General features: G+C 50.4%; 3 protein-coding genes and 3 pseudogenes across 3 annotated transcripts; all 6 read right to left on the bottom strand.

Moving 5' to 3' along the window:
• Positions 1 to 8135: 8135 nt before the first annotated feature.
• LOC130838687 (leukocyte immunoglobulin-like receptor subfamily A member 6) lies at positions 8136 to 12423 on the bottom strand (annotated as a pseudogene).
• An 11058-nt stretch (positions 12424 to 23481) lies between these two features.
• On the bottom strand, positions 23482 to 31106 carry LOC130838180 (leukocyte immunoglobulin-like receptor subfamily A member 6; annotated as a pseudogene).
• Positions 31107 to 44089: 12983 nt separating this feature from the next.
• Positions 44090 to 47648, bottom strand: LOC130839338 (leukocyte immunoglobulin-like receptor subfamily A member 6). The gene is made up of 7 exons (XM_057713545.1): positions 47615 to 47648; positions 47420 to 47455; positions 46952 to 47236; positions 46503 to 46805; positions 45901 to 46212; positions 45358 to 45660; positions 44090 to 44211 (listed from the first exon to the last, which is right to left on the bottom strand). Exons 1-7 carry the CDS (start codon positions 47646 to 47648, stop codon positions 44090 to 44092), a joined length of 1395 nt encoding a protein of 464 aa, XP_057569528.1.
• Positions 47649 to 58754: 11106 nt separating this feature from the next.
• Positions 58755 to 75561, bottom strand: LOC130839339 (leukocyte immunoglobulin-like receptor subfamily A member 6; annotated as a pseudogene).
• A 22353-nt stretch (positions 75562 to 97914) lies between these two features.
• Positions 97915 to 105500, bottom strand: LOC130839335 (leukocyte immunoglobulin-like receptor subfamily B member 3). The gene is made up of 13 exons (XM_057713538.1): positions 105467 to 105500; positions 105267 to 105308; positions 104804 to 105088; positions 104357 to 104659; positions 103770 to 104066; positions 103214 to 103513; positions 102542 to 102592; positions 101394 to 101510; positions 100320 to 100362; positions 100195 to 100232; positions 99908 to 99960; positions 98945 to 99109; positions 97915 to 98869 (listed from the first exon to the last, which is right to left on the bottom strand). The coding sequence occupies exons 1-13, from the start codon at positions 105498 to 105500 to the stop codon at positions 98723 to 98725; spliced, it is 1875 nt and encodes a 624-aa protein (XP_057569521.1). The 3' UTR covers positions 97915 to 98722.
• Positions 105501 to 130859: 25359 nt separating this feature from the next.
• On the bottom strand, positions 130860 to 132036 carry LOC130839340 (leukocyte immunoglobulin-like receptor subfamily A member 6). Its single transcript, XM_057713546.1, has 4 exons — positions 131942 to 132036; positions 131791 to 131826; positions 131323 to 131607; positions 130860 to 131176 (listed from the first exon to the last, which is right to left on the bottom strand). The coding sequence occupies exons 1-4, from the start codon at positions 131973 to 131975 to the stop codon at positions 130860 to 130862; spliced, it is 672 nt and encodes a 223-aa protein (XP_057569529.1). The 5' UTR covers positions 131976 to 132036.
• Positions 132037 to 140892: the final 8856 nt, after the last annotated feature.

The raw sequence follows: 140892 nt of genomic DNA on the forward strand, positions 1-140892 counted from the left end.
CTCACGTAACCCTTACACGACTCCTACAGCCGAACAGATGCACGGGTGAGTGGCGTGTGTCAGGAAGACTTGTCATTGTCGTGGGCTAGGACGTTTGGGAAGGAGTCTGTGGTTTTAATAATTTGCTCAAAGATTACCCTTTGAGAAGCCACGCGTGTGGTGAGAACTCGGCGGTGTGTGTCTGGGAGGGCTGGTTCATGGGATGAGCGGGGTTGGAGGAAGGAGTTGGCTGTGCTGGTCCTGAGAGCTCAGCTTACTCTGCTCGTCAGCCTCAGGGAGCGGCAGCTGCAGATCCTGGGGTCTACTTGAAGGCAGGTGGAGACCCTGGGCGGAGGTTTTGGGGGAGGGTCCTGCGGTGGATCCGGTGGGGCCGAGAGCATCTAAGTCCTCAGCGGGGAGTGAGGCCCTGGCGGGGAAGAGCCAGGAGGGAGGTGCTGGGGCTGCACCCACCAGGCCTCCTGAGGCTGCACCCACCAGGCCTCCTGAGGCTGCCACTGAGCTCGGTGGCGGTGCTGGACCAGGCTCAGGGATTCGAGGGGCTCGGGGTCAGGGCTGGTGGAAGCGGGTGAGGAACTGAGGGCTCCTCCCCTGGCTGCCTTGCTCGTGTAGAGGAGCCCGTGGGGCTGTCACAGGACGGGTGACCCCAGGGGAGAGGGAGGCTCGGGGAGGTGTTTATGATCCTGTCAGCCCGACCCACAGAGGAACCGCCGCCTCCCTCCTGCCCTGAGAATGTGGTTTTGTTCCTCCCAAACCCTTCCTTCTCTGACTTCCTTGTTTCTCTCAGCGGCTGCACCTTCTCTCATCCTCTCCATCCAGACCTCTGAGTGGTTCCTGCCTCCTCCCCGCTCTTGTTCCCCAGCCAGTAACTCTTCATGTGATGCTGTGGACGCTGTCTCCATGCTTTGGGCAAAACAGCATTTGCAGACAGTGAACAGTGTGTGTGTTTATCCATGTACCCGTGACGGACTGCCGAGACCAGCTCGGCGACTCGAGGTGAGTGACGGGTGCCGCAAGCTTGAAGAAGACACAGACACAGACTGAAGAGAAAAGTGGGACCGGGGGGCTCAAGACCTCTCGGATCAAGAGCCCTGCTGACTCATCCCAGGTTGCTTTTATTGAGTTCGTGGGCTAACATTCTCAGGTTACACCCATAAACAATCAAAGGCCTCACATGACTGAGGCAATGATCTTTGTTTGCTTCCTGGGTCCGAGTTGAGCAGGTGTGGATTTGAGCTGGGCGTGGAGAGCAAAACAGCCCTGGGGGCAGGGGACCTCTCTCAGATATTGGGGGTCTGTGCCCCACCCGTGTTGGTCCCTCTGCGACTGTGCCTGTCTTAGGTTGTTGCTCCCTTGAGGAATCTTACCCGTCTCTGGCTAACCAGTCATCCTCCAGGGCCAAACAGGGTGATATAAGGAAGGCTCTATGCACCACCCCTGTTGGCCCCTCTGCGGCTGTGCCTGTCTTAGGTTGTTCCTCCTCTGAGGAATCTTACCCGTCTTTGGCTAACCAGCCATCCTTCAGGGCCAAACAGGGTGATATTAGTCTCCACGCCCCGCACCCTCAGCTCCTCCACTGCTCAAGCAGGACATTCTGAATCCCATCGCTCGGCCCACATACTTTAACATTTTCAAGGTTTCAGAAAGGTTCCTGAATGTCTTCCCACAACGGACGTTTGGGTTGCGGTCACGTTGTGTCTACTGTGAATAGTTCTGTGAACACACTGGCATGAAATTTTCTTGCATACCTTTTTGAAATGATTTTTGTCTTGTTTTCATTGTTGAAGAGCACTTAACATGAGATCAACACTCCTTACTCATCTCTGTGCAGAGTATGATATTATAAATTATAGACACACAGTGGGTCAGCAGAGCTCCAGAATGTATTAAGCTTGAATAATTGAAACTCTACCTAGAAGTGGAATTTCTAGGTCATATGGTAGTTCTGGGTTTGCCTTTTTAAGGACCTTCCCATTGCTTTCCACGGGGCAGAACCATGTCACATTCCCATCAGCACTGTGTGTGGGTTCCGATTTCTCCACATCCTTAACACCACGTGATTTTGTTTCTCCAATTTGGGCCAACTTAGATGGTATCAAGTGGTATCTCAATGTGGTTTTGTTTTCATTTCCCTAGTGATTGATGAACTGAACATCTTTTCGTGGGCTAGCTGCTTATTTGTATCTCTTCTTTGTATAGAAATGTCTATTCGAGCCATTGCCAGTTTTTTAAAAATATGGTCATTTCTTGTTGAATTAAATGTATTCTTTATAGATCAGGAGACTATCCTCTGACGAGATGATGTGCAAACTTTTTTTCAAATTTTGTAGGTTGTCTTTTATACTCTTGATAGTGATTTTTGAGGCCCACACTTTACATTTTGATGAAATTCTATTCATTCTATTTTTTTCATCTTCATGTCCATTTAGTCTCATATCAAAGAAACTATTGTCAAGTTCAAAGTTTTGATTTGCTTTATGTTTTTCTCTAAGAGATTTATAATTTTGACTCTTCAGCTGATACACTGTGAGCTAGCTTTTGTATACGGTGTACGTAAGGGTCCAGCATCGTGCTTCTGCACATGGATATCCACTTTTCCCAACTCCATTTGTTGAGGAGACTGTTCTTTCCCTACTGAATAGTCTTGGCACCCTTGTCAGATGTCAGCTGGTCATATGTATGGGTTTAAATGTTGGCGTTCACGTTTATTCCAAGCCTCAGTATGTCTATTCTCCTGCCAGCACCACAGTGTTTTGATACCTGGAACTCTGTAGTAAGTGTTGAAACCAGGAAGTGTCTGGTGTCCAACTTGATTCTTCTTTTTCACGATTTCTTGGCTATTGTGGGTCTTTTGGAATTACTGTGACTTCAGAGAAATGGCTTTTTTTTTTTTCTGCAGAAATAGTCTCTGGGATTCTGACAGGGATTGAATTAATCCTGTAGGCTGCCTTGAGAGTATTGTCATCTTTACAACATTAATCTTCCAAGCCATGATCCTGGGATGTCTTCCCATTAATTTAGCTCTTTTCAACATTTCCCTATCAGATGAAAAAATACTACAGTGTATAACGATTGTACCTCCTGTGATAAGTGCATTCCTGTGTGTATTTTTCTCTCGGCTGCTGTTCTGAGTTGAAGCTGTCACCCTAAACGACGTTCATATCCTCAGCCACAGTTCCTGAGAACGTGATTTTTTTGGAAATAGGGCCTTTGAAGATGTAATCAGGTTAAGATAAGAGCGTGCTGAAATGGGGGGGGGTCCCCATCCAGTAGCCTTTGTGCTCTGCTCTGGTGGAGAGAAGACGCACGTGGAGAGGATGCCAGGTGGCGACAGAGGTGCGCGAGGAGACGTCGGCCGTGTGGAGTGGGAGGAGCGTGCGGAGTTGCACTGCTGCGCACCAGGAGGTGCCCTGGCCAACAGTCACTAGGAAGAGGCAGGCAGCACTCTCCCCTCGACCCTTCAAAGGGACACCCTCCTTGTGGAGTTCTCATGCAGAAGTGTAAGAGAATACAGATCTGTTGTTTCAGCCTCCCCAGCTTGTGGAGATGTTACAACAGCCCTGGGACACCCACACAAGGTGCAAAGGCACCGTGCTTGCAGGATGGGGCTCGGGCATCCGCAGGCTGCGTGCATTTCTGGGTCCTGTCCCCTCTGTAACCCTGAGCCTGCTGCCTGGTCTCTGAACTCCGCTTCCTCCAGTGAACACATGGCTGACCGTGGTCATGTCTTCCTGAGGCCTGTGAGGGGACCAGGTTATCCATTGCCTGTAAAACCTCACACAGCTGCATGGCACCCTGGCTTATGAAGGATCAAACACTGCTGTGGGGACACCTCTGTGGGGACGTGTGAGACGCAGCAACAGGGTGACCCAGTCCTGGTCCCTGCAGTACCTCCAGGGGCCCTGGTATGGATGGGGGTCCCTGGGGCGACACAGGTGCATGGCCAGCCTGAGGATGGAGGCAGAGAGTGGGGAGTGGGCCGTGGAGGCCCCTGCCCGGGCCCCACCGCCTCCAGGGACATTTCTGTTGGGGGCACTGGCAGTGCCCGTCGTCACGGTGTCCCTGCCGTGACGGGGGGTGGGGCTGCTGTCCTGTTCTGGGGTCTCAGGGTGCCTGGTGCTGCTGGAGCTCCGAGCGTCCCTCTTCCCCAGGCCTCCAGGTTCCCGTGCTCAGTGTGGCGTTGCGTGGTGTCTGGTGTCAGGGCAAGTGCTGGTTCAGAGGCCCAGGGTCTCACCTGGGCAGCAGCTCCTGGTCTGAGTGGACTCAGGTGAGGCTGATCGGGCAGGTGAGGTCCTGTTGTGTGAAACCACTGTGCGAGTGTGCGACGTGTGTGCAGTGACTCATCAACGGCCACTGTGTTGTCAATTCAGTCCCTGGCCTAGGGGGTGGCTTCCCACCCGGGTTCCTCCCACCTCACTAAATCGTATGGAGACAATGCCAGGCTGTAGAGCCACGTGCAGCACTTCCCAGTACTGAGGAGTAGACGTGAGTCAGTACCTGAGAGTCGAGAAGGACACGGCCCGGGTTCTATTAGCCTCTGTGCTTCCCACCTGAGAGCACGGCCCACCTCACCTGGTGTGTAACCACCACGGGGACCACATGGGAGTTTCCCTTCCTCTATGTATAAGATTAGACAAAATTCTGCCCCCTAAATAAGTCTCCTTTTTATTGAAATATATTTGATTTACAACATGTTAGTTTCACGTGTACAGCAAATGATTCAGTTATACATATGCGTAAACATATATATACCTTTTCAGGTTCTTTTCCATTATAGGTTATTACAGTCTATTGAATATAGTTCCCTATGCTGTACGGTAGGTCCTTGTTGTTTATTTTATACACAGCAGTGTGTATATGTTAATGCCAAACTCCTAGTTTATCCCTCCCCCTTCCTCCACTTTGGTAACCATAGTTTGTTTTCTATGTCCGTGAGTCTGTTTCTGTTTTGAAATAAGTTTATTTGTATCATATTTTAGTTTCCCCATACAAGTGACATCATATGACATTTGTCCTTCTCTGCCTGACTTACTTCACTTAGTATGATAATCTCTAGGTCCATCCATGTTACTGCAAGTGGTATTATTTCCTTTTTTATGGCTGAGTAATATTCCATTGTATACATACACCACATCTTCTCTATCCATTCATCTGTCGATGGACATTTAGGTTGTTTCCATGTCTTGGCTACTGTAGATCATGCTGCCATGAACATTGGGGTGCAGGTGTCTTTTTGAATAAGAGTTTTCTCTGGATATATACCCTGCAGTGGGATTGCAGGATCATATGGTAACTCTGTTTTTACTTTTTAAAAGAACCTCCATACTGTTCTCCACAGGGGCTGCCCCAATAGACGTTCCCACCTCCAGTGCAGGAGGGTTCCCTTTTCTCCACACCCACTCCAGCATGTATCAGTTATAGACCCTTTGATGATGGCCATTATGACCAGTTTGAGGTGGAACCGTACTGTGGTTTTGGTTTGTATTTCTCTGCTAATTAGTGATGTTCAGCATCTTTTCCTGTGCCTGTTGGCCATCTGCATGTCTTCTTTGGAGAAATATCTATTTAGCTTTTCCGTCCACTTTTTTACTTGGTAGGTTTTTGTGGTTTTTGGTTTTGTTTTGTTTCGATATTGAGCTCCATGAGCTGTTTTTCATATTTTAGAAATTAATCTCCTGTTAATTCCATCATTTGCAGTTATTTTCTTGCAGTCACAGGTTGTCTCTCATTTTGTTTATTGTTTCCTTTGCTGGGCAAAAGCTTTTAAGTTTCATTAGGCCCCATTTGTTTATTTTTGCTTTTATTTCCATTACTCTAGGAGAAGGATGCAAAAAAAAATATTGCTGTGATTTATGTCTAAGAGTGTTCTGCCTGTGTTTTCCTCTGGGAGTTTTATGGTATCCAGTCTTCCATTTAGGTCTTTAATCAATTTTGAGTTTATTGTTGTGTATGGTGTTGGAGAATGTCCTAATTTCATTCTTTTGCATGCAGCTGTCCAGTTTCCCCAGCACCACTTATTGAAGAGACTCTTTTCTACATTGTGTATTCTTGCCTCCTTTTTCAAATACTGAAATTGACTGTCAGTGTGTGGGTTTATTTCTGGGCTCTCTGTTCTGCTCCACTGATCCATATGTCTATTTCTGTGCTAATATCATCCTGTTTTGATTACTGTCGCTTGGTAGTATTCGTTAAGTCTGGGAGGGTTATGCCTCCAGCTTTGTTCTTTTTCCACAGGGTTGCTTTGGCAATCTGGGTCTTTTGTGATTCCATGTAAAGTTTAGGATTTTTTATTTTATTTCTGTGACAACGGGTACATGGGTGATTTGATAGGGATCGTGTTGAATCTGTAGGTTGCTTTGGGTGGTACGGCCATGGTGACTGTATTCATTCTTCCAGTCCCAGAGCAGGGGGCATCTTTCCATTTCTTTGAATCATCTTCCATTTCCTTTATCAATGTTTTATAGTTCTCAATGTATAAGTCTTTCACCTCCTTCATCAGGTTTCCTCCTAGGTAGTTTATTGTTGATGAAATTTTAAGAAATTGGTTTTCTAATTTTCTTTTTGATATTTCACTGTCTGTGTAAAGAAATGCAAAAGATTTCCCTCTGTTAATCTCGTATCCTGCTGCCTTGCTGAATTAGTTTATCAGTTCTAATAGTTTTTGTGTGGCGTCTTTAGGATTTTCTACAAGGAATATGGTGTCATCTGCATACAATGACAGTTTTACCTCTTCCCTTCCAACCTGAATACCTTCTTTCTCCTTGTCTGAGTGCCCTGGCTGGGCCTTCATGTTGACTAGCAGTGGTGAGAGTGGGCACCTTGTCTTGTTCAGTGTAGCAGGAAGGCTTTCCGCTTTTCCCCACTGCGTGTTTTGTTGGCTGTGGGTTTGTCATAAGTAGCTTTTATTGTGCTGGGTTATGTCCCCTCTGTACTCACTTTGGCGAGAGTTTCTATCATCAGTGTGTGTTGAATTTTCTCAAATTCTTTTCCACATCGATGGAGATGATCACATGGTTCTGTCTCCTCCTCTGTTGCTGTGCTGTATCACACGGAGTGACTTGTGCATGTTGCACCATCCTTGTGACCCTGGCATGAATCCAGCTTGATCGCGGTGTATGATTCTTTGCTTGCTGGATTCAGTTTGCTAATACTTGTTGAGCATGTTTGCGTCTATATTCATCAAGAATATTGGCCTGTAATGTTGTTGTTTGGTAGTGTCTTTGTCAGGTTTTGGTATGGGGAGATGCTGGCTGCATAGAATGACTTTGGGACAGTTTCTGCCTCTTTAGTCTTTGGAAGTGTTTGAGAAGGATCAGTAGAAGTTCTTGATTGTATGTTTGGCAGAATTTTCCCAGGAAGTCATCTGGTCCTGGACATTTGTTTGCAGAAAGTGACTTTTTTGAAATACAAATTCTTTTTCACTTGTTGATCAGTCTGTTCAAAGTTATGTATTTCTTCTTGATTCCGTGTTGGTGGGCTGTACATTTCTAAAACGTGTTCATTTCTTCTAGGTTGTCCAATGTGTTGGCATAGAATTGTTAATAGTATTCCCTTAGCGTTTATGGTTTTTTGTATTTCTGTGGTATCAGTTGTTATTTTTCCTCCTTCATATTCTTATTTTGTTTAGTTGGGTCACACACTGTCTGCTTTTGAATTTGATGTCATGAAATACACGCATCGTTTTTCTTCACTTATTCCTGATCATGCTTCAAAAGTGATCCACATTATTGTAGCAGTTTAACTTTGTGTATTTTTCTCTCATATAAAATCCAGTCGCAAGTATGTGTGTGTGTACACCAAACTGGTCTGTTTTGGTGAGATGTATTTGTATGATTTTGTCTAAGGTGAGCGACCCTCTGTCACAGTTCTCGTGAATGTATGTTCATGGTTATGTGCGTGTTTCCATCTGTGTTATATACGTGTGAGTCAGAACTGTGTGTCTCTTCCTTTTAACGGATCATTCTTATTTACTCCCCACATTGACTGAGGCAATTAGGACACCTACCAGTGATGTATTGGGATTCAAAGTGCTCAGTGTTTCTCCCACAACTGATATTTCATTGTGTTTTCTCTGCCTCTCATGTGGATGGACTAGGACTTTGGCATCGTAATTTCATGGAAACCAGGGCATAAAACTGCAGTGGAAATGATCTAACATGATGTTTACTCTAAAGGACACATCTGTCTGCCCCGGGGCCATGAAGAGAGTATTTACACTGAAGAAAGAGACAAATGCCACACGTCTGGGCTTTTTACAAAGTGATATATTCCTAAGCCCACTTACCAGCACAGCACCTGGCTGTCACGTGAAATGCCAGGGTGTTCCTTCACAGTGATGGTGTTTCTGGAGAAACTATGCCAGGTGTCATGTGATGAGGAGAGAAGGGCTTGATGGGTCCAGAGAGGGGTTTAGTGAAGAGTTTTGGATTTACCTGTTCCAGACTGGACCTCAAATTCACCCATTTATTCAGTTTTGAAACCATATTCTGTTTCTGAGGGACAGGCTGGAGGTGAATAGCACACAGCAGCAAAAGTGGAAATTAAAATAAAGCAAAATGTCTTACATGAGAGTGAACTAGAGCATGAAGGTGTGTAAGGTGAGGACACAGACCCGCCATGTGGGATGTGCCTCGTGTCACAGGGCTGAGAGCAGACGGGGCCGTCAGGGAGAGGCCTCCGTGGTGGGGAGGGAAAGCCCCACGGTTCCTAGAGGCAGAGCCCTCCCCAGGGACTCCCAGACCTGCTCCTGCACCCACACCCTGTCTCTCCCTCCGTGGTCTCGGCAGACAGTTCACACAACACAGGCTGCAGACGCCCTTCCAGAAGCTCCTGGGCCCAGGAGGTCATGGCCAAGGCTGCACCATTCTGGACGGTGCGCGGCTCCCTCGTGTGCTCAGCTCCTGGCTGCACCTGGGGTTCCTCCATGGCCGTGTCGAGCCTGAAAGAGCAGAATCCCGAGGCCCAGCAGGATCGTGGCAGCCATGCCCATCCGGACGAGGTTCTCCACCGTGTGGTCTGGGGGCGGTGAGGCTAGGCATTGTGCACAGAGGGGTCACAGAGGTCAGGCAGATCTGAAACACCCCAGAATCATGGACTTTCCCCCAGGACACCCGCATCCCCTTGACAGGACATGACCCTCAGAGCCCAGCCCCGTATCCCTACTCTTCAGACTCTTTAGAGCAATAAAGAGAGGATGTGAGTGAGGCGTTGGGGAGACACAGCCCTTCTCCTGGGCTCCGTGTCCTCCTCTGTGGAGCCCCTGTGCCCCCTTATGTGTGACCGTCCCAGACAGTCCTGAGCACAGGACCCTGAGCTGACTGAGCCCAGACAGGATGGAGTGGGGCCCCTCACTGAGAACAGAAGCTTCATTTGGTTCCTGGGGTGTGACCCAGCCCTGTCCCCCATGAACCCACCAGCACCTCCCACAGACCCTCACTCACCCGTCTGCGGGCCTGACTCCGTGGAGGGGAGGGGCAGATCCTCAGAGCCTCCAGGGATCAGGATGGGGGTGATGGGTGGGGGCTGCTTCTCCCCACGTCAGGCCTGCGGCTCCTCCCCTGGCTGGGCCCCAACATCTCCCTCTCCATGACCCCCAACCCTTCAACCACCACCCTCAGAGCCCCTGCAGCCCTATGTTCCCCCCACATCTCTGCCCAACTCCCAGTGTGTCCTTGAGGATCTGAGGGCATTAGATCCCCTAAGATATTGTGAAACTGCCCTGGGGTGGCCTGTGCGCCCCCTGAGCAAAGATGTCGCTGTGACTCCTCAGTTCTTGAATTGGGGCCTGTGGGTGGGGGGTTGGGACCCCAGGGGTCCTGAGAATGAGGACAGGAGGGGGTGTGGCTGGGGCTGACCCTGGAGTCCCCACCTACCTGAACTCTCCCCCGACACCTGCCCTGTGGCCTCCCCAGGACCCTCCCACTGCCCCCCGTCACCATCCAGAACCCAGGTGAGGGGGAAGGGGTGGGTAGGGGTGGGAGGGCCTCTCAGGGTCAGATCCCCCTCCAGGTGACCCTCCCTCAGAGCCCCCTCACTCCCACCCCAGCCCAGAGCTCTCAGGGGACAGAGCCCTGAGCGGACTGCATCCGAGGGACAGGGTCAGGGCCCCTCACCTGGGACCAGGAGCTCCAGGGGGTCACTGGGCTGTGACAGCAGGTAGGGGTGACTGCTGAGTGAGCTGTAGCACCTGTAGGTCCCACTGTGGGCTGAGGTCACAGGACTCATGGAGAATTCGGCCTGGAACTGCCCACCTCGGTACTTTGCTCTAAGACGCAGGGGGGGATGGGCTGCCCCTGCCTTGGACAGAAGGAAGGTTTCCTTTGGGCTCCCTGACTGACACAGCAGGGTCACGTTCTCTCCTGGGGCCACCGTGGGGCCCGGCTGCACCGAGAGGGAGGGCGTGTCAGGGAGCCGTCCTAGAGAGAGGAAGGGGGTGAGGGGCTGCCGGCCCACCTGTTTCTCAACTGAGACTCAGCAGGGCCTCCCTGAGGACCCTCATGTCTGTCTGTCTCTGTTTTCTCTGAGCCTCTCCCTCTCCCGCCCACCCCTGTCTCTCTGTCTGTCTCCCTCCCTGGGGACCCCTCCCCCCTGGTCCCAGCATCACCCCCTGGGGCTCCCCCTGCAGGGCCTGGGCAGAGTCTGGGTCCCTGACGGACCCGCTGGCTCCTCACCTGCCACCAGGATGTCCAGGGGGTCACTGGGGGCCGACCACTCGGAGGAGAGGATGTGTCCACCGTAGCATCTGTACCGGCCCCCGTGGGTGTCGGTCACCCGGCCCAGGGGGACGTCGGCCTGAGAGAGCCCAGCCTGGGGCTGCCGGGCAGGGCGCTGGGGGAGGTCCTGTCCCCCCTCCTTGGACAGAGCGAATCTGTCGTAGCCGACATCAGAGCGACACTGGAGGGTCAGGCTCTGTCCAGAGGCCACGACAGGGCCCTGTGGGGTCAGGAGGGAGGGCTTCCCAGACACACCTGGGGAGAGAGCAGCCCTGGGTTGTAGGGGCTGCTTCCTCCCGTGAACTTCCCTTGTCATGTACTGCCGAGGGCTCACTGCCTCTCACACTCTGTGTCTCTGCACAACAAGATCACCCATTTGCTGCATTCCACCCTCTCCCATGGGGCTCCCCAGGGACAAAGACCCCAATATAGTGTCTGGTATCTGAAACAATGTCTGGGGCCAGGATGGGACCTCCTCACCTGGGACCAGGAGCTCCAGGGGGTCACTGGGTTCCGACCACACCTGGGGGGTGTCCCTGTCAAAGCCGTAGCATCTGAACGTCCACCTGTGTGTGGGGGTCACGGGGCCCACAGGGAACAGGGCCTGGGTCTGCCCATAGGGGTGTCTGTGTGTGTCCAGGGTCCGGGAGGACTTGTGTTCTCCTTCCTTCGTCAGAATGAACGTGTCCAGGCCCTCCCATGAGACACACTGGAGGGTCACGTTCCCTCCTGAGGTCACCACAGGGCTCGGCAGGGCTGAGAGGGTGGGTTTGCTGTAAACTCCTAGGAGAGAAGGAGGCCGCTTGTTAAGTGGGGCTCACACCCCCTCCCCTCCCCCAGGGCTGGGCTGTGAGAGGGACGCAGCCCTGAGCGCAGACCCCCTTCCTGAGGGCAGAGCCTGAGGCTGGGACCCCTGAGTGTCCTCTCACCTGTCACCACCAGCTCCAGGGGGTCACTGTGCTGTGACCAGCCAGCCGGGCTGAGATAGGAACAGTGATATCTCCCTGCGTAGGGCTCTGTCATGGATGAGATGGACACCTTGGCCTTTTCCAAGGGCTGTAGCGGGAATTGTGTCTCCCAGGATAGTGAGCTTCCTGGTCTGTATATGATGAACTTCTGGGCCTGAAGGGTCCCCTGACACCAGATGGTCACAGGCCTCCCCCAGGGGATCACAGAGCCTGGCTCAGCCCAGATGGTGGGTTTGGGGAGGGTCCCTGGAGGGAAATCAGAGGCTGGGTCACAAGACATGCCCACCCCCAGGTGCCCAGCTCTCAGCCCCGAACCTCCCAGACTCCCCCTCCTTCAGCCCAGACCTGCTGCTCCCCATCCCCATGGCCTGGGGGTGGCCCCTTGTCCCCGTGAGGAGGAGGGAGCTGGGCCACCTGGGGACACACTCACCTGCCTGCACCTGGGTCCCCAGGCCCACACTCAGCCCTGGAAGAGAGATCCCTGTGAGAGATTTGCCCTGAATCTGAGCAGCACCTCTCCTCCCCGTGAGCCTCCTGAGCCCTGGGGTCTCCTGACAGAGCAGGCCTGGCTGTGGGGAGGGTCCCTCCCAGAGCAGGGCTTCCCCTCCCCCTCCTCCATCTCACCGAGGCAGAGCAGGGCCGTGAGGGTGGGGGTCATGGCATCCGTCCCTGTGGTCCCGACTCTGCAGATGGAGGAGACCCTGGTGCCCTCAGGAGCGACAGACCCACAGGGTGTGTCCACTTGGAGGCTGGTCCTCCCCATCACGGGGTTGTCACGTCAGCAGCCCCACAGGAAGGGGAACTGCCTCTTGTTGGGAGCCTGGCTCTTGTTGCCATGCCACACCCGCTGCCTTCCTGAGACACATCTTCCCGTCGAGGGTGTCCCGGGCACATCCTTCCCTCTCAAAGCCTCCCCGTGGGGTCTCCTTCATCCTCAGCCCGTCCATCAGCACATCCTGTGGGGTCCTCACCCTGGACAGGGGTCCCCCAGGCCCTGGAGATGCTTCAGGGAGGACGCAGGTTCCTGCTGCTCCACTGAGCTCAGATCTGCACAGACACACGTGTAGCATCACTTACAGCTCAGTGGAGGGCAGCGTGGCAGTGAGCACAGAGCAGACTCAGAGGGAAATGAGGGAAGGACACGTGACTCCCCTCCCGGCCCTGGAGTGTGGGTTTATTCCTACCACAGCCCCTTCAGGGACTTCTCTCTTTTTGTTGCAACAGCGTCCACCCCACCTTCCTGGGAACAAGCCCTGAGTCATTCCTGCCTCCTCGGTGCCCCTTGATCCTTGGTCAGAGTTCCCCGCCGCCCCCCGCCCCGTCCTGTGGTCCTGCCTGGAAGCTTCAGGGGACATGGATTTGGGTTAGGGCTCTTTTGTTGAAGGAAAACAGACCTTGTTTAAATCTGTGCCCACTGCTCCTGTAGCCTTGAGGGCAGCGCCCTTTCTCTGAGCCTGCGCTTCCTCCTCTGCGTGTTGTCACGAGCCCTCCTCCTCAGAGTGGCCGTGGGCTCCGTGGTGCCGGGTTCCCTGCAGGACCATCCTTGGGAATCTCCAGGCCAGGTGACGACAGGCATGGGTGGACGTGGGAGCATCGGGGGTTCAGACTCCAGGGTCAAGGGGGTGACTGTGGTGCCCACCCAGGAGCCCTCCCCTGCTCCTGCCACTGAGAAATGCTACTTAGAATATTTGGGAAACCTGGGCCACGGGCACATGCTGAAAAAGAGAAACTTCCCCAAATGGAAAAGGAACCAGAGCAAAGAGCAGAGACCTAGGTTGAGGCGCCCCCGGTGGCCCGGGGTCATCAAGGGGTCATGGGGAGAGGTTTCCAGTCGTGTGGACACAGAGAGGGACCCAGGTCTTCCCAGGCAGGGAGGGGTCAGGGCTGCAGGTGAAGGTGGGACACTGCAGCCCTCCTTCCCTGTGTTCCTGGACGGGCACTGGGATTGCTCTGCTCACGGCCCCAAGTCCATGGTCAGCACTGAGCAGCCTCCCCTGCGCGGCAGGAAACAGACTCAGTGCAGGGCTGTCGGCTATGGGCGTCCACCCTCCACCCACCGTGAGAGTGTGAGGCTCCCAGTGGACCATCCCTGCGGGCACAGCTCTGAGCAGATGCTGAGTCTGAGACCGTGGTCCCCATGGGGCAGGAGCCGCTGCAGCCGTGTCCCCTGGTCAGCCTGACTCCCAGGACCGCCCTGGAGAAACCTTCTGTGAGGAGAGGCTTTACCAGGAGTGGACATCAGACTGACCCCAATAATTGTGAGAGTGTTACGGACAGCAGTCTGGTGACGAATGGGGGTGTCCTAGGCACGGAAGTAGAATGAACAGGACAATATCAGAGTCACTGTAAATTAAGCAAGTTTAAATATCTGAACAATAAAGGGAGGCCACATATGGATTATTTTACAGAAGAACAGGTGGTTGTTGAAAAGCCGTAGAAATTTTAGATGTGAGAAATCCATTAGAATCAACACATTCAAAAAAGTCATTGCATCGAGGACAAGAGAGCTGAAGGGCCAGTGGTGAAGTTGGCATACAGTAGTGAGGACATGGTGCAGAATGCAGCATAGAGAGAGCAGAAATGGAAAGCCTAGGTAATTGGGGACTAGAATGAGGAGGGCCAACGTCACATCTATTGTAAGTGTCGGAAGGAAAGCAGCGCATGACGTGTGGGAGCCGCTCAAGGAAGAAGCATTGAACATTTTTTAGAGATGAGGACAGACCAACAAAGTGCTAGGACACGTATATTTAAAAGCGATATGTGTATCTTGACCCTTCGTGGGAAATGAAGAAAATGATGGGTAAATTAAAAAAAAAAAAAAACCACCATAGGGCTTCCTAGGTGGCGCATTGGTTAAGAATCTGCCTGCCAATTCAGGGGACACGGGTTTGATCCCTGCTCCAGGAGGATCCCACATGCCGCAGAGCAACTAAGCCCGTGTGCCACAACTATTGAGCCTGTGCTTTAGAGCCCGTGAGCCACAACGACTGAGCCCATGTGCTGCAACTACTGAAGCCCACGTGCCTAGAGCCCGTGCTCCGCAACAAGAGAAGCCACGGCAATGAGGAGCTCGCGCATGACAATGAAGATTAACCCCTCTCACCGCAACAAAATGAAAGCACGCGCACAGCAAAAAAAAAAAAAAAAAAAAAAAAACAAACAAAAAAACACCCAACACAGCCAATAAAATAAATAAATAAATTTATTAAAAAAACCAAAAAACCACCATATCTTGCACTGAATTATCCAGTTTGAAATGGTAAAGTCTATTTATGAAATTTCAACAAAAAAAAATCAAGGAATTCTTACCTGGGGTGCTACACATGTCCCAAAATTACTTCCGGTAGCAAATGCAAATCACCATCAAGAGAATGACAAGCTCAGGGGACAAGATGACCTCCTACGAAAAGGTGATGCCAAAAGATACTGGAGAAGTACCTTCAGGGAATTAATTAGGACAAATTTTATTCCGAGGCAAGTTATTTTTTTTTCACATTTCATTTGCTTTATTTTTAAACTATGATACAATATTTCCTGTTCTGTTTTTATTTTCCTGTTATGTAAGTTTTATGAGTCAGTATTAACCTTTTTTCAATCACTTTGTCTAACAAAATTATCTGGGAATGGTCTGGTCACTTATTTTCTTTCTTTCTTTCCTTCTTTCCTTCTTTTTGTCATTTTAATACCTCTTCAGCATCCTTACTGCATATTACCTAAAAAACTTATTTTCACACAACTGTGGTAAGCCCTAGTTTGTTCCTATTGCTGCTCCAGCCTACGTGGGCTCCTCCTAGACAGTGAGGAAACAACACTTTTACTTAAAATGTAATGAGATTGGGGAACCAACAGTGGGAGGGAGCTTCTGAAAAATACGTTATGATTTATTCAAACAGAGTGGCAAATTATTTTTAAGGGAAAAAGTGAAAGAGTCATCAGAGGGACAATCCCTAAATGCCGGGATTCTGGGCACCACATCTGCGCTGTGGGAGCTGTGTCCCAGCCCTAAAGCCACCACGTCGGGCTGCGTCTTCATGAGAGTAAAGCTAGTGTTGCAGAAGGGGGACCCCTTCCAGGCCCGCGAGGGGGCTCTTGTCTAACCCTGGGACATGAATTGTGTGAGGAGACACACGTGCTGACAAAGCAGACGTCTTTATTGGGAAGGGGCGCCCGGGCGGAGAGCAGCAGGTGAGGGGAGCCAGGAGGACCGCTGTGCCCGGGGCTCCCCGTCTCAGGGTTTATGGGGATGGGGTGGTTTCCGAGGTGTCTCTGGCCAGTCGTCTTCCTGGGCCCGTATGTGGTGAGTCAGGGTCCTTGCTGGTGGGAGCGCCTCTCTCAGCCAAGCCGGATCCCAGCGGGAGGGCTTCTGGGAGGTTAGGGCAGGAAATGTCTTCCCCTCCCTCCTCCTTCCGGCCCTTCCCGGATCCTCGGAGTTGGTTGTTGGTGGCAGCACCCTGTTCTTTATCGGGACCTCCTGTTGTGAGACAAGTCAGGTGAGCGGTCATCAGGGTGCCCGGGAAGGCGTCATCAGGGTGCCCGGGAAGGCGTGAGGTTTCTGTCGGAGATTCTTTGACAGTAAGGAGGCTTCGGGGGGTGCATCCCTTCCCCGTCACCTGTACTCTCCTCTCCTAGGAGCTGAGTCACACGCTTTATTTGAAATAACATGTTTTCAAGTAGCTTGATAAAGAGAATGAGGGTGAATGAAGGCATTTCCAGAGATGCAAGTTCTTAGATATTTAGTGTTTTCACAAGTAAAGGAATCCGAAGTGATGTAATGGAGACAGTGAGATGCAAAGTGAGAATAAAAACGGCAAAAAACAAATGACCTTTATAAAATTATACAAACGCAGAGCTTCCCTGGTAGTGCAGTGGTTAAGAATCCCCCCGGCAATGCAGGGGACCTGGGTTTGATTCCTGGTCCGGGAAGACTCCATGTGCCCCGGTGCAACTCAGCCTGTATGCCACAGCTACTGAGCCTGTGATGTAGAGCCTGCAGTCCACCACTGTTGAACCCATGTGCCACAACCACTAAAGCCCGTGCATGTAGAGCCCATGCTCGGCAGTAAGAGAAGCAAAAGCAATGAGAAGCGCACACACAGCAATGAGGAGTAGCCCCGGGTGTCCACAATGAGAGAGAGCCCGTGCGCAGCTACACAGACCCAACACAGCCCGTGCATGCGTACATACATATATGGATTAAAAAAGAAAGAAAATTATACAAATACAGAGATGCACACAGAAACATGCCCACACCTGCATGCACAGGTGTACATATAGACACACAGATGTGCACATGTGCACACATGTAGATGAGTCCTCAGTTCAGGAAAAGTATAATTAGAACATTGTCTTCTCTACAGGAGGAGAATGCATCCTCATTCAGAAATAAAAATGTAAAACATATATTACACATGGAGTAAGTGCCTAAAAGTAGACATGGAATCACTCCCAACGTGCTTGGTGTAGTTCAATGAAAGAAAAAAACTTTCAGCTTTATTGAAGTATAATTGACAAAAATTGTATATACTTAAGATGGACGAGGGTGAGTCAACATTTATCTGCACTCTGACTGTAGAATTTACAGAAGTTTTAATAAAACCGGAGTGTGGATAATGTTTGACTCACCCTTGTATTTACAACTTGATGTTGTGGTGTATGTTTTCATTGTGAAATAATCACCACCATCAAGCTAATTAATAGATCCATGACCTCGTATAATGAACATTTGTGTGTGTGTGTGTGTAAGCATGTGGTGAGGACACTTAAGGTCTACCCTCTAAGCAGAATTCGAGTCTGCAGTAGAGTACTGTGAACTCTGGTCACATCACTGCCCATCAGGTCTGCAGACCTTCCTCGTCCGCGTAACGGAAACTTTGTTCCCCGTGACCAACATCTCCCCGTTTCCTCCCCTTTCCCAGCCTCTGGCAGCTAGTTCTCCTGTGTTTCTGTGAGTCTGAGTATTTTAGATTCCAGGGGTAAGTGAGCGCAGGCTGGATTTGTCTGTGTGTGGCTTTTTTTACTTGGCATAACGTCCTCCGGGTTCATCCCGGTTGTCATAAAAGGAAGGATTCCTTGCTTTTTAAACGCTGAATAATATTCCTCTGTGTGTGCATGTGTGTGTGTGTGTGTGTGTGTGTGTGTGTCTCAGTCTCACATTTTCTTTCTCTCTTCATCTATCGGCAGACATGGAGCTGGTTCCCGTATCCTGGCTACTGGGAATGAAGGGGCAGTGAACACAGGGGAGCAGACATCTCCCTGAGGTCCTGGTTTCCTGTGCTGTGGATGGAGGCCCAGGTGTGGACTTGCCGGATCAGAAGGTAGGTGGCTGTATTTTGAATTGTTTGAGGAAACTGCATAGCGTTTTGCACAGGGGCTGCCTCAATTTGCATTCCCAGCAACAGGGGACAAGGTTGTATTTTCTCCGCATTTTTGCCAACACTTGATATCTTTTTTCTTTTTCTTAACAGCCAGTCTAACAAGTGTGAGGTGATATCTCGTTGTGGTTTTGATTTGCTTTTCCCTGAGGATGAGGGATGTTGAGCACTTTTCCATGTGCTGTTTGGCCATTTGGACGACTTCTTTTGTGAAATGCCTGTTCAGGTCTTTTGCACATTTTTTTTTTCTTTTGCACATTTTAAAAATTGGGTTTTTATTACTCTGCATTGAGTTGTGTGAGTTATCCTTATGTATTTTGACAAGGAGCTCCTTATCAGATAGATGGTTTGCAAATATCTGCTCGCATTCTGTACGGTGCCTTTTCACAGTGCTGACTGTTTCCTTTGCTGTGTAGAGGCTGTTAGTTTGATGCACTCCTACTCGTCTATTTTTGTCTTTGTTGCCTGTGCTTTTGCTGTTCAATCCAAAAACACATTGTCTACATTTATGTCGAGACGCTTTCCCCCTATGTTTTCTTCTTGTAGTTTTATGGTTTCAGGCCTTATGTTTAAGTCTTTAATTCATTTTGAGTTGATTTCATACCTGCTGTGAGCTGAGGGTCTGGTTTCATTCTTCTGCGTGTTTTCTTCTCGTTTCCCAGCACCGTTTATGGAAGAGACTGTCCTTTCCCATTGTGTGTTCTTGGCAGCCTTGTGGGAGATCAGTTCATGGAGCTTCCTTAAGACAATTATTTTGAATAATTAGGCAACTCATAGATCTTAATTTCTTGACGGTTTATCCTTTGCCTCTGGCAGTGTCACATTCCCTGATTCTTTGCGTGTCATGTGGCTTTGCTTTGGTGTCTGTGTGTTGGGAGAAGCAGCAGTCTCTTCCCCTCCTCATGGTGGGATTTTGCAGATCAGCCCAGTTCGAGGTTCTGGAGCCTCTCAGACGTGTTCTGTGGACATGCGAGCTCCACATCCTCCTCCTGGGGAGAGGATTCCGAGTTGTGTGCCTCCGCCCAGTCCTGCAGAGCTGGACGCCCCTTCCCTGGTGGAGGGCAGGGGATGTGGGGGCTGGGGAGGAGCTCCATGTTCCTCCCCCTGAGGCCAAAGTGTCAGGATTGGTATTGGTTTTTTTTTTTAAACAGAGACAGAAACTTCCTGGGAAAGGAAATGTGATTTATCCACATTCAACATCCACATCCAGTAATACTCTTACTGGAACCAGGTGGTTCAGACACCCAGTCCAGTGCTTTTTACTGAATTTGTCACCTTGAAGTCTCTCGTGCTGTGATGTGCAGAGCCATGGGAGCTGATGGTGTAGGAGGGAGGTTCCTTTCACCCGCACAGTGTGAGGACTCCCTCACTGAAGGGTGTTTAGGCTCCTCTGCTGGACCATCTGGGAGCATAGTCCCTCCTGGACTCACCTGGCTTTTTCTGAGGGCAGACACTCATTTGGGGGAAATAATGTCTCTGTTCAACAAGGAGTCTAGGGTGTGTCTCATTTTGAATATGGTCTTAGTCCAAGGACAGACTCTGCCATGTCTCGTATGCGCTGATGGCCAAATGGCCACAGAAATATTGGCTGTAATTTGGAATAAGGGTGCCTTTAAAGGTCCAATGCATTGCCTGCACAAGACTTCTTTCTTGAGCTACAAGGTGGTCCTTGTCCCCACCTACCTCCTCCGTATTTTCCACCTAAATTCAGTCTTTTGCCATGAAATATGATGTTGTCTGTAGTCTTTTGTAGATGTCCTTTATCCAGTTGAGGAAGTTCCCTTTAATACTAGAGTGTCAAGTGTTTTGTTTCGTTGTATCTTTCATTATGTTGGAGGTTGGAGTTTGCAAGTCCTTTTTCTGTATATGTTGATATGATCATGTGGTTTTTCTTTTTTAGACAAACATGGGGTTGTTTGATTTTTGAACATCAAACCAACCTTGCATTCTTGGTATAAGCCCTGCTTGGAGATAGAATGGAATTTTAAAAATACATGGTTCAATTTGCTTTGCTTCTATTTCGTTGAAGTTGTTTGTGTTTATGTTCAAGAGGGAAACTGGCCTGTAATGTTTTGTTCTATGTTATTTTTGTTTTGTTTACTTTTACTATGAGAGTTTGGCCTCATAAATTGAAACAATGTTTTATCCTCCTGTAGTTTCTCTAAGAGACTGTAGAACTGGTGCTATTGTTTTGAAATGTTTTCTAGAATTTGCAAGTAAAACCATTTAGGCCTGGAGATTTCTTTGGGAAAAGTTTTCATATGAATTCAATTTCTTGAATGTGAGACTTGTAAACTATTTTTAAAAGTCTGACAGTAACAAGTGTTAGGGTTTTGGACCAAAGGGATTACTCTGCAGTGTTTCTGGTTATATAAATTAAGACAGTGATTTAAGTGGGAAATGTGTCATTATCCATTAGATTTTCAAATATGTTTGTGCTACCCAGCAGTTTTGTCCCATGGGAAACCTAGAAAAACTTGCATATGTAGATAATAAATTATTACGAGGATGTGTATAGTAGCAATGTTTATAATAGCAACAAGTGGAAAATATACTGGAGGGGTTTCCTTTGAAACGAAATTGGTTACAGTAAATTTTGGTGTATTCATAAGATACCACACAGCAGTCAAAATCAACAAACTGCAGTTCTTCAAGCTTCCAGTTAGAGTAGGTTCTGGGATCTAATGCACAGTGTTGTGAGTATAATGGACAACAGTGTGGTCTACTTGACAGTGGTTGAGAAGGTAAATCTTAAGTGTTCTCATTAGAACCAAAGTAGAGGTAAACTAAGGAAGCGTCCGAGGTCATGCTTTGCATGTAAATATCCAGTGTTTCCAGCACCATTTAGTGAAGAGACTGTCCTTTCTCCATTGTGTAGTCTTGGATCCCTTGTCAGATATTAGTTGTCTGTACACGTGTGCGTTTATGTCTAGGATTTTGATTCTGTTCCATTGGTTTATATGCCTGTTTGTTTTTGTATTACCATACTGTTTTAATTACTATATCTATGTAGTATATTTTGAAATCAGAGCGTGTGATGCCTGCAGCTTGTTCTTTTTCAAAATATTTTGAGGATTTGCGGGTGCTTATAGTTCTTTTTTTCCCTTTCTCTCATCTCTTACCATTTCAATTATAGTTTTTTTTTTAAAAAGTGAAGTGTAGTTGATTTACAGTATTGTTAGTTTCATGTGTATAGTGTAGTGATTCGTGTGTGGGTGAGTTTTGCATACTGCATTCTTTTATAGGTCCTCACAAGATATTGGTTATAATTCCCTGTGCTATACAGTAAATCCTTGTTGCTTATCTCTTTTGTGTATGGTAGTTTGCCTCTGTTAATTCTGTTCTCCTAATTTGACTCTCACCCCCATCACTCCCCTTTGGTAACAATATGTTTATTTTCTAAGTTTCTATTTTTGTGTATTGATTCATTTATATAATTGTTTATATTCCACATATAAGTGATATCATATGGTATTTTTCTTTTTCTGTCTGACTGTTTCACTAAACATAATAATCTCTAGTTCCATCCATGGTGCTGCAAATGGCAATTTTCATATTTTTTATGGCTGAGTCATATTCTGTTGTGTTTATATACCTCTTCTTCTCCTCCTCCTGCCCCTCCCCCTCCCCTCCTCCTTACCCTCCTCCTTTCCCTTCCTCTCCCCCTCCCCATTCCCCTCACCCTCCCTCTCCCTTTTTCGTTCCTGGCATGCTGCATGGCTTGTGAGATCTTAGTTCTTTAACCAGGTATTGAACTTGGGCACGTGGAGGTGAAAGCCCAGGGACCTAACCAAGAGACCTCCCGGGAATTCCCCTGTGCACCACAGCTTCTTAATCCCTCATCTGTTGATGGGCACCTGGGTTGCTTCCGTGTCTTGGCTGTTGTTAATAGTGCTGCTGTGAACAATGAAGTGCGTGTACCTCTTGAATTAGAGTTTTCTTTTTTTCAGGATACATACAGCTAGGAGTGGGTTGCTGGATCATAAGGTAGCTGTATATTTAGTTTTTTGCGGATCCTGTATACTGTTCTCCATAGTGGCTGCACCAAAGTGCATTGCCACCCACAGTGTCGGAGGGTTCCCTTTTCTCCACACCCTCTCCAGTGTTTATTATTTGTACTTTTTGATGATAGTCATTCTGACGGAGGTCATACCTCATTGTGGTTTTGATTGGCATTTCTCTAATCATTGACAATGTTTGCCACCTTTTCATGTGCCTGTTGGCCATCTGCATAGTTTTTGGAAAATGTCTATTCAGTTCTTCTGTCCTTTTTTTTGATTGGGTTGTTTGTTTCTCTGATGTTGAGTTGTATGAGAGTTTGTATACTTTGGTCGTATCATTTGCAACCATTTGCTCTCGTTCTGTGTGCTGTCTTTTCACTTTGTTGGTCGTTTTCTTTGCTGTGTGAAAGCTTGTGAGTGTGATCAGGTCCCATTTGTTAGTTTCTGCTTTTATTTCTTTTGCCTTCGGAGACGGATCTGAGAGAATATTGGTACAGTTTATGTCAAAGAGTGTGTCACCTATGATCTCTGCTAGGAATTTTAAGGAATTTTCATGTGTTACTTTTAGGTCTTTAATCCATTTTGAGTTCATTTTTATATATGATGTGAGGGATTGTTCTCATTTCATTGATTTCTGTGTAGCTGTGCAGTGAGTCCCGCCACCTCCTTGACCTGAAAATGAGAGGCTACCTTCACACTGCCCTTCACCTTCTGGAGCTGATTCCAAGGGACCATTGAATCTAAGGGCTCCTAGAAATCAGCACCACGGACAGAGGCGAGGGGGCACCTGCTCTCTTCTCCCTCCCTCAGCTGGGATCTTCCCTTCATGCATTTCTTCTCACTCTGACCACCCAATAGGTACCAGTGACCTCAGTTATACGTGAGACATGAAGCCATATCTCTTTATCCCCACCGCCCACCCCCAGGTCCTGTGGGAAGCAACCCTTCTGTAAAGGTTTAGTGGGGAATGGTTAACAGCAGATCAGCCCAGGACAAGGGAAACTGTGTCTCCTCTAGGCTGAGAGGACTCTGTTACTCAGCAGACATGGAGTTCATGCATGTGGGTGAGGGTCTGCAGGCCCCAAATGCAGCCTGGAACAGGACAGAAGGAGGATGTGAGGGTGTGTCTGGGTCTTCATGTTGTTTTTAGCTCCTGTCTTCCCTTGAATTTCAGTACTTTCCACTCTTCAGTCTGCTTTCTGCACACACCTAGCACTACCTGGATCCTGGGGTGGGGTGAATGGAGTCGAGGGAGAGGGGCTTCCTCTGTGTTATCCATCCCTCCGTGGGGTGGTGTCACCTGTGGCTGACGTCCCTGTGTCTCCCTTTTTACCATCCAGCCCAGAGCTCTCCTCGGACAGGCTGTGAGCTGTGGGTCTGGCTCCTGAATGGATATAAGGGGGGGGGTGCTCCTCACCTGAGAGCAGATGGTCTAGGGGTCGCTGGGGTGTGACATCTGGTAGGGGGAGGTGCTGTGTGAGCTGTAGCACCTGTGGGCCCCACTGTGGGCTGAGGTCACAGGACTCAAGGTGAAGTTTGCCTGAAAGGGTGCAGTGTGTCCAGCAGAGGAAGGTGCTGGGGAGGAGCCAGTGACCCCTCCTTGGGGCACTGAGGCCCTGGCTGGGCTGAGAGCGAGGGATTCCTGTACATTCCTGGGGGAGAGGAAAGTCGTGATGTATAGAGAGCCACCCTCCCCCACATCCTTGACCCTGAGCTGAGGGACCACCATCCTCTCTTCAGGGACCCTCCCTGTGAGCTCCTCTCAGCACGTCTGTGTGGGTCTCTTTTTTTGTTTGTTTGCTTGTATTTTGTTTTTAATGTTTTGGCACTGGTGTGGGGCATGCTGGATCTTAGTTGCCCGACCAGGTTTGAACCTGGGCCCCCTGCATTGGAAACTCTGTCTTAACCACTGGACCCCAGAGAAGTCCCATGTGTGGGTCTCTTTAATCTTCATGCCCCCTCTCCCTTCTTCTCATGCCCTTTCCCTATAGGCCATGCCCCTTCTCTGCCTCTGCTCCCTCTCCCTGGACCCATCACACAAGGGTGACCCTGGGCCCAGCTCCCTGAGCAGACAGTCAGGACATCGGCCAGGACAGGGGCTCCTCACCTGTGATCAGGATGTGCAGGGGGGCGCTGGGGGCCGACCCCGCATAGGAGAGGTTGTGTCCACTGTAGCCTCTGTACCCGCCCCGTGGGTGTGGCTCACATGGCCCAGGGGGAAGTCAGGACTGTGCTGCCCCTCAAGACGGAGGGGAGGTGTGACCTTCTCATCCTTGGTCAGAGAGAATGTGGCAAAGCCAGTCTGTGAGTAACACCGGAGGGCCAGTCTATCTCCAAGGAGCACCAGTGAGCTTAGTAGGGCTGAGAGGGAGGCTCCCTGTACACGCCTGCAGAGCAGGGACAGTGGCCCCGAGGGGGACACACACCCCACAGTGCTCCCTGGGGCTGCAGTCAGAGTCCTCCCTGGTCCCTCCCAAGCCTCCTGCCAGTGGTTCTGCCCCAGGATGTCCTGTCACTGACCACTCATAACCCTGGGGCTCACTGGGCACAAGGCTTAGGTCAGGGGTCCAGAAAATAGATGGGGCTGGGGGCCCTCACCTGTGACCTGGAGATGCAGAGGGTGCCTGGGGTGTGACCACACATGGGGAGGGAGCTGGGAGGATCATAGCATCTGCCGGTCCCCCCATGGGAGGTGCTCACGGGTCCCACAGGGCGCAGGGCCTGTCCCCTCCCATAGGTCCTCCATGCCCTCGATGTGCTGTGTGGGGCGGGTCAGCGCCTCCCTCTTTCAGCAGCTACAAAGTGCCCACTGCACACTGTGAGCTACATGCCAGGGACACGCTCCCTCCTGAGGCCCCACAGGGCTTGGTTGGGCCCAGAGGGAGGGGGCTCTGTGCCCTCCTGAGGGCGGGGGAGGGGCTGTGTTAAAGGGGGCCCTTAACCTACTCAGCCCAGGTGTGGGCTGTGAGGGGAGAGGCCCCCCTGAGCCCACACTCTGCTCCCTCTGCCTGGGAGGAGGGGCCCACAGTGGGAGGGGACCCGGGTCCTCCCTCTTACCTGTCACCGCCAGGGGCAGGGGTCCCTCCTCTCTGACCAGCGTTCCTGCTGTGAGGAGCACACTGATACCGCCCTGCAGTGCAGAACTCGAGGATCCGAGGGGACACTGGCCTTGTTCCTGGAGACTTAGCCTCCCAGAGTCCAGAGGGCCTCTCTCTGTACAGACAGTAGCCATCACCCAGCAGAGACCTTGACATCAGGTGGTCACTGGGCTCCTCTTGGTGACCATGGGGCCTGGGTCAGGCCAGGTGGAGGGTTTGGTGAGGAGTCCTGGGAATACACAGGCTTGAAGTGTCAGGGATGCCCTTCTCCCCTTAATTTTCCCAGCTGTCACCCCCAGGTCCCTCCCAGGTGGGTCACCATCATCTCGGACCCACTGTGCTTCCCCCAGATGACCAGGTGGTTATTGGGTTGAGGCAGGAAGTTTGGGGGTGGGGGAGCCTCACCTGCCTGGACCTAGTCCCATGGGCTCCGGCTCAGCCCTGGGAGAGCGTTCCCTGTGAGCGCCCATCCCCCACCTCCCATCACAGATGCTCCAGGCCTGGTCTGGGCCCTGAGTGCTGGGGTCAGGTCTGGGGCTGAGCACATCCCCCCTCCCATGAAGTTCTGCCCCCATGGAGCCTCCTGTGTCCTGGGGTTTCTCAGTGTTCACACTTGGGAGGGGAGGGGCCCCATCCCCCCCCCACTTCCCCAAAGCTCACCAGGGCAGAGAAGGGCAGTGAGGGTAGGGGTCGTGGCTCTGCCGTCCACGGTCCCAGCCATGCAGATGCCTTACAAAGTGCACAGAGCCAGCTGGACAGACAGAAATGAGAGGGGTGACAGGGCCCAAGCTATGTTCCCCGTTACCAGGTCCTTCATAGCAGCCTCACAGGAAGAGGAACAGCCCACCCAGGGCCTCCCTCTGCTCTCCCTACAGGATGGGGCCCAGGAGGCAGCAGGCTGAGGACCTTCCAGACCACATCTGAGTCTCACCAGACCCCGCACACTCTCCCTGCACCTCGTCCCAAACCCCGAGAGTGACCTGGTCCCTGACAGGACGTTGAGGACGCAGGGCAGGGCCAGCAGCAGCCCACGTGTGGTCCCAGTGTTTCCCTGCAAAAAGCTTAGTGTTTCCCTTTGGTCCAGGGCTTGGCGAGGGCTCCAGGGGGGTTCACAAGCTGCCTGGTGGCTGCAGAGAGAGGCTTCAGGCAGAAGCCCTGACGCCAGAGGGGCTCCTCAAAGGCTGCTGGGCTCCAGAGGCTCCTGGTGGTGCGTGAGGCTGAGCCTTTGGAAGAGACACTCGCCTCACCCTGCCTAGGGGCCGGGCAGCCTGCGGAGGTCGGTCAGGTGATGAGTTTCCTGATGAGTTTCACCTGCTCCTCCAGGAAGTCCCAGAGGCGGAGTCTGCGCGAGGAGAACCCAGGGCCTGCGGGTCCACCAGGGCCTGTTCAGGTTCTTCTCCGCGAGCATGGCGGCCTCCACAGTGTCCGGCGATTGACCCACTCTTCCTGCTGCTTTTGCGTTTTCCAGAGAGCTTGGGCCCTCCGGCTTTTCCTCGGCCACTTCTCAGAAACAGGATCTCACGCCCTCCAGAGATGCAGCCATCGGGGTCGAAAGAGAAGCCCAGAGAGAGGTATGTGTGCGAGGCCTGCAAGTGCACGTTGACCAGGCGGCTGACTGCGACCTCCCACTGGTGGAATAATTGTGCGGAATCTGGGAGCTCCTGGTGGGTGGGCAATAAGGAGCTAAGCTCAGAAAATGGGGTTGGCTGGTCCTGGAGCCCGAGGACAGGTGAGTGGTTGGTTCCAAGGTTGCGACTGGAGAAGAGGTGGAGGTGGTCGGAGGCTGGGGGAAGGGGCGTCCCTGGGTCTCTTCCATCCAAACACGGTGGAAGCAAGAGACACATTCGCGACACTGCCCAGCACTGCTTTGGTTCCAGTTGTGACTCTGGTATTCATAGAAACTGTGTGAGGTTGGGGGGAGTCCCTTCCCTTTCCTGAGACTCTGAAACTGCAAATTTCCTCCCTCCTTCCCTTGCTCCCTTCCTTCCACCAGGCAGGCCATCGGCCCCTGTCTACAGAGCAGTTACTATATGCAGACACGAGATTCTTGGTGAAGGTGGCCGACTCCATCCCTGGACCCAGGGAGCCCTGATGATGACGGCAGACGGCACACGTGTTTAGACAGGAAATAATCTGGCTCTAGTTTGGTCAGTTGTGGAGAAGCAGGAAAACAGAAGAGAGGCAGGCACACAGGGTGGGCGTGTGGGGACCTTCCGGGAAGGAGAGGCCCGGGCTGGTGGAGGCTAGCACAGGAGTGGTGAGGGGCCGGCACCCCCGGGCGGGGAGGGGGAGCTGCTCTGAGACCTGGAGTCCTCAGGGGATGCTGGGCCCGGGTCACACAGGCTCCAGGGCGCCCGGCACGTGTGCCTGGGTTTTATGCTGAGGGCCACAGGGTGACGTTCAGGAGAGGCAGGTGTGAGCACACAGCTGTACTGAGATGGGCACCTCTGTGTGGGGACTGGGCTGGAGGAGGACCGTGATGGTGAGAAACAGTGACCCAGCTCCCACGTCAGGGCCACCCCAGGTGACGTGTGGATCCGTGTCCACGTGGTCTCTGAGGTTTTCTCACGTAACCCTTTCATGACTCCTACAGCAGAATACATGCACAGGTGAGTGGGGTGAGTCAGGAAGACTTCTTTGTCATTATCGTGGGCTAGGACGTTTGGGAAGGAGTCTGTGGTTTTAATAATTGGCTCAAAGATTACCCCTTGAGAAGCCACACGTGTGGTGAGAACTCGGGGGTGTGTGTCTGGGAGGGCTGGTTCATGGGATGAGCGGGGTTGGAGGAAGGAGTTGGCTGTGCTGGTCCTGAGAGCTCAGCTTACTCTGCTCGTCAGCCTCAGGGAGCGGCAGCTGCAGATCCTGGGGGTCTACTTGAAGGCAGGTGGAGACCCTGGGCGGAGGTTTTGGGGGAGGGTCCTGCGGTGGATCCGGTGGGGCCGAGAGCATCTAAGTCCTCAGCGGGGAGTGAGGCCCTGGGGGGGAAGAGCCAGGAGGGAGGTGCTGGGGCCGCACCCACCAGGCTTCCTGAGGCTACCACTGAGCTGGGCGGCGGTGCTGGACCAGGCTCAGGGATTCGAGGGGCTCGGGGTCAGGGCTGGTGGAAGCGGGTGAGGAACTGAGGGCTCCTCCCCTGGCTGCCTTGCTCGTGTAGAGGAGCCCGTGGGGCTGTCACAGGACGGGTGACCCCAGGGGAGAGGGAGGCTCGGGGAGGTGTTTATGATCCTGTCAGCCCGACCCACAGAGGAACCGCCGCCTCCCTCCTGCCCTGAGAATGTGGTTTTGTTCCTCCCAAACCCTTCCTTCTCTGACTTCCTTGTTTCTACCAGCGGCTGCACCTTCTCTTATCCTCTCCATCTGGACCTCTGCGTGGTTCCTGCCTCCTCCCCCCTCTTGTTCCCCAGCCAGTAACTCTTCATGTGATGCTGTGGACGCTGTCTCCATGCTTTGGGCAAAACAGCATTTGCAGACAGTGAACAGTGTGTGTGTTTATCCACGTTCCAGTGACGGACGTTTGGGTTGTGGTCACGTTGTGTCTACTGTGAATAGTTCTGTGAACACGCTGGCATGAAATTTTCTTGCATCCTTTTTGAAATTATTTTTCCTTGTTTTCCTTGTTGAAGAGCACTTAACATGAGATCAACACTCCTTACTCATCTCTGTGCAGAGTATGGTATTATAAATTACAGACACACAGTGGGTCAGCAGAGCTCCAGAATGTATTAAGCTTGAATAATTGAAACTCTACGTAGAAGTGGAATTTCTAGGTCGCATGGTAGTTCTGGGTTTGCCTTTTTAAGGACCTTCCAATTGCTTTCCACAGGGCAGAACCATGTCACATTCCCATCAGCACTGTGTGTGGGTTCCGATTTCTCCACATCCTTAACACTGCTTGATTTTGTTTCTCCAATTTGGGCCAACTTAGATGGTATCAAGTGGTATCTCAGTGTGGTTTTGTTTTCATTTTCCTAATGACTGATGAACTGAACATCTTTTCGTGGGCTAGCTGCTTATTTGTATCTCTTCTTTGTATAGAAATGTCTATTCGAGCCTTTGCCAATTTTTAAAAAATATGGTCATTTCTTGTTGAGTTAAAGGTATTCCTTATAGATCAGGAGACTATCCTCTGACTAGATGATGTGCAAATATCTTTTCAAATTTTTTAGGTTGTGTTTTATACTCTTAATAATGTGTTTTGATGCACACAGTTTACATTTTGATGAAATTCTATTCATTTATTTTTTCCTCTTCAGGTCCGTTTAGTGTCACATCAAAGAAACTACTGTCAAGTTCAAAGCTATGATTTGCTTTACGTTTTTCTCTAAGAGATTTATAATTTTACCTCTTCAACTGATCCATTGTGAGCTAGTTTTTGTATATGGTGTGTGTTAAGGGTCCATCGTTGTTCTTCTGCACATGGATATGCACTTTTCCCAACTCCATTTGTTGAGGAGACTGTTCTTTCCCTATTGTATAGTCTTGGCACCCTTGTCAGGCATCAGCTGGTCATATAGATGGGTTTATATGTTGGTGTTCACTTTTATCCAAGCCTCAATACGTCTGTTCTCCTGCCAGCACCACAGTGTTTTGATACCTGGAACTCTGTAGTAAGTGTTGAAACCAGGAAGTGTGTGGTGTCCAACTTTGTTCTTTTTCTCGATTTCTTGGCTATTGTGGGTCTTTCGGAATTACTGTGACTTCAGAGAAATGGCTTTTTTTCTGCAGAAATAGTCTCTGGGATTCTGATAGTGATTGAATTAATCCTGTAGGCTTCCTTGAGAGTATTGTCATCTTTACAACATTAATCTTCCAAGCCATGATCCTGGGATGTCTTCCCATTAATTTAGGTCTTTTCAACATTTCCCTATCAGGTGAAAAAGTACTACAGTGTATAATGATTGTACCTCCTCTGATAAGTGCATTCCTATGTGTATTTTTCTCTCGGCTGCTGTTTTGAGTTGAAGCTGTCACCCTAAACGACATTGACATCCCAGCCACAGTTCCTGAGAACGTGATTTTTTTGGAAACAGGGCCTTTGAAGATGTAATCAGAGTAAGATAAGAGCGTGCTGAAATGGGGAGGGTCCCCATCCAGTAGCCTTTGTGCTCTGCTCTGGTGGAGAGAAGACGCATGTGGAGAGGATGCCAGGTGATGACAGAGGTGCGCGAGTCGACGTCGGCCGTGTGGAGTGGGAGGAGCATTCGGAGTTGCACTGCTGCGCACCAGGAGGTGCCCTGGCCAACAGTCACTAGGAAGAGGCAGGCAGCACTCTCCCCTCGACCCTTCAAAGGGACACCCTCCTTGTGGAGTTCTCGTCCAGAAATGTAAGAGAATACAGGTCTGTTGTTTCAGCCTCCCCAGCTTGTGGAGATGTTACAACAGCCCTGGGACACCCTCACAAGGTGGAAAGGCACCGTGCTTGCAGGATGGGGCTCGGGCATCCGCAGGCTGCGTGCATTTCTGGGTCCTGTCCCCTCTGTAACCCTGAGCCTGCTGCCTGGTCTCTGAACTCCGCTTCCTCCAGTGAACACATGGCTGAGAGTGGTCATGTCTTCCTGAGGCCTGTGAGGGGACCAGGTTTTCCATTGCCTGTGAAACCTCACACAGCTGCGTGTCACCCTGGCACGTGAAGGAGCAAACACTGCTGTGGGGACACCTCTGTGGGGATGTGTGAGACGCAGCAACAGGGTGACCCAGTCCTGGTCCCTGCAGTACCTCCAGGGGCCCTGGTATGGATGGGGTCCCTGGGGGGACACAGGTGCATGGCCAGCCTGAGGATGGAGGCAGAGAGTGGGGAGTGGGCGGGGGAGGCCCCTGCCCGGGCCCCACCGCCTCCAGGGACATTTCTGTTGGGGGCACTGGCAGTGCCCGTGGTCACAGTGCCCCAGCCGTGTCGGGGGCCGCTGTCCTGTTCTGGGGTCTCAGGGTGCCTGGTGCTGCTGGAGCTCCGAGTGTCCATCTTCCCCAGGCCTCCAGGTTCCCGTGCTCAGTGTGGCATTGCGTGGTGTCTGGTGTCAGGCCAAGTGCTGGTTCAGAGGCCCAGGGTCTCACCTGGGCAGCAGCTCCTGGTCTGATTGGACTCAGGTGAGGCTAATTGGGCAGGTGAGGTCCTGTTGTGTGAAACCACCGTGCGAGTGTGCGACGTGTGTGCAGTGACTCATCAATGGCCACTTTGTTGTCAATTGAGTCCCTGGCCTAGGGGGTGGCTTCCCGCCCGGGTTCCTCCCACCTCACTAAATCGTATGGAGACAATGCCAGGCCACAGGGCCACGTGCACCACTTCCCAGTACTGAGGAGTAGACGTGAGTCAGTACCTGAGTGTCGAGAAAGACATGGCCCGGGTTCTAGCAGCCCCTGGGCTTCCCACCTGAGAGCACGGCCCACCTCACCTGGTGTGTAACCACCACGGGGACCACATGGGAGTTTCCCTTCCTCTATTTGTTAGATTAGACAAAATTCTGCCCCCTAAATAAGTCTCCTTTTTATTGAAATATATTTGATTTACAACGTGTTAGTTTCACGTGTAAAGCAAATGATTCAGTTATACATATGCGTAAACATATATATATACACCTTTTCAGGTTCTTTTCCATTATAGGTTATTACAATCTATTGAATATAGTTCCCTATGCTGTACGGTAGGTTCTTGTTGTTTATTTTATATACAGCAGTGTGTATATGTTAATCCCAAACTCTGAGTTTATCCCTCTCCCTTCTTCCACTTTGGTAACCATAGTTTGTTTTCTATGTCCGTGAGTCTGTTTCTGTTTTGAAATAAGTTTATTTGTATCATATTTTAGTTTCCCCATACAAGTGACATCATATGATATTTGTCCTTCTCTGCCTGACTTACTTCACTTACTATGATAATCTCTAGGTCCATCCCTGTTATTGAAAAAGGTATTATTTCCTTTTTTATGGCTGAGTAATATTCCATTGTGTACATACACCACATCTTCTCTATCCATTTGTCTGTCGATGGACATTTAGGTTGTTTCCATGTCTTGGCTACTGTAGATCGTGCTGCCGTGAACATTGGGGTGCATGTGTCTTTCTGAATAAGAGTTTTCTCTGGATATATACCCTGCAGTGGGATTGCAGGATCATATGGTAACTCTATTTTTACATTTTAAAAGAACCTCCATACCATTCTCCATAGAGGCTGCCCCAATAGACGTTCCCACCACCCATGTAGGAGGGTTCCTTTTTCTCCACACACTCTCCAGCATGTATTAATTATAGACCCTTTGATGATGGCCATTGTGACTGGTTTGAGGTGGAACCGTACTGTGGTTTTGATTTGTATTTCCCTACTAATTAGTGATGTTGAGAATCTTTTCCTGTGCCTGTTGGCCATCTGCATGTCTTCTTTGGAGAAATATCTATTTAGCTTTTCCCTCCACTTTTTTGCTTGGTAGGTTTTTGTGGTTTTTGGTTTTGTTTTGTTTCGATACTGAGCTCCATGAGCTGTTTTTCATATTTTAGAAATTAATCCTTTTTTGATTCCATCATTTTCAGATATTTTCTTGCAGTCACAGGTTGTCTCTCATTTTATTTATAGTTCCCTTTGCTGGGCAAAAGCCTTTAAGTTTCATTAGGCCCCATTTGTTTATTTTTGTTTTTATTTCCATTACTCTAGGAGAAGGATGCAAAAAAAAATGTTGCTGTGATTTATGTCTAAGAGTGTTCTGCCTGTGTTTTCCTCTGGGAGTTTTATGGTATCCAGTCTTCCATTTAGGTCTTTAATCAATTGTGAGTTTATTGTTGTGTATGGTGTTGGAGAATGTCCTAATTTCATTCTTTTACATGCAGCTGTCCAGTTTTCCCAGCACCGCTTATTGAAGAGACTGTCTTTTCTACATTGTGTATTCTTGCCTCCTTTGTCAAATACTGAAAGTGACTGTCAGTGTGTAGGTTTATTTCTGGGTTCTCTATTCTGCTCCATTGATCCGTATGTCTGTTTCTGTGCTAATATCATTCTGTTTTGATTACTGTCACTTGGTAGTATTCGTTAGCTCTGGGATCATTATGCCTCCGGCTTTATTCTTTTTCCTCAGGGTTGCTTTGGCAATTCTGGATGTTTTGTGGTTCCATATACATTTTAGGATTTTTTATTTTATTTCTGTGACGATGAGTACATGGGTGATTTGATAGGGATCATGTTGAATCTGTAGGTTGCTTTGGGTGGTACGGCCATGTTGACCGTATTAATTCTTCCAGTCCCAGAGCAGGGGGTATCTTTCCATTTCTTTGAATCGTCTTCCATTTCCTTTATCAATGTCTCATAGTTCTCAATGTGTAAGTCTTTCACCTCCTTCATTAGATTTCCTCCTAGGTAGTTTATTTTTGATGGAATGTTTAGAAATTGATTTTTTAATTTTCTTTTTGATATTTCACTGTCTGTGTAAAGAAATGCAAAAGATTTCCCTATGTTAATCTCGTATCCTGCTGCCTTGCTGAATTCATTTATCGTTCTAATAGTTTTTGTGTGGCGTCTTTAGGATTTTCTACAAGGAATATTATGTCATCTGCATACAATGACAATTTTACCTCTTGCCTTCCCACTTGAATACCTTTTTTTTTCCTTGTCTGATTGCTGTGGCTGGGACTTCCAATACTATGTTGACTAGAAGTGGTGAAAGTGGGCTCCTTGTCTTGTTCAGTGCAGCAGGAAGGCTTTCCACTTTACCCACGGAGTGTTACGTTGGCAGTGGGTTTGTTGTAAGTGACTTTTATTGTGCTGAGATATGTCCCCTGTGTACTCAATTTGGTGAGAGTTTTTATCATGAATGGGGGTTGGATTTTGTCAAATTCTTTTCCGCATCAATGGAGATGATCATGTGGTTCTGTTTTCCCCTCTGTTGCTGTGCTGTTTCACACGGAATGACTTGTGCATGTTGAACCATCCTGTGACCCTGGCATGAATCCAACTTGATCGCGGTGTATGATTATTTGCTTGCTGGATTCAGTTTGCTAATATTTGGTGAGCATGTTTGCATCTGTATGCATCACGAATATTGGCCTGTAATGTTGTTGTTTGGTAGTGTCTTTGTCAGGTTTTGGTATGGGGTGATGCTGGCTGCATAGAATGACTTTGGGACCGTTTCTGCCTCTTCAGTCTTTGGAAGTGTTTGAGAAGGATCAGTAGACGTACTTGTTTGTATGTTTGGCGAAGTTTTCCCACAAAGTCATCTGGTCCTGGACGTTTGTTTGCAGGAAGTGACTTTTTTTAAATACAAATTCTTTTTCATTTCTTAATCAGTCTGTTCAAAGTTATGTATTTCTTCTTGATTTCGTGTTGGTGGGCTGTATGTGTCTAAAACGTGTCCATTTCTTCTAGGTTGTCCAATGTGTTGGCATAGAATTGTTAATCGTATTCTCTTAGCATTTATGGTGTTTTGTATTTCTGTGGTATCAGTTGTTATTTTTCCTCTTTCATATTCTTATTTTGTTTAGTTGGGTTGCACACTGTCTGCTTTTTTTTTTTTTATTTTTCTTTTTATTTTTTTTGGGGGTACACCAGGTTCAATCAACTGTTTTTATACACATATCCCCATATTCCCTCCCTTCCTTGACGCCCCCCCCTCGAGTCCCCCCCACCCTCCCTGCCCCAGTCCTCTAAGGCATCTTCCATCCTCGAGTTGGACTCCCTTTGTTATACAACAACTTCCCACTGACTATTTTACAGTTGGTAGTATACATATGTCTATGCCACTCTTTCACTTCATCTCAGCTTCCCCTTCACCCCCTGCCCCCCCAAACCTCGAGTTCTCCAGTCCATTCTCTGCATCTGCGTCCTTGTTCTTGTCTTGTCACTGAGTTCATCAGTACCATTTTTAGATTCCGTATATATGAGTTAGCATACAATATTTGTCTTTCTCTTTCTGACTTACTTCACTCTGTATGACAGACTCTAGGTCTATCCACCTCATTACATATGGCTCCATCTCATTCCTTTTTTTTTTAAATTTTTTTAATTTTTTATTTTTTTATTATTTTTTTGGGGGGGGTACACCAGGTTCAATCATCTGTTTTTATACACATATCCCCGTATTCCCTCCCTCCCTTGACTCCCCAGCCTCGAGTCCCCCCCACCCTCCCCGCCCCAGTCCTCTAAGGCATCTTCCATCCTCGAGTTGGACTCCCTTTGTTATACAACAACTTCCCACTGACTATTTTACAGTTGATAGTATATATATGTCTGTGCTACTCTCTCGCTTCGTCTCAGCTTCCTCTTCATCCCCGCCCCCTCCCATACCTCGAGTTCTCCAGTCCATTCTCTGTATCTGCATCCTTGTTCTTGTCACTGAGTTCATCAGTACCATTTTTAGATTCTGTATATGTGAGTTAGCATACAATATTTGTCCTTCTCTTTCTGACTTCACTCTGTATGACAGATTGTAGGTCTATCCACCTCATTACATATAGCTCCATCTCATTCCTTTTTATAGCTGAGTAATATTCCATTGTATATATATGCCACATCTTCTGTATCCATTCATTTGTTGATGGGCATTTAGGTTGCTTCCATGTCCTGGCTATTGTAAATAGTGCTGCAATAAACATCATGGTACAAGTTTCTTTTGGGATTATGGTTTTCTTTGGGTATATGCCCAGTAGTGGGATTACTGGATCATATGGTAGTTCTATTTGTAGTTTTTTAAGGAACCTCCAAATTGTTTTCCATAGTGGCTGTACCACCTTACATTCCCACCAACAGTGCAGGAGAGTTCCCTTTTCTCCACACCCTCTCCAACATTTGTGGTTTCCAGATTTTGTGATGATGGCCATTCTGATCGGTGTGAGGTGATACCTCATTGTGGCTTTGACTTGCATTTCTCTGATGATGAGTGATGTTGAGCATCTTTTCATGTGTGTGTTGGCCATCTGTATGTCTTCTTTGGAGAAATGTCTGTTTAGGTCTTCTGCCCTTTTGTGGAATGGGTTATTTGCTTTTTTGGTATTAAGCTTCATGAGCTGCTTGTATATTTTGGAGGTTAATCCTTTGTCCGTTGTTTCATAGGCAATTATTTTTTCCCATTCTGAGGGTTGCCTTTTAGTCTTGTTTATGGTTTCTTTCGCTTTGCAAAAGCTTTGACGTTTCATGAGGTCCCATTTGTTTATTCTTGATTTTATTTCCATGATTCTAGGAGGTGGGTCCAAAAGGATCTTTCTTTGATGTATGTCATAGAGTATTCTGCCTATGTTTTCCTCTAGGAGTTTTATAGTGTCTGGCCTTACATTTAGGTCTTTAATCCATTTGGAGTTTTTTTTTGTGTATGGTGTTAGGTAGTGTTCTAATTTCATTCTTTTACATGTTGCTGTCCAATTTTCCCAGCACCACTTACTGAAGAGGCTGTCTTTTTTCCATTGTATATTCTTGCCTTCTTTGTCAAAGATAAGGTGCCCATATGTGTTTGGGCTTACTTCTGAGTTCTCTATTCTATTCCATTGGTCTTCCTTTCTATTTTTGTGCCAGTACCATACTGTCTTGATCACTATGGCCTTGTAGTACAGTTTGAAGTCAGGAAGCCTGATTCCACCAACTCCATTTTTCCTTCTCAAGATTGCTTTGGCTATTCGGGGTCTTTTGCGTTTCCATACAAATCGTAAGATTTCTTGCTCTAGTTCTGTGAAAAATGCCATTGGTAATTTGATCGGGATTGCATTGAATCTGTAAATTGCTTTGGGTAGTACAGTCACTTTCACGATGTTGATTCTTCCAATCCAGGAACATGGTATGTCCCTCCATCTGTTTGTGTTGTCTTTGATTTCTTTCATCAATGTCTTAAAGTTTTCTGCATAGAGATCTTTTGCCTCCTTGGGCCGGTTTATTCCAAGGTATTTTATTCTTTTGGTTGCAATGGTGAATGAGAGAGTTTCCTTAATTTCTCTTTCTGCTCTTCCGTTGTTAGTGTATAGGAATGCAAGAGATTTCTGTGCATTAATTTTGTATCCTGCTACTTTACTAAACTCATCAATTAGTGCTAGCAGTTTTCTGGTAGAGTCTTTAGGGTTTTCTATATATAATATCATGTCATCTGCAAAGAGTGACAATTTTACTTCTTCTTTTCCAATTTGGATTCCTTTGATTTCTTTTTCTTCTCTGATTGCTGTGGCTAAAACTTCCAAAACTATGTTGAATAATAGTGGTGAGAGTGGACACCCTTGTCTTGTTCCTGTTCTTAGAGGGAATTCTTCCAGTTTTTCCCCATTGAGAACGATGTTGGCTTTTGGTTTTTCATATATGGCTTTTATTATGTTGAGGTAATTTCCTTCTATGCCCATTTTCTGGAGAGCTTTTATCATAAATGGATGTTGAACTTTGTCAAACGCTTTTTCTGCATCTATTGAGATGATCATATGGTTTTTATCCTTCAAGTTGTTGATATGATGTATCACATTGATTGATTTACGTATATTGAAGAATCCTTGCATCCCAGGGATAAACCCCACTTGATCATGTTGTATGATTTTTTTAATGTGCTGTTGGAGTCTGTTAGCTAGTATTTTGTTGAGGATTTTTGCATCTATATTCATCGGTGATATTGGTCTGTAATTTTCTTTTTTTGTGACATCTTTGCCTGGGTTTGGTATCAGCGTGATGGTAACCTCGTAGAATGCGTTTGTGAGTGTTCCGCCTTCTGCAATATTTTGGAAGAGTTTGAGAAGGATAGGTGTTAGCTCTTCTTGAAATGTTTGATAGAATTCGCCCGTGAACCCATCTGGTCCTGGGCTTTTGTGTGTTGGGAGATTTTGAATCACTGCCTCAATTTCCGTCCTTGTGATTGGTCTGTTCATAGTTTCTATTTCTTCCTGGTTCAGTCTTGGAAGATTGTATTTTTCTAAGAATGTATCCATTTCTTCCAGGTTATCCAATTTATTGGCATATAATTGCTTGTAGTAGTCTCTCATGATCTTTTGTATTTCTGAGGTGTCTGTTGTTACTTCTCCTTTTTCATTTCTAATTCTGTTGATTTGCATCTTCTCCCTTTTTTTCTTGATGAGTCTGGCTAATGGTTTATCAATTTTGTTAATCTTCTCAAAGAACCAGCTTTTATTTTTATTAATTTTTGCTATTGCTTCCTTCCTTTCTTTTTATTTCTGCTCTGATCTTTATGATTTCTTTCCTTCTGCTCCCTTTGGGGTTTCTTTGTTCTTCTTTCTCTAGTTGTTTTAGGTGTAAGGTTAGGTTGTTTAGTCGATAATTTTTGTTGTTTCTTAAGGTAGGACTGTATTGCTATAAACTTCCCTCTTAGAACTGCTTTTGCTGCGTCTCATAGGTTTCGGGTTGTTGTGTTCTTGTTGTCATTTGTTTCTAGATATTTTTTGATTTCCTCTTTGATTTCTTTAGTGATTTCTTGGTTGTTTAAGAGTGAATTGTTTAGCCTCCATGTGTTTGTATTTTTTGCAGTTTTTTTCCTGTAATTGATATCTAGTCTCATGGTGTGGTCAGAGAGGATGCTTGATATGATTTCAATTTTCTTGAATTTTCCAAGGTTTGATTTGTGACCCAAGATGTGATCTATCCTGGAAAATGTTCTATGTGCACTTGAGAAGAAAGTGTATTCTGTTGTTTTTGGATGGAATGTCCTATAAATATCAATTAAGTCAAGATGGTCTGATGTGTCATTTAAAGCTTGTGTGTCTTTATTGATTTTCTGTTTGGATGATCTGTCCATTGATGTAAGTGGGGTGTTCAAGTCTTCCACTATTATTGTGTTACTGTCGATGTCCCCTTTTATGGCTGTTAGCATTTGCCTTATGTATTGAGGTGCTCCTATGTTGGGGGCATAGATATTTACAATTGTGATATGTTCTTCTTGGATGGATCCCCTGATCATTATTTTCCTTGTCTCTTGTAATAGTCTTTACTTTAAAGTCTAATTTGTCTGATGTGAGTATTGCTACTCCAGCTTTCTTTTGACTTCCATATGCATGGAATATCTTTTTCCATCCCTTTACTTTCAGTCTATATGTGTCCCTTGGTCTGAAGTGGGTTTCTTGTAAGCAGCATATAGAAGGGTCTTGTTTTTGTATCCATTCAGCAAGTCTGTGTCTTTTGGTTGGAGCATTCAATCCATTTACATTTAAGGTGATTATTGACATGTGTGTTTCTGTTACCATTTTCTTAATTGTTTTGGGTTTGTATTTGTAGGTGTTTTCTGTTTCTTGTGTTTCCTACTTAGAGAAGTTCCTTTAGCAATTGTTGTAAGGCTGGTTTGGTGGTGCTGAATTCTCTTAAGCTTTGCTTGTCTGGAAAGCTTTTGATTTCTCCATCGAATCTGAATGAGATTCTTGCTGGTTAGAGTATTCTTGGCTGTAGGTTTCTCTCTTTCAGGACTTTCAGTATATCCTTCCATTCCCTTCTGGCCTGCAGAGTTTCTGTAGAAAGGTCAGCTGTTATCCTTATGGGTTTTCCTTTATATGTTATTTGTTGCTTTTCTCTTGCTGCTTTTAATATTTTTTCTTTGTGTTTAATTGTCATTAGTTTGATTTATATGTGCCTTGGAGTATTTCTCCTTGGGTTTATTCTGTATGGGACTCTCTGTGCTTCTTGCACTTGGTTGATTATTTCTTTTCCCATATTGGGGAAGTTTTCCACTATAACCTCTTCAAATATTTTCTCAGACGCTTTCTTTTCTTCTTCTTCTTCTGGGATGCCTATAATTCGAATGTTGGTGCACTTAATGTTATCACTGAGGTCTCTGAGACTGTCTTCTCTTCTTTTCATTCTTTTTTCTTTTTCCTGCTCTGTGGCAGTTATTTCCCCCATTCTATCTTCTAACTCACTTATTCGTTCTTCTGCCTCAGTCATTCTGCTGGTTATAGCATCTAGAGTATTTTTAATTTCGGTTATTTTGTTATCCATTGCTGTTTGTTTTTCTGAGTTCTTATGAACTGTTTCTTGTACTTTCTCTATTTTGTTATTGAGATTTTGTATCATTTTTACTATCATTACTCTGAATTCTTTTTCAGGCATTTTTCCTATTTCCTCCTCATTTATTTGGTCTTGTGGGTTTTTTTCCTGCTCCTTTGCCTGCATGGTGTTTCTTTGTTTCCTCATGGTAGTCCGAACTTTTGGGGTTGTTTGTCCTGGCGATAGAGGGGTTTATAGAAGACCGTCCAAGCCCCAGACTAATGTCCGAGTGTTGGGTTAAACAAATACTAAGCTAGGAAACACATACATGTATAAGACACACAATTACTGAATCCCTTAGGACATAAGGCTCTGGAAAGACCTGACAGAGGAACCCCAGTATGCTATCAGATATTCAAAGAGAAACCCAACAGAAATTGAAAACCAAAACAGAACAAAACAGAAACAAAAGCAAAAACAAACAAACAAACAAATAACACCTTACACATGCAAACACTAATCCAGGGAGATTTCGTAAGCTAGGATCAAATATAAAAAAGAGCTAGAGTAGCACCAGACAGAGTGGAGATTCTCAGAATGAAATTAGACAATTGTAGTAAGAACTAAGATAAAGACAAAAACCTAATATTAAATACCAAGGTGGTGTGTCATCTGGAGAATAGAGCAAGGAGTCTGAGCAGATCGATAGTGTTACTTATAAGTATGTTAAGATAAAATAAAGTAAAAATGGATGGAAGACAGGGGAACAGAAGAGCGTAGTGTGACTGGAAATATGCAAATAAAAAGAAAGGAATAGAGATGTATAAAAGATAGAGATGAAAGGAAGGTATGAGAGATATATTGTCCATACTACCAAAAACTTAGCTAGAAATAGAAGTATATAAAAAGGCAAAAAAGAAAAAATAGAATAAAAAATAGAATTAAAAATATGTTTTAAAACTTGTAGATCCCTTAGGACTAAGATTGTAATTAATAAAAGAAAAAAAAAGGGGGGGGGGATCCAGAACTGATCCCAGAATGGACCAGTTCAATAGGATTGATACTAATATTTCTGTTTCCTTAGAGTCTGAGCTGTAAGTGTCCTTCTACTCGCCTTGGGTTTTTTTGCATTATTCTGTGACCAGCAGAGCTTCCTTTATTGTTTGTCTGTAAGCGTGGGTGTGTGGGGAGGGAGAGGGTACAACAGTGGCTCCTTCCCCTGGGAGTGAGTGAGCAGTGGCGCACTGTTGTTTCTGTTGTTTCAGTCGGGCTTGGAGGTGCCTGTTGCAGAGGGACGCCAGTGGCTCTGGTGTAAACAGAAAGTCTCAGAGTTGGGCCTTTCTCGGGTTTTTTTTTTTTTTCCTCTCTGCAGCCTCCCTGCTGCCAGCGTTCCAAGGGGTTTTACTCTAGCCCCGCCCGAATGCCTGAGGGTGCTTGTTATCTCTGAGCGCCTTAGGTGGCCAGCAGGGCGTCTCTCCACTGCCTGTTGCAGGGGCGCCGAAAGAGAGAGAGGGAGAGGCTACACGCGCAGCTCCTCCCCCCCGCCCGTGAGCCTGCAGCCTCCAGCCGCCATCATGGCCGGGCAGCTCTCAGGGACGGGCACTCCTCGCCGCGGACCTCCTCCCTCCTGGCCTCTCGGTCTGTCACCTTACTGGCAACAATGTTTCTCACCCTGAACCAGCTCTCCGGTTCGCACGCTCCAGCTCCCGGACCCTCTGTTCAGCTGTGAATCGACGTCTGGATCCGGGAACGCTGAGCTGCGCTGCAGACCCTCCGTATGTTTCTCCCTCCCTCCCGTCTGCCACAGCTCCGCCGCTTCACCCTCTTTGAGCCGTCCTAGATGCCTCCCTACCGGCTATGTCAGGCTCCTTCCGGTCCTTTCTGGTGTCCGAGGTCGTCTGCTGGTGTTCAGCTGGTTCTCTGTGGGAATTATTGCATCTTTTGGTACATTCCGAATGCATCTGTGGAGAGGGATGCATTCCACGTCCCTCTACTTCACCACCATCTTTTCTCCCTGCTTTTGAATTTGATGGAATAAAATACACTCATCGTTTCTTTTCACTTATTCCCGATCATGCTTAAAACTTGAACCACATTATTGTAGCAGTTTCACTTTGTATATTTTTCTCTCACATAAAATCCAGTCGCAAATGTGTGCCTGTGTGCGTGTGTGCACCCAACCGGTCTGTTTTGGTGAGATGTGTTTGTATGGTTTTGTCTAAGGTGAGCGACCCTCTGTCACAGTTCTCATGAATGTGTATTCATGGTTATGTGCGTGTTTCCATCTGGGTTATATGCATGTGGGTCAGAAGTGTGTGTCTCTTCCTTTTAACAGATAATTCTTACTTACTCCCCACGTTGACTGAGGCAATTAGGACACCTACCAATGATGTATTGGGATTCAAAGTGCTCAGTGTTTCTCCCACAACTGATATTTCATTGTTTTCTCTCTGCCTCTCAAGTGGATGGACTAGGACTTTGGCATCATACTTTCATGGAAACCAGGGCATAAAACTGCAGTGGAAATGATCTAACGTGATGTTTACTCTAAAGGACACATCTGTCTGCATTGGGGCCATCAGTGAGGGGTGCCCCAGCTGGACCAGCCTCACTTCTTTGGGAGACAGTTCCCCTCATTCCCTCCCACTCTGCCTCCAGTGCACTCACACGGCCACCTTGAGGTTGGCCACGAAGAGAGTATTTACACTGAAGAAAGAGACAAGTGCCACACACCTGGGCTTTTTACAAAGTGATATATTCCTAAGCCCACTTACCAGCACAGCACCTGGCTGTCACGTCAAATGCCAGGGTGTTCCTTCACACTGATGGTGTTTCTGTGTGCCGAGACCAGCTCGGCGACTCGAGGTGAGTGACGGGTGCCGCAAGCTTGAAGAAGACACAGACACAGACTGAAGAGAAAGATGGGACCGGGGGACTCAAGACCTCTAGGATCAAGAGCCCCGCTGACTCATCGCAGGCTGCTTTTATTGAGTTTGTGGGCTAACATTCTCAGGTTACACTCATAAACAATCAAAGGCCTCACATGACTGAGGCAATTATCTTTGTTTACTTCCTGGGTCTGAGTTGAGCAGGTGTGGATTTGAGCTGGGGGTGGAGAGCAAAACAGCCCTGGGGGCAGGAGACCTCTCTCAGATATTGGGGGTCTGTGCCCCACCCATGTTGGCCCCTCTGCGACTGTGCCTGTCTTAGGTTGTTCCTCCCTTGAGGAATCTTACCCGTCTCTGGCTAACCAGTCATCCTCTAGGGCCAAACAGGGTGATATAAGAAAGGCTCTATGCACCACCCCTGTTGGCCCCTCTACGGCTGTGCCTGTCTTAGGTTGTTCCTCCTCTGAGGAATCTTACCCGTCTTTGGCTAACCAGCCATCCCTCAGGACCAAACAGGGTGATATTAGTCTCCACGCCCCGCACCCTCAGCTCCTCCACTGCTCAAGCAGGACATTCTGAATCCCATCGCTCGGCCCACATACTTCAACATTTTCAAGGTTTCAAAAAGTTTCTAGAATGTCTTCCCACATCTGTGGAAACTATACCAGGTGTCATGTGATGAGGAGAGAAGGGCTTGAGGTGTTGGGCACTTTAGGGAATAAATTTGGATCTGTGAGTTCCAAAATTGGCCCATATTTCACGCATTTATTCAGTTACTTAAGGAACATTCTGTTTCTGGGTGAAGGGGTGGAAGACAGTAGCACACCAGAATAGGTGGAAATTAAAATAAAGCAAAATATGTTACATGAAAGTGGACGAAAGCATGAAGGTGTGTAAGGTGAGGACACAGACCCGCCATGTGGGATGTACTTCGTGTCACAGGGCTGAGAGCAGACGGGGCCGTCAGGGAGAGGCCTCCGTGGTGGGGAGGGAAAGCCCCACGGTTCCTAGAGGCAGAGCCCTCCCCAGGGACTCCCAGACCTGCTCTTGCACCCACACCCTGTCTCTCCCTCCGTGGTCTCGGCAGACAGTTCACACAACACAGGCTGCAGACGCCCTTCCAGAAGCTCCTGGGCCCAGGAGGTCATGGCCAAGGCTGCACCATTCTGGATGGTGCGCGGCTCCCTCGTGTGCTCAGCTCCTGGCTGCACCTGGGGTTCCTCCATGGCCGTGTCGATCCTGAAAGAGCAGAATCCCGAGGCCCAGCAGGATCGCGGCAGCCACACCCATCCGGACGAGGTTCTCCACCGTGTGGTCTGGGGGTTGAGGCCAGGAATTGTGCACAGAGGGGTCACAGAGGTCAGGCAGATCTGAATCACCCCAGAATCCTGGCCTACCCCAGGGCACCTGCCTCCCCTTGACAGGACGTGACCCTGAGAGCCCAGCCCCATATCTGAGGATTTCTCCTGCTCATCACTCGTGGGATGTGACGTGTTTTGTGATGGGCGAGTGGTGTCAGCTGCCCCTGAGAGTCATACAGTGAGGGTGTGAGTGAGGCACTGGGGGGACACAGCCCTTCTCCTGGGCTCCGTGTCCTCCTCTGTGGAGCCCCTGTGCCCCCTTATGTGTGACCGTCCCAGAGAGTCCTGAGCAGAGCACCCTGAGCTGACTGAGCCCAGACAGGATGGAGTGGGGCTCCTCACCTGAGAACAGGAGCTTCCATTGGTTCCTGGGGTGTGACCCAGCCCTGCCCCCCATGAACCCACCAGCACCTCCCACAGACCCTCACTCACCCGTCTGCGGGCCTGACTCCACTGGGGGGAGAAGCTGATCCTCAGAGCCTCCTGGGGGTCAGGATGGGGGTGATGGGTGGGGGCTGCTTCTCCCCACGTCAGGCCTGCTCCTCCTCCCCTGGCTGCGCCCCAGCATCTCCCTCTCCATGACCCCATCCTTCATCCACCACCCTCAGAGCCCCTGCAGCCCTATGCTCCCCCCACATCTCTGCCCGACTCCCAGTGTGTCCTTGAGGATCCGAGGGCATTAGATCCCCCAAGATATTGTGAAACTGTCCTGGGGTGGCCTGTGCGCCCCCTGAGCAAAGAGCCCCTGTGACTCCTCAATTCTTGAATTGGGGCCTGTGGGTGGGGGGTTGGGACCCCAGGGGTCCCGGGAATGAGGACAGGAGGGGGTGGGGATGGGGCTGACCCTGGAGTCCCCACCTCACTCAACTCTTCCCCGACACCTGCCCTGTGGCCTCCCCAGGACCCTCCCACTGCCCCCCTGTCACCTTCCAGAACCCAGGTGAGGGGGAAGGGGTGGGTAGGGGTGAAGGCCTCTCAGGGGCAGATCCCCCTCTGGGTGACCCTCCCTCACAGCCCCCTCACTCCCACCCCAGCCCAGAGCCCTCAGGGGACAGAGCCCTGAGCGGACTGCGTCCGAGGGACAGGGTCAGGGCCCCTCACCTGAGACCAGGAGCTCCAGGGGGTCACTGGGCTGTGACAGCAGGTAGGGGTGACTGCTGAGTGAGCTGTAGCACCTGTAGGTCCCACTGTGGGCTGAGGTCACAGGACTCATGGAGAATTCGGCCTGGAACTGCCCACCTCGGGACTTTGCTCTAAGACGCAGAGGGGGATGGGCTGCCCCCTCCTTGGACAGAAGCAAAGTGCCTGTCCTGCTCCCTGACTGACACAGCAGCGTCACGTTCTCTCCTGAGGCCACCAAGGAGCCTGGCTGCACCGAGAGCGAGGGCGTGTCAGGGAGCCGTCCTAGAGAGAGGAAGAGGGTGAGGGGCTGCCGGCCGACCTGGTTCTCAGCTGAGACTCAGCAGGGCCTCCCTGAGGACCCTCAGCTCTGTCTGTCTGTGTTTTCTCTGAGTCTCTCCCTCTCCCCACCCACCCCGTCTCTCTGTCTGTCTCCCTCCCTGGGGACCCCTCCCCCCTGGTCCCAGCATCACCTCCTGGGGCTCCCCCCGCAGGGCCTGTGCAGAGTCTGGGTCCCTGACGGACCCGCTGGCTCCTCACCTGCCACCAGGATGTCCAGGGGGTCACTGGGGGCCGACCACTCGGAGGAGAGGTTGTGTCCACCGTAGCATCTGTACCGGCCCCCGTGGGCGTTGGTCACCCGGCCCAGGGGGACGTCGGCCTGAGAGAGCCCGGCCTGGGGCTGCCGGGCAGGGTGCTGGAGGAGGTCCTGTCCCCCCTCCTTGGACAGAGCGAATCTGTCGTAGCCGACATCAGAGCGACACTGGAGGGTCAGGTTCTGTCCAGAGGCCACGACAGGGCCCTGTGGGGTCAGGAGGGAGGGCTTCCCAGACACACCTGGGGAGAGAGCAGCCCTGGGTTGTAGGGGCTGGTTCCTCCCGTGAACCCCCCTCTCCCGTCCTGGTCCCCAGGTCTCACTCTCGCTCACACTCTGTGTCCTGTGAGCCCCGTGCTCCCCTCACCCCACCCTCCCAAGTGGGACAAGCCTGGGGGGAAACAAGCATCTAGTAACCAGTCTGGTGCCTCCCCTCCCCCCACTCTCTCATGTGGGGCTCCCCAGGGACAAAGACCCCAGTAGTTGTCTGGTATCTGAAACAATGTCTGGGGCCAGGATGGGACCTCCTCACCTGCGACCAGGAGCTCCAGGGGGTCACTGGGTTCTGACCACACCTGGGGTTTGTCCCTGTTAAAGCCGTGGCATCTGAACGTCCACCTGTGTGTGGGGGTCACGGGGCCCACAGGGAACAGGGCCTGGGTCTGCCCATCGGGGCGTCGCTGTGTGTCCAGGGTCCGGGAGGACTTGTGTTCTCCTTCCTTAGTCAGAATGAACCTGTCCATTCCCTGCCATGAGCCACACTGGAGGGTCACGTTCCCTCCTGAGGTCACCACCGGGCTCGGCAGGGCTGAGAGGGTGGGTTTGTAGTAAACTCCTAGGAGAGTAGGAGGCCGCTTGTTAAGTGGGGCTCACACCCCCTCCCCTCCCCCAGGGCTGGGCTGTGAGAGGGACGCAGCCCTGAGCGCAGACCCCCTTCCTGAGGGCAGAGCCTGAGGCTGGGACCCCTGAGTGTCCTCTCACCTGTCACCACCAGCTCCAGGGGGTCACTGTGCTCTGACCAGGCAGTGGAGCTGTTATAGGAACAGTGATGTCTCCCTGCGTAGGGCTCTGTCATGTGTGGGATGGAGAACTTGGCCTTAACCCCGGGCTCCAGTGGGCTCTGTCTGTTCCAGGGGGCTGAGCTTCCCTCTTTATCCAGACGGAACTCCTGGGCTCCCCGGGTCCCCTGACACCAGATGGTCACGGGGCTCCCCCAGGGGATCACAGAGCCTGGCTCAGCCCAGATGGTGGGTTTGGGGAGGGTCCCTGGAGGGAAATCAGAGGCTGCGTCCCAAGACATGCCCACCCCCAGGTGCCCAGCTCTCAGCCCCAAACCTCCCAGACTCGCCCTCCTTCAGCCCAGACCTGCTGCTCCCCATCCCCATGGCCTGGGGGTGGCCCCTTGTCCCTGTGAGGAGGAGGGAGCTGGGACACCTGGGACAGACTCACCTGCCTGCACCTGGGTCCCCAGGCCCACACTCAGCCCTGGAAGAGAGATCCCTGTGAGAGAGTTGCCCTGAATCTGGGCAGCACCTCTCCTCCCCAGGAGCCTCCTGAGTCCTGGGGTCTCCTTACAGAGCAGCCCTGACTGTGGGGAGGGGCCCCTCCCAGAGCAGGGCTTCCCCTCCCCCTCCTCCATCTCACCGAGGCAGAGCAGGGCCGTGCGGGTGGGGGTCATGGCGTCTGGTCCCTGTGGTCCCGGCTGTGCAGATGGAGGAGACCCCGGTGCCCTCAGGACAGACAGACCCACAGGATGTGGCCACTTGGAGGCTGGTCCTCCCCGTCACGGGGTTGTCACGTCAGCAGCCCCACAGGAAGGGGAACTGCCTGTTCTTGAGAGTCTGCATCTTGTTCCCATGATAGATCCGGTACCTCTTGAGACACCCCTTCCCAGTGAGGGTAAGCCGGCACATCCTTCCCTCTCAGAGCTTCCCCGTGGGGTCTCCTTCATCCTCAGCCCATCCATCAGCTCATCCCTGTTGGGTCCTCACCCTGGACAGGGGTCCCCCAGGCCCTGGAGATGCTTCAGGGAGGATGCAGGTTCCTGCTGCTCCGCTGAGCTCAGATCCGCACAGACACATGTGTAGCATCACCTAGAGCTCAGTGGAGGGCAGCGTGGCAGTGAGCACAGAGGAGACTCACAGGGAGGTGAGGGAAGGACACGTGACTCCCCTCCTGGCCCTGGAGTGTGGGTTTATTCCTACCACAGCCCCTTCAGGGACTTCTCTCTTTTTATTGCAACAACGTCCACTCCACCTTCCTGGGAACAAGCCCCTGAGTCATTCCTGCCTCCTCGGTGCCCCTTGCCCGTTGGACAGCGTCTGCCTCCCGATCCTGTGGTCCTGCCTAGAAGCTTCAGGGGACATGAATTTGGGTTAGAGTTCTCACTTCGAAGGAAAACAGTCCTCTATTTCAATCTGTGCCCACTGCTCCTGTAGCCTTGAGGGCAGCACCCTTTCTTTGAGCCTGAGCTTCCTGCTCTGCGTGTTGTCACGAGCCCCCCTCCTCAGAGTGGCCGTGGGCTCCGTGGTGCCAGGTTCCCTGCAGGACCATCCTTGGGAATCTCCAGACCAGGTGACGACAGGCGTGGGTGGACGTGGAAGGATCGGGGGCTCAGACTCCAGGGTCAAGGGGGTGACAGTGGTGCCCACCCAGGAGCCCTCCCCTGCCCCTGCCACTGAGAAATGCTACTTAGAATATTTGTGAAACCCAGACCACAGACACATGCAGAAAAAGAGAAAGTACCCCAAAGGGAGAGGGAACCAGAGCAGAGAAGAGAGAACTAGGCTGACAGGCGCCCGGTGGCTGGGGTCATCAAGGGGTCATGGGGGGAGGTTTCCACCCGTGTGGACACAGAGAGGGACCCAGGTCCTCCCAGGCAGGGAGGGGTCAGGGCTCCAGGTGAAGGTGGGACGCTGCAGCCCCCATTCCCCGTGTTTCTGGACGGGCATTGGGATAGCTCTGCTCACGGCCCCAAGTCCATGGTCAGCAGTGAGCAGCCTCCCCTGTGTGGCAGGAAACGGACTCAGTCCAGGGCTGTCAGCCATGTGTGTCCACCCACCATGAGAGTGTGAGGCTCCCAGTGGACCATCCCTGCGGGCACAGCTCTGAGCAGATGCTGAGTCTGAGACCGTGGTCCCCACAGGCAGGAGCCGCTGCAGCCGTGTCCCCTGGTCAGCCTGACTCCCAGGACCGCCCTGCAGAAACCTTGTATGAGAGGAGAGGCTTTAACAGGAATGGACATAAGACTGACCCCAATAATAGTGAGAGTGTTACGGACAGCAGTCTGGTGACGAATGGGGGTGTCCTAGGCACGGAAGTAGAATGAACAGGACAATATCAGAGTCCCTGTAAATTAAGCAAGTTTAAATATCTGAAACATAAAGGGAGGCCACATATGGATTATTTTACAGAAGAACAGGTGGTTGTTGAAAAGCTGCAGAAATTTTAGATGTGAGAAATCCATTAGAATCAACACATTCAAAAAAGTCATTGCATCGAGGACAAGAGAGCTGAAGGGCCAGTGGTGAAGTTGGCATACAGTAGTGAGGACATGGTGCAGAATGCAGCATGGAGAGAGCAGAAATGGAAAGCCTAGGTAATTGGGGACTAGAATGAGGAGGGCCAACGTCACATCTGTTGTAAGTGTCGGAAGGAAAGCAGCTCATGACGTGTGGGAGCCGCTCAAGGAAGAAGCATTGAACATTTTTTAGAGATGAGGACAGACCAGCTAAGTGCTAGTTCACGTGTATTTAAAAGCGATATGTGTATCTTGACCCTTCGTGGGAAATGAAGAAAATGACGGGTGAATTAAAAAAAAAGAAAAACCACCATAGGGCTTCCTAGGTGGCGCATTGGTTAAGAATCCGCCTGCCAATTCAGGGGACACGGGTTTGATCCCTGCTCCAGGAGGATCCCACATGCCGCAGAGCAACTAAGCCCATGTGCCACAACTATTGAGCCTGTGCTTTAGAGCCCGTGAGCCACAACGACTGAGCCCATGTGCTGCAACTACTGAAGCCCACGCGCCTAGAGCCCCTGCTCCGCAACAAGAGAAGCCACGGCAATGAGGAGCTCGCGCATGACAATGAAGATTAACCCCTCTCACCGCAACAAAATGAAAGCACGCGCACAGCAAAAAAAAAAAAAAAAAAAAAACCCAACACAGCCAATAAAATAAATAAATAAATTTATTAAAAAAACCAAAAAACCACCATATCTTGCACTGAATTATCCAGTTTGAAATGGTAAAGTCTATTTATGAAATTTCAACAAAAAAAAAATCAAGGAATTCTTACCTGGGGCGCTACACATGTCCCCAAATTACTTCCGGTAGCAAATGCAAATCACCATCAAGAGAATGACAAGCTCAGGGGACAAGATGACCTCCTATGAAAAGGTGATGCCAAAAGATACTGGAGAAGTACCTTCAGGGAATTAATTAGGACAAATTTTATTCCGAGGCAAGTTATTATTTTTTTTTCACATTTCATTTGCTTTATTTTTAAACTATGATACAATATTTCCTGTTCTGTTTTTATTTTCCTGTTATGTAAGTTTTATGAGTCAGTATTAACCTTTTTTCAATCACTTTGTCTCACAAAATTATCTGGGAATGGTCCGGGCACTTATTTTCTTTCTTTCTTTCCTTCTTTCCTTCTTTTTGTCATTTTAATACCTCTTCAGCATCCTTACTGCATATTACCTAACACACGTATTTTCACACAACTGTGGTAAGCCCTCGTGTGTCCCTATTGCTGCTCCAGCCTACGTGGGCTCCTCCTAGACGGTGAGGAAACAACACTTTTACTTAAAATGTAATGAGATTGGGGGAACCCGCAGTGGGAGGGAGCTTCTGAAAAATACGTTATGATTTATTCAAACAGAGTGGCAAATGATGTTTAAGGGAAAAAGTGAAAGAGTCCTCAGAGGGACAATCCCTAAATGCTGGGATTCTGGGCACCACATCTGCCCTGTGGGAGCTGTGTCCCAGCCCTAAAGCCACCACGTCGGGCTGCGTCTTCATGAGCGTAAAGCTAGTGTTGCAGAAGGGGGACCCCTTCCAGGCCCGCGAGGGGGCTCTTGTGCAACCCTGGGACATGAGTTGTGTGAGGAGACACACGTGCTGACAAAGCAGACGTCTTTATTGGGAAGGGGCGCCCGGGCGGAGAGCAGCAGGTGAGGAGGGCCAGGAGGACCGCTGTGCCCAGGGCTCCCCGTCTCAGGGTTTATGGGGATGGGTGGGTTCCGGGTTGTCTCTGGCCCGTCGTCTTCCTGGGCCCGTATGTGGTGAGTCAGGGTCCTTGCTGGTGGGAGCGCCTCTCTCAGCCAAGACGGATCCCAGCGGGAGGGCTTCTGGGAGGTTAGGGCAGGAAATGTCTTCTCCTCCCTCCTCCTTCCGGCCCCTCCCGGATCCTCCGGGTTGGTTGTTGGTGGCAGCACCCTGTTCTTTATCAGGGCCTGCTGCTGTGAGACAAGTCAGGTGAGCGGTCATCAGGGTGCCCGGGAAGGCGGGAGGTTTCTGTCGGAGATTCTCTGACAGTAAGGAGGCTTCGGGGGGTGCATCCCTTCCCCGTCACCTGTACTCTCCTCTCCTAGGAGCTGAGTCACACGCTTTATTTGAAATAACATGTTTTCCAGTGGCTTGATAAAGAGAATGAGGGTGAACGAAGGCATTTCCAGAGATGCAAGTTCTTAGATATTTAGTGTTTTCACAAGTAAAGGAATCCGAAGTGATGTAATGGAGACAGTGAGATGCAAAGTGAGAATAAAAACGGCAAAAAAAAAAAATGACCTTTATAAAATTATACAAACGCAGAGCTTCCCTGGTAGTGCAGTGGATAAGAATCCCCCTGGCAATGCAGGGGACCTGGGTTTGATTCCTGGTCCGGGAAGACTCCATGTGCCCCGGTGCAACTCAGCCTGTATGCCACAGCTACTGAGCCTGTGATGTAGAGCCTGCAGTCCACCACTGTTGAACCCATGTGCCACAACCACTAAAGCCCGTGCACGTAGAGCCCATGCTCGGCAATAAGAGAAGCCAAAGCAATGAGAAGCGCACACACAGCAATGAGGAGTAGCCCCGGGTGTCCACAATGAGAGAAAGCCCGTGCGCAGCTACACAGACCCAACACAGCCCATGCATGCGTACATATATATATGGATTAAAAAAGAAAGAAAATTATACAAATACAGAGATGCACACAGAAACATGCCCACACCTACACGCACAGGTGTACATATAGACACACAGATGTGCACATGCGCACACATGTAGATGAGTCCTCAGTTCAGGTAAAGTATAATTAGACATTGTCTTCTCTACAGGAGGAGGAGAATGCATCCTCGTTCAGAAATAAAAATGTAAAACATATATTACACATGGGAGTAAGTGCCTAAAAGTAGACATGGAATCACTCCCAATGTGCTTGGTGTAGTTCAATGAAAGAAAAAAACTTTCAGCTTTATTGAAGTATAATTGACAAAAATTGTATATACTTAAGATGGACGAGGGTGAGTCAACATTTATCTGCACTCTGACTGTAGAATTTACAGAAGTTTTAATAAAACCGGAGTGTGGATAATGTTTGACTCACCCTTGTATTTACAACTTGATGTTATGGTGTATGTTTTCATTATGAAATAATCACCACCATCAAGCTAATTAATAGATCCATGACCTCGTGTAATGAACATTTGTGTGTGTGTGTGTGTGTGTAAGCATGTGGTGAGGACACTTAAGGTCTACCCTCTAAGCAGAATTCGAGTCTGCAGTAGAGTACTGTGAACTCTGGTCACATCACTGCCCATCAGGTCTGCAGACCTTCCTCGTCCGCGTAACGGAAACTTTGTTCCCCGTGACCAACATCTCCCCGTTTCCCCCCTTTCCCAGCCTCTGGCAGCTAATTCTCCTGTGTTTCTGTGAGTCTGAGTATTTTAGATTCCAGGGGTAAGTGATCGCAGGCTGGATTTGTCTGTCTATGGCTTTTTTTACTTGGTATAACGTCCTCCGGGTTTATCCCGGTTGTCATAAAAGGAAGGATTCCTTGCTTTTTAAACGCTGAATAATATTCCTCTGTGTGTGTGTGTGTGTGTGTGTGTGTGTGTGTGTGTGTGTCTCAGTCTCACATTTTCATTCTCTCTTCATCTATTGACAGACATGGAGCTGGTTCCCGTATCCTGGCTACTGGGAATGAAGGGGCAGTGAACACAGGGGAGCAGACATCTCCCTGAGGTCCTGGTTTCGTGCTGTGGATGGAGGCCCAGGTGTGGACTTGCCGGATCAGAAGGTAGGTGGCTGTATTTTGAATTGTTTGAGGAAACTGCATAGCGTTTTGCACAGGGGCTGCCTCAATTTGCATTCCCAGCAACAGGGCACAAGGTTGTATTTTCTCCGCATTTTTGCCAACACTTGATATCTTTTTTCTTTTTCTTAACAGCCAGTCTAACAGGTGTGAGGTGATATCTCGTTGTGGTTTTGATTTGCTTTTCCCTGAGGATGAGGGATGTTGAGCACTTTTCCATGTGCTGTTTGGCCATTTGGACGACTTCTTTTGTGAAATGCCTGTTCAGGTCTTTTGCACATTTTTTTTTCTTTTGCACATTTTAAAAATTGGGTTTTTATTACTCTGCATTGAGTTGTGTGAGTTATCCTTATATATTTTGACAAGGAGCTCCTTATCAGGTAGATGGTTTGCAAATATCTGCTCGCATTCTGTACGGTGCCTTTTCACAGTGCTGACTGTTTCCTTTGCTGTGTAGAGGCTGTTAGTTTGATGCACTCCTACTCGTCTATTTTTGTCTTTGTTGCCTGTGCTTTTGCTGTTCGATCCAAAAACACATTGTCTACATTTATGTTGAGACGCTTTCCCCCTATGTTTTCTTCTTGTAGTTTTATGGTTTGAGGCCTTATGTTTAAGTCTTTAATTCATTTTGAGTTGATTTCATACCTGCTGTGAGCTGAGGGTCTGGTTTCATTCTTCTGCGTGTTTTCTTCTCGTTTCCCAGCACCGTTTATGGAAGAGACTGTCCTTTCCCATTGTGTGTTCTTGGCAGCCTTGTGGGAGATCAGTTCATGGAGCTTCCTTAAGACAATTATTTTGAATAATTAGGCAACTCATAGATCTTAATTTCTTTACGGTTTATCCTTTGCCTCTGGCAGTGTCACATTCCCTGATTCTTTGCGTCATGTGGCTTTGCTTTGGTGTCTGTGTGTTGGAAGAAGCAGCCGTCTCTTCCCGTCCTCATGGTGGGATTTTGCAGATCAGCCCAGTTCGAGGTTCTGGAGCCTCTCAGACGTGTTCTGTGGACATGCGAGCTCCACATCCTCCTCCTGGGGAGAGGATTCCGAGTTGTGTGCCTCCGCCCAGTCCTGCAGAGCTGGACGCCCCTTCCCTGGTGGAGGGCAGGGGATGTGGGGGCTGGGGAGGAGCTCCATGTTCCTCCCCCTGAGGCCAAAGTGTCAGGATTGGTATTGGTTTTTTTTTTTTTAAACAGAGACAGAAACTTCCTGGGAAAGGAAATGTGATTTATCCACATTCAACAGCCAACAGGTAATACTCTTACTGGAACCAGGTGGTTCAGACACCCAGTCCAGTGCTTTTTACTGAATTTGTCACCTTGAAGTCTCTCGTGCTGTGATGTGCAGAGCCATGGGAGCTGATGGTGTAGGAGGGGGGTTCATTTCACGCGCAAAGTGTGAGGACTCCCTCACTGAAGGGTGTTTAGTATCCTCTGCTGGACCATCTGGGAGCATAGTCCCTCCTGGACTCACCTGGCTTTTTCTGAGGGCAGACACTCATTTGGGGGAAATAATGTCTCTGTTCAACAAGGAGTCTAGGGTGTGTCTCATTCTGAATATGGTCTTAGTCCAAGGACAGACTCTGCCATGTCTCTTATGCGCTGATGGCCAAATGGCCACAGAAATATTGGCTGTAATTTGGAATAAAGGTGCCTTTAAAGGTCCAATGCATTGCCTGCACAAGACTTCTTTCTTGAGCTACAAGGCGGTCCTTGTCCCCACCTACCTCCTCCGTATTTTCCACCTAAATTCAGTCTTTTGCCATGAAATATGATGTTGTCTGTAGTCTTTTGTAGATGTCCTTTATCCAGTTGAGGAAATTCCCTTTAATACTAGAGTGTCAAGTGTTTTGTTTTGTTGTATCTTTAATTATGTTGGAGGTTGGAGTTTGCAAGTCCTTTTTCTGTATATGTTGATATGATCATGTGGTTTTTCTTTTTTAGACAAACATGGGGTTGTTTGATTTTTGAACATCAAACCAACCTTGCATTCTTGGTATAAGCCCTGCTTGGAGATAGAATGGAATTTTAAAAATACATGGTTCAATTTGCTTTGCTTCTATTTCGTTGAAGTTGTTTGTGTTTATGTTCAAGAGGGAAACTGGCCTGTAATGTTTTGTTCTATGTTATTTTTGTTTTGTTTACTTTTACTATGAGAGTTTGGCCTCATAAATTGAAACAATGTTTTATCCTCCTGTAGTTTCTCTAAGAGACTGTGTAGAACTGGTGCTATTGTTTTGAAATGTTTTCTAGAATTTGCAAGTAAAACCACTTAGTCCTGGAGATTTCTTTGGGAAAAATTTTCTTATGAATTGAATTTCTTGAATGTGAGACTTGTAAACTATTTTTGAAAGTCTGACAGTAACAAGTGTTAGGGTTTTGGACAAAAGGGATTACTCTGCAGTGTTTCTGGTTATATAAATTAAGACAGTGATTTAAGTGGGAAATGTGTCATTATCCATTAGATTTTCAAATATGTTTGTGCTACCCAGCAGTTTTGTCCCATGGGAAACCTAGAAAAACTTGCATATGTAGATAACAAATTATTACGAGGATGTGTATAGTAGCAATGTTTATAATAGCAACAAGTGGAAAATATACTGGAGGGGTTTCTTTTGCAAAGAAATTGGTTACAGTAAATTTTGGTGTATTCATAAGATACAACACAGCAGGTAAAATTAACAAACTGCAGTTCTTCAAGCTTCCAGTTAGAGGATGAGTAGTTTCTGGGATCTAATGCACAGTGTTGTGAGTATAATGGACAACAGTGTGGTCTACACTTGACAGTGGTTGAGAGGGTAAATCTCAAGTGTTCTCATTACAACCAAAGTAGAGGTAAGCTAAGGAAGCGTCCGAGGTCATGCTTTGCATGTAAATATCCAGTGTTTCCAACACCATTTAGTGAAGAGACTGTCCTTTCTCCATTGTGTAGTCTTGGATCCCTTGTCAGATATTAGTTGTCTGTACACGTGTGGGTATATGTGTAGGATTTTGACTCTGTTCCATTGGTTTATATGTCTGTTTGTTTTTGTATTACCATACTGTTTTAATTACTATATCTCTGTAGTATATTTTGAAATCAGAGCGTGTGATGCCTGCAGCTTGTTCTTTTTCAAAATTCTTTGAGGATTTGCGGGTGCTTATAGTTCTTTTTTTTGCTTTCTCTCATCTCTTACCATTTCAATTATAGTTTTTTTTTAAAAAGTGAAGTGTAGTTGATTTACAGTATTGTTAGTTTCATGTGTATAGCGTAGTGATTCGTGTGTGGGTGAGTTTTGCATACTGCATTCTTTTATAGGTCCTCACAAGATATTGGTTATAATTCCCTGTGCTATACAGTAAATCCTTGTTGCTTATCTCTTTTATGTATGGTAGTTTGCCTCTGTTAATTCTGTTCTCCTAATTTGACTCTCACCCCCATCGCTCCCCTTTGGTAACAATATGTTTATTTTCTAAGTTTCTATTTTTGTGTATTGATTCATTTATATAATTGTTTATATTCCACATATAAGTGATATCATATGGTATTTTTCTTTTTCTGTCTGACTGTTTCACTAAACATAATAATCTCTAGTTCCATCCATGGTGCTGCAAATGGCAATTTTCATATTTTTTATGGCTGAGTCATATTCTGTTGTGTTTATATACCTCTTCTTCTCCTCCTCCTGCCCCTCCCCCTCCCCTCCTCCTTACCCTCCTCCTTTCCCTTCCTCTCCCCCTCCCCTTTCCCCTCCCCCTCCCTCTCCCTTTTTCGTTCCTGGCATGCTGCATGGCTTGTGGGATCTTAGTTCTTTACCCAGGTATTGAACTTGGGCACGTGGAGGTGAAAGCCCAGGGACCTAACCAAGAGACCTCCCGGGAATTCCCCTGTACACCACAGCTTCTTAATCCCTCATCTGTTGATGGGCACCTGGGTTGCTTCCGTGTCTTGGCTGTTGTTAGTAGTGCTGCTGTGAACAATGAAGTGCGTGTACCTCTTGAATTAGAGTTTTCTTTTTTTCAGGATACATACAGCCAGGAGTGGGTTGCCGGATCATAAGGTAGCTGTATATTTAGTTTTTCGCGGATCCTGTATACTGTTCTCCGTAGTGGCTGCACCAAAGTGCATTGCCACCCACAGTGTAGGAGGGTTCCCTTTTCTCCACACCCTCTCCAGTGTTTATTATTTGTAGTTTTTGATGATAGTCATTCTGACGGAGGTCATACCTCATTGTGGTTTTGATTGGCATTTCTCTAATCATTGACAATGTTTGCCACCTTTTCATGTGCCTGTTGGCCATCTGCATAGTTTTTGGAAAATGTCTATTCAGTTCTTCTGTCCGTTTTTTTGATTGGGTTGTTTGTTTCTCTGATGTTGAGTTGTATGAGAGTTTGTATACTTTGGTCCTATCATTTGCAACCATTTGCTCTCGTTCTGTGTGCTGTCTTTTCACTTTGTTGGTCGTTTTCTTTGCTGTGTGAAAGCTTGTGAGTGTGATCAGGTCCCATTTGTTAGTTTCTGCTTTTATTTCTTTTGCCTTCGGAGACGGATCTGAGAGAATATTGGTACAGTTTATGTCAAAGAGTGTGTCACCTATGATCTCTGCTAGGAATTTTAAGGAATTTTCATGTGTTACTTTTAGGTCTTTAATCCATTTTGAGTTTATTTTTATATACGATGTGAGGGATTGTTCTCATTTCATCGATTTCTGTGTAGCTGTGCAATGAGTCCCGCCACCTCCTTGACCTGAAAATGAGAGGCTACCTTGACACTGCCCTTCACCTTCTGGGGCTGATTCCAAGGGGCCATTGAATCTAAGGGCTCCTAGAAATCAGCACCACGGACAGAGTCGAGGGGGCACCTGCTCTCTTCTCCCTCCCTCAGCTGGGATCTTCCCTTCATGCATTTCTTCTCACTCTGACCACCCAATAGGCACCTGTGACCTCAGTTATACGTGAGACATGAAGCCCTATCCCTTCATCCCCACTGCCCACCCCCAGGTCCTGTGGGAAGCAACCCTTCTGTAAAGCTTTAGTGGGCAAGGGTTAACAGAAGGTCAGCCCAGGACCAGGGAGACTGTGTCTTCTCTAGGCTGAGAGGACTCTGTTACTCAGCAGACATGGAGTTGGTGCACGAGGGTGAGGGTCTGCAGGCCCCAAATGCGGCCTGGAACAGGACAGAAGGAGGATGTGGGGGTGTGTCTGGGTCTTCATGTTGTTTTCAGCTCCTGTCTTCCGTCACAGTTCAGAACTTTCCACTCTTCAGTCTCCTTTCTGCACACACCTAGCACAGCCTGGACCCTGGGATGGGGTGAGTGGAGTCGAGGGAGAGGGGCTCCCCCTGTGTTATCCATCCCTCCGTGGGGTACGGTCACCTGGGGCCGACGTCCCTGTGTCTCCCTTCTTCCCATCCAGCCCTGAGCTCTCCTGGGACAGGGCTGTGAGCTGTGGTTCTGGCTCCTGAATGGATATAAGGGGGGGTGCACCTCACCTGAGAGCAGATGGTCTAGGGGTCGCTGGGGTGTGACATCAGGTAGGGGGAGGTGCTGTGTGAGCTGTAGCACCTGTGGGTCCCACTGTGGGCTGAGGTCACAGGACTCAAGGTGAAGTTGGCCTGAAAGGGTGCAGTGTGTCCAGCAGAGGAAGGTGCTGGGGAGGAGCCAGTGACCCCTCCTTGGACAGAAGGCGGGAGTCAGACCAGACCTCAGAGCCACACTGCAGGGTCACGTTCTCTCCTTGGGGCACTGAGACCCTGGCTGGGCTGAGAGCGAGGGATTCCTGTACATTCCTGGGGGAGAGAAGTCCCATGTGTGGATCTCTTTAATCTTCATGCCCCCTCTCCCTTCTTCTCATGCCCTTTCCCTATAGGCCATGCCCCTTCTCTGCCTCTGCTCCCTCTCCCTGGACCCATCACACCAGGGTGACCCTGGGCCCAGTGCCCTGGGCAGACAGTCAGGTCATGGGCCAGGACAGGGGCTCCTCACCTGTGATCAGGATGTGCAGGGGGGCGCTGGGGGCTGACCCCGCATAGGAGCGGTTGTGTCCACTGTAGCCTCTGTATCCGCGCCATGGGTGCGGCTCACATGGCCCAGGGGGAGGTCAGGACTGTGCTGCCCCTCAAGACGGAGGGGAGGTGTGACCTTCTCGTCCTTGGTCAGCGAGAATGTGGCAAAGCCAGTCTATGAGTAACACCGGAGGGCCAGTCTATCTCCAAGGAGCACCAGTGAGCTTAGTAGGGCTGAGAGGGAGGCTCCCTGTACACGCCTGCAGAGAGGGACAGTGGCCCCGAGGGGGACACACGCCCCACAGTGCTCCCTGGGGCTGCAGTCAGAGTCCTCCCTGGTCCCTCCCAAGCCTCCTGCCAGTGGTTCTGCTCCAGGACGACAGTGTCCCTGACCCCATCACCCCGGGCTCACTGGGCACAAGGCTTAGGTCAGGGGTTCAGGAAATAGATGGGGCTGGGGGCCCTCACCTGTGACCTGGAGATGCAGAGGGTGCCTGGGGTGTGACCACACATGGGGAGGGAGCTGGGAGGATCATAGCATCTGCAGGTTCCCCCATGGGAGGTGCTCACAGGGCCCACAGGGCACAGGCCTGTCCCCTCCCATAGGTCCTCCATGTCCTCGATGTGCTGTGTGGGGCGGGTCAGCGCCTCCCTCTTTCAGCAGCTACAAAGTCCCCACTGCACACTGTGAGCTACATGCCTGGGACACGCTCCCTCCTGAGGCCCCACAGGGCTTGGCTGGGCCCAGAGGGAGGGGGCTCTGTGCCCTCCTGAGGGCGGGGGAGGGGCTGTGTTAAAGGGGGCCCTTCACCCCACTCCCCCCAGGTGTGAGCTGCGAGGGGAGAGGCCCCCCTGAGCCCACACTCTGCTCCCCTTGCCTGGGAGGAGGGGCCCACAGTGGGAGGGGACCCGGGTCCTCCCTCTTACCTGTCACCACCAGGGGCAGGGGTCCCTCCTCTCTGACCAGCGTTCCTGCTGTGAGGAGCACACTGATACCACCCTGCAGTGCGGGACTCGAGGATCCGAGGGGACACTGGCCTTGTTCCTGGAGACTTAGCCTCCCAGAGTCCAGAGGGCCTCTCTCTGTACAGACAGTAGCCATCACCCAGCAGAGACCTTGACATCAGATGGTCACTGGGCTCCTCTTGGTGACCATGGGGCCTGGGTCAGGCCAGATGGAGGCTTTGGTGAGGAGTCCTGGGAATACACAGGCTTGAAGTGTCAGGGATGCCCTTCTCCCCTTAATTTTCCCAGCTGTCACCCCCAGGTCCCTCCCAGGTGGGTCACCATCATCTCGGACCCACAGTGCTTCCCCCAGATGACCAGGTGGTTATTGGGTTGAGGCAGGAAGTTTGGGGGTGGGGGAGCCTCACCTGCCTGGACCTAGTCCCATGAGCCCCGGCTCAGCCCTGGGAGAGCGTTCCCTGTGAGCGCCCATCCCCCACCCCCCATCACAGATGCTCCAGGCCTGGTCTGGGCCCTGAGTGCTGGGGTCAGGTCTGGGGCTGAGCACATTCCCCCTCCCATGAAGTTCTGCCCCCATGGAGCCTCCTGTGTCCTGCGGTTTCTCAGTGTTCACACTTGGGAGGGGAAGGGCCCCATCCCCCCCACTTCCCCAAAGCTCACCAGGGCAGAGAAGGGCAGTGAGGGTAGGGGTCGTGGCTCTGCCTTCCACGGTCCCAGCCATGCAGATGCCTTACAAAGTGCTCAGAGCCGGCTGGACAGACAGAAATGAGAGGGGTGACAGGGCCCAAGCTATGTTCCCATTACCAGGTCCTTCATAGCAGCCTCACAGAGAGAGGAACAGCCCACTCAGGGCCTCCCTCTGCTCTCCCTGCGGGATGGGGCCCAGGAGGCAGCAGGCTGAGGATCTTCCAGACCACATCTGAGTCTCACCAGACCCCGCACACTCTCCCTGCACCTCGTCCCAAACCCCGAGAGTGACCTGGTCCCGACAGGACGTTGAGGACGCAGGGCAGGGCCAGGAGCAGCCCATGTGTGGTCCCATTTCTTGTTGTTTTACATTTTTTTCTGTAAGAAGCTTTATTGTTTCCCTTTGGTCCAGGGCTTGGTGAGGGATCCAGGGGGATTCACAAGATGCCTGGTGGCTGCAGAGAGGCTTCAGGCAGAAGCCCTGACGCCAGAGGGCCTCCTCAAAGGCCACTGGGCTCTGGAGGCTCCTGGTGGTGCGTGAGGCTGAGCCTTTGGAAGAGACACTCGCCCTGCCCCGCCTGGGGGCCGGGCAGCCTGCAGAGATCAGTCAGGTGATGAGTTTCCTGATGAGTTTCACCTGCTCCTCCAGGAAGTCCCAGAGGCGGAGTCTGCGCGGGGAGAACCCAGGGCCTGCGGGTCCACCAGGGCCTGTTCATGTTCTTCTTCGCGAGCATGGCGGCCTCCACAGCGTCCTGCGATTGACCCACTCTTCCTGCTGCTTTTGCATTTTCCAGAGAGCTTGGGCCCTCCGGCTTTTCCTCGGCCACTTCTCAGAAACAGCGTCTCACGCCCTCCAGAGATGTAGCATCGGGGTCGAAAGAGAAGCCCAGAGAGAGGTACGTGTGCGAGGCCTGCAAGTGCACGTTGACCAGGCGGCTGCTGGTGGCCTCCCCCTGGTGGAATAAGTGTGCGGAATCTGGAAGCTCGTGGTGGGTGGGCAGTAAGGAGCTAAGCTCAGAAAATGGGGTTGGCTGGTCCTGGAGCCCGAGGACAGGTGAGTGGTTGGTTCCAAGGTGGTGAGTGGTTGGTTCCAAGGTTGCGACTGGAGAAGAGGTGGAGGTGGTCGGAGGCTGGGGGAAGTGGCGTCCCTGGGTCTGCTCCATCCAAACACGGTGGAAGCAAGAGACACATTCGCGACACTGCCCAGCACTGCTTTGGTTCCAGTTGTGACTCTGGTATTCATAGAAACTGTGTGAGGTTGGGGGGAGTCCCTTCCCTTTCCTGAGACTCTGAAAATGCAAATTTCCTCCCTCCTTCCCTCCCTCCGTTCCTTCCACCAGGCAGGCCGTCGGCCCCTGTCTACAGAGCAGTTACTATCTGCAGACACGAGATTCTTGGTGAAGGTGGCCGACTCCATCCCTGGACCCAGGGAGCCCTGATGATGATGGCAGATGGCACACGTGTTTAGACAGGAAATAATCTGGCTCTAGTTTGGTCAGTTGTGGAGAAGCAGGAAAACAGAAGAGAGGGAGGCACACAGGATGGGCGTGTGGGGACCTTCTGGGAAGGAGAGGCCCGGGCTGGTGGAGGCTAGCACAGGAGTGGTGAGGGGCCGGCACCTCCGGGCGGGGAGGGGGAGCTGCTCTGAGACCTGGAGTCCTCAGGGGATGCTGGGCCCGGGTCACACAGGCTCCAGGGCGCTCGGCACGTGTGCCTGGGTTTTACACTGAAGGCCACAGGGTGACGTTCAGGAGAGCCAGGTGTGAGCACACAGCTGTACTGAGATGGGCACCTCTGTGTGGGGACTGGGCTGGAGGAGGACCGTGATGGTGAGAAACAGTGACCCAGCTCCCGCGTCAGGGCCACCCCAGGTGACGCGTGGATTCGTGTCCACGTGGTCTCTGAGGTTTTCTCATGTAACCCTTACACGACTCCTACAGCCGAATAGATGCACGGGTGAGTGGTGTGTGTCAGGAAGACTTGTCATTGTCATGGGCTAGGACGTTTGGGAAGGAGTCTGTGGTTTTAATAATTTGCTCAAAGATCACCCCTTGAGAAGCCACACGTGTGGTGAGAACTCGGGGGTGTGTGTCTGGGAGGGCTGGTTCATGGGATGAGCGGGGTTGGAGGAAGGAGTTGGCTGTGCTGGTCCTGAGAGCTCAGCTTACTCTGCTCGTCAGCCTCAGGGAGCGGCAGCTGCAGATCCTGGGGTCTACTTGAAGGCAGGTGGAGACCCTGGGCGGAGGTTTTGGGGGGAGGGTCCTGCGGTGGATCCGGTGGGGCCGAGAGCATCTAAGTCCTCAGCGGGGAGTGAGGCCCTGGGGGGGAAGAGCCAGGAGGGAGGTGCTGGGGCTGCACCCACCAGGCCTCCTGAGGCTGCCACTGAGCTGGGCGGCGGTGCTGGACCAGGCTCAGGGATTCGAGGGGCTCGGGGTCAGGGCTGGTGGAAGCGGGTGAGGAACTGAGGGCTCCTCCCCTGGCTGCCTTGCTCGTGTAGAGGAGCCCGTGGGGCTGTCACAGGACGGGTGACCCCAGGGGAGAGGGAGGCTCGGGGAGGTGTTTATGATCCTGTCAGCCCGACCCACAGGGGAACCGCCGCCTCCCTCCTGCCCTGAGAATGTGGTTTTGTTCCTCCCAAACCCTTCCTTCTCTGACTTCCTTGTTTCTCTCAGCGGCTGCACCTTCTCTCATCCTCTCCATCCGGACCTCTGCGTGGTTCCTGCCTCCTCCCCCCTCTTGTTCCCCAGCCAGTAACTCTTCATGTGATGCTGTGGACGCTGTCTCCATGCTTTGGGCAAAACAGCATTTGCAGACATTGAACAGTGTGTGTGTTTATCCATGTACCCGTGACGGACTGCCAAGACCAGCTCGGCGACTCGAGGTGAGTGACGGGTGCCGCAAGCTTGAAGAAGACACAGACACAGACTGAAGAGAAAAGTGGGACGGGGGGCTCAAGACCTCTCGGATCAAGAGCCCTGCTGACTCATCCCAGGTTGCTTTTATTGAGTTCGTGGGCTAACATTCTCAGGTTACACCCATAAACAATCAAAGGCCTCACATGACTGAGGCAATGATCTTTGTTTGCTTCCTGGGTCCGAGTTGAGCAGGTGTGGATTTGAGCTGGGCGTGGAGAGCAAAACAGCCCTGGGGGCAGGAGACCTCTCTCAGATATTGGGGGTCTGTGCCTCACCCCTGTTGGCCCCTCTGCGACTGTGCCTGTCTTAGGTTGTTCCTCCCTTGAGGAATCTTACCCGTCTCTGGCTAACCAGTCATCCTCCAGGGCCAAACGGTGATATAAGGAAGGCTCTATGCACCACCCCTGTTGGCCCCTCTGCGACTGTGCCTGTCTTAGGTTGTTCCTCCTCTGAGGAATCTTACCCGTCTTTGGCTAACCAGCCATCCTTCAGGGCCAAACAGGGTGATATTAGTCTCCACGCCCCGCACCCTCAGCTCCTCCACTGCTCAAGCAGGACATTCTGAATCCCATCGCTCGGCCCACATACTTTAACATTTTCAAGGTTTCAGAAAGGTTCCTGAATGTCTTCCCACAACGGACGTTTGGGTTGCGGTCACGTTGTGTCTACTGTGAATAGTTCTGTGAACACACTGGCATGAAATTTTCTTGCATACCTTTTTGAAATGATTTTTGTCTTGTTTTCATTGTTGAAGAGCACTTAACATGAGATCAACACTCCTTACTCATCTCTGTGCAGAGTATGATATTATATATTATAGACACACAGTGGGTCAGCAGAGCTCCAGAATGTATTAAGCTTGAATAATTGAAACTCTACCTAGAAGTGGAATTTCTAGGTCGTATGGTAGTTCTGGGTTTGCCTTTTTAAGGACCTTCCCATTGCTTTCCACGGGGCAGAACCATGTCACATTCCCATCAGCACTGTGTGTGGGTTCCGATTTCTCCACATCCTTAACACCACGTGATTTTGTTTCTCCAATTTGGGCCAACTTAGATGGTATCAAGTGGTATCTCAGTGTGGTTTTGTTTTCATTTCCCTAGTGATTGATGAACTGAACATCTTTTCGTGGGCTAGCTGCTTATTTGTATCTCTTCTTTGTATAGAAATGTCTATTCGAGCCATTGCCAGTTTTTTAAAAATATGGTCATTTCTTGTTGAATTAAATGTATTCTTTATAGATCAGGAGACTATCCTCTGACTAGATGATGTGCAAATATCTTTTCAAATTTTGTAGGTTGTGTTTTATCCTTTTGATAGTGGTTTTTGATGCACACACTTTACATTTTGATGAAATTCTATTCATCTATTTTTTTTATTCAGGTCCATTTAATGTCATATCAAAGAAACTATTGTCAATTCAAAGTTATGATTTGCTTTATGTTTTTCTCTAAGAGATTTATAATTTACTCTTCAACTGATCCATCGTGAGCTAGTTTTTGTATACGGTGTGCGTAAGAGTCCAGCGTCGTGCTTCTGCACGTGGAGATCCACTTTTCCCAACTCCATTTGTTGAGGAGACTGTTCTTTCCCTATTGAATAGTCTTGGCACCCTTGTCAGGCGTCAGCTGGTCGTATGGATGGGTTTATATGTTGGTGTTCACGTTTATTCCGAGCCTCAGTATGTCTGTTCTCATACCAGCACCACAGTGTTTTGATACCTAGAACTCTGTAGTAAGTGTTGAAACCAGGAAGTGTCTGGTGTCCAACTTGGTTCTTCTTTTTCACGATTTCTTGGCTATTGTGGGTCATTTGCAATTACTGTGACTTCAGAGAAATGGCTTTTTTTCCCTGCAGAAATAGCCTCTGGGATTCTGATAGGGATTGAATGAATCTTGTAGGCTGCCTTGAGAGTATTGTCATCTTTACAACATCAACCTTCCAAGCCATGATCCTGGGATGTCCTCCCATTAATTTAGGTCTTTTCAACATTTCCCTATCAGATGAAAAAATACTACAGTGTATAACGATTGTACCTCCTGTGATAAGTGCATTCCTATGTGTATTTTTCTCTCGGCTGCTGTTCTGAGTTGAAGCTGTCACCCTAAACGACGTTGACATCCTCAGCCACAGTTCCTGAGAACGTGATTTTTTGGAAACAGGGCCTTTGAAGATGTAATCAGGTTAAGATAAGAGCGTGCTGAAATGGGGGGGGCCCCCCATCCAGTAGTCTTGGTGCTGTGATCTGGTGGAGAGAAGACGCACGTGGCGAGGATGCCAGGTGACGACAGAGGTGCGCGAGGAGACGTCGGCCGTGTGGAGTGGGAGGAGTGTGCGGAGTTGCACTGCTGCACTCCAGGAGGTGCCCTGGCCAACAGTCACTAGGAAGAGGCAGGCAGCACTCTCCCCTCGACCCTTCAAAGGGACACCCTCCTTGTGGAGTTCTCGTCCAGAAATGTAAGAGAATGCAGGTCTGTTGTTTCAGCCTCCCCAGCTTGTGGAGATGTTACAACAGCCCTGGGACACCCTCACAAGGTGGAAAGGCACCGTGCTTGCAGGATGGGGCTCGGGCATCCACAGGCTGCGTGCATTTCTGGGTCCTGTCCCCTCTGTAACCCTGAGCCTGCTGCCTGGTCTCTGAACTCCGCTTCCTCCAGTGAACACATGGCTGACAGTGGTCATGTCTTCCTGAGGCCTGTGAGGGGACCAGGTTATCCATTGCCTGTGAAACCTCACACAGCTGCATGGCACCCTGGCCTGTGAAGGATCAAACACTGCTGTGGGGACACCTCTATGGGGACGTGTGAGACGCAGCAACAGGGTGACCCAGTCCTGGTCCCTGCAGTACCTCCAGGGGCCCTGGTAAGGATGGGGTCCCTGGGGCGACACAGGTGCATGGCCAGCCTGCAGACGGAGGCAGAGAGTGGGGAGTGGGCCGTGGAGGCCCCTGCCCTGGCCCCACCGCCTCCAGGGACACTTTGTGTTGGGGGCACTGGCAGTGCCCGTGGTCACGGTGCCCCGGCCGTGACAGGGGCCGCTGTCCTGTTCTGGGGTCTCAGGGTGCCTGGTGCCGCTGGAGTTCTGAGCGTCCCTCTTCCCCAGGCCTGGAGGGTCCCACGCTCAGTGCTGTGTTGCGTGGCATCTGGGGTCGGGCCAAGTGCCTGTTAAGAGGCCCAGGGTCTCACCTGGGCAGCAGCTCGTGGTCTGATTGGACTCGGGTGAGGCTGATCGGGCAGGTGAGGTCCTGTTGTGTGAAACCACCGTGCGAGTGTGCGATGTGTGTGCAGTGACTCATCAATGGCCACTTTGTTGTCAGTTCAGTCCCTGGCGTAGGGGATGGCTTCCCACCCGGGTTCCTCCCACCTCACTAAATCGTATGGAGACAATGCCAGGCTGTAGAGCCACGTGCAGCACTTCCCAGTACTGAGGAGCAGACGTGAGTCAGTACCTGAGAGTCGAGAAGGACTTGGCCCGGGTTCTAGCAGCCCCTGGGCTTCCCACCTGAGAGCACGGCCCACCTCACCTGGTGTGTAACCACCACGGGGACCACATGGGAGTTTCCCTTCCTTTATGTATAAGATTAGACAAAATCCTGCTCCCTAAATAATAGTCTCCTTTTTATTGAAGTATAGTTGATTTACAATGTGTTATTTTCACGTGTATAGGAAATGATTCAATTATACATATACATACACATACATATATTTTCTTTTTCAGATTCTTTCCCATTATAGGTTATTACAATCTATTGAATATAGTTTCCTGTGCTGTACTTTAGGTCCTTGTTGTTTATTTTATATACAGCAGTGTGTATATGTTAATCCCAAACTCCTAGTTTATCCCTCCCCCTTCTTCCACTTTGGTAACCATAGTTTGTTTTCTATGTCCGTGAGTCTCTTTTTGTTTTGTAAGTTCTTTTGTATCATATTTTAGTTTCCACACATAACTGATATCATATGATATTTGTATTTCTGTCTGACTTAGCTCACGTAGTATGATAATCTCTAAATCCATGCATGTTGCTGCAAATGGTATTATTTCATTTTTTATGGCTGAGTAATATTCCATTGTATACATACACCACATCTTCTCTATCCATTCGTCTGTTGATGGACATTTAGGTTGTTTCCATGTCTTGGCTACTGTAGATCGTGCTGCCATGAACATTGGGGTGCTTGTGTCTTTTTGAATAAGAGTTTTCTCTGGATATATACCCTGGAGTGGGATTGCAGGATCATATGGTAACCCTGTTTTTACTTTTTAAAAGAACCTCCATACTGTTCTCCATAGGGGCTGCACCAATAGACGTTCCCACCTCCAGTGCAGGAGGGTTCCCTTTTCTCCACACACTCTCCAGCATGTATCAATTATAGACCCTTTGATGATGGCTATTCTGACCGCTTTGAGGTGGAACTATACCGTGGTTTTGATTTGTATTTCTCTGCTGATTAGTGATGTTGAGAATCTTTTCCTGTGCCTGTTGGCCATCTGCATGTCTTCTTTGGAGAAATATCTATTTCGCTTTCCATCCATTTTTTTGCTTGGTAGGTTTTTGTGGTTTTTGGTTTTGCTTTGTTTCGATATTGAGCTCCATGAGCTGTTTTTCGTATTTTAGAAATTAATCCCTTGTTGATTCCATCATTTGGAGATATTTTCTTGCAGTCACAGGTTGTCTCTCATTTTGTTTATCATTTCTTTTGCTGGGCAAAATCTTTTAAGTTTCATTAGGCCCCATTTGTTTATTTTTGTTTTTATTTCCATTACTCTAGGAGAAGGATGCAAAAAAAAATATTGCTGTGATTTATGTCTAAGAGTGTTCTGCCTGTGTTTTCCTCTGGGAGTTTTATGGTATCCAGTCTTCCATTTAGGTCTTTAATCAATTTTGAGTTTATTGTTGTGTATGGTGTTGGAGAATGTCCTAATTTCATTCTTTTGCATGCAGCTGTCCAGTTTTCCCAGCACCACTTATTGAAGAGATTGTCTTTTCTACATTGTGTATTCTTGCCTCCTTTGTCAAATACTGAAATTGACTGTCAGTATGTGGGTTTATTTCTGGGCTCTCTATTCTGCTCCATTGATCCGTATGTCTGTTTCTGTGCTAATATCATTCTGTTTTGATTACTGTCGCTTGGTAGTATTCGTTAAGTCTGGGAGGGTTATGCCTCCAGCTTTGTTCTTTTTCCTCAGGGTTGCTTTGACACTCTGGGTCTTTTGTGATTTCATATACATTTTAGGGTTTTTTATTTTATTTCTGTGACAGTGGGTACATGGGTGATTTGATAGGGATCATGTTGAATCTGTAGGTTGCTTTGGGTGGTACGGCCATGGTGACTGTATTCATTCTTCCAGTGCCGGAGCAGGGGGTATCTTTCCATTTCTTTGAATCATCTTCCATTTCCTTTATCAATGTTTTATAGTTCTCAATGTATAAGTCTTTCACCTCCTTCATCAGGTTTCCTCTAGGTTGTTTATTTTTGATGGAATGTTAAGAAGTTGATTTTTTAATTTTCTTTTTGATATTTCACTGTCTGTGTAAAGAAATGCAAAAGATTTCCCTCTGTTAATCTTGTATCCTGCTGCCTTGCTGAATTCGTTTATCAGTGCTGATAGTTTTTTTTTTTTTTGTTCTTATAAGATTCTTATTTATTTATTTATTTTTTAAGGTACACCAAGTTCAATCATCTGTATTTACACACTTGTTCCCGTATTCCCTCCCTCCCTCGACTTCCCCCCACACTCCCCGTCCCAGTCCTCTAAGGCATCATCCATCCTCGAGTGGAACAGTTCTAATAGTTTTTGTGTGGAGTCTTTAGGGTTTTCTACAAGGAATATCGTATCATCTGCGTACAATGACAGTTTTACCTCTTCCCTTCCAACATGAATACCTTTTTTTCCCTTGTCTGATTGCTGTGGCTGGGACTTCCAGCACTATGTTGACTAGCAGTGGTGAGAGTGGGCTCCTTGTCTTGTTCAGTGCAGCAGGAAGGCTTTCCGCTTTACCCCACTGTGTTTTTTGTTGGCTGTGGCTTTGTCATAAGTAGCTTTTATTATGTTGAGATATGTCCCCTCTGTACTCACTTTGACGAGAATTTCTATCATGAATGCGTGTTGAATTTTGTCAAATTCTTTTCCACATCAATGGAGAGGATCACATGGTTCTGTCTCCTCCTCTGTTGCTGTGCTGTATCACACGGAGTGACTTGCGCATGTTGCACCATCCTTGTGACCCTGGCATGAATCCAGCTTGATCGCGGTGTATGATTCTTTGCTTGCTGGATTCAGTTTGCTAATATTTGATGAGCATGTTTGCATCTATATTCATCAAGAATATTGGCCTGTAATGTTCTTGTTTGGTAGTGTCTTTGTCAGGTTTTGGTATGGGGTGATGCTGGCTGCATAGAATGACTTTGGGACCGTTTCTGCCTCTTCAGTCTTTGGAAGTGTTTGAGAAGGATCAGTAGACGTTCTTCTTTGTATGTTTGGCGAAATTTTCCTAGGAAATCATCTGGTCCTGGATGTTTGTTTACAGGAAGTGACTTTTTTAAAATATAAATTCTTTTTCCCTTCTTAATCAGTCTGTTCAAAGTTATGTATTTCTTCTTGATTCCATGTTGCTGGGCTGTGTGTTTCTAAAACGTGTCCATTTCTTCTAGGTTGTCCAATGTGTTGGCATGGAATTGTTAATAGTATTCTCTTAGTGTTTATGGTTTTTTGTATTTCTGTGGTATCAGTTGTTATTTTTCCTCCTTCATATTCTTATTTTGTTTAGTTGGGTCGCACACTGTCTGCTTTTGAATTTGATATAATGAAATACACTCCACGTTTCTCTTCACTTATTCCCAATCATGCTTCAAAATTAATCCACATTATTGTAGCAGTTTAATTTTGTGTATTTTTCTCTCACATAAAATCCACTTGCAAGTGTGTGTGTGTGTGTGTGTGTGTGTGTGTGTGTACACCAAACTGGTCTGTTTTGGTGAGATGTGTTTGTATGATTTTGTCTAAGGTGAGCGACCATCTGTCAAAGTTCTCGTGAATGTATATTCATGCTTATGCGCGTGTTTCCATCTGGGTTATATACATGTGGGTCAGAACTGTGTGTCTCTTCCTTTTAACGGATCATTCTTATTTACTCCCCACATTGACTGAGACAATTAGGACACCTACCAATAATGTATTGGGATTCAAAGTGCTCAGTGTTTCTCCCACAACTGATATTTCATTGTTTTCTCTCTGCCTCTCATGTGGATGGACTAGCATTTTGGCATCATAATTTCATGGAAACAAGGGCATAAAACTGCAGTGGAAATGATCTAACGTGATGTTTACTCTAAAGGACACATCTGTCTGCACCGGGGCCATCAGTGAGGGGTGCCCCAGCTGGACCAGCCTCACTTCTTTGGGAGACAGTTCCCCTCATTCCCTCCCACTCTGCCTCCAGTGCACTCACACGGCCACCTGAGGTTGGCCATGAAGAGAGTATTTACACTGAAGAAAGAGACAAATGCCACACGTCTGGGCTTTTTACAAAGTGATATATTCCTAAGCCTGTTTACCAGTGCAGCACCCGGCTGTCACTTCAAACACCAGGGTGTTCCTTCACAGTGATGGTGTTTCTGGAGAAACTATGCCAGGTGTCATGTGATGAGGAGAGAAGGGCTTGATGGGTCCAGAGAGGGGTTTAGTGAAGAGTTTTAGATTTACCTTTTCCAGACTGGACCTCAAATTCACCCATTTATTCAGTGTTTAAACCATGTTCTTTTTCTGAGGGACGGGCTGGAGGTGAATAGCACACAGCAGCAAAGGTGGAAATTAAAAGTAAAGCAAAATGTCTTACATGAGAGTGAACTAGAGCATGAAGGTGTGTAAGGTGAGGACAGAGACCTGCCATGTGGGATGTGCCTCGTGTCACAGGGCTGAGAGCAGACGGGGCCGTCAGGGAGAGGCCTCCATGGTGGGGAGGGAAAGCCCCACGGTTCCTAGAGGCAGAGCCCTCCCCAGGGACTCCCAGACCTGCTCCTGCACCCACACCCTGTCTCTCCCTCCGTGGTCTCGGCAGACAGTTCACACAACACACGCTGCAGACGCCCTTCCAGAAGCTCCTGGGCCCAGGAGGTCATGGCCAAGGTTGCACCGCTCTGGACGGTGCGCGGCTCCCTCGTGTGCTCAGCTCCTGGCTGCACCTGGGGTTCCTCCATGGCCGTGTCGAGCCTGAAAGAGCAGAATCCCGAGGCCCAGCAGGATGGCGGCAGCCACGCCCATCCGGACGAGGTTCTCCACCGTGTGGTCTGGGGGTTGAGGCCAGGAATTGTGCACAGAGGGGTCACAGAGGTCAGACAGATCTGAGTCACCCCAGAATCCGGGACGTCCTCCCAGGGCACCCGCCTCCCCTTGACAGGACGCGACCCTCAGAACCCAGCCCCATATCTGAGCATTTCTCCTACTCACCACTTGTGGGATGTGACGTGTTTTGTGATGGGCGGGTGGTGTCAGCTGCCCCTGAGAGTCATACAGTGAGGGTGTGAGTGAGAAGTTGGGGAGACACAGCCCTTCTCCTGGGCTCCGTGTCCTCCTCTGTGGAGCCCCTGTGCTCACTTATGTGTGACCGTCCCAGACAGTCCTGAGCAGAGCACCCTGAGCTGACTGAGCCCAGACAGGATGGAGTGGGGCCCCTCACCTGAGAACAGGAGCTTCCGTTGGTTCCTGGGGTGTGACCCAGCCCTGTCCCCCATGAACCCACCAGCACCTCCCACAGACCCTCACTCACCTGTCTGCGGGCCTGACTCCATGGAGGGGAGGGGCAGATCCTCAGAGCCTCCTGGAGGTCAGGATGGGGGTGATGGGTGGGGGCTGCTTCTCCCCACATCAGGCCTGCTGTTCCTCCCCTGGCTGGGCCCCAACATCTCCCTCTCCATGACCCCACCCTTAAACCCCCACCCTCAGAGCTCCTGCAGCCCTGGGGTCCCCTGTCGTCTATGCCCGAACCCCAGCCTGTCCTTGAGCATCTGAGGGCATTAGATCCCCCAAGAGACTCTCCACCTGCCCTGGGGTGGCCTGTGCTCCCCCTGAGCAAAGAGCCCCTGTGACTCCCCAGTTGTTGCACTGGGGCCTGTGGGTGGGGGCTGGGGCCCCCAGGGGTCCTGGGAGTGAGGACAGGAGGGGGTGGGGCTGGGGCTGACCCTGGAGTCCCCACCTCACTCAACTCTTCCCTGACACCTGCCCCGTGGCCTCCCCAGGACCCTCCCACTGCCCCCCTGTCACCTCCAGAACCCAGGTGAGGGGGAAGGGGTGGGTAGGGGTGGGAGGGCCTCTCAGGGGCAGATCCCCCTCCAGGTGACCCTCCGTCAGAGCCCCCTCACTCGCACCCCAGCCCAGAGCTCTCAGGGGACAGAGCCCTGAGCTGACTGCGTCCGAGGGACAGGGTCAGGGCCCCTCACCTGAGACCAGGAGCTCCAGGGGGTCACTGGGCTGTGACAGCAGGTAGGGGTGACTGCTGAGTGAGCTGTAGCACCTGTAGGTCCCACGGTGGGCTGAGGTCACAGGACTCATGGAGAATTCGGCCTGGAACTGCCCACCTCGGTACTTTGCTCTAAGACGCAGGGCGGAATGGGCTGCCTCCTCCTTGGACAGAAGGAAAGTATTCCTTGTGCTCCCTGACTGACACAGCAGCGTCACGTTCTCTCCTGAGGCCACCGTGGGGCCCGGCTGCACGGAGAGGGAGGGCGTGTCAGGGAGCCGTCCTAGAGAGAGGAAGAGGGTGAGGGGCTGCCGGCCCACCTGGTTCTCAGCTGAGACTCAGCAGGGCCTCCCTGAGGACCCTCAGCTCTGTCTGTCTCTGTTTTCTCTGAGTCTCTCCCTCTCCCGCCCACCCCTGTCTCTCTGTCTGTCTCCCTCCCTGGGGACCCCTCCCCCCTGGTCCCAGCATCACCCCCGGGGCTCCCCCCGCAGGGCCTGTGCAGAGTCTGGGTCCCTGACGGACCCGCTGGCTCCTCACCTGCCACCAGGATGTCCAGGGGGTCACTGGGGGCTGACCATTCGGAGGAGACGTTGTGTCCACCGTAGCATCTGTACCGGCCCCCGTGGGCGTTGGTCACCCGGCCCAGGGCGAAGTCGGCCTGAGAGAGCCCAGCCTGGGGCTGCCGGGCAGGGCGCTGGGGGAGGTCCTGTCCCCCCTCCTTGGACAGAGCGAATCTGTCGTAGCCGACATCAGAGCGACACTGGAGGGTCAGGTTCTGTCCAGAGGCCACGACAGGGCCCTGTGGGGTCAGGAGGGAGGGCTTCCCAGACACACCTGGGGAGAGAGCAGCCCTGGGTTGTAGGGACTGGTTCCTCCCGTGAACCCCCTCTCCCGTCCTGGTCCCCAGGCCTCACTCTCGCTCACACTCTGTGTCCTGTGAGCCCCGTGCTCCCCTCACCCCACCCTCTCAAGTGGGACAAGCCTGTGGGAAACAAGCATCTAGTAACCAGTCTGGTGCCTCCCCTCCCCCCACTCTCTCATGTGGGGCTCCCCAGGGACAAAGACCCCAGTAGTTGTCTGGTATCTGAAACAATGTCTGGGGCCAGGATGGGACCTCCTCACCTGCGACCAGGAGCTCCAGGGGCTCACTGGGTTCCGACCACACCTGGGGGGTGTCCCTGTCAAAGCCGTAGCATCTGAACGTCCACCTGTGTGTGGGGGTCACGGGGCCCACAGGGAACAGGGCCTGGGTCTGCCCATCAAGGTGTCGCTGTGCGTCCAGGGTCCGGGAGGACTTGTGTTCTCCTTCCTTCGTCAGAATCAACCTGTCCAGTCCCTCCCCTGAGACACACCGGAGGGTCGCGTTCCCTCCTGAGGTCACCACAGGGCTCGGCAGGGCTGAGAGGGTGGGTTTGCTGTAAACTCCTAGGAGAGAAGGAGGCAGCTTGTTAAGTGGGGCTCACACCCCCTCCCCTCCCCCAGGGCTGGGCTGTGAGAGGGACGCAGCCCTGAGCGCAGACCCCCTTCCTGAGGGCAGAGCCTGAGGCTGGGACCCCTGAGTGTCCTCTCACCTGTCACCACCAGCTCCAGGGGGTCACTGCGCTCTGACCAGCCAGTGGGGCTGAGATAGGAACAGTGATGTCTCCCTGCGTAGGGCTCTGTCATGTGTGGGATGGAGAACTTGGCCTTGTCCCCGGGCTCCAGTGGGCTCTGTGTGTCCCAGGGGGCTGAGCTTCCCTCTTTATCGAGAAAGAACTCCTGGGCCCCCCGGGTCCCCTGACACCAGATGGTCACAGGGCTCCCCCAGGGGATCACAGAGCCTGGCTCAGCCCAGATGGTGGGTTTGGGGAGGGTCCCTGGAGGGAAATCAGAGGCTGGGTCCCAAGACATGCCCACCCCCAGGTGCCCAGCTCTCAGCCCCAAACCTCCCAGACTCGCCCTCCTTCAGCCCAGACCTGCTGCTCCCCATCCCCATGGCCTGGGGGTGGCCCCTTGTCCCCGTGAGGAGGAGGGAGCTGGGCCACCTGGGGACAGACTCACCTGCCTGCACCTGGGTCCCCAGGCCCACACTCAGCCCTGGAAGAGAGATCCCTGTGAGAGATTTGCCCAGAATCTGAGCAGCACCTCTCCTCCCCGTGAGCCTCCTGAGTCCTGGGGTCTCCTGACAGAGCAGCCCTGACTGTGGGGAGGGGCCCCTCCCAGAGCAGGGCTTCCCCTCCCGCTCCTCCATCTCACCGAGGCAGAGCAGGGCCGTGCGGGTGGGGGTCATGGCGTCTGGTCCCTGTGGTCCCGGCTGTGCAGATGGAGGAGACCCCGGTGCCCTCAGGACAGACAGACCCACAGGATGTGGCCACTTGGAGGCTGGTCCTCCCTGTCACGGGGTTGTCACGTCAGCAGCCCCACAGGAAGGGGAACTGCCTGTTCTTGAGAGTCTGCATCTTGTTCCCATGATACATCCGGTACCTCTTGAGACACCCCTTCCCAGTGAGGGTAAGCCGGCACATCCTTCCCTCTCAGAGCTTCCCCGTGGGGTCTCCTTCATCCTCAGCCCATCCATCAGCACATCCCTGTGGGGTCCTCACCCTGGACAGGGGTCCCCCAGGCCCTGGGGATGCTTCAGGGAGGATGCAGGTTCCAGCTGCTCCGCTGAGCTTAGATCCGCACAGACACACGTGTGTAGCATCACCTACAGCTCAGTGGAGGGCAGCGTGGCAATGAGCACAGAGGAGACTCACAGGGAAGTGAGGGAAGGACTCATGACTCCCCTGCTGGCCCCGGAGTGTGGGTTTATTCCTACCACAGCCCCTTCAGGGACTTCTTTCTTTTTATTGCAACAACGTCCACCCCACCTTCCTGGGAACAAGCCCCTGAGTCATTCCTGCCTCCTCGGTGCCCCTTGCCCGTTGGACAGCGTCTGCCTCCCGATCCTGTGGTCCTGCCTAGAAGCTTCAGGGGACATGAATTTGGGTTAGAATTTTCACTTCGAAGGAAAACAGTCCTCTATTTCAATCTGTGCCCACTGCTCCTGTAGCCTTGAGGGCAGCGCCCTTTCTCTGAGCCTGCGCTTCCTCCTCTGCGTGTTGTCACGAGCCCCCCTCCTCAGAGTGGCCGTGGTCTCCGTGGTGCCGGGTTCCCTGCAGGACCATCCTTGGGAATCTCCAGACCAGGTGACGACAGGCGTGGGTGGACGTGGAAGGATCGGGGGCTCAGACTCCAGGGTCAAGGGGGTGACAGTGGTGCCCACCCAGGAGCCCTCCCCTGCCCCTGCCACTGAGAAATGCTACTTAGAATATTTGTGAAACCCAGACCACAGACACATGCAGAAAAAGAGAAAGTACCCCAAAGGGAGAGGGAACCAGAGCAGAGAAGAGAGAACTAGGCTGACAGGTGCCCGGTGGTTGGGGTCATCAAGAGGTAATGGTGGGAGGTTTCCACCCATGTGGACACAGAGAGGGACCCAGGTCCTCCCAGGCAGGGAGGGGTCAGGGCTCCAGGTGAAGGTGGGACGCTGCGGCCCCCCTTCCCCGTGTTTCTGGACGGGCACTGGGATAGCTCTGCTCACGGCCCCAAGTCCATGGTCAGCAGTGAGCAGCCTCCCGTGTGGCAGGAAACAGACTCAGTCCAGGGCTGTTAGCCATGGGCGTCCACCCCACCGTGAGAGTGTGAGGCTCCCATTGGACCATCCCTGAGGGCCCAGCTCTGAGCAGATGCTGAGTCAGAGACCATGGTCCCCACAGGAAGGAGCTGCTGCAGCCGTGTCCCCTGGTCAGCCTGACTCCCAGGACCGCCCTGCAGAAACCTCCTATGAGAGGAGAGGCTTTAGCAGGAGTGGACATCAGAGTGAGCCCAATGATGATGACAGTGCTACAGACTGCAGTCTGCTGACCGGTGGGGGTGTCCTAGGCACGGAAGTAGAATGAACAGGACAATATCAGAGTCCCTGTAAATTAAACGCGTTTAAATATCTGAACAATAAAGGGAGGCGACATATGGATTATTTTACAGAAGAACAGGTGGTTGTTGAAAAGACTTAGAAATTTTAGATGTGAGAAATCCAGTAGAATCAACACATTCAAAAAAGTCATTGCATCGAGGACAAGAGAGCTGAAGGGCCAGTGGTGAAGCGGGAATACAGTAGTGAGGACATGGTGCAGAATGCAGCATGGAGAGAGCAGAAATGGAAAGTCTAGGTACTTGGGGACTAGAATGAGGAGGGCCAACGTCACATCTGTTGTAAGTGTCGGAAGGAAAGCAGCGCATGACGTGTGGGAGCCGCTCAAGGAAGAAGCATTGAACATTTTTTAGAGATGAGGACAGGCCAACAAAGTGCTAGTTCACGTGTATTTAAAAGCGATATGTGTATCTTGACCCTTCGTGGGAAATGAAGAAAATGAAGTGTAAATTAAAAAAAAACCCACCGTGTCTTGCACTGAATTGTCCAGTTTGAAATGGTTAATTCTATTTATGAAATTTCAGCTAAACAAACATTAAGGGATTCTGGCCTGCGGTGCTACACATGTCCTGAAACTACTTCTGGTACCAAATGCAAATCACCATCAAGGGAATGACAACCTCATTGGGACCAGACGACCCCCTTACCAAAAGGTGATGCCAGAAGATATTGGAGAAGTACCTCCAGGGAATTAATTAGGAGGAATTTTATCCTGAGCCAAATGATTTTTAAGGGACAAAAGTGAAAGAGTCATCAGAGGGACAATCCCTAAATGCTGGGATTCTGGGCACCACATCTGCCCTGTGGGAGCTGTGTCCCAGCCCTAAAGCCACCACGTCAGGCTGCGTCTTCATGAGAGTAAAGCTAGTGTTGCAGAAGGGGGACCCCTTCCAGGCCCGCGAGGGGGCTCTTGTGCAACCCTGGGACATGAGTTGTGTGAAGGACACACGTGCTGACAAAGCAGACGTCTTTATTGGGAAGGGGCGCCCGGGCGGAGAGCAGCAGGTGAGGGGAGCCAGGAGGACCGCTGTGCCCGGGGCTCCCCGTCTCAGGGTTTATGGGGATGGGGTGGGTTCCGGGTTGTCTCTGGCCCGTCGTCTTCCTGGGCCCGTATTTGGTGACTGAGGGTCCTTCCTGGTGGGAGCGCCTCTCTCAGCCAAGACGAATCCCAGCGGGAGGGCTTCTGGGAGGTTAGGGCAGGAAATGTCTTCTCCTCCCTCCTCCTTCCGGCCCCTCCCGAATCCTCCGGGTTGGTTGTTGGTGGCAGCACCCAGTTCTTTATCAGGACCTCCTGCTGAGAGACAAGTCAGGTGAGCGGTCATCATGGTGCCCTGGCAAGGTTGGAGGTTTCAGTCTGAGGTTCTCTAACAATAAGGAGGCTTCAGGGGGTGCATCCCTTCCCCGTCACCTGTACTCTCCCCTCCCAGGAGCTGAGTCACACGCTTCATTTGAAATAAGAACATGTTTTCAAGTAACTTGATAAAGAGGAAAGAGGGTGAAAGAAGGCATTTCCAGAGATGCAAGTTCTTAGATATTTAGTGTTTTCATACTGAAAAGATTACTAACTGTTATAATGGAGAAAGCGAGATGCAACAGTGAGAAAAAAATGGCAAAAAAAAAAGACCTTTTTAAAATTATACAAACACATGGCTTCCTTGGTGGTGCAGTGTTAAGAATCCCCCTGGCAATGCAGGGGACCTGGGTTTGATCGCTGGTCCAGGAAGACTCCACGTGCCCCGGCACAACTCAGCCCGTGTGCCACAGCTACTGAGCTTTTGATGTAGAGCCTGCAGTCCACAACTATGGAACCCATGTGCCACAACCCCTGAAGCCTGTGCACCTAGAGCCCATGCTCGGCAATAAGAGAAGCCAAGGCAATGAGAAGCGCATACACCGCAATGAGGAGTAGCCCCGGGTGTCCACGATGAGAGAAAGCCCGCGCGCAGCAACACAGACCCAACACAGCCCGTGCATGCTTACATACATACATGTATTAAAAAAGAAACAAAATTAGACAAATACAGACCTGTGCACAGAAATGCCCACACATGCATGCAGAGGTGTACATATAGACACACAGGTGTGCACATGCACACACGTGTAGATGAGTCCTCCGTTCAGGTAAACTATAATTAGCACATGGTCTTCTCTACAGGAGGAGGAGAATGCATCCTCGTTCAGAAATAGAAATGTAAACACATATATTACACATGGGAGAAACTGCCTAACATTAGACACGGAATCACTGCCCACGTGCTTGGTGTAATTAAATGAAAGAAAACATTTTCAACTTTATTGAAGTATAATTGACACAAATTGTATATATTTAAGATGGATGAGGGTGAGTCAACAATTATCTGCAGCCTGGCGGTAGAATGTACAGAAGTTTTAATAAAACTGGAATGTGGATAATGTTTGACTCACCCTGGTATTTACAACTTCACGTTATGATGTATATTTTCATTGTGAAATAATGACCACAATGAAGCTAATTATCATATCCATGACCGCGGATAGTGAGCATCTGTGTGTGTGTGTGAGTGTGTGTGTGTGTGTGTGTATCTCACATTTTCTTTCTCTCTTCATTTATCGACAGACATGGAAGTGGTTCCTGTATCCTGGCCACTGTGAATGAAGCTGCAGTGAACACAGGAGAGCAGACGTCTCCCTGAGATCCTGGTTTCCTCTGTTGTGGATGGATGCTTGGATGTGGAATTGCCGGATCTGATGGTAGGTGGTTCTATTTTGAATTGTTTGAGGAAACTTAATACTGTTTCCATTGGTGGCTGCACCAACTTGCGTTCCCACCAAGAGGGTACAAGGTTCCCTTTCCTCCGACCTTCTGCCAACGCTTGTTATCTTTTGTCTGTTTCATAACAGCCATTCTAACAGGTGTGAGGTCATCTCTCGTTGTAGTTTTGATTTGCTTTTCCCTGAGGCTGAGGGATGCTGAGCACCTTTTCACGTCCTGTTTGGCCATTTGGATGAGTTATTTTTAGAAATGCCTGTTCAGTCCTTTGCCCACTTTAAACTTGGGTTGTTATTACCATGCATTGAGTTGTGTGAGTTCCATATATATTTTGACAAGTAGCTCCTTATCAGATATCTGGTTTGCAAATATCTCCTCCCATTCTGTACGGTGCCTTTTTCCTCTGCTGGCTGTTTCCTTTGCTGTGTAGAAGCGTTTAATTGGATGCACTCCCCGGTGTCTATTTTTGCCTTTGCTGCCTGTGCTTTTGGTATCATATCCAAAAGAACATTGTCCAAACCCATGTCATGAAGCTTTTCCCTATGCTTTTTTCTTCTGGTTTTATGCTTTCAGGCCTTATGTTTGAGTCTCTGATCCATTTTGAGTTGATTTCATGCATGCTGTGAGCTGAGGGTCCACATGTTTTCTGCATGTTTTCTTCTTGTTTCCCAGCACCATTTATGGAAGGGACTGTCCTTTCCCATTGTGTCTTGGCACCCTTGTGGGAGATCAGTTCACGGGGCTTCTTTAAGGCAATTATTTTGAATAATTAGGCAACTCATAGATGTGGAGGTAACCTCCACACGAACGAACCTGAATGTGAGTGGCAGGGTGTGATTAAGAAAATTCACAGAGTATAGGAAAGCATGGGGTCCGGGGACTCAAGACCAAGCCAGTCCAGAGCCCCGAGCTCTGATTCCCATGGCATATTTATTGAGAAAGATCAAAAGCATTCTAGCAGAGACCAAATTGTAAAACAAAATAATGAAAAACACAAGGCATGAGACTTAGAAGAGACAAAACAGAACGCCTTGTGTATATTATCACTACTAGGGAGTATAGCTAAGCTTCAACCCGGAGCTGGCACCATCGGGCTACCTGACTGCCTTATCGCAGTCAGTTTTCCTTTGAGACTGGTTCTGTTTTCAGAACATGTTTACAGTCACTCAGCCGTCATGTGGGCGCCACAGGTTTTTCCAAGTTCCTGTCCTCTGCGTCCTCTCTGGTTTCCTACAATAGATCTTCATTTTGCACTCTTTATCCTTTTCCTTTGGCAGTGTCACATACCCTGGTTCTTCGTGTGTCATGTAGCTTTGCTCTGGTGTCTGTGTGTTGGAAGAAGCAGACGCCTCTTCCCGTCTTCTTGGTGAGATTTTGCAGATCAGCCCAGTTCGAGGTTCGGGAGCCTCTCGGACGTGTTCTGTGGACGTGCGCGCTCCACATCCTCCTCCTGGGGAGAGGATTCCGCGTTGTGTGCCTCCGCCGTGTCCTGCAGAGCTGGGCGCCCCTTCCCTGGAGGAGCGCAGGGGGTGCGGGGGCTGGGGGCGAGCTCCACGTTCCTCCCCCTGAGGGAGGAGTCTCAGGATCCGTCCTCCTCTCCATCCCGCCAGGCTGTGAGGCTGCTAGAGCCCCTGTCCCTTTTCTCCCTTCTTTGCTGCCCCACGTGTGCCTGTGGCCTTGTGTTCTGAGGGAGGGGAGGGGCCAGGAGGTCCCTGAGGCAGCGCCCGGAGCCTGGGATGTGGGTACAGCCTCCCTCCCTCTCCTCTGAGGGAGGAGGAAGCCTGGGCAGGAGGGAGGGACCCTCAGGGCTGCGCTGTGCCAGCTTGGGGGAGGGGTGATGGGGGATATGGAAACTGCTCCTTTCATCCTTTTCGAAGTGGTTTTTCTTAGTTTCACGCTCATTTGAAATGTTGCAGGTCATTTTCTATTGTTCCCTAAAAGTTATTTGCCCAAAATACCATTGTTTTATCAGTGTTTCTGCCAGGGAATGTGGGCTGGGACTTCCTGTTCCATCATCTTGCATAAAATTGTTGATTAAATTTTCTAGAATGCCTCATAGTGAGAGCAGAAATGGAAGGAAGAAAAGATAGTTAATTCACACAGGAAATAAAATGAGAAGGGTGCACAGATATCTGTCGCAGTTTCAAAGGAGAGACATGGGGATGAGGTTAGGCGGCACCTGAAGAGACCTGAGAGCGTCACACACCACCTCCTCCACTCAGGGGACCAGGGGTCTCCCTCACCCTGAGTCAGGGCCCAGTTATTTCCAGGTGACCTTCCAGGGAATCTAGCCCCTGAGGATCCATATGTAGGGATAGACCTGCACTGAAGCTCCTGGCTCTAGGTGGGCTTTGGTGGACGACTGTCCCAGAGATGCAAATACTTAATAATAGTAGTAATATATATGTTTTATAACCTGCGTCATCTCATGTAAGCCTCACACTTTGCAATACTACTTGCTTTATTGTTTTAAAGAGAGGCAAAAACTGCCCAAGAAGGGACATGTGATTTATCCACATTCAGCAGCCAGCAGCTGATACTCTTACTGGAACCATATTGTTCAGACTCCCAGTCCAGGGCTTCTTACTGAGTTTCTCACCTTGAAGTGTCTCATGCTGTGATGTGCAGAGCTGTGGGAGCTGATGGTGTAGGAGGGGGGTTCATTTCACCCGCACAGTGTGAGGACTCCCTCACTGAAGGGTGTTTAGGCTCCTCTGCTGGACCAGCTGGGAGCATCGTCTCTCCCGGACTCACCTGGCGTTTCCTGAGGGCAGACACTCATTTGGGGGAAATAATGTCTCTGTTCAACAAGCAGTCTAGGGTGTGTCTCATTCTGAACATGGTCTTAGTCCAAGGACAGACTCTGCCGTGTCTCTTATGTGCCCTCTGATGGCCACAGAGAGGATGGCTGTAAGCTGGAAGAAAAGTGCCTTTAAAGGTCCAAAGTGTTCCCTGCACAAGATCACTCCTCCTCCCCCTCCTCCTCCTCCTCCTCCCCCTCCTCCTCCTCCCCCTCCTCCTCCTCCCCCTCCTCCTCCTCCTCCCCCTCCTCCTCCTCCCCCTCCTCCTCCTCCCCCTCCTCCTCCTCCCCCTCCTCCTCCTCCCCCTCCTCCTCCTCCTCCCCCTCCTCCTCCTCCCCCTCCTCCTCCTCCTCCTCCTCCTCCCCCTCCTCCTCCTCCTCCTCCTCCTCCCCATCCCTTTTTCTTTTCTGGCATGCCGCATGGTTTGTGGGATCTTAGTTCTCTGACCAGGGATCAAACTCAGGCACTTGGCGGTGAAAGCCCAGGGACCTAACCAATAGACCTCCCGGGAATTCCCCTGTACACCACAGCTTCTTAATCCCTCATCTGTTGATGGGCACCTGGGTTGCGTCCATGTCTTGGGTGTTGCTAATAGTGCTGCTGTGAACAGTGAAGTGCATGTACCTCTTGAATTAGAGTTTTCTTTTTTTCTGGTTACATATAGCCAGGACTGGGTTGCTGGATCATATGGTAGCTCTTTTTTTAGGTTTTCAAGGATCCTGTATACTGTTCTCCATAGTGTTCTCCAAAGTACATTCCCACCCACAGTGTCGGAGGGTTCCCTTTTCTCCACACCCTCTTCAGTGTTTATTATTTGTAGTTTTGATGATAGTCATTCTGACGGAGGTGATACCTCATGGTGGTTTTGACTGGCATTTCTCTACTAATTGACAATGTTGACCACCTTTTCATGTGCCTGTTGGCCATCTGCATAGTTTTTGGGAAATGTCTATTCAGTTCTTCTGTCTGTTTTTTTGAATGGGTTGTTTGTTTGATTTTGAGTTGTATGAGAGTTTGTATACTTTGATCGTATCATTTGCAACTATTTTCTCCCATTGTGTATGTTGTCTTTTCAATTTGTTGATGATTTCCTGTGCTGTGCAACAGCTTGTAAGTGTGATCAGGTTCCATTTGTTCATTTTTGCTTTTGTTTCTTTTTCCTTGGGAGACTGATCTAAGAAAATATTGGTACAATTTTTTTTCAGAGAGCGTGTGGCCTGTGTTCTCTTCTAGGAGTTTTATGGTGTCATGTCTTACATTTAGGTCTTGAAACTATTTTGAGTTTATTTTTATATGTGGTATGAGGGCATGTTCTCATTTCATTGATTTACATGTAGCTGTCCAGTGAAATCCACCACCTCCTTGACCTGACAATGAGAGGCCACCTTCACTCTGCCCTTCACCTTGTGCGGCTGATTCCAAGGCGCATTGAGTCTAAGGGCTCCTAGAAATCAACACCACGGACAGTGGCCACAGAGGCCACCTGCCTTTTTTCTCCCTCCCTCAGGTGGGCATTTTCCCAGCCAAGGTGGGGGAAGTGCTGTGTGAGCTGTAGCACCTGTGGGTCCCACTGTGGGCTGAGGTCACAGGACTCAAGGTGAAGTTGGCCTGAAAGGGTGCAGCTGGGTCCTGCAGACGAAGGTGCTGGGGAGGAGCCAGTGACCCCTCCTTGGACAGAAGGCGGGAGTCAGACCAGACCTCAGAGGCACACTGCAGGGTGACCTTCCTTCCCCAGGGCACTAAGGGCCCTGGCTGGGCTGAGAGGGAGGGTTTCTTGTACATTCCTGGGGGAGAGGAAGGTGTGATGTGTAGAGAGCCACCGCCACACACACCCTTGACCCTGAGCTGAGGGACCACCGTCCTCTCTCCAGGGACCCTCCCTGTGATGCCCTCTCGGCTGCTCTCAGCCCCTCTGTGTGGGTCTCTTTAATCTTCATGTCCCCTCTCCCTTTTCCTCACACCCTTTCCCTATAGACCATGCCCCTTCTCAGCCTCTCGTCCCTCTCCCTGGACCCATCACCCCCAGGGCGGACCCTGGGCCCAATGCCCTGAGCAGAGAGTCAGGACATGGGCCAGGACAGGGGCTCCTCCCCTGCGACCAGGATGTGCAGGGGGGCCCTGGGGGCCGACCCCGCATAGGAGAGGTTGTGTCCACTGTAGCCTCTGTACCGGCCCCTGTGGGTGGGGCTCACATGGCCAAGGGGGAGGTCAGGACTGTGCTGGCCCTCAAGACGGAGGGGAGGTGTGACCTCCTCGTCCTTGGTCAGAGCGAATCTGTGAAATCCGGCCTCTGAGCAACATGCGAGGGTGAGGCTGTGTCCAAGGAGCATGAGTGAGCCCTGCTGGGCTGAGAAGGAGGCTCCCTGTACATGCCTGCAGGGCAAGGACAGTGGCCCCGAGAGGGACACACGCCCCACAGTGCTCCCTGGGGCTGCAGTCACAGTTCTCCCTGGTCCCTCCCAAGCCTCCTGCCAGTGGTTCTGCCCCAGGACGACAGTGCCCCTGACCGCCCTGTTGTTCCCAGGTCTCATTGGGCACAAGGCTTAGGTCAGGGGTCCAGGAACTAGATGGGGCTGGGGGCCCTCACCTGTGACCTGGAGATGCAGAGGGTGCCTGGGGTGTGACCACACATGGGGAGGGAGCTGGGAGGATCATAGCATCTGCAGGTTCCCCCATGGGAGGTTTTCTCGGGGCCCACAGGGCACAGGCCTGTCCCCTCCCATAGGTCCTCCATGCCCTCGATGTGCTGTGTGGGGCGGGTCAGCGCCTGCCTCTGTCAGCAGGTGCAGAGTGCCCGCTGCACACTGTGAGCTACATGCCAGGGACACACTCCCTGCTGAGGCCCCACAGGGCTTGGCTGGGCCCAGAGGGAGGGGGCTCTGTGCCCTCTTGAGGGCGGGGGAGGGACTGTGTTAAGGGGGGCCATTCACCCCACTCCCCCCAGGTGTGGGCTGCGAGGCGAGAGGTCCCCCTGAGCCCACACTCTGCTCCCCCTGCCTGGGAGGAGGGGCGCACAGTGGGAGGGGACCCGGGTCCTCCCTCTTACCTGTCACCACCAGGGGCAGGGGTCCCTCCTCTCTGACCAGCGTGCCTGCTGTGAGGAGCACACTGATACCACCCTGCAGTGCGGGACTCGAGGATCCGAGGGGACACTGGCCTTGTTCCTGGAGTCCTGTGGGGCCTTAGTCTTCTAGATGCTAGAGATATTCTTTTTATACATATGTTAGCCATCAGCCCACAGAGACCCCTGACACCAGCTGGTCAGAGTCTCCCCTTGGAGACCCTGGAGCCTGGGTCAGCCCAGACGGACGGTTTGGGGAGGAGCCCTGGAAAGGAACCAGACCTGAAGTGTCAGGGGTGCCCTCCTCCCCTCAGTTTCCCCATCTGTCACCCCCCAGCCCCTTCCAGACTGGTCACCATCATCTCAGACACACTCTGCTCCCCCCAGATGACCAGATGACCAGGGGGTTGTTGGGTTGAAGCCGGAGTCTGTGGGGTTCTCACCTGCCTGGACCTGGTCTCGTGGGTCCCGGCTCAGCCCTGGGAGAGCGTTCCCTGTGAGCGCCCATCCCCCACCCCCCATCACAGATGCTCCAGGTCTGGTCTCGGCCCTGAGTGCTGGGGTCAGGTCGGGGGTGAGCACATCTCGCCTCCCTGCCCGGTTCTGCCCCCGCTGATCTCCTGAGACCTGGGGTCTCTCAGCATTTAGACCTTGGAGGGGAGGGACCCCATCCCCCGTCCTCTCCCCAAAGCTCAGCGAGGCAGAGAAGGGCGGTGAGGGTGGGGATCGTGGCTCTGCCTCCCGTGGCTCTTCCGTGCTGGTGTCTTACACAGTCCACAGAGCCAGCAGGACAGATAGACGCCCAGGGTGTGACCAAGTGCAGGCTGTGTGTCCCATGTCTCGGGCTCCTCATCAGCCCTCCTCTGCCCTCCCTGCAGGATGGGGCCGAGGAGACAGCAGTCTCTGGGGACCTTTTGGGCCAGATCTGAGAGTCACCAGATCCCCCATTTCTCACTCCGCCTGCCTGTCCTGCCTCCACCTTGTGCCAAATCCCAGTCCAGGGAGTGATGTGATCCCAGAAGGTGAGGCCGGAAGAGGCAGGGCAGGGCCCAGGGGCCACCCCAATTCCCGTTCCAGGTCTTACTCTGCTTCTCGTAGAGGCTGTGGGATGTGAGGCAAGTCACTTCCTTTTCCTGAGCTACTGTAGATGCAGGCTTTGTTCCTTTCTTCTGTCAGCTGGTCCAGTCCGTCAGTTTTGTTGAGCAGTGACCGTGTTCAGTCATGGCGCCAGACCCTGGAGATTCATTGGGAAGCTGCCAATTTCTTCCCTGAACTTGTGGGGCTCAGATGAATGAAAACAGACATTACAGATATTTACATGACAATTCAGTTATAATCTTGTGAGACTCTTACAACTGGGAAGAAAAAGGAATACTGGGAACAGTGAGTTTCCTGAGCAGGTAGACATCCTGAAGCCTGGGTCCTGGTTGTGAGGTGTCCTTCTGGTGGGTGGATGAGCAGTAGTGAGCTCAGGGGTGGTGGCCGTGGGTGGTGGAGGCGTCCTTGACCAGAGAGATCTGAGCTGTTCTCAGAATTGTGAGCCATTAGGCGAAGGCTGGCGCCTTGCTGCACAGGACCTTCAGTGCTATGTATGTAGTTTGGATTTTACCTTTAAAGCAATGGGAAGATTTTAGACAGCAGAGAGTACAAACAGATTCCTTTCTTTCTTCCTTTCCCTTCCTTCCCTCCCTCCTTCCTTCCTTCCTTTCTTTCTCTCTCTTTCTTTCTTTCTTTCTCTCTCTCTCTCTCTCTCTCTCTCTCTCTTTCTTTCAAGGTTAGGGAGGGACTTCCCTGGTGGCACAGTTGTTAAGAATCCACCTGCCAATTCAGGACTCGAGTTCGATCCTTGGTCCGGGAAGATCCCACATGCCGTGGAGCAACTGACTGCGTGCACCACGACTAGTGAGCCTCGCTCTAGAGCCCGCGAGCCACAACTACTGAAGCCCTCGTGCCAGAACTACTGAAGCCTGCATGCCTACAGCCCATGCTCTGCAACAAGAGAAGCCACTGCACTAAGCCTGAGCTCTGCAAGGAAGAATAGCCCCCGCTAGTGGCAACTAGAGAAAGCCCATGGGCAGCAAGAAAGACCCAACACGGCCAAAAGTAAATAAATAAGTAAGTAAGTAAGTAAATAAATAAATAAATAAGTACATAAAGGGTAGGGAGAGGGGTAAGTGGAGAACAGGGGAATATTACAAAATATTTATTTATTTATTTATTTGGCTGTGTTTGGTCTTAGCTAAGGCACGCGGGATCTTCATTGCAACGCACAGGCTCTAGATCGTGGGCCCAGTAATTGCAGCGCACGGGCTCTATAATTGTGGCGTGTGGGCTCCAGAGCACCCAGGCTTAGCTTTCCCGGGGCATGTGGGATCTTAGTTCCCCAACCAGGGATCCAACCCATGTCCCGTGCATGGGAAGGCGGATTCATAACCTCTTGGCCACCAGGGAAGCCCCTAACAGCTTTCTATTTTAAAGGATTCCCACCATGTAGAGAATGTAATGCAAGAGGGCTCTGTTGATAATTAACTCTATTAATCGTAAAACTCCAACATTAATCTGGCTTCTGGATGGTGTGTTGACCAGTATTTTAAGTCATTCACATGATTTTCTCATATAAAGCTTACACGAACCTCTAGCACTAGTTATGTTTATAGCTGAGTTGAATGAGAAAGAAAGGCGTCTTGGTCTGGCAGGTTGGGGAGGAGGTGGCTCTGTTCACACTGGCCGAGGGGCGCAGAGTAGGTCAGGAGCTCTGGGTGTGTGTGTGTCGGGGGCAGATGTGGTTAAGTGTGATGAGTCTGGTTGGGGAGGGCGAGTGTTTGCTGGGGCTGCTCACTGACAGCCCTGAATATCAGGGGGGGCACGTTGACTTTGTTTCGAAGGTGAAACTGTTGGAAGGGTTTTGAGCAGGGCAGGCTCAGACCCGATACAGTTATAGGAAGAGCCCTGTGGAGGTGGTGAGAGGAATGAAGGGAAGTGAGGAGTGGGGCCTGGAGTGGAGGACTAGGGAGGAGGCTGATGTGATGACACAGACAAGACGTCTTGAGTCTTGGAATGGATCAGGGACATTGTTTTAAAATTTTTAACATTTTCTTATTTTTTGGCCTCGCCATGCAGCCTGCGGGATCTTAGTTCCCCAACAACGAGGGATCAAACCCACGCCCCCGTCAGTGGAAGTGTGGAGTCCTAACCACTGGACCGCCAGGGAAGTCCTAAGGGGGCATTGTTTAGGGCTCAAGGACCATAGCGGTGTGTATCTTCTGGTCGGGCGTGAAGTGCAGGAGACTGCGGAACTGAAAGCGCTTCCCCTCTCTGCCTTGGTTGCCTGGAGGAGCCAGCGGGACAGCCATAAATAGGATGACCCCAGGAGAGCGGGACACGTGGGGAGAGGCTGGCAAGACTGATCACCGTTGTTTAGAATGAAGCACAGCCCTGCCTCCTGACCTGGGACTGGGCACTTTCTCTTCCCCAAACACCTCCCTTCACTGACTTCCTTATGTCTGTAATTCAGCACCATCTTTTTTCATCTCCCTTCTTCAGAACCTCTGAGTAATTCTGCCGCCTCAGTGCCCCTTCCTCCCCTGGGCAGAACTCTTCCTCTCACTCTGCAGGTTCCTTCTCCAGGCAGGGGGTGGGTAAGAGTGCAGGTTGGAGGCAAAGAAGAGTTTAAAAAATGAACACACACCCAGGATCTGTGAGACAATTTGTATCAATGATTTCCCAGCAAAATGAGAATGATATCAATGAGGAAAAATATGTTTGAGGAAATAAATACTGACCAGTGTACAGATTTGTTGAAAGTCATCAATTACACATCCAAGATCCTCAACAAATGAAAAATCAGATGTTTTGAAAACGATGCCCTCCCATCACAGTCATAACAAAACAGTGGGAAACGATGGAAGCATCCAGAGAAAAGTGCCCGGTTACATACAGAGGAGAAGCGATGTGAATGATGACAGATTTCACGTCAGAAACCACTATGGTCAGAAGACTCATAGTTCTGAGAGGCAAGGCGAGCCGGCTGGCATTCCTGGATGTCTTCTTCAGGAAGGAAAGCAGAATAGTCATTCTTAGAGGAAGGAACCCGGAGAGAATGTGTTGCCTGCAGACCTGCTCTAAAAGAAATGCTAAGTCAGTTCTTCAGGCAGAATGGAAATCATTCTAGAGGGAAACTTGGAAATTCAGCAACAAGGGAAGAGCAAAAAGTGGTGAATATTCAGATCAGCGTAATAGTGGATTTTTCTCCCAAGGTCTTTAACATATGTACGGCTACTGAAAGCAAAAACGACAACGTCTGGTGGGTTTCTTTTTTAACAGCAACAGAAATGATTGAGCCCCAAAGATGATGGTTGAAGATAGTCAATAAAATTGACAAACCACTGGCCAGAGACATCATGGAAAAATAGAGAAGACATATTTTGCCAATATTTGGAATGAATGACACAGTATTACTACAAACCTTACTGACATTATAGGATGAGAAACGGATATTACAGACAATTCTGTGCCCAGAATTTTGACAACTTAAATGGAACGGATCAACTCTTGAGAGGCACAGACTACCAGACTCACCTAAAAAGAAATAATCTAAATACTCTGTAAAAATATTAAAGACGTTGAATTTGTAATTAAAACAATTTTCCAGCAAAGCAAGCTCCTGGTCACAGCGGCCTTACTGGCATGTACTAGTATACATTGGGGAAGAAATAGTATAGTTTTACACCATCTCTTCCAGAAAATAGAAGGGAAAGAAACACTTTACAGCAATTTCATGAGGTAAGCATTACTCCAGACTCAAATCAAACAAAGGCAGTGCAAGGGAAGAGAGCTGCAGACCAGTCTCCCTCAAGAACACAGATATGAAAATCCTCAGCCAAATATTGGTAAGTGAAAAGGATAAGACATCACAACCAAGTGTGGTTTATCCTTGGACGTCAGGCTAGTTAAACTTTTGAAAGCCAGTTGGGTTAATCCACCTGATGTTAACACACTAACAAAGAAAACCCACGTTGTTGTGTAAGTATATGCACACAATGATTTGATAAAATTAATAAAATGCCCAGCTGTGTAGGAATAGAAGGCAGCTTCCTCAATCAGACGCAGAGCATCTGGGATCCACGTCTAGCTGACGTCATACCGAACGCTTTCCCTCTGTGGGTGGGAACCAGACACTGACACTCTTGTGCCTTCTGTTCAGCATTGGCCAGTGCAGCTAGACAAGGAGAGGAAAAGAGGCCTGCAGATTGAAATGGAAGGAGTAGAACGCTCTCTATTTCCAGGCGACATGATCCTGTGTGGCGGTAATCCTAGGGAATCTACAGAGGAGCTTCTACAACCAGTAGGTGAAGGAGCAAGGTCTCCAGATAAAAGGCCAATATTCAAAACCCAATTGATCTTATTCTATAAAGTAACAAGGAACACCTGGAAAGCAAAATTAAAACACACTACTATCTACGATAGCACCAAACGCTATGAACATGTAGGGATAAACGTAAGTATATATGTGTAAGATCTGAAGACTGAAAACTATAGTACTTGGCTAAGAGAAATTAAAGAACTAAAAAAAAGGTATACTGCATTTATTGATTGAAAGACTCAGGATTGTTAAGATATCAACTCTCTCTAAATCAATGTGTATTCAGAGAAACCCCAATCAAAACCTGAACTAGCTTTTATAGCAATTGACAGGCTGATACTAAAATGCATGTGGGAATACACAAGAGAAAAAATAGTTGAAGAATTTAGAAGAGAAATAAAATCAGACACCTTATTCCCATACTTTCTATGGAAGGAACAAATGTAATGGCCAGTGTGGTATTTGCATAAGGACAGGTAGGTAGTAAACTAAACCATAGACATCCCAGAAGTAAACTCACACATACACGATCAATTGATGTTTTTGATTAAGAGAGGAGGAGAGAGATTATCTTGAGGAAAAGATAATCTTCTTAACAAGTGTTTGTGGAAGAACTGGATATCTATTTGGAAAAAAAAATGAACCTTCACCTTTACTTCAAACTATGCATAATAATTCACGCGAAATAGATCACAGACCTAACTAAAGTCAAAACCATGAAGTACCTAAAAGAAAACATCAAGGAAAATGTTCACAACCTTGGGTTAGACAAACATTTCTTAAGAAAGGTACAAAAAGCACAGACAGTAACAACAAAAAAAGATTTATTGAACTTCATAAAATTAAAACCTTTTGCTCTTCAAAAGACAGTGTTAGGAAATGGAAGAAACCAGCCAAGATTAAGAGAAAAAAAATATATGTATAGTGTGTGTGTTTGTGAAAGGATTTATATGTAGAATAATTAAGGACGTTCCAAATAAATAATAATAAAATGTTCCCACATAAGCAAAACAATTTGAATAGACGTTTCTCACAAGACGATATATAGGGACTTCAGTGGTGGCACAATGGTTAAGGATCTGCCTGCCAATACAGGGGACACTGGTTGGATCCCTGGTCTGGAAGATGCCACATGCCCTGGAGCAGCTAAGCTGCTGTGCCGCAGCTACTGAGCCCACACGCCCCAAGTCATGAAGCCCATGTGCTCTAGAACCCTCCATGTGCCACAACTACTGAGCCTGTGTGCTGCAACTACTGAAGCCCATGTGCTAGAACCCATGCTTTGCAACAAGAGAAGCTACCACAATGAGGAGCCTGCACACCAGGACGAACAGTAGCCCCTGCTGACCGCAACTAGAGAATGCCCGCTCGCAGCAATGAAGACCCAACACAGCCAAAAAATTAAAAAAAAATAAAAAAGAGAATATATAAATGACCAAGAAGCAAATGAAGAAATGCTTAACAACTACAATTATTAGAGAAATGAAGTTAAAACTAAAATGAGATACCAATAAAATGGTATTTTTTAATAAAAATGAATTTTAAAAATTATATTGTACAAAAGAGGACAGATACGGAACAGTACATACTTTATGGCTCCATTTTTAAAAATATTTATTTTATTGTCTGTGTTGGGTCTGTTTTGCTGTGTGCGGGCTTTCTTTTAGTTGCGGTGAGTGGGGACTACTCTTCATTGTGGTGCACAGGCTCCTCATTGCCGTGGCTTCTCTGGTTGCGGAGCACGGGCTGTAGGCATGTGGGCTTCAGTAGTTGTAGCACATGGGCTCAATAGTTGTGGCTCACGGGCTCTAAAGCGCAGGCTCAATAGTTGTGGCGCACGGTCTTAGTTGCTCTGCGGCAAGTGGGATCTTCCCGGAGCAGGGATCGAACCTGTGTCCCCTGCATTGGCAGGCGGATTCTTAACCACTGCACCACCTAGGAAGCCCCTTTGTGGCTCCATTTTTATGAAATTCTAGATTTGGTGGAGCTAATACCTAGTGAAAAAGCTGGTTGCTGTTTTCTTTAGTCTGGGTTTGGGGTGGACTAAAAGGTCGCCATGGAATTTTAGGAGTGACAGCAGTGTTTTATACGTCGGTTGCGGTGACAGCTGCTACATGAACTGGTACATTTGCCAAAGCTGATCAAACTGCACACTTGAAAGCGGATGCCCTTCATGCCTCGATAGACACACACACACATGCTAGTCAGGATCCCCCCGTGTCCACTCCACCAGGATGAAATCACTGCCAGCTCGCGTCTGATTTCCTTCCATAAGAAACGACACAAGGTTAAGGGCTCAGAGTTCGGCTCCTCTGCTGACGCGCTGGACATCCAGCAGTGTCTGTAGTTGGGCCGCTCTGGGTGACCGGCACTCCGCCCCTGACCCAGGCTCGTGACGAGCCTCCATCTCTGCCTCCGCGGCCGTCCTTCAAAGGCCCAGTGTGTAAGCCCGGAGGCAGAGGCGGCCGCCATCCCCTGACCCGGGCGTCCTGTCCCCGTGGCTGTTGAGGACCCTGGGTGCCGTGGGGCTCCGTGGGGACGTTAATGCCTCACTCAAAGGCCCAGGTGCCCGGTGCCCCCTCCTGTGCCCATGTCTCCCTCCTGGACACCCTTGTCTCCTCCCGCTCTGTTCCCCTGATGGTCCAGGCAGGGCGGTTGCTCCTTTCCCCGGGTCGGGGTACCTCTTTCCATCTGCCTGCTCTCTTCCCACCCACACAGCAGGGCTTTCCCTGTTCCTCACCCAGATGTCTGCCCCCGACAGCATTCTCCCTCATTAGCATCTTTCAGATACAGGGCTGTAGAGCAACACCACCCCCAAACCTGGCGCTGCCCAGACGTGACCCGGGCCGTAAAGCTGCCGAGGACCGCTGAGGGAGGGGTGTCACTGTGACGGGGAGGCTGTGGAGGTATCCTGTGCCTCCCACCCTGTCTGTGTGGGACTTACCTTGTCCCGTGGACCTGTTCGTGGCCCCAGGTTTCCCCTCATCCAGCGCTGGGTTGCAGCCCAGTGACTTGGCGGGAAGGACAACACCCGGCTCACCCCTGATGTTCCCGCTGCACAGACACCTGACGTGTCTTTGATGTCAGCCAGTGTCTGCTGGGAACCAGGGGCCTGTCAGGAGCAGCTTTTTAAGTGGCGTCTCGCTCTGTCGCAGGTGGTGGATGTGGTGACAGGAGCCCGTAGGGCTGCACCTCACCTCTGCCCCTGGGGCTCAGCCGAGACGTCACACAGCCTCCGGTTCACCCGGACACTTGGGGTCCTGGTGCTGTGGCCTGGAGCCACGGCAGAGCCCCACCTTCCTGGGGCTCCCCCAGACCCGCGAGCTTCTCCATCACCTGAGACGCCCCTTGTTTCCTCGGGGATGGGGGATGCTGCTTCCACAAGCCAGGAGGCACACCCAAAATTGCGCCTCTTTCTCAGTGTTAGGTGTTGCCAGGTGCAGAGGCCCGTGCTTTACTACACAGGGTGGGTCCTGGCAGCCCTCGGAGAACAGGACCTCCGCAAAAGTCACTGCTTTGGCCAGCTCTGAGTCTCTGAATGTCTTTTCTTTTCTTTTATTTACATTTCCCACCATACGGAGTATATACCAGAGGACTCGCCACCCTCTACCCATCAGGTCCAGTTAATAAGATGTCATCAACATTGTGGACAAATGGGATGTTCTGCCCGATGTCATGATCCCAAGGGTCCCTTTGGCCTGTGCTGTGAAAGAGGGAGAGTTAATTTCTCTCTGGGCAAAGTGTGGACATGAGCTGCAGTGCATCCTGGGTGAAGAAGAGCTGCTTCTTAGTTAGCAGACGCACAGCTGCGGAGAAATGACCCAAGGCTGCCTAATGCTGTCCTGGGAAGAATATCCACCCTGCACAGCAGCTGTGACAGGACTTAGCGCTGGGGGAAGTCTGAGGCCCTCCACCATCCACCACCCTTGATCCGTTCAGTCTCTGCAGGGGCCGGGCTGGTGTGCGATGGGCCACCACTGCCTCCCTTGTGTCTTTGAGGGAGGCCCTAACCTCTGCTGTTCCGCCTGAATGCAGGGTTTTTAATTTACTGTGTAGGTGATGTGAAAGTTATATTGTTGAGTATACAGATGCTATTCCCTTTCTTTAAAGACGGCGTGACTATGTTTTGGAAATTATGTGACTTTGTGGGTCAACTTATTCTTTCACGGCTTTAAAAGAAAAATCTGCGTTTGGGGACATTCTAGAGTCCCTTTGGCTCTACTGTGAAGGCATGGCCCTTCTGGGTGTGTCGTGATTGCCTGAGTGTTCCACAGGTTCTCTGTGCTGCATGGAATTCAGGCATCTCCCATCGCTGTACAGGCCTGGGAATTGAAACAAGACTTTTCTTTTTATCCTTGTTTCTTAAAATGTTAGGAGATTAACAGAAGATGCTAACATCATTGGATGAGAACACTGTGAATTGATTTTTTGCTGCCTCAAAATTTGAAAATCCTGTGAGGCTGGTGCTCGTGGAGGAAAAATACCCGGGCAGTTTGGAGGTTCTCTCCTCTGCGCTGTCCTCGTGTCCACATTTTTGTTTTCCCGTTCTTCTTTCTTGCTTCCTGATGTTCCAAGATCCCTCTGTTTTCTGGGGCCAGAGCTTCCCTTGGGCGTTAAGGTAGGGGAGGTCTGCTTGTGATAAATCCTCTCAGTTTTCCTTCACCCGAGAGGGTCTCTATGTCCCCTTGATTCCTGGAGCACAGTTTCACCATCTGCAGAACTGGGGATCGACAGCTCTTTTCTTTCAGAGCTTGTAACCGTTGGTGCCACTTCCTTCCTGCCTCGTGTTTCCAGTAAGTCCACAGTCATGTGAGTGGGGTCCCTCCATAGTGAGGCCGCATGTGTCTCACTGCACTCAGGGAACGGCTTCCTCTTCTGCTGGATTGTGATGTCTTGGCGTGGCTTTCTTGGGGGCTCATCCTGTTTGGGGTTCCCTGAGTTTCATGAATGCGTAGATGTGTGGCTTCTGCCACGTTTGGGGAAATTTCAGCCATTATTCCTTGAATAGTTTTCCAGTCTGGTTCTCTCTCTCCCCTGCTTTTAGGACTCGGATCCCAGGGATGTGAGATCATTGAGACTCCGTTGCCATGCTTCTGCAGAATATGTGCTCCCTGGTGTTCAGATTGAATAATTTCTTTCCTTTTTTTAAATAAAATTGATCGATTGATTTTATTTTTTGCCTGTGTTGTGTCTTCCTTGCTGTGTGTGGGTTTTCTCTAGTTGTGGTGTGTGGGCTTCTCGTTGCAGCGGCTTCTCTTGTTGTGGAGCACAGGCGCTAGGTGTGTGGGCTTCACTAGTTGTGGCTCGCAGGCTCAGTTGCTCCACAGCAGGTGGAATCCTTCCAGACCAGGCCTCAAACCCGTGTCCCCTGCGTTGGCAGGCGGATTCTCAACCACCGCGCCACCAGGGAAGTCCCGGTCATTTCTATCGTTTATCTTTACATCATTATTTCCTCTGTCGCCTCCATTCTGCTGTCGGGCCCATCCATGCAGGGAGCCTTTTATTTTAATTATTGCATCTTTTAAATCTGAAGCGTCCATTGCGTTCTTTGTATATTCTATTTCTTTGCTGAGCCTTTCTAGGTTTTTGGATTTATTTTAAGCACGTGTGTAATTGCTCCTCAAAGCATTTTATTACGGCTGTTTTACAGTCCTTGTCAGATGATTCCAACATCTGTGTCATCTCAGTGTTTGCAGCTGTTAACCATGCTTTTGTTTTACTGAAGATGAGATTTTCCCGGTTCCTGTGGTGAGGAATGATTTTTCCAATTGGACCTGGACATTTTGGACGTTGTGTTATGAGGTTTCCGGTCTTCGTAAATCTTTGGTCATAGAGGACTTCTCTGACACGTGTCTGGGGCACGGAGTCACTACTCCCAGGAGGATGGGGCCGTCCAGGTACCCTGCTCGGTCTCCTTTGACACCCCCTGTGTCCTTCCCGGGGTCTCAGCAGCCTTCATCTGCCTGCTGCCTCCTCTCCACTCTTCAGAGCACAGGCAGACCTCGCAGATGTTGCCGGCTCAGTTCCAGGCCACGGCAATAAAGCAACTATCACATTACAGCGAGTCCCACAATTTTCGGCTTTCCCAGTGCCTGTAAAACTTATGTTTACACTATACTGTAGTTTTTTAAGTGTGCAATAGCACTATATCTAAAAACACCATGTTCACACTTTAATTAAAAAATAATGCTGTGAAAGTTCAGCAAATGTAAAAAAAAAATCATGCAGCTGGAAAAATGGCACTGATGGGCTTGCTCGAGGCGGGTTGCCACAAACCTCCTATGTGTAAAACAAACAAACAAAAACCCCTGATATCTGGGAACGGCAATATATGGAGGTTGGCCGGTATTCTCACGTTTGTTGGATTTGTAATGCCCAGGGGTTTTACTGTGCTTTATGGGGGGTTAGGGAGACACCTCTATTTCCTTCTGGTCTGGAACTGGAAGTCTGAAATGCAACTGACTTTTATATACTGATGATGTACCCGGTGCCATTAGACAAATCCTTTTCAAATTCGAATAACAGGCCCTTATTCTATTTTGGATTTTCGATGCCCACAGTTTTGTCACCCTGAGCAACACAGCTCTGCTCCATCCCTCAGTGCCTGTCCCTTTTTTTCTCTTTATTTCCTCGGTTGGTGCTTCCAGGCCTGCTGAACAGAAGGGGGAGAGTGAACTTTTTTTTTTAAACTTTTATTGAGATACAGTTAACATAGAATAAACTGCATATATTTAGAGTGTACAATTTGGAATTTTTTTCTTATCAGTAACGTACGTATGGCAATCCCAATCTCCCAATTCATTCACTCCAACCTTCCCCACTTTCCCCACTTGGTGTCCCTATGTTTGTTGAGAGTGAACATTCTTGACTAAGTCTGAATCTCGGGCAGAAAGATTACACAGAGTCAACATATTTGATACATACGACAGTTCAGACTTTCTGTTTATCCTTGTGTCCATCATTTTGGTAAATTGTATTTCTGACGATTTTTGTTTGTTTCACCTACATGTTCTAATATGAGGGCATAAAACTGTTCATGAAGTTCTTTACCTGTGTAAAGTGTGCAGGGTCTGCCGAGGTGTCGTGATGATGGTGAGGGGACTTCTCTCTGCTTCCCTTGGCCATGGTGCCTAGGAGGCGTGCGTGCGGTTAATGTTTCCAAGAGTGACGTTTGCGACTTTATTGATTTCCCTCTACTTTCTGTTTGTCCTCATCGGTCGCTGTTCTTGTCATAGTTCTTTGCCTCCTTTGCCTTCATTTGGGATGATTTGCTGTTCTTTTTCCAAATCATGGATAACTGAGAAGTGTGTTGCTGTATCCCTGAGATGTAAGGTTGTTAGTTATCTTTGATGGTGGAATCAGGTGACCCCCAAAGGGTCCCAGGGGCTCTGGGTGGTCTGCGTTAGGAGTCCAGGTCCTGGCTGTGGGTCACAGGTGGTGTCCACCGCGGGCAGCTGCTGTGCCTTCTGGGGTCCCTGAGATCTCCCTCCCTGGAGCGTGGGGTCTGGGTCCTTCCCGGGCTAGCGGGTGGCGAGAGCCGCGTACACGCTGGGCTCTGCTGGGGGCTCCCCTGACGGGGGGGCGGGGGGTGCAGTCGTCTCCCGTCTGAGGGCCCAGTGGTTCAGCTGGGCATAGGTCACGTCCTGGGGGGCTTCGGATGCGGCAGCCTGTGGTGGGGAGAGAGGGAGGGTGTGTGTTTGGGGTGGGGGGAAGCCTGGAGGTCTGGAGAGGATAGGACCTACCTGACTGTCCATCTGCTTGTCCTCTTCTGCGTCTCTGTCCTTCATGTTCAGCCATCCCCCTGACAGGGAGGAAGGAGAGGTGGCCATCCCCCGTCTGAGTCTTGATCTTGAGCGGTTCACCTGGGCATATGCCTCCTCCTGAGGGTCTGCATCCTGCCTGTTCTGCTGGAGGGAGACAGTGAGACAGAAACAGCATCTTGTGACTCCACTCTGAGCTCCTGCAGTCAGCGTTCCAGTCTTTCACCAGAGTGATGCTTTAAAACCTAAGATCAGATCTGGTCACTGTCCTGATGGAAACTTCAGGGACACCGTAACACCTGGGAGCCTCTGGATTCTTCTGTGGTTCTGGCTTCTGTATTCACACCCATCTCTTGCTCGTTTGGCTCCTGCCACACGGCCATCTTCCTGCAAAAGCATGTCCCTGCCCCAGGACCTTTACACTTGCTGCCCCCACCCCCACACCAGGCCCTCTGTCCCCTTCTCTTGTTTTATTTTCCTTATCAGCACCTTGCACTCTGGACCCTATTTGCTTATTTGCTTATAGTCTCTCACCCACCAGGTGAGCTCAAGGAGGTGAGCTCCCTGCTGCACCTGCAGCACCTACAGGGAGCTGGGGGGATGGTGCTCTCCCTGTGCACCCCTGATGGGTGAAGGAAGGAAGAGGGGCCTGGGGACTGCAGACAATCACTTCTTCATGAATCCTGTTGAGCCTGGGGGCTGCCCCCCAACACCAGAAGGTCAGGCAGAGGAGGAGGAGCCAGGAAAGGGGGCCCTGCAGGAGGGGCCATGAGGTCACAAGGAAACAGGAGGGGTGGGGTCACCGCCGGAGACGCAGGGAGCCCAGAGGGAGTGGTCAGTGTGGGACGCTGCTGGAGCTGGGGTGTGAGGACAGAGACGTGCCCATTGGACTGATGTTGGCAACAAGAAGGAGTTAGGTGGCCTGGACAGGGGCAGGGGTCTCACCAGATGGTCCAGCTGCGCCCCCTCCTCAGGCTGAGTGTCGTTCATGGCAGCGTCTGCTGGGGCAGAACAGGGGGTGTATCTCTTGGCAGGACTCCCTGAGATCCCTCAGGGCTGGAGCCCCCGCCCTGCACCCAGAAGGGGCCTCTGACACCCAGGGGTGAGGTGCTGATGGGGCTTCAGTCCTCACCCCCGCCCCCCGCCCCTTCCCAGCCCCCCCTCCCCCACTGCCTGTGGAAATCTCTGTGCCCTCCCCCCCCACCCCCAGGGCCGCCTCCTCTTCTGCTCACAGAGGGTCTGGTCCTGGGCATCGACAGCTGGGCAGGAGCTGGGGAGGAGATGGGCGTGTGAGGGGGCAGACGGGGGCCAAAGACAGGTTGGGAGTCCCCATGGGGGTCTTCGGGGCAGGAGTTACCTGCTGTGCAGGCCTCTGTCCTTGGGCTCTGGGTCTGCAGCCCCTGTGGGAGGTGGGAGGTCAGCCTCGCCCTGGGCTGGGTCAGATGACACAGGCTCCGCCCTGGGCGTGTCGTGACCCCGCCCTCCATGTGAAATTCAGGAGGACAGAGGGAGCCCTGAACCCATACTTGCATGTCTGTTTCACTACTTCATGAGGTTGAAAAAGGTGAAAAACACCTTAAATTTGTACATGTGAGCTGACAGTAGGTGCTTTTCTTTTTCCCTAGATTTTTAGATTTGAGATTCTGGAATTGTTTTTAAATGCAGTGTAGTTGATTTACAATATTGTAGTAGTTTTAGGTATATAACATAGTGATTCAATATTTTTATACAGTATCCTCCATTTAAAGTTATTACAAAAGAACGACTATTCCCTGGGCTGTACAGCATACCCTTGTTGTTTATCTATTTTATACACAGCAGTTTGTGTCTCTTCATCCCACACCCCTCGCGTGTCCCTCCCGGCTTCCCTCTCCCCAGTGGAAACCGTTGGTTACTCCTCGATGCCTGGGAGTCGGCTTCTGTTTTGCATGTACGTTTCTTTGTGTTGCTGTGCAGAGTCCACACATAAGGGATGGCGTGCAGCACGTGTCTTTCTCTGTGTGACTTGCTTCACGAAGCATAACGCTCTCTAGGGCCACGCACGTTGCTGCACACGGCAGAGGCGCATTCTTTTTTATGGCTGAGTAACATTCCATCATGTGTGAACACACACACGTGCACACCACAGTGTCTTTATCTTTCATCTGTTGGTGGACACGTGGGCTGCTCACATATGGTGGCTGCTGTAAACTGGCTGTGTGAACATTGGAGTGCTTCTCTCTTTTCAAGTGAGTGTTTTCATGTTATTCAGATATATACCCAGCAGTGGAATTGCTGGATCCTATGGTTTTTCTGTGTTTAGTTTTTGAAGAACCTCCATAGTGTGGAAAACATTGTTTCTAAGCTGACTGTTCCCACTCTGAGGGTTCCCTTTGGCTGGTGCCCTCAGCCACCACCTCCAGGGTCCCAGGTCACCCCATTCCCTACTCACCTGACTTCCTGCATCTGTCCTGACCCCGGTGTCGGACGAGGAGGAAGAGGAGGAGGAGCAGCAGCAGGACGAAGGCCACTGAGACCCCGATCAGAACCTTCAGGTACCATATGAGACCTGGGGCACCTATGACATCATGAATGAGGCAGGGGTGGTATTTAATTGAGCGCCTACTGTGTGCACTCGTGCTTGTGTCTGTGCATGCATCTCCTCTCACCCACTCCACCCACTTTACAGATGAGGAAACTGAGGCCAGAGAGGGACATCACCAGCCCGAAGTGACCCAGCCTGGACGTGGCAGAGCTGGGAGTGGAACCAGGGCTGTGGGCTCCCTGAGCTCTCCTCCTGCTGCCCCCCAGGCGGACCCCAGCCGCGTGCTCTGGGGGCTCCTCATCTGCCGGGGGTCTGTCTGAGGGTCTCGCCTGGAGCTGAGGGTCCGTCCTTGTTACCCTCCCCTCCCCCACCACAGCGGGGACTGGGGGAGGGGCAGGCTGCGTGGGGTGGACTCTGTGTCCCTCCCGGGATCCCCCCCCCACCCTGCAGGGCCCGGACGCCCCTGGGAGGGTCCGGGTGGGCTGGGGGCTCTGCCCTCCTGAGCTCTGTGAGGCCCACCCGCCCCCTCACCTCACCTCACAGCAGGCCTGTGAGCACGGGGGGTGGTGGTGGGGGCGCCGGGGAGCTGACAGACACGAACCCGAGACGCAGAGGAGAGCAGCCTCCTGCCCGGGTCCCTCAGCAGGCGCGCAGAGCCGGGCCTGACCCCGGAGTCTGACTGCAGCCCTTCTCTGTCCACTCGAGCTGGGCGCCCTGAGCTGAAGGGTGGGGGGCCGACGCCCAGACCATTGTCCTGCCTCCCCGCCCCCTCCCTGCACAATGTCCCCCCCACTGCTGCCCAGGGGACGGGCCCCCAGACAGTCCCATCCTCGGGGCCTCCCTGTGCGGCCTCCTGTCCCGGGGTCACAGCCGGAAGTCAGACCTGAAGGACATCGAAGCTCTGGGCCACGAGTCTCTCCTTTTACCCGTGGGGAAACTGAGGCCCCGGCAGGGGAAGGGGTCCAAGTCAGGGTCTCCAGAGGTGCCTGAACCGAGGGGATAACTCAGCCCTGCCCCCCCGGACCCTCCACCACCTCCCACAGACCCTCACTCACCCGTCTGCGGGCCTGACTCCGTGGGGGGAAGGAGCTGGTCCTCAGAGCCTCCTGGGGGTCAGGACAGGAGGTGAGAGTCAGGGGCTGCTTCTCCCCCCATCTGCCCTGCTGCTCCACCCCTGGCTGGGCCCCAACATCCCCTCTCCATGACCCCCACCCTTCATCCACCAGCCTCAGAGCCCCTGTATCCCTGGGGTTCCCCCACATCTCTGCCGAACCCCCAGCCTGTCCTTGAGGATCTGAGGGCGTTAGATCCTCCAAGAGACAATGAAACTGCCCTGGGGTGGCCTGTGCTCCCCCTGAGCAAAAAGGCCTCATTGAATCCCCAGTTGTTGAATTGGGGCCTGTGGGTGGGGGCTGGGACCCCCAGAGGGTCCTGGGAGTGAGGACAGGAGGGGGTGGGGCTGGGGCTGATCCTGGAGTCCCCACCTCACTAAGTTCTTCCCCGACACCTGCCCCGTGGCCTCCCCAGGACCCTCCCACTGCCCCCCCGTCACCTCCAGAACCCAGGTGAGGGGAAGGGGTGGGTAGGGGTGGGAGGGCCTCTCAGGGTCAGATCCCCCTCTGGGAGACCCTCCCTCCGAGCCCCCGCACTCCCACCCCAGCCCAGAGCTCTCAGGGGACAGAGCCCTGAGCGGACTGCGTCCGAGGGACAGGGTCAGGGCCCCTCACCTGAGACCAGGAGCTCCAGGGGGTCACTGGGCTGTGACAGCAGGTAGGGGTGACTGCTGAGTGAGCTGTAGCACCTGTAGGTCCCACTGTGGGCTGAGGTCACAGGACTTATGGAGAATTCGGCCTGGAACTGCCCACCTCGAAACTTTGGTGTAAGACGCAGAGGGGGATGGGCTGCCCCCTCCTTGGACAGAAGGAAACTTTCCCTTGTGCTCCCTGACTGACACAGCAGGGTCACGTTCTCTCCTGAGGCCACCGTGGGGCCCGGCTGCACTGAGAGGGAGGGTGCAGGGAGCCGTCCTAGAGAGAGGAAGAGGGTGAGGGGCTGCCGGCCCACCTGGTTCTCAACTGAGACCCAGCAGGGCCTCCCTGAGGACCCTCAGGTCTGTCTGTCTCTGTTTTCTCTGAGTCTCTCCCTCTCCCGCCCACCCCTGTCTCTCTCTGTCTCTCTCCCTCCCTGGGGACCCCTCCCCCCTGGTCCCAGCATCACCCCCGGGGCTCCCCCTGCAGGGCCTGTGCAGAGTCTGGGTCCCTGACGGACCCGCTGGCTCCTCACCTGCCACCAGGATGTCCAGGGGGTCACTGGGGGCCGACCACTCGGAGGAGAGGTTGTGTCCACCGTAGCATCTGTACCGGCCCCCGTGGGCGTCGGTCACCCGGCCCAGGGGGACGTCGGCCTGAGAGAGCCCGGCCTGGGGCTGCCGGCCAGGGCGCTGGGGGAGGTCCTGTCCCCCCTCCTTGGACAGAGCGAATCTGTCGTAGCCGACATCAGAGCGACACTGGAGGGTCAGGCTCTGTCCAGAGGCCACGACAGGGCCGTGTGGGGTCAGGAGGGAGGGCTTCCCAGACACACCTGGGGAGAGAGCAGCCCTGGGTTGCAGGGGCTGGTTCCTCCCGTGAACCCCCCTCTCCCGTCCTGGTCCCCAGGCCTCACTCTCGCTCACACTCTGTGTCCTGTGAGCCCCGTGCTCCCCTCACCCCACCCTCTGAAGTGGGACAAGCCTGGGGGAAAACAAGCATCTAGTAACCAGTCTGGTGCCTCCCCTCCCCCCACTATCTCACGTGGGGCTCCCCAGGGACAAAGACCCCAGTAGTTGTCTGGTATCTGAAACAACGTACGGGGCCAGGAAGGGACTTCCTCACCTGCGACCAGGAACTCCAGGGGCTCACTGGGTTCCGACCACACCTGGGGGGTGTCCCTGTTAAAGCCGTAGCATCTGAACGTCCACCTGTGTGTGGGGGTCACGGGGCCCACAGGGAACAGGGCCTGGGTCTGCCCATCGGGGCGTCGCTGTGCGTCCAGGGTCCAGGAGGACTTGTGTTCTCCTTCCTTAGTTAGAATGAACTGGGCAAATCCCTGCCATGAGAGACACTGGAGAGTCAGATTCCCTCCTGAGGTCACCACCGGGCTCGGCAAGGCTGAGAGGGTGGGTTTGCTGTGGGCTCCTAGGAGAGAAGGAGGCTACTTGTTAAATGGGGCTCACACCCCCTCCCCTCCCCCAGGGCTGGGCTGTGAGAGTCACAAGCCCTGAGAGCAGACCCCCTTCCTGAGGGCAGAGCCTGAGGCTGGAACCCTGAGTGTCCTCTCACCTGTCACCATTAGCTCCAGGGGGTCACTGAGCTCTGAGCAGCCAGTGGAGCTGTTATAGGAACAGTGATATCTCCCTGCGTAGGGCTCTGTCATGTGGGGGATGGAGAACTTGGCCTTGACCCCAGGCTCCCGTGGGCTCTGTCTGTTCCAGGGGGCTGAGCTTCCCTCTTTATCCAGACGGAACTCCTGGGCCCCCTGGGTCCCCTGACACCAGATGGTCACGGCGCTCCCCCAGGAGATCACAGAGCCTGGCTCAGCCCAGATGGTGGGTTTGGGGAGGGTCCCTGGAGGGAAATCAGAGGCTGGGTCACGAGACATGCCCACCCCCAGGTGCCCAGCTCTCAGTCCCAAACCTCCCAGACTCCCCCTCCTTCAGCCCAGACCTGCTGCTCCCCATCCCCATGGCCTGGGGGTGGCCCCTTGTCCCCGTGAGGAGGAGGGAGCTGGGCCACCTGGGGACACACTCTCCTGCCTGCACCTGGGTCCCCAGGCCCACACTCAGCCCTGGAAGAGAGATCCCTGTGAGAGATTTGCCCAGAATCTGAGCAGCACCTCTCCTCCCCGTGAGCCTCCTGAGCCCTGGGGTCTCCTGACAGAGCAGGCCTGGCTGTGGGGAGGGTCCCTCCCAGAGCAGGGCTTCCCCTCCCCCTCCTCCATCTCACCAAGGCAGAGCAGGGCCGTGAGGGTGGGGGTCATGGCGTCCGTCCCTGTGGTCCCAGCTGTGCAGACGGAGGAGACCCTGGTGCCCTCAGGAGCGACAGACCCACAGGGTGTGTCTACTTGGAGGCTGGTCCTCCCCGTCACAGGGTTGTCACGTCAGCAGCCCCACAGGAAGGGGAACTGCCTCTTGTTGGGAGCCTGGCTCTTGTTCCCATGCCACACCCGCTGCCTTCCTGAGACACATCTTCCCGTCGAGGGTGACCCGGGTACATCCTTCCCTCTCAGAGCCTCCCCGTGGGGTCTCCTTCATCCTCAGCCCGTCCATCAGCACATCCTGTGGGGTCCTCACCCTGGACAGGGGTCCCCCAGGCCCTGGAGATGCTTCAGGGAGGATGCAGGTTCCCGCTGCTCCACTGAGCTCAGATCCGCAGAGACACGCGTGTAGCATCACTTACAGCTCAGTGGAGGGCAGCGTGGCAATGAACACAGAGGAGACTCAGAGGGAAATGAGGGAAGGACACGTGACTCCCCTCCCGGCCCTGGAGTGTGGGTTTATGCCTATCACAGTCCCCTTCAGGGACTTCTTTGCTTTTCTTGCAACTGTGTCTACCCCCCCTTCCTGGAAACAAGCCCTGAGTCATTCCTGCCTCCTCGGTGCCGCTTGTTCCTTGGTCAGAGTTCCCTGCACACACCCCGCCCCCATCCTGTGGTCCTGCCTAGAAGCTTCAGGGGACATGGATTTGGGTTAGGGCTCTTTTGTTGAAGGAAAACAGACCTTGTTTAAATCTGTGCCCACTGCTCCTGTAGCCCTGCGGGCAGCGCCCTTTCTCTGAGCCTGCGCTTCCTCCTCTGCGTGTTGTCACGAGCCCTCCTCCTCAGAGTGGCCGTGGTCTCCGTGGTGCCGGGTTCCCTGCAGGACCATCCTTGGGAATCTCCAGGCCAGGTGACGACAGGCGTGGGTGGACGTGGGAGCTTCGGGGGTTCAGACTCCAGGGTCAAGGGGGTGACTGTGGTGCCCACCCAGGAGCCCTCCCCTGCTCCTGCCACTGAGAAATGCTACTTAGAATATTTGGGAAACCTGGGCCACGGGCACATGCTGAAAAGAGAAACTTCCCCAAATGGAAAAGGAACCAGAGCAAAGAGCAGAGACCTAGGTTGAGGCGCCCCCGGTGGCCTGGGGTCATCAAGGGGTCATGGGGAGAGGTTCTCACCCATGTGGACACAGAGAGGGACCCAGGTCCTCCCAGGCAGGGAGGGGTCAGGGCTCCAGGTGAAGGTGGGACGCTGCAGCCCTCCTTCCCTGTGTTCCTGGACGGGCACGGGGATAGCTCTGCTCACGGCCCCAAGTCCATGGTCAGCAGTGAGCAGCCTCCCCTGCGTGGCAGGAAACAGACTCAGTGCAGGGCTGTCGGCTATGGGCGTCCACCCTCCACCCACCGTGAGAGTGTGAGGCTCCCAGTGGACCGTCCCTGAGGGCACAGCTCTGAGCAGATGCTGAGTCTGAGACCGTGGTCCTCACGGGGCAGGAGCCGCTGCAGCCGTGTCCCCTGGTCAGCCTGACTCCCAGGACCGCCCTGCAGAAACCTTGTATGAGAGGAGAGGCTTTAACAGGAATGGACATAAGACTGACCCCAATAATTGTGAGAGTGTTACGGACAACAGTCTGGTGACGAATGGGGGTGTCCTAGGCACGGAAGTAGAATGAACAGGACAATATCAGAGTCACTGTAAATTAAGCAAGTTTAAATATCTGAAACATAAAGGGAGGCAACATATGGATTATTTTACAGAAGAACAGGTGGTTGTTGAAAAGCTGCAGAAATTTTAGATGTGAGAAATCCATTAGAATCAACACATTCAAAAAAGTCATTGCATCGAGGACAAGAGAGCTGAAGGGCCGGTGGTGAAGTTGGCATACAGTAGTGAGGACATGGTGCAGAATGCAGCATAGAGAGAGCAGAAATGGAAAGCCTAGGTACTTGGGGACTAGAATGAGGAGGGCCAACGTCACATCTATTGTAAGTGTCGGAAGGAAAGCAGCTCATGACGTGTGGGAGCCGCTCAAGGAAGAAGCATTGAACATTTTTTGGAGATGAGGACAGACCAGCTAAGTGCTAGTTCACGTGTATTTAAAAGCGATATGTGTATCTTGACCCTTCGTGGGAAATGAAGAAAATGACGGGTGAATTAAAAAAAAAAGAAAAACCACCATAGGGCTTCCTAGGTGGCGCGTTGGTTAAGAATCCGCCTGCCAATTCAGGGGACACGGGTTTGATCCCTGCTCCAGGAGGATCCCACATGCCGCAGAGCAACTAAGCCCATGTGCCACAACTATTGAGCCTGTGCTTTAGAGCCCGTGAGCCACAACGACTGAGCCCATGTGCTGCAACTACTGAAGCCCACGCGCCTAGAGCCCGTGCTCCGCAACAAGAGAAGCCACGGCAATGAGGAGCTCGCGCAGGACAATGAAGATTAACCCCTCTCACCGCAACAAAATGAAAGCACGCGCACAGCAAGAAAAAAAAAAAAAAAACACCCAACACAGCCAATAAAATAAATAAATAAATTTATTAAAAAAACCAAAAAACCACCATATCTTGCACTGAATTATCCAGTTTGAAATGGTAAAGTCTATTTATGAAATTTCAACAAAAAAAAAATCAAGGAATTCTTACCTGGGGCGCTACACATGTCCCCAAATTACTTCCGGTAGCAAATGCAAATCACCATCAAGAGAATGACAAGCTCAGGGGACAAGATGACCTCCTATGAAAAGGTGATGCCAAAAGATACTGGAGAAGTACCTTCAGGGAATTAATTAGGACAAATTTTATTCCGAGGCAAGTTATTATTTTTTTTTCACATTTCATTTGCTTTATTTTTAAACTATGATACAATATTTCCTGTTCTGTTTTTATTTTCCTGTTATGTAAGTTTTATGAGTCAGTATTAACCTTTTTTCAATCACTTTGTCTCACAAAATTATCTGGGAATGGCCCGGGCACTTATTTTCTTTCTTTCTTTCCTTCTTTCCTTCTTTTTGTCATTTTAATACCTCTTCAGCATCCTTACTGCATATTACCTAACACACGTATTTTCACACAACTGTGGTAAGCCCTAGTGTGTCCCTATTGCTGCTCCAGCCTACGTGGGCTCCTCCTAGACGGTGAGGAAACAACACTTTTACTTAAAATGTAATGAGATTGGGGGAACCCGCAGTGGGAGGGAGCTTCTGAAAAATACGTTATGATTTATTCAAACAGAGTGGCAAATGATGTTTAAGGGAAAAAGTGAAAGAGTCCTCAGAGGGACAATCCCTAAATGCCGGGATTCTGGGCACCACATCTGCCCTGTGGGAGCTGTGTCCCAGCCCTAAAGCCACCACGTCGGGCTGCGTCTTCATGAGAGTAAAGCTAGTGTTGCAGAAGGGGGACCCCTTCCAGGCCCGCGAGGGGCTCTTGTGCAACCCTGGGACATGAGTTGTGTGAGGAGACACACGTGCTGACAAAGCAGACGTCTTTGTTGGGAAGGGGCGCCCGGGCAGAGAGCAGCAGGTGAGGAGGGCCAGGAGGACCGCTGTGCCCGGGGCTCCCCGTCTCAGGGTTTATGGGGATGGGGTGGGTTCCGGGTTGTCTCTGGCCCGTCGTCTTCCTGGGCCCGTATGTGGTGAGTCAGGGTCCTTGCTGGTGGGAGCGCCTCTCTCAGCCAAGACGGATCCCAGCGGGAGGGCTTCTGGGAGGTTAGGGCAGGAAATGTCTTCTCCTCCCTCCTCCTTCCGGCCCCTCCCGGATCCTCCGGGTTGGTTGTTGGTGGCAGCACCCTGTTCTTTATCAGGACCTGCTGCTGTGAGACAAGTCAGGTGAGCGGTCATCAGGGTGCCCGGGAAGGCGGGAGGTTTCTGTCGGAGATTCTCTGACAGTAAGGAGGCTTCGGGGGGTGCATCCCTTCCCCGTCACCTGTACTCTCCTCTCCTAGGAGCTGAGTCACATGCTTTATTTGAAATAACATGTTTTCAAGTGGCTTGATAAAGAGAATGAGGGTGAACGAAGGCATTTCCAGAGATGCAAGTTCTTAGATATTTAGTGTTTTCACAAGTAAAGGAATCCGAAGTGATGTAATGGAGACAGTGAGATGCAAAGTGAGAATAAAAACGGCAAAAAAAAAAAAAATGACCTTTATAAAATGATACAAACGCAGAGCTTCCCTGGTAGTGCAGTGGATAAGAATCCCCCTGGCAATGCAGGGGACCTGGGTTTGATTCCTGGTCCGGGAAGACTCCATGTGCCCCGGTGCAACTCAGCCTGTATGCCACAGCTACTGAGCCTGTGATGTAGAGCCTGCAGTCCACCACTGTTGAACCCATGTGCCACAACCACTAAAGCCCGTGCACGTAGAGCCCATGCTCGGCAATAAGAGAAGCCAAAGCAATGAGAAGCGCACACACAGCAATGAGGAGTAGCCCCGGGTGTCCACAATGAGAGAAAGCCCGTGCGCAGCTACACAGACCCAACACAGCCCGTGCATGCGTACATACATATATGGATTAAAAAAGAAAGAAAATTATACAAATACAGAGATGCACACAGAAACATGCCCACACCTACACGCACAGGTGTACATATAGACACACAGATGTGCACATGCGCACACATGTAGATGAGTCCTCAGTTCAGGTAAAGTATAATTAGACATTGTCTTCTCTACAGGAGGAGGAGAATGCATCCTCGTTCAGAAATAAAAATGTAAAACATATATTACACATGGGAGTAAGTGCCTAAAAGTAGACATGGAATCACTCCCAATGTGCTTGGTGTAGTTCAATGAAAGAAAAAAACTTTCAGCTTTATTGAAGTATAATTGACAAAAATTGTATATACTTAAGATGGACGAGGGTGAGTCAACATTTATCTGCACTCTGACTGTAGAATTTACAGAAGTTTTAATAAAACCGGAGTGTGGATAATGTTTGACTCACCCTTGTATTTACAACTTGATGTTATGGTGTATGTTTTCATTATGAAATAATCACCACCATCAAGCTAATTAATAGATCCATGACCTCGTGTAATGAACATTTGTGTGTGTGTGTGTGTGTGTAAGCATGTGGTGAGGACACTTAAGGTCTACCCTCTAAGCAGAATTCGAGTCTGCAGTAGAGTACTGTGAACTCTGGTCACATCACTGCCCATCAGGTCTGCAGACCTTCCTCGTCCGCGTAACGGAAACTTTGTTCCCCGTGACCAACATCTCCCCGTTTCCCCCCTTTCCCAGCCTCTGGCAGCTAATTCTCCTGTGTTTCTGTGAGTCTGAGTATTTTAGATTCCAGGGGTAAGTGATCGCAGGCTGGATTTGTCTGTCTATGGCTTTTTTTACTTGGTATAACGTCCTCCGGGTTTATCCCGGTTGTCATAAAAGGAAGGATTCCTTGCTTTTTAAACGCTGAATAATATTCCTCTGTGTGTGTGTGTGTGTGTGTGTGTGTGTGTGTGTGTGTGTGTGTGTGTCTCAGTCTCACATTTTGGTTCTCTCTTCATCTATTGACAGACATGGAGCTGGTTCCCGTATCCTGGCTACTGGGAATGAAGGGGCAGTGAACACAGGGGAGCAGACATCTCCCTGAGGTCCTGGTTTCGTGCTGTGGATGGAGGCCCAGGTGTGGACTTGCCGGATCAGAAGGTAGGTGGCTGTATTTTGAATTGTTTGAGGAAACTGCATAGCGTTTTGCACAGGGGCTGCCTCAATTTGCATTCCCAGCAACAGGGCACAAGGTTGTATTTTCTCCGCATTTTTGCCAACACTTGATATCTTTTTTCTTTTTCTTAACAGCCAGTCTAACAGGTGTGAGGTGATATCTCGTTGTGGTTTTGATTTGCTTTTCCCTGAGGATGAGGGATGTTGAGCACTTTTCCATGTGCTGTTTGGCCATTTGGACGACTTCTTTTGTGAAATGCCTGTTCAGGTCTTTTGCACATTTTTTTTTCTTTTGCACATTTTAAAAATTGGGTTTTTATTACTCTGCATTGAGTTGTGTGAGTTATCCTTATATATTTTGACAAGGAGCTCCTTATCAGGTAGATGGTTTGCAAATATCTGCTCGCATTCTGTACGGTGCCTTTTCACAGTGCTGACTGTTTCCTTTGCTGTGTAGAGGCTGTTAATTTGATGCACTCCTACTCGTCTATTTTTGTCTTTGTTGCCTGTGCTTTTGCTGTTCGATCCAAAAACACATTGTCTACATTTATGTTGAGACGCTTTCCCCCTATGTTTTCTTCTTGTAGTTTTATGGTTTGAGGCCTTATGTTTAAGTCTTTAATTCATTTTGAGTTGATTTCATACCTGCTGTGAGCTGAGGGTCTGGTTTCATTCTTCTGCGTGTTTTCTTCTCGTTTCCCAGCACCGTTTATGGAAGAGACTGTCCTTTCCCATTGTGTGTTCTTGGCAGCCTTGTGGGAGATCAGTTCATGGAGCTTCCTTAAGACAATTATTTTGAATAATTAGGCAACTCATAGATCTTAATTTCTTTACGGTTTATCCTTTGCCTCTGGCAGTGTCACATTCCCTGATTCTTTGCGTCATGTGGCTTTGCTTTGGTGTCTGTGTGTTGGAAGAAGCAGCCGTCTCTTCCCGTCCTCATGGTGGGATTTTGCAGATCAGCCCAGTTCGAGGTTCTGGAGCCTCTCAGACGTGTTCTGTGGACATGCGAGCTCCACATCCTCCTCCTGGGGAGAGGATTCCGAGTTCTGTGCCTCCGCCCAGTCCTGCAGAGCTGGACGCCCCTTCCCTGGTGGAGGGCAGGGGATGTGGGGGCTGGGGAGGAGCTCCATGTTCCTCCCCCTGAGGCCAAAGTGTCAGGATTGGTATTGGTTTTTTTTTTTTAAACAGAGACAGAAACTTCCTGGGAAAGGAAATGTGATTTATCCACATTCAACAGCCAACAGGTAATACTCTTACTGGAACCAGGTGGTTCAGACACCCAGTCCAGTGCTTTTTACTGAATCTGTCACCTTGAAGTCTCTCGTGCTGTGATGTGCAGAGCCATGGGAGCTGATGGTGTAGGAGGGGGGTTCATTTCACGCGCAAAGTGTGAGGACTCCCTCACTGAAGGGTGTTTAGTATCCTCTGCTGGACCATCTGGGAGCATAGTCCCTCCTGGACTCACCTGGCTTTTTCTGAGGGCAGACACTCATTTGGGGGAAATAATGTCTCTGTTCAACAAGGAGTCTAGGGTGTGTCTCATTCTGAATATGGTCTTAGTCCAAGGACAGACTCTGCCATGTCTCGTATGCGCCGATGGCCAAATGGCCACAGAAATATTGGCTGTAATTTGGAATAAAGGTGCCTTTAAAGGTCCAATGCATTGCCTGCACAAGACTTCTTTCTTGAGCTACAAGGCGGTCCTTGTCCCCACCTACCTCCTCCGTATTTTCCACCTAAATTCAGTCTTTTGCCATGAAATATGATGTTGTCTGTAGTCTTTTGTAGATGTCCTTTATCCAGTTGAGGAAATTCCCTTTAATACTAGAGTGTCAAGTGTTTTGTTTTGTTGTATCTTTAATTATGTTGGAGGTTGGAGTTTGCAAGTCCTTTTTCTGTATATGTTGATATGATCATGTGGTTTTTCTTTTTTAGACAAACATGGGGTTGTTTGATTTTTGAACATCAAACCAACCTTGCATTCTTGGTATAAGCCCTGCTTGGAGATAGAATGGAATTTTAAAAATACATGGTTCAATTTGCTTTGCTTATATTTCGTTGAAGTTGTTTGTGTTTATGTTCAAGAGGGAAACTGGCCTGTAATGTTTTGTTCTATGTTATTTTTGTTTTGTTTACTTTTACTATGAGAGTTTGGCCTCATAAATTGAAACAATGTTTTATCCTCCTGTAGTTTCTCTAAGAGACTGTGTAGAACTGGTGCTATTGTTTTGAAATGTTTTCTAGAATTTGCAAGTAAAACCACTTAGTCCTGGAGATTTCTTTGGGAAAAATTTTCTTATGAATTGAATTTCTTGAATGTGAGACTTGTAAACTATTTTTGAAAGTCTGACAGTAACAAGTGTTAGGGTTTTGGACAAAAGGGATTACTCTGCAGTGTTTCTGGTTATATAAATTAAGACAGTGATTTAAGTGGGAAATGTGTCATTATCCATTAGATTTTCAAATATGTTTGTGCTACCCAGCAGTTTTGTCCCATGGGAAACCTAGAAAAACTTGCATATGTAGATAACAAATTATTACGAGGATGTGTATAGTAGCAATGTTTATAATAGCAACAAGTGGAAAATATACTGGAGGGGTTTCTTTTGCAAAGAAATTGGTTACAGTAAATTTTGGTGTATTCATAAGATACAACACAGCAGGTAAAATTAACAAACTGCAGTTCTTCAAGCTTCCAGTTAGAGGATGAGTAGTTTCTGGGATCTAATGCACAGTGTTGTGAGTATAATGGACAACAGTGTGGTCTACACTTGACAGTGGTTGAGAGGGTAAATCTCAAGTGTTCTCATTACAACCAAAGTAGAGGTAAGCTAAGGAAGCGTCCGAGGTCATGCTTTGCATGTAAATATCCAGTGTTTCCAACACCATTTAGTGAAGAGACTGTCCTTTCTCCATTGTGTAGTCTTGGATCCCTTGTCAGATATTAGTTGTCTGTACACGTGTGGGTATATGTGTAGGATTTTGACTCTGTTCCATTGGTTTATATGTCTGTTTGTTTTTGTATTACCATACTGTTTTAATTACTATATCTCTGTAGTATATTTTGAAATCAGAGCGTGTGATGCCTGCAGCTTGTTCTTTTTCAAAATTCTTTGAGGATTTGCGGGTGCTTATAGTTCTTTTTTTTGCTTTCTCTCATCTCTTACCATTTCAATTATAGTTTTTTTTTAAAAAGTGAAGTGTAGTTGATTTACAGTATTGTTAGTTTCATGTGTATAGCGTAGTGATTCGTGTGTGGGTGAGTTTTGCATACTGCATTCTTTTATAGGTCCTCACAAGATATTGGTTATAATTCCCTGTGCTATACAGTAAATCCTTGTTGCTTATCTCTTTTATGTATGGTAGTTTGCCTCTGTTAATTCTGTTCTCCTAATTTGACTCTCACCCCCATCGCTCCCCTTTGGTAACAATATGTTTATTTTCTAAGTTTCTATTTTTGTGTATTGATTCATTTATATAATTGTTTATATTCCACATATAAGTGATATCATATGGTATTTTTCTTTTTCTGTCTGACTGTTTCACTAAACATAATAATCTCTAGTTCCATCCATGGTGCTGCAAATGGCAATTTTCATATTTTTTATGGCTGAGTCATATTCTGTTGTGTTTATATACCTCTTCTTCTCCTCCTCCTGCCCCTCCCCCTCCCCTCCTCCTTACCCTCCTCCTTTCCCTTCCTCTCCCCCTCCCCTTTCCCCTCCCCCTCCCTCTCCCTTTTTCGTTCCTGGCATGCTGCATGGCTTATGGGATCTTAGTTCTTTACCCAGGTATTGAACTTGGGCACGTGGAGGTGAAAGCCCAGGGACCTAACCAAGAGACCTCCCAGGAATTCCCCTGTACACCACAGCTTCTTAATCCCTCATCTGTTGATGGGCACCTGGGTTGCTTCCGTGTCTTGGCTGTTGTTAATAGTGCTGCTGTGAACAATGAAGTGCGTGTACCTCTTGAATTAGAGTTTTCTTTTTTTCAGGATACATACAGCCAGGAGTGGGTTGCCGGATCATAAGGTAGCTGTATATTTAGTTTTTCGCGGATCCTGTATACTGTTCTCCGTAGTGGCTGCACCAAAGTGCATTGCCACCCACAGTGTAGGAGGGTTCCCTTTTCTCCACACCCTCTCCAGTGTTTATTATTTGTAGTTTTTGATGATAGTCATTCTGACGGAGGTCATACCTCATTGTGGTTTTGATTGGCATTTCTCTAATCATTGACAATGTTTGCCACCTTTTCATGTGCCTGTTGGCCATCTGCATAGTTTTTGGAAAATGTCTATTCAGTTCTTCTGTCTGTTTTTTTGATTGGGTTGTTTGTTTCTCTGATGTTGAGTTGTATGAGAGTTTGTATACTTTGGTCCTATCATTTGCAACCATTTGCTCTCGTTCTGTGTGCTGTCTTTTCACTTTGTTGGTCGTTTTCTTTGCTGTGTGAAAGCTTGTGAGTGTGATCAGGTCCCATTTGTTAGTTTCTGCTTTTATTTCTTTTGCCTTCGGAGACGGATCTGAGAGAATATTGGTACAGTTTATGTCAAAGAGTGTGTCACCTATGATCTCTGCTAGGAATTTTAAGGAATTTTCATGTGTTACTTTTAGGTCTTTAATCCATTTTGAGTTTATTTTTATATACGATGTGAGGGATTGTTCTCATTTCATCGATTTCTGTGTAGCTGTGCAATGAGTCCCGCCACCTCCTTGACCTGAAAATGAGAGGCTACCTTCACACTGCCCTTCACCTTCTGGGGCTGATTCCAAGGGGCCATTGAATCTAAGGGCTCCTAGAAATCAGCACCACGGACAGAGTCGAGGGGGCACCTGCTCTCTTCTCCCTCCCTCAGCTGGGATCTTCCCTTCATGCATTTCTTCTCACTCTGACCACCCAATAGGCACCTGTGACCTCAGTTATACGTGAGACATGAAGCCCTATCCCTTCATCCCCACTGCCCACCCCCAGGTCCTGTGGGAAGCAACCCTTCTGTAAAGCTTTAGTGGGCAAGGGTTAACAGAAGGTCAGCCCAGGACCAGGGAGACTGTGTCTTCTCTAGGCTGAGAGGACTCTGTTACTCAGCAGACATGGAGTTGGTGCACGAGGGTGAGGGTCTGCAGGCCCCAAATGCGGCCTGGAACAGGACAGAAGGAGGATGTGGGGGTGTGTCTGGGTCTTCATGTTGTTTTCAGCTCCTGTCTTCCCTTGAATTTCAGAACTTTCCACTCTTCAGTCTCCTTTCTGCACACACCTAGCACAGCCTGGACCCTGGGATGGGGTGAGTGGAGTCGAGGGAGAGGGGCTCCCCCTGTGTTATCCATCCCTCCGTGGGGTACGGTCACCTGGGGCCGACGTCCCTGTGTCTCCCTTCTTCCCATCCAGCCCTGAGCTCTCCTGGGACAGGGCTGTGAGCTGTGGTTCTGGCTCCTGAATGGATATAAGGGGGGGTGCACCTCACCTGAGAGCAGATGGTCTAGGGGTCGCTGGGGTGTGACATCAGGTAGGGGGAGGTGCTGTGTGAGCTGTAGCACCTGTGGGTCCCACTGTGGGCTGAGGTCACAGGACTCAAGGTGAAGTTGGCCTGAAAGGGTGCAGTGTGTCCAGCAGAGGAAGGTGCTGGGGAGGAGCCACTGACCCCTCCTTGGACAGAAGGCGGGAGTCAGACCAGACCTCAGAGCCACACTGCAGGGTCACGTTGTCTCCTTGGGGCACTGAGACCCTGGCTGGGCTGAGAGCGAGGGATTCCTGTACATTCCTGGGGGAGAGAAGTCCCATGTGTGGATCTCTTTAATCTTCATGGCACCTCTCCCTTCTTCTCATGCCCTTTCCCTATAGGCCATGCCCCTTCTCTGCCTCTGCTCCCTCTCCCTGGACCCATCACACCAGGGTGACCCTGGGCCCAGTGCCCTGGGCAGACAGTCAGGTCATGGGCCAGGACAGGGGCTCCTCACCCGTCATCAGGATGTGCAGGGGGGCGCTGGGGGCTGACCCCGCATAGGAGCAGTTGTGTCCACTGTAGCCTCTGTATCTGCCCCGTGGATGCGGCTCACATGGCCCAGGGGGAGGTCAGGGCTGTGCTGCCCCTCAGGACGGAGGGGAGGTGTGACCTTCTCGTCCTTGGTCAGCGAGAATGTGGCAAAGCCAGTCTGTGAGTAACACCGGAGGGCCAGTCTATCTCCAAGGAGCACCAGTGAGCTTAGTAGGGCTGAGAGGGAGGCTCCCTGTACACGCCTGCAGAGCAGGGACAGTGGCCCCGAGGGGGACACATGCCCCACAGTGCTCCCTGGGGCTGCAGTCAGAGTCCTCCCTGGTCCCTCGCAAGCCTCCTGCCAGTGGTTCTGCTCCAGGACGACAGTGTCCCTGACCCACATTACCCCGGGCTCACTGGGCACAAGGCTTAGGTCAGGGGTCCAGGAAATAGATGGGGCTGGGGGCCCTCACCTGTGACCTGGAGATGCAGAGGGTGCCTGGGGTGTGACCACACATGGGGAGGGAGCTGGGAGGATCATAGCATCTGCAGGTTCCCCCATGGGAGGTGCTCACAGGGCCCACAGGGCACAGGCCTGTCCCCTCCCATAGGTCCTCCATGTCCTCGATGTGCTGTGTGGGGCGGGTCAGCGCCTCCCTCTTTCAGCAGCTACAAAGTCCCCGCTGCACACTGTGAGCTACATGCCTGGGACACGCTCCCTCCTGAGGCCCCACAGGGCTTGGCTGGGCCCAGAGGGAGGGGGCTCTGTGCCCTCCTGAGGGCGGGGGAGGGGCTGTGTTAAAGGGGGCCCTTCACCCCACTCCCCCCAGGTGTGAGCTGCGAGGGGAGAGGCCCCCCTGAGCCCACACTCTGCTCCCCCTGCCTGGGAGGAGGGGCCCACAGTGGGAGGGGACCCGGGTCCTCCCTCTTACCTGTCACCACCAGGGGCAGGGGTCCCTCCTCTCTGACCAGCGTTCCTGCTGTGAGGAGCACACTGATACCACCCTGCAGTGCGGGACTCGAGGATCCGAGGGGACACTGGCCTTGTTCCTGGAGACTTAGCCTCCCAGAGTCCAGAGGGCCTCTCTCTGTACAGACAGTAGCCATCACCCAGCAGAGACCTTGACATCAGATGGTCACTGGGCTCCTCTTGGTGACCATGGGGCCTGGGTCAGGCCAGATGGAGGCTTTGGTGAGGAGTCCTGGGAATACACAGGCTTGAAGTGTCAGGGATGCCCTTCTCCCCTTAATTTTCCCAGCTGTCACCCCCAGGTCCCTCCCAGGTGGGTCACCATCATCTCGGACCCACAGTGCTTCCCCCAGATGACCAGGTGGTTATTGGGTTGAGGCAGGAAGTTTGGGGGTGGGGGAGCCTCACCTGCCTGGACCTAGTCCCATGGGCCCCGGCTCAGCCCTGGAAGAGCGTTCCCTGTGAGCGCCCATCCCCCACCCCCCATCACAGATGCTCCAGGCCTGGTCTGGGCCCTGAGTGCTGGGGTCAGGTCTGGGGCTGAGCACATTCCCCCTCCCATGAAGTTCTGCCCCCATGGAGCCTCCTGTGTCCTGCGGTTTCTCAGTGTTCACACTTGGGAGGGGAAGGGCCCCATCCCCCCCACTTCCCCAAAGCTCACCAGAGCAGAGAAGGGCAGTGAGGGTAGGGGTCGTGGCTCTGCCGTCCACGGTCCCAGCCATGCAGATGCCTTACAAAGTGCTCAGAGCCGGCTGGACAGACAGAAATGAGAGGGGTGACAGGGCCCAAGCCATGTTCCCATTACCAGGTCCTTCATAGCAGCCTCACAGAGAGAGGAACAGCCCACTCAGGGCCTCCCTCTGCTCTCCCTGCGGGATGGGGCCCAGGAGGCAGCAGGCTGAGGATCTTCCAGACCACATCTGAGTCTCACCAGACCCCGCACACTCTGCCTGCACCTCGTCCCAAACCCCGAGAGTGACCTGGTCCCGACAGGACGTTGAGGACGCAGGGCAGGGCCAGGAGCAGCCCATGTGTGGTCCCATTTCTTGTTGTTTTACATTTTTTTCTGTAAGAAGCTTTATTGTTTCCCTTTGGTCCAGGGCTTGGTGAGGGATCCAGGGGGATTCACAAGATGCCTGGTGGCTGCAGAGAGGCTTCAGGCAGAAGCCCTGACGCCAGAGGGCCTCCTCAAAGGCCACTGGGCTCTGGAGGCTCCTGGTGGTGCGTGAGGCTGAGCCTTTGGAAGAGACACTCGCCCTGCCCCGCCTAGGGGCCGGGCAGCCTGCAGAGATCAGTCAGGTGATGAGTTTCCTGATGAGTTTCACCTGCTCCTCCAGGAAGTCCCAGAGGCGGAGTCTGCGCGGGGAGAACCCAGGGCCTGCGGGTCCACCAGGGCCTGTTCATGTTCTTCTCCGCGAGCATGGCGGCCTCCACAGCGTCCTGCGATTGACCCACTCTTCCTGCTGCTTTTGCGTTTTCCAGAGAGCTTGGGCCCTCCGGCTTTTCCTCGGCCACTTCTCAGAAACAGCGTCTCACGCCCTCCAGAGATGTAGCATCGGGGTCGAAAGAGAAGCCCAGAGAGAGGTACGTGTGCGAGGCCTGCAAGTGCACGTTGACCAGGCGGCTGCTGGTGGCCTCCCCCTGGTGGAATAAGTGTGCGGAATCTGGAAGCTCGTGGTGGGTGGGCAGTAAGGAGCTAAGCTCAGAAAATGGGGTTGGCTGGTCCTGGAGCCCGAGGACAGGTGAGTGGTTGGTTCCAAGGTGGTGAGTGGTTGGTTCCAAGGTTGCGACTGGAGAAGAGGTGGAGGTGGTCGGAGGCTGGGGGAAGTGGCGTCCCTGGGTCTGCTCCATCCAAACACGGTGGAAGCAAGAGACACATTCGCGACACTGCCCAGCACTGCTTTGGTTCCAGTTGTGACTCTGGTATTCATAGAAACTGTGTGAGGTTGGGGGGAGTCCCTTCCCTTTCCTGAGACTCTGAAAATGCAAATATCCTCCCTCCTTCCCTCCCTCCCTTCCTTCCACCAGGCAGGCCATCGGCCCCTGTCTACAGAGCAGTTACTATCTGCAGACACGAGATTCTTGGTGAAGGTGGCCGACTCCATCCCTGGGCCCAGGGAGCCCTGATGATGACGGCAGACGGCACACGTGTTTAGACAGGAAATAATCTGGCTCTAGTTTGGTCAGTTGTGGAGAAGCAGGAAAACAGAAGAGAGGGAGGCACACAGGATGGGCGTGTGGGGACCTTCTGGGAAGGAGAGGCCCAGGCTGGTGGAGGCTAGCACAGGAGTGGTGAGGGGCCGGCACCCCGGGCGGGGAGGGGGAGCTGCTCTGAGACCTGGAGTCCTCAGGGGATGCTGGGCCCGGGTCACACAGGCTCCAGGGCGCCCGGCATGTGTGCCTGGGTTTTATGCTGAAGGCCACAGGGTGACGTTCAGGAGAGGCAGGTGTGAGCACACAGCTGTACTGAGATGGGCACCTCTGTGTGGGGACTGGGCTGGAGGAGGACCGTGATGGTGAGAAACAGTGACCCAGCTCCCGCGTCAGGGCCACCCCAGGTGACGCGTGGATCCGTGTCCACGTGGTCTCTGAGGTTTTCTCAGGTAACCCTTACACGACTCCTACAGCCGAATAGATGCACGGGTGAGTGGGGTGAGTCAGGAAGACGTTTGTCATTATCGTGGGCTAGGACGTTTGGGAAGGAGTCTGTGGTTTTAATAATTTGCTCAAAGATTACCCCTTGAGAAGCCACGCGTGTGGTGAGAACTCGGGGGTGTGTGTCTGGGAGGGCTGGTTCATGGGATGAGCGGGGTTGGAGGAAGGAGTTGGCTGTGCGGGTCCTGAGAGCTCAGCTTACTCTGCTCGTCAGCCTCAGGGAGCGGCAGCTGCAGATCCTGGGGTCTACTTGAAGGCAGGTGGAGACCCTGGGCGGAGGTTTTGGGGGAGGGTCCTGCGGTGGATCCGGTGGGGCCGAGAGCATCTAAGTCCTCAGCGGGGAGTGAGGCCCTGGGGGGGGAGAGCCAGGAGGGAGGTGCTGGGGCTGCACCCACCAGGCCTCCTGAGGCTGCCACTGAGCTCGGTGGCGGTGCTGGACCAGGCTCAGGGATTCGAGGGGCTCGGGGTCAGGGCTGGTGGAAGCGGGTGAGGAACTGAGGGCTCCTCCCCTGGCTGCCTTGCTCGTGTAGAGGAGCCCGTGGGGCTGTCACAGGACGGGTGACCCCAGGGGAGAGGGAGGCTCGGGGAGGTGTTTATGATCCTGTCAGCCCGACCCACAGGGGAACCGCCGCCTCCCTCCTGCCCTGAGAATGTGGTTTTGTTCCTCCCAAACCCTTCCTTCTCTGACTTCCTTGTTTCTCTCAGCGGCTGCACCTTCTCTCATCCTCTCCATCCGGACCTCTGCGTGGTTCCTGCCTCCTCCCCCCTCTTGTTCCCCAGCCAGTAACTCTTCATGTGATGCTGTGGACGCTGTCTCCATGCTTTGGGCAAAACAGCATTTGCAGACATTGAACAGTGTGTGTGTTTATCCATGTACCCGTGACGGACTGCCAAGACCAGCTCGGCGACTCGAGGTGAGTGACGGGTGCCGCAAGCTTGAAGAAGACACAGACACAGACTGAAGAGAAAAGTGGGACCGGGGGGCTCAAGACCTCTCGGATCAAGAGCCCTGCTGACTCATCCCAGGTTGCTTTTATTGAGTTCGTGGGCTAACATTCTCAGGTTACACCCATAAACAATCAAAGGCCTCACATGACTGAGGCAATGATCTTTGTTTGCTTCCTGGGTCCCAGTTGAGCAGGTGTGGATTTGAGCTGGGCGTGGAGAGCAAAACAGCCCTGGGGGCAGGAGACCTCTCTCAGATATTGGGGGTCTGTGCCTCACCCCTGTTGGCCCCTCTGCGACTGTGCCTGTCTTAGGTTGTTCCTCCCTTGAGGAATCTTACCCGTCTCTGGCTAACCAGTCATCCTCCAGGGCCAAACGGTGATATAAGGAAGGCTCTATGCACCACCCCTGTTGGCCCCTCTGCGACTGTGCCTGTCTTAGGTTGTTCCTCCTCTGAGGAATCTTACCCGTCTTTGGCTAACCAGCCATCCTTCAGGGCCAAACAGGGTGATATTAGTCTCCACGCCCCGCACCCTCAGCTCCTCCACTGCTCAAGCAGGACATTCTGAATCCCATCGCTCGGCCCACATACTTTAACATTTTCAAGGTTTCAGAAAGGTTCCTGAATGTCTTCCCACAACGGACGTTTGGGTTGCGGTCACGTTGTGTCTACTGTGAATAGTTCTGTGAACACACTGGCATGAAATTTTCTTGCATACCTTTTTGAAATGATTTTTGTCTTGTTTTCATTGTTGAAGAGCACTTAACATGAGATCAACACTCCTTACTCATCTCTGTGCAGAGTATGATATTATATATTATAGACACACAGTGGGTCAGCAGAGCTCCAGAATGTATTAAGCTTGAATAACTGAAACTCTACCTAGAAGTGGAATTTCTAGGTCGTATGGTAGTTCTGGGTTTGCCTTTTTAAGGACCTTCCCATTGCTTTCCACGGGGCAGAACCATGTCACATTCCCATCAGCACTGTGTGTGGGTTCCGATTTCTCCACATCCTTAACACCACGTGATTTTGTTTCTCCAATTTGGGCCAACTTAGATGGTATCAAGTGGTATCTCAGTGTGGTTTTGTTTTCATTTCCCTAGTGATTGATGAACTGAACATCTTTTCGTGGGCTAGCTGCTTATTTGTATCTCTTCTTTGTATAGAAATGTCTATTCGAGCCATTGCCAGTTTTTTAAAAATATGGTCATTTCTTGTTGAATTAAATGTATTCTTTATAGATCAGGAGACTATCCTCTGACTAGATGATGTGCAAATATCTTTTCAAATTTTGTAGGTTGTGTTTTATCCTCTTGATAGTGGTTTTTGATGCACACACTTTACATTTTGATGAAATTCTATTCATCTATTTTTTTTATTCAGGTCCATTTAATGTCATATCAAAGAAACTATTGTCAATTCAAAGTTATGATTTGCTTTATGTTTTTCTCTAAGAGATTTATAATTTACTCTTCAACTGATCCATCGTGAGCTAGTTTTTGTATACGGTGTGCGTAAGAGTCCAGCGTCGTGCTTCTGCACGTGGAGATCCACTTTTCCCAACTCCATTTGTTGAGGAGACTGTTCTTTCCCTATTGAATAGTCTTGGCACCCTTGTCAGGCGTCAGCTGGTCGTATGGATGGGTTTATATGTTGGTGTTCACGTTTATTCCGAGCCTCAGTATGTCTGTTCTCATACCAGCACCACAGTGTTTTGATACCTAGAACTCTGTAGTAAGTGTTGAAACCAGGAAGTGTCTGGTGTCCAACTTGGTTCTTCTTTTTCACGATTTCTTGGCTATTGTGGGTCATTTGCAATTACTGTGACTTCAGAGAAATGGCTTTTTTTCCCTGCAGAAATAGCCTCTGGGATTCTGATAGGGATTGAATGAATCTTGTAGGCTGCCTTGAGAGTATTGTCATCTTTACAACATCAACCTTCCAAGCCATGATCCTGGGATGTCCTCCCATTAATTTAGGTCTTTTCAACATTTCCCTATCAGATGAAAAAATACTACAGTGTATAACGATTGTACCTCCTGTGATAAGTGCATTCCTATGTGTATTTTTCTCTCGGCTGCTGTTCTGAGTTGTAGCTGTCACCCTAAACGACGTTGACATCCTCAGCCACAGTTCCTGAGAACGTGATCTTTTGGAAACAGGGCCTTTGAAGATGTAATCAGGTTAAGATAAGAGCGTGCTGAAATGGGGGGGGCCCCCCATCCAGTAGTCTTGGTGCTGTGATCTGGTGGAGAGAAGACGCACGTGGAGAGGATGCCAGGTGACGACAGAGGTGCGCGAGGAGACGTCGGCCGTGTGGAGTGGGAGGAGCATGCGGAGTTGCACTGCTGCGCACCAGGAGGTGCCCTGGCCAACAGTCACTAGGAGGAGGCAGGCAGCACTCTCCCCTCGACCCTTCAAAGGGACACCCTCCTTGTGGAGTTCTCGTGCAGAAGTGTAAGAGAATACAGATCTGTTGTTTCAGCCTCCCCAGCTTGTGGAGATGTTACAACATCCCTGGGACACCCTCACAAGGTGGAAAGGCACCGTGCCTGCAGGATGGGGCTCGGGCATCCGCAGGCTGCGTGCATTTCTGGGTCCTGTCCCTTCTGTAACCCTGAGCCTGCTGCCTGGTCTCTGAACTCCGCTTCCTCCAGTGAACACATGGCTGACAGTGGTCATGTCTTCCTGAGGCCTGTGAGGGGATCAGGTTATCCATTGCCTGTAAAGCCTCACACAACTGCGTGTCACCCTGGCACGTGAAGGATCAAACACTGCTGTGGGGACACCTCTGTGGGGACATGTGAGACGCAGCAACAGGGTGACCCAGTCCTGGTCCCTGCAGTACCTCCAGGGGCCCTGGTATGGATGGGGTCCCTGGGGGGACACAGGTGCATGGCCAGCCTGCGGACAGAGGCAGAGAGTGGGGAGTGGGCCGTGGAGGCCCCTGCCCGGGCCCCACCGCCTCCAGGGACATTTCTGTTGGGGGCACTGGCAGTGCCCGTGGTCACGGTGTCCCTGCCGTGACGGGGGGTGGGGCTGCTGTCCTGTTCTGGGGTCTCAGGTTGCCTGGTGCTGCTGGAGCTCCGAGCGTCCCTCTTCCCCAGGCCTGCAGGTTCCCGTGCTCAGTGTGGCGTTGCGTGGTGTCTGGTGTCAGGGCAAGTGCTGGTTCAGAGGCCCAGGGTCTCACCTGGGCAGCAGCTCCTGGTCTGAGTGGACTCAGGTGAGGCTGATCGGGCAGGTGAGGTCCTGTTGTGTGAAACCACTGTGCGAGTGTGCGACGTGTGTGCAGTGACTCATCAACGGCCACTGTGTTGTCAATTCAGTCCCTGGCCTAGGGGTTGGCTTCCCACCTGGCTTCCTCCCACCTCACTATATCGTATGGAGACAATGCCAGGCCGTAGAGCCACGTGCACCACTTCCCAGTACTGAGGAGTAGATGTGAGTCAGTACCTGAGAGTCAAGAGGGACATGGCCCGGGTTCTATTAGCCTCTGTGCTTCCCACCTGAGAGCACGGCCCACCTCACCTGGTGTGTAACCACCACGGGGACCACATGGGAGTTTCCCTTCCTCTATTTATAAGATTAGACAAAATTCTGCCCCCTAAATAAGTCTCCTTTTTATTGAAATATATTTGATTTACGACATGTTAGTTTCACGCGTACAGCAAATGATTCAGTTACACATATGCGTAAACATATATATACCTTTTCAGGTTCTTTTCCATTATAGGTTATTACAGTCTATTGAATATAGTTCCCTATGCTGTACGGTAGGTCCTTGTTGTTTATTTTATATACAGCAGTGTGTATATGTTAATGCCAAATTCCTAGTTTATCCCTCCCCCTTCCTCCACTTTGGTAACCATAGTTTGTTTTCTATGTCTGTGAGTCTGTTTGTTTTGAAATAAGTTTATTTGTATCATATTTTAGTTTCCCCATACAAGTGACATCATATGACATTTGTCCTTCTCTGCCTGACTTACTTCACTTAGTATGATAATCTCTAGGTCCATCCATGTTACTGCAAGTGGTATTATTTCCTTTTTTATGGCTGAGTAATATTCCATTGTATACATACACCACATCTTCTCTATCCATTCATCTGTCGATGGACATTTAGGTTGTTTCCATGTCTTGGCTACTGTAGATCATGCTGCCATGAACATTGGGGTGCAGGTGTCTTTTTGAATAAGAGTTTTCTCCAGATATATACCCTGGAGTGGGATTGCAGGATCATATGGTAACTGTGTTTTTACTTTTTAAAAGAACCTCCATACTGTTCTCCATAGGGGCTGCACCAATAGACGTTCCCACCTCCAGTGCAGGAGGGTTCCCCTTTCTCCACACCCTCTCCAGCATGTATCAGTTATAGACCCTCTGATGATGGCCATTATGACCAGTTTGAGGTGGAACCGTACTGTGGTTTTGGTTTGTATTTCTCTGCTAATTAGTGATGTTCAGCATCTTTTCCTGTGCCTGTTGGCCATCTGCATGTCTTCTTTGGAGAAATATCTATTTAGCTTTTCCGTCCACTTTTGTACTTGGTAGGTTTTTGTGGTTTTTGGTTTTGTTTTGTTTCGATATTGAGCTCCGTGAGCTGTTTTTCATATTTTAGAAATTAATCCCCTGTTAATTCCATCATTTGCAGATATTTTCTTGCAGTCACAGGTTGTCTCTCATTTTGTTTATTGTTTCCTTTGCTGGGCAAAAGCTTTTAAGTTTCATTAGGCCCCATTTGTTTATTTTTGCTTTTATTTCCATTACTCTAGGAGAAGGATGCAAAAAAAATATTGCTGTGATTTATGTCTAAGAGTGTTCTGCCTGTGTTTTCCTCTGGGAGTTTCATGGTATCCAGTCTTCCATTTAGGTCTTTAATCAATTGTGAGTTTATTGTTGTGTATGGTGTTGGAGAATGTCCTAATTTCATTCTTTTGCATGCAGCTGTCCAGTTTCCCCAGCACCACTTATTGAAGAGACTCTTTTCTACATTGTGTATTCTTGCCTCCTTTTTCAAATACTGAAATTGACTGTCAGTGTGTGGGTTTATTTCTGGGCTCTCTGTTCTGTTCCATTGATCCATATGTCTGTTTCTGTGCTAATATCCTTCTGTTTTGATTACTGTCGCTTGGTAGTATTCGTTAAGTCTGGGATGATTATGCCTCCAGCTTTGTTCTTTTTCCTCAGGGTTGCTTTGGCAATCTGGGTCTTTTGTGGTTCCATGTAAAGTTTAGGATATTTTATTTTATTTCTGTGACAATGGGTACATGGGTGATTTGATAGGGATCGTGTTGAATCTGTAGGTTGCTTTGGGTGGTATGGCCATGGTGACTGTATTCATTCTTCCAGTCCCAGAGCAGGGGGTATCTTTCCATTTCTTTGAATCATGTTCCATTTCCTTTATCAATGTTTTATAGTTCTCAATGTATAAGTCTTTCACCTCCTTCATCAGGTTTCCTCCTAGGTAGTTTATTTTTGATGAAATTTTAAGAAATTGGTTTTCTAATTTTCTTTTTGATATTTCACTGTCTGTGTAAAGAAATGCAAAAGATTTCCCTCTGTTAATCTCATATCCTGCTGCCTTGCTGAATTAGTTTATCAGTTCTAATAGTTTTTGTGTGGAGTCTTTAGGGTTTTCTACAAGGAATATGGTGTCATCTGCATACAATTACAGTTTTACCTCTTCCCTTCCAACCTGAATACCTTCTTTCTCCTTGTCTGAGTGCCCTGGCTGGGCCTTCATGTTGACTAGCAGTGGTGAGAGTGGGCACCTTGTCTTGTTCAGTGTAGCAGGAAGGCTTTCCGCTTTTCCCCACTGCGTGTTTTGTTGGCTGTGGGTTTGTCATAAGTAGCTTTTATTGTGCTGAGATATGTCCCCTCTGTACTCACTTTGGCGAGAGTTTCTATCATCAGTGTGTGTTGAATTTTCTCAAATTCTTTTCCGCATGGATGGAGATGATCACGTGGTTCTGTCTCCTCCTCTGTTGCTGTGCTGTATCACACGGAGTGACTTGTGCATGTTGCACCATCCTCGTGACCCTGGCATGAATCCAGCTTGATCGCGGTGTATGATTCTTTGCTTGCTGGATTCAGTTTGCTAATACTTGTTGAGCATGTTTGCGTCTATATTCATCAAGAATATTGGCCTGTAATGTTCTTGTTTGGTAGTGTCTTTGTCAGGTTTTGGTATGGGGAGATGCTGGCTGCATAGAATGACTTTGGGACAGTTTCTGGCTCTTTAGTCTTTGGAAGTGTTTGAGAAGGATCAGTAGAAGTTCTTGATTGTATGTTTGGCAGAATTTTCCCAGGAAGTCATCTGGTCCTGGACATTTGTTTGCAGAAAGTGACTTTTTTGAAATGCAAATTCTTTTTCACTTGTTGATCAGTCTGTTCAAAGTTATGTATTTCTTCTTGATTCCGTGTTGGTGGGCTGTACATTTCTAAAACGTGTTCATTTCTTCTAGGTTGTCCAATGTGTTGGCATAGAATTGTTAATAGTATTCCCTTAGCGTTTATGGTTTTTTGTATTTCTGTGGTATCAGTTGTTATTTTTCCTCCTTCATATTCTTATTTTGTTTAGTTGGGTCACACACTGTCTGCTTTTGAATTTGATGTAATGAAATACACGCATCATTTTTCTTCACTTATTCCCGATCATGCTTCAAAATTGATCCACATTATTGTAGCAGTTTAGCTTTGTGTATTTTTCTCTCATATAAAATCCAGTCGCAAGTATGTGTGTGTGTACACCAAACCGGTCTGTTTTGGTGAGATGTATTTGTATGATTTTGTCTAAGGTGAGCGACCCTCTGTCACAGTTCTCGTGAATGTATATTCATGGTTATGTGCGTGTTTCCATCTGGGTTATATATGTGTGAGTCAGAAGTGTGTGTCTCTTCCTTTTAACGGATCATTCTTATTTACTCCCCACATTGACTGAGGCAATTAGGACACCTACCAATGATGTATTGGGATTCAAAGTGCTCAGTGTTTCTCCCACAACTGATATTTCATTGTGTTCTCTCTGCCTCTCAAGTGGATGGACTAGCATTTTGGCATCATAATTTCATGGAAACCAGGGCATAAAACTGCAGTGGAAATGATCTAACACGATGTTTACTCTAAAGGACACATCTGTCTGCACCGGGGCCATCAGTGAGGGGTGCCCCAGCTGGACCAGCCTCACTTCTTTGGGAGACAGTTCCCCTCATTCCCTCCCACTCTGCCTCCAGTGCACTCACACGGCCACTTGAGGTTAGCCACGAAGAGAGTATTTACACTGAAGAAAGAGACAAATGCCACACATCTGGGCTTTTTACAAAGTGATATATTCCTAAGCCCACTTACCAGCACAGCACCTGGCTGTCACTCAAATGCCAGGTGTTCCTTCACACTGATGGTGTTTCTGGAGAAACTATGCCAGTTGTCATGTGATGAGGAGAGAATGGCTTGATGGGTCCAGAGAGGGGTTTAGTGAAGAGTTTTAGATTTACCTTTTCCAGACTGGACCTCAAATTCACCCATTTATTCAGTGTTTAAACCATGTTCTGTTTCTGAGGGACAGGCTGGAGGTCAATAGCACACAGCAGCAAAAGTGGAAATTAAAATAAAGCAAAATATCTTACATGAGAGTGGACCAGAGCATGAAGGTGTGTAAGGTGAGGACACAGACCCGCCATGTGGGATGTGCCTCGTGTCACAGGGGTGGGAGCAGACGGGGCCGTCAGGGAGAGGCCTCCGTGGTGGGGAGGGAAAGCCCCACGGTTCCTAGAGGCAGAGCCCTCCCCAGGGACTCCCAGACCTGCTCCTGCACCCACACCCTGTCTCTCCCTCCGTGGTCTCGGCAGACAGTTCACACAACACAGGCTGCAGACGCCCTTCAAGAAGCTCCTGGGCCCAGGAGGTAATGGCCAAGGCTGCACCGCTCTGGACGGTGCGCGGCTCCCTCGTGTGCTCAGCTCCTGGCTGCACCTGGGGTTCCTCCATGGCCGCGTCGAGCCTGAAAGAGCAGAATCCCGAGGCCCAGCAGGATCGCGGCAGCCACGCCCATCCGGACGAGGTTCTCCACCGTGTGGTCTGGGGGTGGTGAGGCTAGGAATTGTGCAGAGAGGGATCACAGAGGTCAGGCAGATCTGAATCACCCCAGAATCCGGGACGTCCCCCCAGGGCACCCGCCTCCCCTTGACAGGACGTGACCCTCAGAGCCCAGCCCCGTATCCCTACTCTTCAGACTCTTTAGAGCAATAAAGAGAGGATGTGAGTGAGGCGTTGGGGAGACACAGCCCTTCTCCTGGGCTCCGTGTCCTCCTCTGTGGAGCCCCTGTGCCCACTTATGTGTGACCGTCCCAGACTGTCCTGAGCACAGGACCCTGAGCTGACTGAGCCCAGACAGGATGGAGTGGGGCCCCTCACCTGAGAACAGGAGCTTCCGTTGGTTCCTGGGGTGTGACCCAGCCCTGTCCCCCATGAACCCACCAGCACCTCCCACAGACCCTCACTCACCCGTCTGCGGGCCTGACTCCATGGAGGGGAGGGGCAGATCCTCAGAACCTCCAGGGATCAGGATGGGGGTGATAGGTGGGGGCTGCTTCTCCCCACGTCAGCCCTTCTGCCCCTTCCCTGGCTGGGCCCCAACATCTCCCTCTCCATGACCCCATCCTTCATCCACCAGCCTCAGAGCCCCTGCAGCCCTATGCTCCCCCCACATCTCTGCCCGACTCCCAGTGTGTCCTTGAGGATCCGAGGGCATTAGATCCCCCAAGATATTGTGAAACTGCCCTGGGATGGCCTGTGCGCCCCCTGAGCAAAGAGCCCTTGTGACTCCTCAATTCTTGAATTGGGGCCTGTGGGTGGGGGGTTGGGACCCCAGGGGTCCCGGGAATGAGGACAGGAGGGGTTGGGGCTGAGGCTGACCCTGGAGTCCCCACCTCACTCAGCTCTTCCCCGACACCTGCCCCGTGGCCTCCCCAGGACCCTCCCACTGCCCCCCGTCACCTCTAGAACCCAGGTGAGGGGGAAGGGGTGGGTAGGGGTGGGAGGGCCTCTCAGGGTCAGATCCCCCTCCAGGTGACCCTCCCTCACAGCCCCCTCACTCCCACCCCAGCCCAGAGCTCTCAGGGGACAGAGCCCTGAGCGGACTGCGTCCGAGGGACAGGGTCAGGGCCCCTCACCTGCGACCAGGAGCTCCAGGGGGTCACTGGGTTCCGACCACACCTGGGGGGTGTTCCTCTTAAAGCCGTAGCATCTAAACGTCCACCTGTGTGTGGGGGTCACGGGGCCCACAGGGAACAGGGCCTGGGTCTGCCCATCGGGGCGTCGCTGTGCGTCCAGGGTCCGGGAGGACTTGTGTTCTCCTTCCTTTGTCAGAGTCAACGAGTCCAGTCCCTGCCATGAGCCACACTGGAGGGTCACATTCCCTCCGGAGGTCACCACCGGGCTCGGCAGGGCTGAGAGGGTGGGTTTGCTGTAAACTCCTAGGAGAGAAGGAGGCCGCTTGTTAAGTGGGGCTCACACCCCCTCCCCTCCCCCAGGGCTGGGCTGTGAGAGGGACGCAGCCCTGAGCGCAGACCCCCTTCCTGAGGGCAGAGCCTGAGGCTGGGACCCCTGAGTGTCCTCTCACCTGTCACCACCAGCTCCAGGGGGTCACTGCGCTCTGACCAGCCAGTGGAGCTGGTATAGGAACAGTGATGTCTCCCTGCGTAGGGCTGTGTCATGTATAGGATGGAGAACTTGGCCTTGTCCCCGGGCTCCAGTGGGCTCTGTCTGTCCCAGGGAGCTGAGCTTCCCTCTTTATCCAGATGGAACTCCTGGGCCCCCCGGGTCCCCTGACACCAGATGGTCACGGGGCTCCCCCAGGGGATCACAGAGCCTGGCTCAGCCCAGGTGGTGGGTTTGGGGAGGGTCCCTGGAGGGAAATCAGAGGCGGGGTCACAAGACATGCCCACCCCCAGGTGCCCAGCTCTGAGCCCAAACCTCCCAGACTCGCCCTCCTTCAGCCTAGACCTGCTGCTCCCCATCCCCATGGCCTGGGGGTGGCCCCTTGTCCCCGTGAGGAGGAGGGAGCTGGGCCACCTGGGGACAGACTCACCTGCCTGCACCTGGGTCCTCAGGCCCACACTCAGCCCTGGAAGAGAGATCCCTGTGAGAGATTTGCCCTGAATCTCAGCAGCACCTCTCCTCCCTGTGAGCCTCCTGAGCCCTCCCAGAGTAGGGCTTCCTCTCCCCCTCCTCCATCTCACCAAGGCAGAGCAGGGCCGTGAGGGTGGGGGTCATGGCGTCTGGTCCCTGTGGTCCCGGCTGTGCAGATGGAGGAGACCCCGGTGCCTTCAGGACAGACAGACCCACAGGGTGTGTCCACTTGGAGGCTGGTCCTTCCTGTCACGGGGTTATCACGTCAGCAGCCCCACAGGAAGGGGAACTGCCTGTTCTTGAGAGTCTGCATCTTGTTCCCATGATAGATCCGGTACCTCTTGAGACACCCCTTCCCAGTGAGGGTAAGCCGGCACATCCTTCCCTCTCAGAGCTTCCCCGTGGGGTCTCCTTCATCCTCAGCCCGTCCATCAGCACATCCCTGTGGGGTCCTCACCCTGGACAGGGGTCCCCCAGGCCCTGGGGATGCTTCAGGGAGGATGCATGTTCCAGCTGCTCTGCTGAGCTTAGATCCGCAGAGACACGTGTATAGCATCACCTACAGCTCAGTGGAGGACAGCGTGGCAATGAGCACAGAGGAGACTCACAGGGAAGTGAGGGAAGGACACATGACTACCCTCCCGGCCCTGGAGTGTGGGTTTATTCCTACCACAGCCCCTTCAGGGACTTCTCTCTTTTTATTGCAACAACGTCCACCCCACCTTCCTGGGAACAAGCCCCTGAGTCATTCCTGCCTCCTCGGTGCCCCTTGCCCGTTGGACAGCATCTGCCTCCCGATCCTGTGGTCCTGCCTAGAAGCTTCAGGGGACATGAATTTGGGTTAGAGTTCTCACTTCGAAGGAAAACAGTCCTCTATTTCAATCTGTGCCCACGGCTCCTGTAGCCTTGAGGGCAACGCCGTTTCTTTGAGCCTGAGCTTCCTGCTCTGAGTGTTGTCCCAAGCCCCCTCCTCAGAGTGCCGGGTTCCCTGCAGGACCATCCTTGGGAATCTCCAGACCAGGTGACGACAGGCGTGGGTGGACGTGGAAGGATCGGGGGCTCAGACTCCAGGGTCAAGGGGGTGACAGTGGTGCCCACCCAGGAGCCCTCCCCTGCTCCTGTCTCTGAGAAATGCTACTTAGAATATTTGTGAAACCCAGACCACGGACACATGCAGAAAAAGAGAAAGTACCCCAAAGGGAGAGGGAACCAGAGCAGAGGAGAGAGAACTAGGCTGTGGGGCGCCCGGTGGCTGGGGTCATCAAGAGGTAATGGGGGGAGGTTTCTGCCCATGTGGACACAGAGAGGGACCCAGGTCCTCCCAGGCAGGGAGGGGTCAGGGCTCCAGGTGAAGGTGGGACGCTGCAGCCCCCATTCCCCGTGTTTCTGGACGGGCACTGGGATAGCTCTGCTCACAGCCCCAAGTCCATGGTCATCAGTGAGCCGCCTCCCGTGTGGCAGGAAACAGACTCAGTCCAGGGCTGTCGGCTATGGGCGTCCACCCTCCACCCCCCGTGAGAGTGTGAGGCTCCCATTGGACCATCCCTGTGGGCACAGCTCTGAGCAGATGCTGAGTCAGAGACCATGGTCCCCACAGGCAGGAGCCGCTGCAGCCGTGTCCCTTGGTCAGCCTGACTCCCAGGACCGCCCTGGAGAAACCTTCTGTGAGGAGAGGCTTTACCAGGAGTGGACATCAGAGTGACCCTAATGATGGTGACAGTGCTACGGACTGCAGTCTGCTGACCAGTGGGGGTGTCCTAGGCACAGAAGTAGAATGAACAGGACAATATCAGAGTCCCTGTAAATTAAACGCGTTTAAATATCTGAACAATAAAGGGAGGCGACATATGGATTATTTTACAGAAGAACAGGTGGTTGTTGAAAAGACTTAGAAATTTTAGATGTGAGAAATCCAGTAGAATCAATACATTCAAAGAAGTCATTGCATCGAGGACAAGAGAGCTGAAGGGCCAGTGGTGAAGCGGGAATACAGTAGTGAGGACATGGTGCAGAATGCAGCATGGAGAGAGCAGAAATGGAAAGTCTAGGTACTTGGGGACTAGGATGAGGAGGGCCAACGTCACATCTATTGTAAGTGTCGGAAGGAAAGCAGCTCATGACGTGTGGGAGCCGCTCAAGGAATAAGCATTGAACATTTTTTTTTTAATTAATTTTATTTATTTATTTATTTTTTTTGGGGGTACACCAGGTTCAATCATCCGTTTTTATACACATATCCCCATCTTCCCTCCCTTCCTTGACGCCCCCCCCAAGCCCCCCCCACCCTCCCTGCCCCAGTCCTCAAAGGCATCTTCCATCCTCGAGTTGGACTCCCTTTGTTATACAACAACTTCCCACTGACTATTTTACAGTTGGTAGTATATATATGTCTGCGCTACTCTCTCGCTTCGTCTCAGTTTCCCCTTCACCCCCCGCCCCCTCCCATACCTCGAGTTCTCCAGTCCATTCTCTGTATCTGCATCCCTGTTCTGGTCACTGAGTCCAACAGTACCATTTTTAGATTCCGTATATGTGAGTTAGCATACAATATTTGTCCTTCTCTTTCTGACTTACTTCACTCTGTATGACAGACTGTAGTTCTATCCACCTCATTACATATAGCTCCATCTCATCCCTTTTTATAGCTGAGTAATATTCCATTGTATATATATGCCACATCTTCTGTATCCATTCATTTGTTGATGGGCATTTAGGTTGCTTCCATGTCCTGGCTATTGTAAATAGTGCTGCAATAAACATGATGGTACAAGTTTCTTTTGGGATTATGGTTTTCTTTGGGTATATGCCCAGCAGTGGGATGACTGGATCATATGGTAGTTCTATGTGTAGTTTTTTAAGGAACCTCCAAATTGTTTTCCATAGTGGCTGTACCAACTTACAGTCCCACCAACAGTGCAGGAGAGTTCCTTTTTCTCCACACCCTCTCCAACATTTGTTGTTTCCAGACTTTGTGATGATGGCCATTCTGACTGGTGTGAGGTGATACCTCATTGTGGCTTTGACTTGCATTTCTCTGATGATGAGTGATGTGGAGCATCTTTTCATGTGTTTGTTGGCCATCTGTATGTCTTCTTTGAAGAAATGTCTATTTAGGTCTTCTGCCCATTTGTGGATTGGGTTATTTGCTTTTTTGGTATGAAGCTGCATGAGCTGCTTGTATATTTTGGAGGTTAATCCTTTGTCCGTTGTTTCATAGGCAATTATTTTTTCCCACTCTGAGGGTTGCCTTTTAGTCTTGTTTATGGTTTCTTTTGCTGTGCAAAAGCTTTTAAGTTTCATGAGGTCCCATTCATTTATTCTTGATTTTATTTCCATGATTCTAGGAGGTGGGTCAAAAAGGATGGCGCTTTGATGGATGTCATAGAGTGTTCTGCCTATGTTTTCCTCTAGGATTTTGATAGTGTCTGGCCTTACATGTAGGTCTTTAATCCATGTTGAGTTTATTTTTGTGTATGGTGTTAGGAAGTGTTCTAATTTCATTCTTTTGCATGTTGCTGCCCAGTTCTCCCAGCACCACTTATGGAAGAGGCTGTCTTTTTTCCATTGTATATTCTTGCCTCCTTTGTCAAAGATAAGGTGCCCATATGTGTTTGGGCTTACTGCTGAGTTCTCTATTCTGTTCCATTGACCTTCCTTTCTATTTTTGTGCCAGTACCATACTGTCTTGAAAACTATGGCCTTGTAGTATAGTTTGAAGTCAGGAAGCCTGATTCCACCAACTCCATTTTTCCTTCTCAAGATTGCTTTGGCTATTCGGGGTCTTTTGCGTTTCCATACAAATCGTAAGATTTCTTGCTCTAGTTCTGTGAAAAATGCCATTGGTAATTTGATCGGGATTGCATTGAATCTGTAAATTGCTTTGGGTAGTACAGACATTTTCACGATGTTGATTCTTCCAATCCAGGAACATGGTATGTCCCTCCATCTGTTTGTGTCGTCTTTGATTTCTTTCATCAGTGTCTTAAAGTTTTCTGCATACAGATCTTTTGCCTCCTTAGGCAGGTTTATTCCTAGGTATTTTATTCTTTTTGTTGCCATGGTGAATGGGAGAGTTTCCTTAATTTCTCTTTCTGCTCTTCCGTTGTTAGTGTATAGGAATGCAAGAGATTTCTGTGCATTAATTTTGTATCCTACTACTTTACTAAACTCATCAATGAGTGCTAGCAGTTTTCTGGTAGAGTCTTTAGGGTTTTCTATATATAATATCATGTCATCTGCAAAGAGTGACAATTTTACTTCTTCTTTTCCAATTTGGATTCCTTTGATTTCTTTTTCTTCTCTGATTGCTGTGGCTAAAACTTCCAAAACTATGTTGAATAATAGTGGTGAGAGTGGACACCCTTGTCTTGTTCCTGTTTTTAGGGGGAATTCTTCCAGTTTTTCTCCATTGAGAACGATGTTGGCTTTTGGTTTTGCATATATGGCTTTTATTATGTTGAGGTAATTTCCTTCTATGCCCATTTTCTGGAGAGCTTTTATCATAAATGGATGTTGAACTTTGTCAAAAGCTTTTTCTGCATCTATTGAAATGATCATATGGTTTTTATCCTTCAATTTGTTGATATGATGTATCACATTGATTGATTTGCGTATATTGAAGAATCCTTGCATCCCAGGGATAAACCCCACTTGATCATGGTGTATGATTTTTTTAATGCGCTGTTGCAGTCTGTTAGCTAGTATTTTGTTGAGGATTTTTGCATCTATATTCATCGGTGATATTGGTCTGTAATTTTCTTTTTTTGTGACATCTTTGCCTGGTTTTGGTATCAGCGTGATGGTAGCCTCATAGAATGCGTTTGGGAGTGTTCCGCCTTCTGCAATATTTTGGAAGAGTTTGAGAAGGATAGGTGTTAGCTCTTCTTGAAATGTTTGATAGAAGTCGCCCGTGAACCCATCTGGTCCTGGACTTTTGTGTGTTGGGAGATTTTTAATCGCTGCCTCAATTTCCGTCCTTGTGATTGGTCTGTTCATGGTTTCTATTTCTTCCTGGTTCAGTCTTGGAAGATTGTATTTTTCTAAGAATGTATCCATTTCTTCCAGGTTATCCAATTTATTGGCATATAGTTGCTTGTAGTAGTCTCTCATGATGTTTTGTATTTCTGAGGTGTCTGTTGTGACTTCTCCTTTTTCATTTCTAATTCTGTTGATTTGCATCTTCTCCCTTTTTTTCTTGATGAGTCTGGCTAATGGTTTATCAATTTTGTTAATCTTCTCAAAGAACCAGCTTTTATTTTTATTAATTTTTGCTATTGCTTCCTTCCTTTCTTTTTATTTCTGCTCTGATCTTTATGATTTCTTTCCTTCTGCTCACTTTGGGGTTTCTTTGTTCTTCTTTCTCTAGTTGTTTTAGGTGTAAGGTTAGGTTGTTTATTCGATCATTTTCTTGTTTCTTAAGGTAGGACTGTATTGCTATAAACTTCCCCCTTAGAACTGCTTTTGCTGCATCCCATAGGTTTTGGGTTGTTGTGTTTTCGTTGTCATTTGTTTCTAGATATTTTTTGATTTCCTCTTTGATTTCTTTAGTGATTCCTTGGTTGTTTAAGAGTGAATTGTTTAGCCTCCATGTGTTTGTCTTTTTTGCAGTTTTTTTCCTGTAATTGATATCTAGTCTCATGGCGTTGTGGTCTGAGAAGATGCTTGATATGATTTCAATTTTCTTGAATTTGCTGAGGTTTGATTTGTGACCCAAGATGTGATCTATCCTGGAAAATGTTCCGTGTGCACTTGAGAAGAACGTGTATTCTGTCGTTTTTGGATGGAATGTCCTATAAATATCAATTAAGTCGAGATGGTCTAATGTGTCATTTAAAGCTTGTGTGTCTTTGTTTATTTTCTGTTTGGATGATCTGTCCATTGATGTAAGTGGGGTGTTCAAGTCTCCCACTATTATTGTGTTCCTGTCGATGTCCCCTTTTATAGCTGTTAGCATTTGCCTTATGTATTGAGGTGCTCCTATATTGGGGGCATAGATATTTACCATTGTGATATGTTCTTCTTGGATGGATCCCTTGATCATTATGTAGTGTCCTTCCTTGTCTCTTTTAATAGTCTTTACTTTCAAGTCTAATTTGTCTGATATGAGTATTGCTACTCCAGCTTTCTTTTGACTTCCATTTGCATGGAATATCTTTTTCCATCCCTTTACTTTCAGTCTATATGTATCCCTTGGTCTGAAGTGGGTTTCTTGTAGGCAGCATATAGAAGGGTCTTGTTTCTGTATCCATTCAGCCAGTCTGTGTCTTTTGGTTGGAGCATTTAATCCATTTACATTTAAGGTGATTATTGACATGTGTGTTCCAATTACCATTTTCTTAATTGTTTTGAGTTTGTATTTGTAGGTGTTTTCCTTTTCTTGTGTTTCCTACTTAGAGAAGGTCCTTTAGCACTTGTTGTAAGGCTGGTTTGGTGGTGCTGAATTCTCTTAACTTTTGCTTGTCTGGAAAGCTTTTGATTTCTCCCTCAAATCTGAATGAGATTCTTGCTGGGTAGAGTATTCTTGGCTGTAGGTTTCTCTCTTTCAGGACTTTCAGGATATCCTGCCATTCCCTTCTGGCCTGCAGAGTTTCTGTGGAAAGGTCAGCTGTTATCCTGATGGGTTTTCCCTTATATGTTGTTTGTTGCTTTTCTCTTGCTGCTTTTAATATTTTTTCTTTGTGTTTAGTTGTCGTTAGTTTGATTAATATGTGTCTTGATGTATTTCTCCTTGGGTTTATTCTGTATGGGACTCTCTGTGCTTCTTGGACTTGGTGAATTATTTCCTTTCCCATGTTGGGGAAGTTTTCCACTATAACCTCTTCAAATATTTTCTCAGACCCTTTCTTGTTTTCTTCTTCTTCTGGGATGCCTATAATTCGAATGTTGGTACGCTTAATGTTATCAGTGAGGTCTCTGAGACTGTCTTCTAATCTTTTTATTATTTTTTCTTTTTCCTGCTCTGTGGCAGTTATTTCCCCCATTCTATCTTCCAACTCACTTATTCGTTCTTCTGCCTCAGTCATTCTGCTGGTTATAGCATCTAGAGTATTTTTAATTTCAGTTATTTTGTTATCCATTGCTGTTTGTTTTTCTGAGTTCTTATGAACTGTTTCTTGTACTTTCTCTATTTTGTTATCGAGATTTTGTATCATTTTTACTATCATTACTCTAAATTCCTTTTCAGGCATTTTTCCTATTTCCTCCTCATTTATTTGGTCTTGTGGGTTTTTTTCTTGCTCCTTTGCCTGCATGGTGTTTCTTTGTTTCCTCATGGTTGTCCAAACTTTTGGGGTTGCTTGTCCTTGGGTTTTTTTGCGTTATTCTGTGACCAGCAGAGGTTCCTTTATTGTTCGTCTGTAAGCGTCGGTGTGTGGGGAGGGAGAGGGTACAACAGTGGCTCCTTCTCCTGGGAGGGAGTGAGCAGTGGCGCACTGATGTCTCAGTCAGGCTTGGAGGTGCCTGTTGCAGAGGGCGCCGGTGGCTCAGGCGTAAACAGAAAGTCTTAGAGTTGGGCCTCTCTCGGGGGTTTTTTTCTTTTCTTTTTTTCTTTTTTTTTTTTTCTCTCGGCAGCCTCCCTGCTGCTGGCGTTGCAAGGGGTTTTAATCTAGCCCCACCCGAGTGCCTGAGAGTACTTGTTATCCCTGAGCGCCTTAGGTGGCCCGCAGGGCGTCTCTCCACTGCCTGTTGCAGAGGCGCGGAAAGAGAGAGAGAGGCTATGCGCGTGGCTCCTCCCAGCCGCCCGTGAGCCTGCAGCCTCCAGCCGCCATCATGGCCGGGCAGCTCTCAGGAACGGGCACTCCTCTCCGCGGGCCTCCTCCCTCCTGTCCTCTCGGTCCGTCACCCTACCGGCAACAATGTTTCCCACACTGAACCAGCTCTCCTGTTCCCACACTCCCGCTCCTGGACCCTCTGTTCAGCTGCGGATCGATGTCTTGGTCCGGGAACGCTGAGCTGCGCTGCGGACCCTCCGAATGTTTCTCACTCCCTCCCGTCTGCCACAGCTCCGCCGCTTCACCCTCTTTGAGCCCTCGTAGATGCCTCCCTACCGGCTATGTCGGGCTCCCTGCAGTCCTTTCTGGTGTCCGAGGCCGTCTGCTGGTGTTCAGCTGGTTCTCTGTGGGAATGACTGCGTCCTTCCGTGCATTCCCAATGCATCTGTGGGGAGGGATGCACTCCACGTCTCTCTACTTCGCCGCCATCTTTCTCCATCCCAGCATTGAACATTTTTTAGAGATGAGGACAGACCAACAAAGTGCTAGTTCACATGTACTTAAAAGGGATATGTGTATCTTGAGCCTTCGTGGGAAATGAAGAAAATGAAGTGTAAATTTAAAAAAATCCACTGTATCTTGCACTGAATTGTCCAGTTTGAAATGGTTAATTCTATTTATGAAATTTCAACTCAACAAACATTAAGGGATTCTGACCTGGGGCCCTACAAATGTCCTGAAACTACTTCTGGTAGCAAATGCAAATCACCATCAAGGGAATGACAACGTCATTGGGACCAGACGACCCCCTACCAAAAGGTGATGCCAGAAGATATTGGAGAAGTACCTTCAGGGAATTAATTAGGAGGAATTTTATCCTGAGCCAAATGATTTTTAAGGGACAAAAGTGAAAGAGTCATCAGAGGGACAATCCCTAAATGCTGGGATTCTGGGCACCACATCTGCCCTGTGGGAGCTGTGTCCCAGCCCTAAAGCCACCACGTCGGGCTGTGTCTTCATGAGAGTAAAGCTAGTGTTGCAGAAGGGGGACCCCTGCCAGGCCCGAGAAGGGGCTCTTGTGCAACCCTGGGACATGAATTGTGTGAGGAGACACACGTGCTGACAAAGCAGACGTCTTTATTGGGAAGGGGCGCCCGGGCGGAGAGCAGCAGGTAAGGGGAGCCAGGAGGACTGCTGTACCCGGGGCTCCCCGTCTCAGGGTTTATGGGGATGGGGTGGTTTCCGGGTTGTCTCTGGCCCGTCGTCTTCCTGGGCCCGTATTTGGTGACTGAGGGTCCTTCCTGGTGGGAGCGCCTCTCTCAGCCAAGAGGGATCCCAGCGGGAGGGCTTCT

Source organism: Hippopotamus amphibius, chromosome 16 (genome assembly GCF_030028045.1).
Source record: "Hippopotamus amphibius kiboko isolate mHipAmp2 chromosome 16, mHipAmp2.hap2, whole genome shotgun sequence".
In the NCBI taxonomy this organism is placed as follows: Eukaryota; Metazoa; Chordata; class Mammalia; order Artiodactyla; family Hippopotamidae; genus Hippopotamus; species Hippopotamus amphibius.

Coding starts and splice junctions, on each gene's coding strand:
- LOC130839338 (XM_057713545.1), bottom strand. CDS start 47,648: ATGACCCCCACCCGCACGGCCCTGCTCTGCCTCG. Junction 47,456..47,614: donor CACGGCCCTGCTCTGCCTCG/GTGAGATGGAGG, acceptor TCTCTCTTCCAG/GGCTGAGTGTGGGCCTGGGG. Junction 45,661..45,900: donor GGCAGGTGAGGAGCCAGCGG/GTCCGTCAGGGA, acceptor TCCTCTCTCTAG/GACGGCTCCCTGACACGCCC.
- LOC130839335 (XM_057713538.1), bottom strand. CDS start 105,500: ATGACCCCCACCCTCACGGCCCTGCTCTGCCTTG. Junction 105,089..105,266: donor CCAGGTGCAGGCAGGAGAGT/GTGTCCCCAGGT, acceptor ATTTCCCTCCAG/GGACCCTCCCCAAACCCACC. Junction 102,593..103,213: donor CCTGGAGCTCCTGGTCTCAG/GTGAGGGGCCCT, acceptor CCTGACCCCCAG/GAGGCTCTGAGGACCAGCTC.
- LOC130839340 (XM_057713546.1), bottom strand. CDS start 131,975: ATGACCCCCACCCTCACGGCCCTGCTCTGCCTTG. Junction 131,608..131,790: donor GAGGACCCAGGTGCAGGCAG/GTGAGTCTGTCC, acceptor ATTTCCCTCCAG/GGACCCTCCCCAAACCCACC. Junction 131,177..131,322: donor CCTGGAGCTGGTGGTGACAG/GTGAGAGGACAC, acceptor CTTCTCTCCTAG/GAGTTTACAGCAAACCCACC.